We start from the raw sequence: 126,400 nt of genomic DNA, 5'->3' as shown, positions 1-126,400 counted from the left end.
TCATTATACCCTTATGTATACTCCTTCAGGCATATGGTAGGTGCCCAATACAATACTACACTGCATGTTTACTAAATGAATGAATGAAAAGCAGCATATTAATGGAGGGAGACATTTTTGACTGTGAACTTCACCATGCTTTAGTTACCTAAGTGTGTACTCGAGGCAAATCACTCAACCTTCCTAAGCCTCAGTTGCCAATATCTGGAAAAGGGGACTCAAAGAGTCATGGTGTTAAAATAGGGAGAGCTCTGAAAGTTCATTTAGTCCATGTATCACTATAAAGTGCGTACAAGACCAGTGCTACCTGCAACTGTTTCAAAAAGTTGTTAAAAAGATTATAATGATTAATAATAATAAACACTTACTGAGCATTTGCTGTGTGCTGCAGCATTTAGCATTATGCTAAAACCATTCACAAGACTCTCATCTAATCCTGTGTCTTGGCTAGGGGCAGTTGAACCCTGATTCCTACCTGTTAGCACCACTAGGGTGGATTCTCCAAAAAGATGGCTGCCAACAAGTCCTCCCATCTTTGCATGAGCATGCTGTTTCTCCTATCAAGTAGACTCTGTTTCTCCTCCTGTTGAATCTGTCTGGTCATGTCACAGTGAGGCTTGGCAGCTTCTGCTTCCACCATCTTGGGTCTAAAGAAGTCTGGCTATCCTGCTGGAGAGCCACATGGAGAGGGAAGGAGGCCCAGCCAACTCCTCAAGACATTCAAGAAACTCCATTTGGGCACTAGATCTGTGAATGAGGTCATCTTGGACATTCCAATCCCAGCTGAACTGCCAGCTGAATGCAGCCACATGCATAACCTTATCCAACACCCTGTGGAATAGAAAAACTGCCCCGCTGAGCCTAGTTGTTTTAGATTTGGGGGTGGTTTCTTAGGCAGCATTGGGTAACTGAAACACACACCCGTTAACTCTTGTGACCTGCACAACCATCCTGAAGAGTAGCAGAACAACCATTATCTCAGGGAGGAAGCTTGAGAGACCAGGAAGGCTTTGCCTGGAGTCTCATTGCTAGTAAGCCATAGATTCCAAACTTAGAACCAGTTCTTCTGGAGCTTGAATCCTGGGTGTTTCCCACCATTTCTGGATGCCTGAAGAGGGATAACTGATAAGGAACAAAGCTTGATGAACAGCATATTATTTCTCAATATTTCCATTTTAGCCCTCTTCAACTTTGTATTTTTCCCAAAGGGCTTTCAATATCCCAATCTCCTTTGGTAACATGTGCCAGAATCCTGGAGCTGGACTGCCTGGGTTCAGATCCCATCTCCACCACTCACTGGCTCCACCACATGGACAAGTTTCTTTTTTTCCTTAAACATTTTTTTTTATTGTGGTAAAATATGCATCACATAAAATTTACCATCTTAACCACTTTTAAGTGTACAATTCAGTGGTATCAAGTACATTGACAATATTGTGCAACCATCACCTCCATCCGTCTCCAGAGCCTTTTCATCATCCTAAGCTGAAACTCTGTGCCGTGAAACACTAACTCCCCATTAATACTTCTCCCCAGCCCCTGGTAGAACCTCTGTTCTACTTTGTGTTTCTATGAATTTGCCTATTCTAGATACCTCTTATCAATGGAATTATGCAATATTTGTCCTTTTGTGTCTGGCTTATTCCACTTAGCATAACGTTTTCAGGTTTCATCTATGTTGTAGCGTATATCAGAATTTCATTCCTTTTTACGGAATTTGGGTTGTTTCCACTTTTTGGCTATTGTGAATAATGCTGCTATGAACAAGGATGTGCAAACATCTGTTCAAGTCCCTGCTTTCAGCTCTTTTGGGTCTATACCCAGAAGTGTAATTGCTGAATCATACGGTAACTCTATGTTTAACTTTTTGAGGAACTACCATACCATTTTGCACAGTGGCTACACCATTTTACATTTCCACCAGCAACGTACAAGGTTTCCAATTTCTTCACATCCTCAGCAGCACTTGTTATTTTCTGTGGTTGTGTTTGTTTTTAATAATAGCCATCCTCATGGGTGTGAAAAAGTGCAAGTTTCCTAACCTCTCTAGACCTCAACTTCCTCATGTGTAGGGCACAGATCATAAAATACCTCACCTCAGGATGGTTATGCGGACAGAATCAGTTAATGCATACCAAAAGCTCAGAGGGGCAGGCTCCGTGGCTGAGTGCCTAGGTTTGTTCACTTTGCTTTGGCGGCCTGGGGTTTTGCCGGTTCAGACCCTGGGCGCAGATGTGGCACCATCATCAGGCCACACTGAGGGGGCATCCCACACAGCACAACCAGTGGCACTCACAACTAGAATAGACAACTAGGTACTGGGGGGGCTTTGGGAAGAAGAAGAAGGAAAGAAAAAAAAAATGAAGGTTGGCAACAGATATTAGCTCAGGTGCCAATCTTTAAAAAAAAAAAAAGGCTTAGAATAGTGCCTGTCACACTGTAGGTGCTATAGATATGTTTGCTATTATATTTTGAGATCGGTAGGACAAGGCTTCTTATCTCTGGAATGATGGAGACATTAATATAAAGAGATGTTAAGGAACTTGGGACAAGGTAACCCAACGAATCCAAAGGGGGCTAAGGCTTGACTCAAATCCACTGAGTCACATACATGCCCCTGCTGTACAACCAAACAGACAAATAAAACCAAACCCAAACCAGAGGGCTCTTACAGTAACATCAGGGCGTGTAGTTCCGGACATCTGTGAAAGTGCTTCTCCAAGAAAAATAGGAAGGTGGGGCTGGGCCTAGAGGAAGCAAACCTGATCCTTAGGTCTCCAAGGAGAAGGGTAGGATGTACTGATCTGTGTCCTTCTTACACTGGTTTCAGTTGTCTGTTGCTACACAGCGCAAGACCGCAAAACTTGGTGGCTCAAAACAACAATGATTTATTATTTCTCTTGATTCTGTGGGTAGCAATCTCGGCAATTCTGATGGTCTCACCTGGGGTCTCTCATGTACTCTCATCTGATGGCTCAACTGTGGCTGTTGAGTCCGAGGTGGCCTCATATGTCTGCGTGGTTGGTGCTGGCTATCAGCAGGGCCTCTCTCTCCACATGGCCTTTCATCCCCAAGGAGGGTAGCCTAAACTTCTTCACAATGTAGTCTCGGGTCCATGAGGGTGAGAGTAAAACCTACAAGGCCTCCTAAATGCTGAGCTTCGTAACTCCCATAGCATCTATATATACCACATTCTATTGGTCAAAATAACTCGCAAGCAGTCCAGAGTCAAAGTGGGAGGGGACCACATAAGGGCATGAATTCAAGGAAGCGAGATTCGTTGGGGTCATTTGGTAACAATCGCCTGTGCCATCCTTGCCAGGCCAGCCTACTCTCTCTCACCTGGGCCTCTGTGGAGCCTTCTGCCTGGTCTTCCTGCTCCACCCTTGTCACCTCTAATCTCTGTTCTCCATTTAGCAGCCTAAGTAGTCTTTTGAAAACAAGAATCAGCCCCTGTTTCTCCCATGTTGAAAACTCTCGAGTGCTACCCCTTGCAAGTAACACAAAATCCAAGTCCTCACCATGGCCTTCAAGGCCCTGCGTGCTCTGGCCTCCTCTCCCACCATTCTCCCCCTCCCTCACCAGCTCCAGCCACACAGACCTCCCTGGACCCTGCCGAGCTCACCTCCACCTCAGGCTTCTGTACTTGCAGTTCCTCTGTCTGGAATACTCTTCTCTCAACATTGGCTGTGGGTAGCTCGTTCTCATATTCAGTTCTCTGCTCAACTGTCACCTCCTTGGAGAGGTGTTCCCTGGCCACGCATATCTAGAGAGAGATAATTTGGTTATTTGCTATCATCTGTCTCCTATGAAGGCCTGGGCTAGGTCTGTGTTATTCCCAACTGTGTCCCTATTGAGTTGTGCTCAAAAAATATTTGTTGAATGCTTGAATTATAATTAATCTCAAGCCTCACTCTGTCTTGTTGGGAATAGATCCAGCTGTAACTTGACAAGATGGAAGCTTACTTTCCTCTGTCTTGGTCTGTTCCCCCAGAGGCCGACTCTGAGACAAGGATTCAAGCAAAAGTAGTTTACTTGGGAGGTGAAGGGACATCAGAAGGCAATGGTGTGCAGGAGCCGGCTTGTCCTGCTTACAAGAACCAGTAGTTAAATTTTCAGGAACTTTGTGAGCCGATTGTTGACCATAGGCATTATTGAAAATTAAATTATATAAACTTAAAATTTAAATAAATGATATCAAAAACTGAAGTATTCAATATTCAAAATTCATCGTTTCCTAATCATTTTACTATTATCCGTGTGCTTGAGGTTATTTATGTCTATTTTATGTGTATGATAGAAATACTGTTAAATGAGGGCCGGCCCAGTGGCACAGCGTTAAGTTCACAAGTTCCGCTTTGGTGGCCCTGGGTTCACCGGTTCAGATCCCAGGTGCGGACATGTCACCACTTGGCAAGCCATGATGTGGTAGGCGTCCCACGTATAAAGTTGAGGAAGATGGGCACGGATGTTAGCTCAGGGCCAGTCTTCCTCAGCAAAAATAGGAGGATTGGCAGCAATTAGCTTAGGGCTAATCTTCCTCAAAAAAAAAAGAAAGAAAAAAAGAAAGAAATACTGTTAAATGGTGCGCTACTGCTCCTCTCTTCCCAGCTCTGTGTTCAGTGGCATTGGGTTGGTAGCTGAACCAACTTATCCATTAACCTAGTTGGCAGCACAGTGCACAAGGCCCCCTGTACTTTTAGGGACCACAAAAATGTTTAAAAGAAATTAATTTCTTTTAAAATCAGAAGGCAAAAATGGGCTTTGAGGTTAAAGGAAAAGTTTTCATATAGGATGTTAATATATTCATCTTTATATCAAAGCAGTTGACTATAATTTATATTTACAAATAAAATACATTTATATTTCTATTTATAAATATTTAATATATATTTTACGGAGGGAGAGTTCTAAAAACGCAAAAGTGCCTAAGGCTCATGAAAGTCACAATGCAGTTCTGGTTGGTAGCTTGAAATTGGCCATGGTGGGAATAGTTACATCACAAAAATCAGCAAATGCTGCAAACCAGGGCTCGAAGTTCTGCTTTGTTAGCAAAATTTTTCTGTAAAGGGCCAGATAATAAAGATTTTAGGCTTTGCAGCCCATGTGATTGTGTCACAATTACTCAACTCTGCCTTGTACAAAAACCGCTACAGATGGTACATAACGGGCATGGCTGGGTTCCAGTAAAATGTAGTTTGTCAAACCCTGGGCTAGACTTGAAGGGATGGAGAAAATGTTAATAATGCAGACTAAACTTTGAGTGTGTTCTGTCTATAGCTGTTACACTGTGATTAGCACAAAATTGTGGTAGTATTTGAAACTCACCTTATTCAGCAAAGGAGTTGCTCATATCATTGACTAATGAGTGAAGTTCTGATATGTCTTCATTATTTCTTTTTCATCTAATCCATGAATATAAGTGAAACCATCAACCCACACTCACATTGGAGCTATACTTGGAGAGGGGATGTTGTCAAGCAAGTTGCCACTCTGAGTAACTGAAAATTAATGCTGTGGGGAAACAGTGCAAAACACATACCTGAGAGTTGCCACCCAAGAGGCAAAGAAGCTGGGGTATTTATACACGCACTCCCAAAAGTCATTAATTGAGGACTGATCCCAGAGAGTGTTAATTCCTTACCACTTTTAGCCCTCTGGGAACACTGGCAGCTGAGGGTTTTCGCAGTTTTAGAAAAAGAGCCCTCAGGCACAGTGATGCAGATCATGGCAGCTGAAAGTCCAGCCCTCTTTAAGGGGTACTGACAGTACACGCCTGAGGTAAAATTCTGGAGCACTGTCCTAGCTGATATGGTGGCTGTGGCTAAAATATCTTCAGCTTTGCCATCCTAGAGTTAATTAATTTTCCTCAGGGTCCACAATGGCAGCTGGAGCTCCAGCCTTCACATGCCCATTCTAGGCAGCAAGATAGAGGAAGAGATGAAAAATAAAGGGCAAAGAGCCCACATCAGTTGTGTTTTAAGAAAGGATCCTGGAAGGTGCTACACCACACTTCCACTTCCAACCCACTGGTCAGGACTTAACCACATGGCCACACTTTGCTGAAAGAGGGAGCGAGAAGTGTAAACTTCAGTCTGGGTTGTCATGTGCCCCTGATAAAAATCCTGTTTCTCTAGAAGAAGGGAGAACACGGATACGGGGACAACCAGCAGTCATTGCCAACCCCCAAAAGGGAAGGGATGCAAATAGAAAGCAAATTGATATATCCTTATGTCAGATTATGCTGTGATGAAGATAGACATATGAAAAAATTGAAGGCCCAGACCAGGGAATAAGGAAGTGGTCTTATTCCAAATCACACGGGAAAAAATGAAACAAGTGCTTTCCCTATATTTAAGCTCAAAGCCACAGCTAGAGGATAGATTGAAGCAAGTTATTAACATCTTAGAACAGAGCATTGTAAACATTGTAAACAAGCTTTCGTTTGCCACCTCCCAGGGGAGGAGTGCATGCAGTTCTCCCATAGAATTGGTGGCACACAATTTATCCCTATGTTTTTGTTTGTTTGTTTTATTTAATAGACTTTTTTTTTACTTTATTTTGTGTGTGTGTGAGGAAGATTGGCCCTGAGCTAACATCTGTTGTCAATCTTCCTCTTTGCTTGAGGATGATTGTCGCTGAGCTAACAGCTATGCCAGTCTTCCTCTATTTTATGTGGGATGCTGCCACAGTGTGGCTTGACGGGTGGCGCTAGGTCTGCACCAGGGATCCAAACCTGCAGACCCTGGGCCACCGAAGCAGAGCATACAAACTTAACCACTATGCCACTGGGCCGGCACTAGACTTTATTTTTTTTAGAGCAGTTTTAGGTTTACAGAAAAATGAATGGAAAGTACAAAGTTCCCATATGCCCTCTAAGCCAGCCCTCCATTTCCCCTGTTACTAACATCTTGCCTTAATGTGGTACATATGTTACGAGTGATGAGCCAATATTGATACATTATTAACCTAAGTCCATAGTTTACATTAGGGTTCATTGTTTGTGCTATAAATTCTTAATTTTGACAGATATATAATGACATTTATCTACCATTAAGAGTATCATACAAAACAATTTCACTGCCCTAAGAATGCCGTGTTCCACCTGTTCATCTCTCCCTCCCTCCCCACCAAACCCCCGGGAACCACTGATTTTTTTACTCTCTATAGTTTTGCCTTTTCCAGAGTGTCAGATACTTGGAAGCATATAGTATGTAGCCTTTTCAGACTGACTCCTTTCCCTTAGCCATATGCATTTAAGGTTTTTCATGTCTTGATGGCTCCTTTCTTTTCATCACTGAACAATATTCTGCTATATGGATGTACACCATTTGTTTACCCATTTACCCGTTGAAGGACATCTTGGTCACTTCCAAGTTTTGACAATTATAAATAAAGCCTCTACAAACATTACTGTGTAGGCTTTTCTGTAGACACAAGTTTACAACTCATTTGGGTAAATATCAAGGAACACAATTGCTGGATCAGATGGTAAGAGTATGTTTAGTTTTGTAAGAAACTGTCTTCCAAAGTGGCTCCACCATTTTGCATTCCCCCCAGCAATGAATGAGAGTTCCTGTTGCTCCACATGCCTGCCAGCATTTGATGTCGTTCATGTTCTGGATTTTGGCCATTCTAATAGGTGTGTAGTGGTATCTCACTGTTGTTTTAATTTGCCTTTCCCCCCATGACATATCACGTGAAGCATCTTCTCATATATGTATTTGCTATCTGCATATCTTCTTTTGTGAGGTGTCTGTTCAGGTCTTTTGCCCCTTTTTTAATTGAGTTGTTTCTTATTGTTGAGCTTTAAGAGTTCTTTGTATATCTTCAGATATCAGTCCTTTATCAGATATGTGTTTTGCAAATATTTTCTCCCAGACTGGAGCTTGTCTTTTTGTTTTCTTAACAGTGTCTCTTTTTTTTTTGTCAGATAAGAACTTTTAATTTTAATGAAGTCCAGTTTACCAATTTTTTCTTTCGTGGATTGTGCTCTTGGTGTTGTATCTATCCCCATGTTTTTATCTGTCTTTCCTGTGACCAGAGGTATAAATCACCGTGCAGGGCAGTGTAAAGTGAAAGAGCAGGACAGCAGGAATTGACCTCTTGATCTTGTCCATCTAGCAATAGGCCCCAATCCTTGAGATCCAGTCTCAGTCAGCCATTTCTATAATAAAGCTATGTAACAAAACAACCCTAGAACTCAAAGACTTACAATATTAAGCATTTACTTCTCTCTCACATGTCCATGGGTCAGCTGGGTTCAGTTGATCGAGGCTGGGCTCAGCTGGGTTTAACTTCAAGCTGCAGGTTGGGTCCAGATCTGCTCCACAGTCACTCACCTTCCTTGGACCATGTTCTTTTCAGGGCAAAAGGCTGGAGGGCAAACCCAGCCCCACAAGCACATTTCAAGCTTCCACTTACATCACATCTGCTAACATCCCATTGGCTAAAGGAAATCTCACACATGACCAAGCTCAACATCAACGGGGCAGGAAAGTGTACTCCTCCTATGGATTACTGAACAGCAGTCCAATGTCCCACAAATCATGAGGGCAAATTCCTATCACAGAACCCTGGGCTCTGCTTTCAGACACCCAAAGACACATCTTAAACCAGACAGCAGGAAAGAAATTCAATTATCAACTAGATAAGTGGAAACACTGCCGGCCTTATTTTCCGTTCTTCTTGTACCCAGTTCCTAAGCCCACACTCTGTGCTATCTCAGGGGTGTAGAATCAACTGAGTATAGGGTTCCATGGGACCTGGTGAGTGCTGTGATGTAAATCCTTCAGGGAATACAATGATAGAGAAAGGTGTCATTGGCTCCCCATCCCACTGTCCACATCTTGTCATCATTCCCCCTACATCAAAAGCTAACTGCCAGGGACTTTCAACTGAGGCAGCAGGCAGAAAGGGCCACTGCCTCCTTGTCTTCTCTGTGTCCTTCCCAGGTCTCCCTTCCCTTCACTGAGAGCTTCCCACGAAGGGTACCAGATACCTCTCAGCAGCCACATCTCCAGACCACAAGATTCCTGCAATGGGGGATATCATCTTAACAACCACAATGGCTGCTTGGCCATGGGAAGTGCCCCCAGCCCTGGTGGGGATCCAGACTAATCAGCACACATAGAAATGTGGCTTAGCAGGAGGCTCAGGGTCTCAGATCACGAAAAATCATTCCTGTCATCCTGGCAGACCCAGCTCCTTGGAGACAAAAACTCATGCAGCATCGCAGCGTCAGTGTGATAGGCAGAATAATGTGCCGCTTGAAAAAAGAGGTCCACGTCCCTATCCCCAGAACCTGTGAAGACGTTACCTTCCATGGCACAAGGGACTTCACAGATGTGATTAAGGATCTTGTGATGGAAGATTAGTCTGTATTATGCAGGTGGATCCAGTGTACTTACAGGGGTCCTTCTCAGAGAAAGAAGCGTGCAGGAGACTCAGAGTCAGAGAAGGAGACGTGATGACTGAAGCAGAGTTTGGAGGGTTGAGCAGAAGGAAACCACTAGTCAAGGAATGTGGAAGTCTCTAGAAGCTGGAAAAGGCAAGGAAACGATTGTCCCCTAGAACCTCCAGAAGGAGTGCAGCCCTGCGCCTGTTTTGGACTTCTGACCTCTGGAACCGTAAGATGATAAATTTGTGCTGTTTTAAGCCACTGAGTTTGCAGTAACTTATTACAATGGCAATAGGAAATTAACCCAGCCAGCAACTATTCTGGGGGCAGTCAGAAAAGTTCAAGCATTGAACCCTACTTCTCTTCACTCTACTGGTCCCTGGGAGGAGGGGTCCCCCATTCTGACTTGTCATCCTGGCAAAAAGGCAAATACACAGTCAGGAACTGGAAGGACAAGAAAACCTGGCCTGTCAGTAAAGCCTTTAGCATTCATACCCTTTATTTAAATATTTATTTCATTATTTTTAAAGTTTCCCATCCAAACCACAGCTGTGAGTGGAATCCAACTCTCCCAGGCCATAGAAATGTCAACTTGGGGGTCTCCTGAGAATGGCAGATTGTGGATTGCTAGAGTCAAAAAGAGATTGTCCAGTCCAACCCACCCCCTTGACAGATGAGGAACTGTGGCTGGAGCGAGGGTGGGTGTCTGGGAGTGGGAAGGGTGAGTGGGCCCCGGGGCAGACGGTGCTGGAGCCGCCCCACTGGCCTCGCCTCAGTGCCTGGTCCTGCCCTGGTCCCACCCATCACGGCTGCTGTTGGTACTGGCTCTCGGTGGCGGTATAGAAGTCCTCCAGAACACTCTGGATATACTCGAAGGTGGGCCGCTCCTCGGGGCGGTTCTTCCAGCAGCGGGTCATGATGTTGTAAAGCTCCTCGGGGCAGTGCTCTGGTCGAGGCATCCTGTATCCGTGCTCCAGGGCTCGGATCACCTCGGGGTTCGACATCCCTGAGAAGGTGCAATGGAATTGAAAAGGGAGGGATTTGGGATGGGAATCCAGGGGTGGCAGACACTGTGGCCTCCCTGACAGCCATCACTCCCCACCTCCCCATGGACGCTGAGCCCCTCCCACTGTGAAAGCCAAGTATCCCTTCCCCAGCCTCCCCTGCATCCAGGGCAGGGGCATGACACCCAGTTTTGGCCAATGGGAGCCAAGGGGGATCTCCTGGGAGACTGCCAGGAAAGGTTTTCCTCCCTGATGAAAAAGGGCTTTAGAGGACACACCCTTCCCCCTTCCTTTGGACACTGGGAGGCAATGTGATCCTTGGAGCTGTGGCAGCCATCTGACCACATGAGGAAGACAATCATGGAGAAACTAACCCAGAGCCATGGGAGCTGTTGAGTGACTGAAACAACCAGTCACCAATGCCAGACTCCTTATTATGGGGAATAATAACTTGCCTATTGGTTTAGCCACTCTTAGTCTGTTATTTTGTTACTAATGGATACAGGGTTCCATAACCCATTGCCTGGTTTTTAGTGGTGTACCCTCAAGACAAGACAGCCATGTGGCCAGACTTGATGTCACCCTATGAGTGGGACCATGTCTCTGTTCAATTAAAGTTTATGTTAGTTATCCTTAGGAACAACCATTTAAATGTTGCTGATTCTCTAAGTTTCTATTACCAGTTTTGAACTTGAAACTCACATATCCAAGTGCTTCCTCAAACATCTTTCCTTGGATGTCTACAAGTCACGTCAAGTTGAACAGAGCTACAACACAACTCTTGAACTGGCCCTAGGCCATCACCCACCCAATTGCTCAATTAAAGCCAAGAGAATCATCCTTGATTCTCTCTCCCTCACCTTCCACCTCAGCAAGTCACATCCTTTCTTCTTTTGAAACGTAGTACCGAACCATCAACTTATTTCTGTCACCGTCACCACTTCTGCCTGCACTGCTGCCGCAGCTGCCACCATGTCCCCAGCCCCCAACCCACTGTCCATGCTGAACCAAAGCATCCCTTAAAGATGGAAATCAGATGGTGCCACGTCCTTGCCCAACACCCTCCGATGGCTTCTGTACACTTAGACCAACGTCCATTCCCTCTTCACCATGACCATGGGCCCTGCCTGATCTGGCCCCTGCCAAGCTCATCGTCTACCGTCTGCTCATTCCCTGTCTCCAGCTACCTGGCTTCCTTGCTCTTCTTCAGGCACACCTCAGGCCCTAAGAGCTAGCAGTTCCTTCTTCCTGGAATTCTTTCCCTAGATCCTCACTTGGGTGTCTTTTAGCTCAAACATGACCTGCTCCGAAATGGTGCTCCCCATCAACAAGAGCCACACGCCACTCCCTCTCACATGTCCTCACGAGCAGGAGCTCCCTACTGCAGAGACCTCGTCTCTCACTGTACCCTCAGTGCCTAACACATGATAGGAGTTCGATAAATCCTGATAAATGAACCAAGTGTCTACATCTTTAATTTCTACTCTTCACAACCACCTCTGCAAGGTAGACTTCATTATCTATGTTCTTTACAGGTGACGAACTGGGGTAGGAGAAATGAAGGGAATTTCTCAAAGTGCAATCACTGATGGGGGCAGGATTCAAATTCAGGAGTGTTTACATAAAAAGTCAGGGACTCTTCATATCCACCTTGCTGTTCTCCCCTGTTCTCATCTGGCTACAGATGCCCCAGGAGACATCCCAACCAAAAAGGAACAGAGAATAAAATTATTTACTGGGGGGGCTGGCCTGGTGGCGCAGCAGTTAAGCGTGGACGTTCTGCTTCGGCGGCCCAGGGTTCACCGGTTCAGATCCCGGGTACAGACATGGCACTGTTTGGCAAGCCATGCTGTGGTAGGCATCCCATGTATAAAGTAGAGGAAGATGGGCACGGATGGTAGCTCAGGGCCAGTCTTCCTCAGCAAAAAGAGGAGGATTGGCAGCAGTTATCTCAGGGCTAATCTTCCTCAAAAAAAAATTATTTACTGGGTCCCAGCAATCTATGTTGAGTATATCTTTGCATACCCATGTGGTCTACTCAGTGTAAGGTACAGCCCATAAGCACAGGGATAAATTCATCCATTCAACAAACAGTTACTAAGCATCCACATGTGCCAAGCACAGAAGTAGGCGGTGTGATGCATCGGTGAGGAATACAGACATGTTTTCTGGCCTCATGGAGCTCAGAGTCTGAGTCTGATGGGGAAATACTAAAAAAGTGTACAGTTATCAATTGTGATGCAAGCTATGAATGAACCAGTAGGCATTATGAATGAGAAGGATGGGGGCCATGTAGGGTGCTTTAGATGACTGGATGGCGGGGTATAGCGTGAGACGAAGCTGGAGAAGAAGGCAGGAGCTGGATCATGCAGGATCTGCAGGCCGTAATTAGGAGTTTGGGATTTTGTCCTAATTATGTTGGAGACCATTAAAGAGTTAGAGGTGGAGAAGGGACAAGATCTGATTCACAATTTTAGAAAAATCCCTCGGGCCCACAAGTGGAGAATGGCTGTAGGAGAGAGGGGAGGAAGCAGGGAGATGGACCAGGAGCCAGTGCACCATGGATGTGAGAGGTGATGTTGGCCTGGATGTGGGGGCAGGCTGTGGAGTTAGAAGTGGGCAGATTTGGAATATGTTCTGGAGTTAAATGGCCAGAACCTTGTGACTGCTTGGATGTGGTAAGGGGTGAGAGAAGAAGGGCCAAGTAAGCCCCCAGAGTTCAGGCTTAAGAGACCGGGTGGGTGGTGGTGCCTTTACCTGGGATGAGGCAGGCGAGGGGAGGCTGAGGGTGAGGATGAAGAACTCAGTCTGAATGGACGACATGATGAGGGGAGAGAGCCAGGCTGGGCCCTGGAAGCAGCCCCAAGCTGACACCCCCTTCCCTACCTGGGTAAGGGATCCGGCCATAGGTGACAATCTCCATCAGCAGGACACCAAAGGACCAGACGTCTGACTTGATGGTGAAGGAGCCAAAGTTGATGGCCTCAGGAGCTGTCCACTTGATGGGGAACTTGGCCCCTGTGGGATTGGACACAGCGGAGTCAGGGGGGCTCTGGGGAGCAGTCAGGGCTGGGTGTCTGCTGGGGAGAGGGAACAGGACAGGGGTGCAGCTGCGATTTCCCTCAACCTGGCTTCTGCGGAAGAAAAGAATGTCCATCCTGAGGACAGACGGCTAAAGTGGGGAGGAGAAGGCAGAGGGTCTGGCGTGTGGCAGGGAGCTTACTCTCTGGGGCCACCTCATTGATTCAGCTGATACTCCAGTAAACTACAGCTCCTGAAGAGGGGATACCTAGAGGCCAGAGTCTTTGGGGACAGCAGGACTTCAGGGCGCCTAGAGTCCAGGCCACAGCTGATGTCTCAGGCCCCTCACCCTTGGCCTTGGGGGAAGGGAAGATTTTGGCCTCTGCTGTTTCCAGTGACTGAGTGTCTTCCTCCTCCCCGCCCTCCGCCTGGTCTGGGATGGGCTTTGGCTCATGATTTCTCTCTCAACACCGTTGCGGTTGGCAGCGTGGTCTGTAGGGTACCTGTCCTTCGGACTTTGGGGAGACCTGCTCCGTGACTGACTACATAATCAAGTTCAGAAAATGCTCTATGTGGATTTTCTCTCCATCCCTTCCTTCCTTGGGTGCAAAACAGTTTTCTTTATTCCTGCTTACCTTCTCCTGGTTTAGAAATTATCCATTCTACTCTTATTCTTTTAGTGGTTGCCCTTAGTTTAGATAATTTTTTTACTGCATCGTAACAAACATGAAATAAAGTGGCAAATCTTTCATACACAACTTGATGCATCTTTATATATGTATATACCATTGTAATCACCACCCAGATGAAGATATACAACACTTTCTGCCCCTCAGAAGGCTCCCTTCTGTCCATCCCCTGAAACCCCGCCCCCCCCCACCCCTGCCGCTGTCAATACCTCCCATGCCAGGGAACCACTATCCTGACCTCTAGCACCGTAGATTAGTTTTGCCTATTTTTTTCTTTAACAGTTTCGTTGAGATATATTCACAGACTATACAATTCACCCACTTAAATTTTTTCAATAGTTTTTAGTATGTTCACAAAATTGTGAGTTTTGGAATATATTCATCACATCCCCCCAAAAAAACCTACAGCAGTTACTCTGTATTTATTTCCAACTCTCCACTCCTGCCTAGGCAACCATTAATCCACTTTCTGTCTTGATAGATTTGCCAGTTCTGGATATTTCATGTAAATAGAATCACACGATATGTGGTATTGGTGTCTGGCTTCTTTCACTTAACATGTTTTCAAAGTGTATCCATGTTTAGCATCTATCAGTACTTTATTCCTTCTCATGGCCGAATAATATTCCATTGTGTGGATAGACCACATTTTGTTTATCTGTTTATCAGTTGATGGACATTTGGGTTGCTTCCACTTTTTGGCTGTTGTGAATAACGTTGCTATAAACATTCACAAGCAAGTTTGCCTGTTTCTGAATTTTATATAAATAGGACCATCCAGCATCTGCTTCTTTTTGTCTGATTCCTTTTATTTTGATGTTATGCCTGTAAGAGCCAACCATTTTGTTGCATGTAGCATTGGTTTATAATATCTCATTGCTGCATAATATCATATTGTATGAATATAGCACAATTGATATATCCATTCTACTATTTATGGACATTTAGATTCTTCCCAATTTTTGTCTACTATGCATAAAATTGCTCTTACCCTTAATTTCAACATGTACTTGCCTAACTGAATCTAAAATTGATCAGAGTCAGGGGGTGAGGCTGCAGACCAGGACACCCTATCCGGAAAGACTTCATCAAGCTTAATAACGCACAGCTAATACTGGGACCGACCTTTGCATTTCACCCATCGCTTTCACTGCTCTCAACACTCAGCACGCACAACCCACGCAAGTGGGCCCCAGGGGGCCCTCGGCAGCATCCCCTACCTTCCCGAGCAGTGTACTCGTTGTCCTCGATGACCCGCGCCAGGCCGAAGTCGGCTATCTTGCAAACCAGGGACGCGGAGACCAAGATGTTGGCGGCTCGCAGGTCTCGGTGAATATAGTTCCTCTGCTCGATGAAGGCCATGCCTTCTGCAATCTCCACCCAAAACAGAGACACCCTCACCCTCAGAGGTGGCCCAGTCCAAGGCGGCACCCCCCAAAAACAGAAGATGAGAGCCCAAGCAGGAGAAAATGGGAAAACTCGCGCGCCAACTCCCTCTTTCTTGCGGCAGAGTCCAGGCGCAGATTGGCCTTCCTCTGTCCACCCAGGCAGGCTGGGGGATCCTCCGGGCCTGGCTCAGTTTGGGGGCTTCTCCAGAGTCCTGAGACTTCCAGAGAACACCAAAGAAAAAGCAATGGCATATTCCTCCAGGACCTACACACACACACTCCAGGATGCTATGAAGAGCTTTCATTCCAAACCTCTTTTTGGGGAAAACCTGAACTCACATCATAATCCGCTGTATCTCTTATACCTTCTTCATCCCCAAGCCTAGGCAGGGAAAATTCATATTCACTCAACAAATACCTACTGAGTGTAGATGCTGTAGGAGCCCGACATGTTACTGGAACAGGTGGAGCCAGGCCAAGCCCCTGCAGGTGGTAATAAGCAACATCAAGAAAGATAAAGCAGGGTAACAGGACACGAAGTATAGAGGGTTTTTTTGAATTGAGTGATCAGGGGAGGCTGCTTTGAGGAGGTGAAATTTTAGCAAAGATCTCAGTGATGATCCTAAGTATGTCAAATAAGAATGTTCCTTGCTGTGAGAATATCATGTGCAAAGGCCCAGAGGTAGGAATGCACTTGAGTGTTCATGGCACAGCACAGAGGCCAGGGTGGCTGGGCAGAAGTTGCTGTAGGGAGAGTGGGGGGCGTTGAGGTTGAGAGGGAAGGCGGCTGACTGTGAAGAACCTTGTGAGCTATGAGAGGAGGTTAGATTTTATTCTGAGCGCCATGGGAAGATATGGAAGGCTTCGTGCAGGAGTGTGTGACACAGTCTCATGTATATTTTAATGCCACCATGGCTGCTGAGTGAATGATAGACTGTATGGAGGATTCTTTCACAGTGGGGCCCTGGTAGCCTCTGACGGAAAGATGTGGGAATTTTCCTTAGAGACTTTTTTCACTTACAAGGGTTCGTGCAAAAGAGGTTTAAGATTCACCCTCAAACACCCAGAAAACAGCTTCTATAGGTCACAAACTAGCCTTCCAGCTCCCTGAGGCGGGTGTTCTCATGACCTCTGTTTTCCAGAGAAGGGACATTTGTTCCAGATCACACTGCCAGGAAGTTCTGAATGTCAGACTCAAGCCAGTCTGTGGATTTGCAATCCCAGGGCCCCATGCTGCCTCTAAGTACCCAGAACTCTGGATGGTCTGGAGGACTGCAGCTGGGTGCAGTCTGCTGAGATTATTGTGGGAGGTGGGGGGTCGGGCCAGAGAGGCCAAACCAAGCCACCAGCCTGTTCAAGGCCACAGGCAAGCGGGTGGTGCACTTGGAGGAAATGGCCAGCAGGGGGCAGCCATGGCCGTCGGAACCGAGGTCTGAGGCTCCAGACTTTCCGAGATAACTGGAGACTCTCTGATATGGTTTGGAGCTGCCGGCCAGGGCCAGGAGTCGGGAGAGAGGGAGTCTTGGCCTGAGGAGTGTGAGAAATTTATAAGAAGTCCTTAGATGAAGAGTTGACAACGAGTAGCACGTTAACCGCAGACTTTGTAACTTATCAGTTTGTTATAAGAGGATGCTTAAGTAGCATTTACTCTGTGCTTTGGGGGAGGTACTATTGCTATCGGCCCCATTACGCAGGCGAGAAAACTGAATCCCAGAGAAATAAGGAACCGGCCCAAGTGGTGGCCAGGATGGGAAATCGGTCAGCCCTGTCCAGGGTCCACGCACTTGTCCATTACTCTACCTGAATTTCTGGCCTTGTATCTGGCACAGAGCAGGCACTAATGCTAGTAGTTACCATTTTTTACCCACTGGCAGACACTCATGTTATGGATTTGCACAGGAGCTCAGCGGGGCAGGTGGGACTAACCCCACTCAGGAACGCGTAGAGGATAGTGGCTAAGTGACTCCAGAGTTGGACCAGCTCAGCTTGAGCCCCACCGCTCTGTGATCTCAAGCAAGCTGCTTCACCCTTCTGTACCTCACTTTCCTTCCCTGTAAAATGGGGACAGTAGAACCTTCTTCCAAAGGGTCATGTGAGGATTAATACTCTAAGTCTATCTACATCAAGGGCTTAGAACAGTGCCTGGCACATAAGTAGTGGCTATTAATGGTCCCTGTCGAGGAAAGTGGCACTCAGAGAGGTTCACCAATTTGCTCAAAGCTACACAGGCAGAGCTGGGATCAAAACCAAAACACTGTATGGTCCCTAAGTCCATATGCATACAGAGTGTTGCTTCTCATGGGTTTGTCAACTGAATGAATGATGCACAGGTTTACTGGGTTCAGGGTTGATCTGAGAACTGGGGGTTGACGAGGTGATGAGATTTCATGACCACCAAGTGGGCCGCCATGATGTGGGGCATTGGAACTTGGGTTTGCTTCTGAGGGTGTCAAGAGATCACAGAACCCCAGCCGGAGGGGCCTGTAGGGATATTCCAGCTCACGCCTCTTCAGACTGAACCCTACTGATACCCAGAGGCTGTCTTGGGGGTAGAGAGACAAAAGAAAGGCCACGCCCTTCAATCAGAGCTGCTCTGTTTTGGTCTATTTTAAAATATTCAGCTACTGTTTAAGATTCATTTGACCAACAGAATTATGGCTAAAAAAAAAACTTCTGAACTTGAAAACCACGGATGTGGTCCAATTCCCTCACGTGACAAATGGAGAGACTGAGACCCAGAGTGGATCCAAGGCCATGCAGTCAGTTGGTGACAGGGTTGGGGCACCCTCCACTGCACCAATCTACTCCTCCAGGCCTGGAGGCGAAGGCCAGGACCCCAGGATGGCTCCCTCCTGTCCCTGGGCTCTGAGTCTACCTCCGCTGCTGGATGCACAAGGGCCTGGAACCTCTTTCCTTGCCTCGGTTTCTGTTCTCCCATCTGTGAAATGGGGAGAGCGGCTCTCACCCTAATCGATGATGTTCTGCCCAGCAAGGTGTCTGTCAGTTTGATGGTTATGATTTAGCAACAGGCCAGACTATTGTTTCCCCAGGGATGGCCCGTTGAAGTGAAAACACCAGCCCTGGAATTCCACGTGCCTCTGACATTCCAGGCTCTGAAAGGCAAAGCCTTTTATGAAACCTCTGGCCTCCCCAGGATTTGCCTACTCAAATGAGCTCGGCCTTAGGCATCTCCAGAAGGCCCAGCCCTAGGCCCAGGTGCACATCTCGCTTAACACCCCCCAGGCTGCAAACCACACCTCCCTCCTTTTTGTCAGTCCCAGGCTCCAACTGAGCAGGCCGAGCTCTTGTTTTTCCCTTGGGGCCTTGGCAACAGCTGTTTCTTCCTGCAAGAACACTTCCCTCTCCCATCTGCCTAACTTCTACTCATCCTTCAGGGCTCAGCCTAGAAGCCACTTCTTCCGGGAAGCCTTCTCAGATGGCCCAGGCTCCTCGAGCCGTGCATGCGCATCACACCCGTTTCCTCCCCTGTTTTCCCACAGACAGGAGAGAATGAGAGAAGAGGAGTAAAGAGCACTCCAGCTGGGCTGAGAGGAGAAAGAAAATGGGGTCTTAGGAGGTGTTTCTGTGATTTGCGTACATTATTTATTTTGCTGGATGTTGCATTCTTCTGAGGCTGAGCCAGGACTCCTTGGGTCATGGCTCTCTAACACATTCAGTTGCTTAATATCTGCGACTCCGGACTTTCCATTTTGCTCACTGCCATATCGCCCCAAATTAACACAGTAATTTAGGTAAACTAATTGACCTCACTGGGCCTCAGTTTCCCCGTCTGTGCTTAACTTCTTCTCTATGCCTCAACTTCCTATTCTGTAAAACGGGATGACAATTACCTACCTGTGGCCAGGCAGCTACATCGGTGGCCCCAGTGAACCAGGCCTCCTGGGCCTCCTGCCCTTGTGCAGTCCCCTCCCACACTGCTGCTGGCTTGGCCCTGTGACTTCCTTTGGCCAGTGGGACATTAGCAAGCCTGGTGCAAGCAGAGGCTTCATGAGTGCTCACACAGTAGGGCTTGGTCCCTTAGAAGACTCCTTGGAACCTCGCTGCTCTGCTATAAATGGGCTCCAGTTGGGCTACTGCGTGACGAGGGGCCACGAGGCGCGAGACCCTGGAGGAGGCGCCAGCGTCGCTGACATTCTCGCCCCGGATGAGCTCTCAGCAGAATGCATCCACATGAGTGGCCTCAGTTTCACCACGTGGAGCAGAAAAACCACCCAGCCAAAACCCACAGAATCATGAGAAATAAGAAATTGTTGTTGTTTCAAGCTCCTAGCTTTAGAGTGGTTTCTTACATAAGAAGAGATAACAAATATCCTACCCTGGGAAATTGCTGTGAGGACTAAATGAGTTAGTACACAGAAGGCGCACATAAAAAGTATGCCTTTATACTGAGCACCCAATAAATGTTAGCTATAATTATAGTCTGTGATCAATAAATATTTGTTGAATAAACAATTGAGTTCCTGCCCCCTCCCCTGACTTCCCCACCGGACTCTTACTTGGGCCGAAAAGTCAATGAGCTTCGGCAGGGGCTGCTTGCTACCTTCTTCACTCTTCAGGAAATCCAGCAGGCTTCCTGGAGGAGGAGAGGGGGCAAGGTTCACTACTCTCACTAGTGGATGACGAAAATCGTTCATGGTCCTGGATTTAAATAACACTATTTATTTATCAGTCATAGTGTTTGAGAAACAGAATTTGAGTGTTTTGAAAATGACCTTGTGATTGCTAGCCTGGTTCTTTGAGACAGCTGTGGGAGGCTGGAGGACCAGGCCTGTGGTTTTATAAGGCTGGCATACTTGTGTATTTAGAAAACAAAAAAAGTATTGAGATTTCAAATCACACTAAGCGAGGCTGTGCGAGGTGTTTCTGTTTATCGATAAATGGGCAGGGACTGAAAACGGTTGTGGAACAGTGGCCCAGAACAACCCCTGAGAAACCCTGGACCGTGCCAGGCAGGGGTGGCGTGGGACCCATAATCTGAAGACTCTTTTCCAGAGTGCTGGTCCATGCAGGGAAGGTGGCTGCTGGGTTGGGGACGTGGGGGGAGTCCCCTGGCCCCTAAGGCTCACCGTGAACCCACAGCCACCTGCGGGGGTCTGGCCCCCTCCCCTCTCCTGGCGGCCCCGCGTGTTCCCCTTCCCCTGGCATTCCCGTAATATAATTTCACCCCTCAACCAGCAGGGCTGGGCGGTTACAGATTAAGGTGCTCAATGAGCGCCTGTTGGAAGAGCTCCTGGCCAGACTGGGGGCATTGCAAGGGCAAGAACCACATCAGGGTCCCCTTTGAGTCTGCAACTGACCAGTATGAGCCACAGCCTGCATCCCCAGCCCCCAGGAGGCGGCACCTTTGGCCATGAACTCCGTGATGATGTAGATGGGCTCCTTCGTGACCACCGCGTACAGCTTCACCAGCTTGTCATGCTGCAGAGTTTTCATCAGGTTGGCCTCCGCCAGGAAGGCTTCCACGGACATGCTGCCCGGCTTCATCGTCTTCACGGCCACCTTGGTGTGCTTGTTGTAGGTGGCTGGGGGAGCAGAGGGAGCAGGAACGGGGGTCAGAACCCACTGCTCTTTTCCCACAGCCCTGGAAGGCCCAGCTGCAGACTGCCTCCTCCAGAACCCCTTCCCTATCCATGTCAGCCCTCAGACAGGGAAGCGGAGACCCGGGCTTCGGCCGCAGAGGTGGGTTGGAAGGCCCGTTCACCACTTCCCAGCTGTGTGCGCCCTTGGGCAAGTCACTTAACCTCTCTGAGCTGTGGTTTCCTCATTTGCAAAGTGGAAATGATCAGCACTCCCTTTGAAGGGCTGTCATAGGAATTAAAGAACGACCTCAAAACATCACTCAGATAATGTCAGTCACTCACACACTTTCACACACATACCACCTTTGCTTTGTTGCTCACTCTCTCTCCCACACATGCACACACACACCGCTTTTGCTTAAAATGCTTTAATCTTAACACTGCTCTCAAGATAAATACCAGTCTCGCCATGGTCCACAAAGCCCTACACAGTCTAGCTTTGCCTGCTTTGCCAGCCTCATGATCCACCAAACTCCCCCTTGACTTTTGTATACCCATCACTCTACATGTCACTCAGTCCCTCAAGTACCCAACTCCCCCTCCTACCACAGGGACTTTGCACATGCTGTTCCCTACTCTACGTCACCCCTTGCTTCACCTTGTGGATCCCGTAAATCTCATAATTGTTCATGTTTCCATTTTTGCCTTGGCTGCCAGGAAGCTTGAATCCAGATTTGTGGTCTTCCTGTAGTAAGAGTCTAGGCCCTTATATAATATTTTTTGTTTCCCAGTCTCGTTATTCAGATCTGTCTTACTTTCCTCTCCATATTTTCCTGCCACATTCTCTTACTCAGTGCCTGGCACATAGTAGGCTCTCAATAAATGTAGTTGAAATACATGGATTTTAAATTTATTTTTTCTGGCTGAATTGTTTATATGCCTGTAAGGTGTCTTCACTCCCATTTGGAACGTGGTGGAGTATAAGCACAATGGGATGCACCAGGCACTGGGCCGGGCATTGTGTCTACCCCACAATTCTGCAAAGCAGGCATTGCTGTCCTCAAGTTATTAGGGGCAGGACAGCAGGGGTGGGACATGCCTTTTTGGTGCCCCACGATGCCCTGGCATGGTGCTAGGCACACGGCAGGTGCTCAGAAAGCTTTTTCATCAGTTGCCAACATTGAACTCACCTGGAAATCTCCAAGTTGCATTTCCCCACTCTCAACTTTCATCACCCCAAGAGGCCTTTGGGTATCTCAACCCCAAACTCGTAGGCTGTTTCCAGCTCCGTACGAGGGAGCGGGTTCCTCCTCTAGGACTCCTGCTTCCCAGAAGGAAGTTTTTGACCCCAACAGGCCTGCCCTCAAAGGCAAAGCAGTGTTTGCATGGCAGGACAATTTGGATTGCTATCAGAGGAATTGCTCCTTTATGGTTATTATTCAAACCTCCCCTTCTGACCTGGGTGGCATTCCCACGTCGCCTCAGGCTGTTCCTGGAAGCAAGGACCTCCCTTCCCCCTCCCTCTTCTCCACCCTCTGGCCCCGGCGCCTCACCCATCCAGACTTCCCCAAACTGCCCAGCTCCAAGCTTCTTCTCCATCTTGAGCGATTCCCGGGGGATCTCCCAGGCATCTTTCTCCCACGGCTTCTGGGGCTTGGAGGACATGCAGGGCACTGTCAGCTTCTGGCAGAGTCCATCGCTCCCCTCTGGAAAAGAGCCCCTGGTCAGTCGAGGGCAGCCAGCTCCGGGCCAGCCCGAGGCTTTCCCTCGGAGGCCTCCCTGCCTGGTCCCCGGCATCTGGCCAAAGTCCCAAGAAGTTGCCAGCATCAGGGACCTTCCCAAGGGAGCAGAGCATGGTGAGATGCCACCTCCCCCTCCAGCTCAACAGGCCTGAGACTTCAGGAGAATCCAAAGCAACTGTTTGTCTGGGGAGGGTCCCGAGGAGCTCAGCGGCCGCAGTGCAGCCTTGAGCAGCAATCCTGGAGACGGGCCCACCCCGCTGGGATGCAGCCCCCGCGGCACTCACTCTTGTAGTGGGCCACCAGCTCCTGCAGGGTGCCGAAGGTGCTCCGCGGGGAGATGTAGAAGCCCCCGCTGTCCAGGGTCCGGATCTTGTAATGCTTCACCGTGTCCCTGTACTGGGGGTCGTAGTCTCGCACAGACAAAGAGTAGCTTCCTGCATCAGCCGGAGAGAAACCGCTCAGGAGGGGGACTCAGAGGCCTGCCACCTCGTGTCAGCACCCTGCACCACCTCCTGACATCCCGTAAGGCCACTGCTGGCTGGCACCATCCCGGCTCCCAGGCAGGGGAGCACAAGGGTGAGAGTGGGCTGTGGGGTCAGGCTGCCTGGGTCCCCCTCCAGGCTCCTCCATGTCCAGCTCTGAGACCTTGGACAAGTGACTACGTCATCTCTCTGTGCCTCCGTTTTCTCATCTGTAAAATGGGAATAGCTATCTTAGCTCCCTGCCTCGTCATGTTACCTGACAACTGAAGGAAGCAATGCTTGTACCCTACTCAGGATGTTGCGCTCAGTAAATGCTGGCTATCATCATCTTCTTCATTATTACTTTTTTCTCTGTCTGTCTGTCTATCTATCACAAAAGCCAAGATACCACATCAGTTCGGGAAAAAGTCAGGCTATTCAGAAACAAACAAGCAAAAAGATAAACAAAAGAATCAGTCCAATCATTGAAATGGAAATGGAAACATTAAATATGGTAGGCTGGGGACCGGCCCAGTGGTGCAGCAGTTAAGTTCGCACATTCTGCTTCTTGGCAGCCTGGGGTTCGCCAGTTCGGATCCCAGGTGTGGACATGGCACGGCTTGGCAAAAGCCATGCTGTGGTAGGTGTCCCACGTATAAAGTGGAGGAAGATGGGCATGGATGTTAGCTCAGGGCCAGTCTTCCTCAGCAAAAAGAGGAGGATTGATAGTAGTTAGCTCAGGGCTAATCTTCCTCAAAAAAAAAAAAATAATAATAATGCAGTAGGCTGAATAATGGGCCCCCAAGATGTTATGTCCTGGAACCTGTGACACGTTAGCCTCTTGGTGAAAGGGATTTTGCAGATGTCATTCTGCAAAAGGCCCAGTCAGGGATCTGGAGGTGGGGAGATTCTCCTGGGTTATCCAGGTGGGCCACTGTCATCACAAGGGTCCTCATAAGAGGAGGTAAGAGGGTCAAAGTCGGTGGTAGGATGTGTGTAGGTGGAAACATGAGCTTGGAGAGACGTGAGAGGGGGCCATGAGCCAAGCAATGCTGGTGGCCTCTAGAAGCTGGAAAGGCAAGGACACAGACCCTTTCCTGAAGCCTCCAGAAGGAACCAGCCTTGCTGACCCCTTAACCTGAGCCCAGGGAGAACGATTTCAGACTTCTGACCTCCAGAACTGTAAGAAAATAGGCTCCTGTGGTTTTAAGCCTCTAAGTTTGTGGTAATTTGTTACAGCAGCAAGAGGAACCTGGTACACGTGACATCACATAGACCAGAAACACACGAGTCTTTCAGCCGTGACCACAGTTCTGCCGTTTGTAAGCTGTGCATCCTCGGGCGAGTTATTAGCCTCTCTGTCTCTCAGTTTTCTCTACCACGATAGCACTGTATCACAGGATTTTGAGGAGGTTTAAATTATTAAATGATTAACAACTGACCATATGTGCCAGGCTCTATTCTAAAAACCTTGTGTGAATAAACAGTGAATGAATATGAATAATATTCATTATAATGAATTACAATTATATGAATTATAATGACTTATATTATTAATTATAATGAATGAATAACCCCACAAGATAGAGGTCTTCTATCACCACCATTTTACAGATGAGGAGATTGAGGTTCAGGGAGGTGAAGTCACTCATCCGCAGTCACACAGCTGCTAAGTGTCAGAGCGGGGATTCAAACCCGGGCAGTGGCTCGGGGCCCTGCTCTTAGCCACTCTGGCCAGTCAAGGGGAGGCTGGCTTGGCTGACGCTGGATGGGGCGGGGCAGAATTCAAGAGGCAGCAGGATGGGACTGAGGGCACCCATGCTGAAAGTTTTATTAAATTGGCGAACGCACCTACTACGCCCCTACCCCTGGCGGACCGTGAAGGTGGACCAGGCATGCCTCCCGCCCTGCAGGTCTGAGACTGTTTCTTTGGTTTCTCTGCCCCGGTCTGCAGGATGGACCAGCCCAATCTCCCAGCTGTCCTGGGCACCGGGGGAGAGGGGAAGCCAGGGGCTGTGGACAGCTTTGCCTTTTCGTCCTCTTTATTGTCCCCTAGGGGCGGGGAGGGGCTTGCTGGGTGGGAGGAAATAAAGCGTGAACAGTCGATGACCTGAACCACGGATCGTGAGTGGCATGAGCCGAGCCACGTTCAGGCGGCACCAATTCAGATATCTAGGGGCCGCGTGGAAGGCCACCCAGGTGCCTTTGATCGATGGCCCCAAAACTGTTTGCTCAGGGTACCGTGAGGTCACACTTTACACGATTTACTTGATTCATTTGAACCAAGCAGTTTTGAGTCTAAACATGTTAGTAAGGTGCACTCTGTGTGTAAAATTTGAAGTCACAAGACCCTGTTTACATTCATTCCTCTGGGAAAATTCGCCTTGTTGCTGCCAGTCTGAGTTCTGCGATGTTTTCGGCATTGTTCTTGCCTCCCGTGCCGTGACCTGGCAGAAAGCCACCCTCACAGACAGGAATTTCGGGAAGCAGGTCGCCAACATCAAAACTTGCAAATACCTCAAAGGAGCCCTTTTAAGTGGAGTCCCAGAGGAGGCTGGCCTGGGGCTTGTCCTGCAGCCTCATCTACCCCTTGGAAGACGGGGGAATCAGGTTTGTGGACAAGACATTTTGTGATGGGTATTAAATGATACAAGCTAGTGAAGATCACACTTCAGCAGGATGTGGTTTTTTGGGGGACCATAACCACACGGGCCTCCTTCCCTTGACCTAAGCAGGCAAGCACCGGGACTGAGAGGGCCCAAACCAGGCTGGAGAAAACTTGGCAGCCACGGTGGGCTGGGTGAGTGGTTCAGGCTTCCCCAGGTGCTGAGGGAGGGGTGGTGGCCCGTCCTGCCTGGGGCACTCCTGCAGGGCGGGGAAGGGTGGAGAGGGCTCAGTCACCTTTGGTGGTCTCACTGTCCCGGATCATGAAGGAGCCCAGCACGTTGCCAGGGGCCAGGAGTTGGCGCTCTGCATCCTTCCGGCTGATGCCCTTGAAGAACCACCTGGTGGAAAGGGGAGGGGGCAGCGTGGGAACCTGGGGTGGGCGGTCCTGTCCCGCTCGCCTGAGGAACCAGGATACCGAGGGCCTGGCTTCCTGCAGCATCACTTTTCCTCAAAGATTCTTTTGGAAAAACAACCAATCTTTTGATATTAAAACAGACATTTTACCAGTAGTGAATCCAGTTTGCTGAGACTGAAGCGTGTGTAGCTTGGGGAGCTTTCTTTAAGAAAAAGAATCCAGCACTACAAATGCAAAATGCCACGGGCCACCCCAGCAGCACCCAGTGTGAGGGGCACGGTGACGGACTGAAAGACAGCGGGAAGATGCAGCAGCCTGAAGAACACTGTCAAAAGCTTCCTCCTGCCAATGTCACAGGAACACAGGACGATCCCCTGAGGGCCGTGGAGGTCCTCACCTTGTTCACCCTCCTCTGTGTACACAGAGTCAAATATAAAGCCGGCATGAATTTCTAAGCTAAAAGGTGAGGTTTCAAATAATTTTATACTCGGGGCCCTATCTCTGGATCTTTTCTTTTTTCTCCCTGGATATTTGAGATATTGGGTAGAAAAGTTCAAGCAGCAGCCACCGCCGAATCCATTCCCCCCGTCAGTAGAGTGAGGAATGGTTCACTTACTATGATGGAAAAAGTCCCAGACCAGAGGTCAGCAGGGCTTGGCCCTGCCACAAACCTGCTGAGTGACTTTGAGAAAGTAGCTTTCCCTCTCTGGGCCTCTGTTTCCTCTGTATCAACTGGGGGAGAAAGACAGCTAACAGTCGTCGAGTTCTTGTTATCCAACTAACAATTCCATGAAATTGCTGCCTTCATTATCCCCATTTTATAGAAGAAGAAACTGAGGAACAGAGAGAGCAAGTAACTTGCCTTGTGTCACACAGCTGAGAAGTGGTGGAGGCGGGATTCAAATCCAGGCAATCTAACCCTGGAGTCCAACATCTTAATCGCCATGCCGCACTGCCCGCCCAGCCCACCCAGCTTCTCTGCTTTCATTTTGTAAGGTGGTTCACACCATGGTAAAATATCTAAGCAACGCTAGAGGGTACACAGGGCAAACTGTCTTCTTGGCAAGTGCACCCCTAGGAAGTTATCCCACAGATCTTGTACAAGGAAGAAACGACATAGACACAAGGAGATTCACCCCAGCATGAGACTGGGAGCCACTGAAGTGACCACTGATAGGGGACGGTGGGGCATCTACATGATGGACACTCGGCAGCTGTAAAAAGGAAGGCGGATGCTCTAGGCGCTGCGTGGAAGACCTGAGCAAAGGGAGCGGAGCAGTGTGTGTGGTGGCTCCCACGTGGGTAAAGCAAAGGGGGTGTATGGATTTTCCTACACAAGTGGAAAGCACTTCAGAGGACTCACAAGAAACTGGTTGCTTCTGGGGAGGGCAAGTGGCTCGTTGGGGACGGGTGGGAGGAAGACTTCACTCTTTATTCTAGGTCCTTCCACACCATTTGCATTCTGAAACACTTGAAGATATAGCCTATTACAAGGCGGGGGAGGAGGGCAGATTCCGCCCTGCTCTGATTCCCAGGGCCCCCCTGCCCTTCCCAGAGGCACCCTCTGCTAGCAGTTTCTTGATGCAGACGCAGACACAGGAGCCCGTGGGCGCACTGCAAGACTGATGTGTGTATCTAGGTCAGCGGTTCTCAAGGCGGGGGCCCCTGGATCAGCAGCATCAGCCTCGCCTGAGAACTAGTTAGAAATGCAAATCATGCACCAGACAGTCGGGAGTGGGGCCCAGAAACCAGCCTCCAGGTGACGCAGATGCGCTCAAGTGTGAGAACCACCCATTGAGGTTATCCCCTTTGTTTGCAAATAACCCACAATACTACTGTCTGCATGCTGCCTTTTTCACTGAACGCTTATATTGCCTTTGAGGAGTAAGGCCAGCCGTGCCTCCTCTGAGGCCGCTGAGATCGGTGCTGGGATTCTCTAAGTGTTTGGGGCCTGGAAGGGAAGAACAGAGCCCAGAGGCCCCAGGAGAAAGCCCAGAAGGGGACATAAGCAGCCAAGAGCCCCCCCACAGCGTGTGGGGGTGTGCTGCGTGGAGGTCCAGAACAGCAGGGTCAGTGAGGGGAGAGGAGCTTCCTCACGGCCACAAGAGGGGACATTTCATAGGCCAAGAGGTCTCATGTGCACTAAGAAGGCGACTTGAAGATGGGAAGAAGCCCAAACATTTTAATTTCTAACGGGCAAGTCTCCCAAACCCTCAATACCATTTAGCCAGAGGGAGGAGGCAGAGGAGAAAAAAACATGGGGACTCTCATTTTTCGTCTTTTTGACCGTGGTCCTGAATTGGATCTACTGCCCCCCTACAGTGTAGCCATCTTTTTCCTGGTCAATCTCAGCCCCACACTGTGAGCATCTCCAGGGAGGAGCGCTGTCTGGCTCAGGAGGTAGCCCTGGAATAGGGCCGGGATACAGCAGGTGCTCAACAAGTGTCTGTTGGATGACCGGATGGATGGATGCATGGATGGATGGATGGACGAACTGTTTATGTTTTAAGAGTCAAGATAGACACAAAGAAGAACTGGCAGCCAAGAATGATGGGTTACAAGGACCTCTCTGAGGACAGGAAGATGTCATATTTGTCTAGAAGCCCTCTGCCTGGCACGGGGCTGGGGGAGGCGCAAGCTCATGTTGGTTGAATGAATCAAATGAGGGATGACTGGCTCGCCTCTCAGAAGACCCTCCTTGCCATGACTGTATACTTCAGTCAACAAATATTTATTGAGCACCTACTGTGTGCCAGCCTATGCTGAAGATGCAGCAGCTGCCAAGTCCCTGCCCTCGCACGCTCCCATTCTAGCGGGGAGGCAGACAGTGAGCATGCAAACAACCAAAGAAATAAGGTCGTTTTTGCTAGTGGGAAGTGTTCAGAAGGTAATGAAACAGGTTTCTGTGAAGGAGAGAGGCACAGAGGGAACCTGCCTGTCTTCCCTGAGGGTGGTGAGGGAAGGCCTCTCTGAGACCCGAAGGGTGAGAAAGAGGCAGCCAGGCAAAAAGCCTGAGGAAGAGCGTGCCAGGCAGGGGAGACAGAGAGTGCAAAGGCCCTGAGGGAGGAACAAGGCCGGCTTTGCTCAGGCTTCCTTCTGGAGGGCAGGAACATGGAATACTTACTCCTCCGTCTCCAGAGAGTCCACGCGGGCGACGTAGTTGCTCGGGATATAGCCCTCTTTCCCCGTGGCCAGGGATCGAGCCCTCCACCACTCCCCAGACCTGAGGGGCAGGAGGGGGCAAAGGGTCAGGTGGCGGTAGGACTAACCCTGGTCCTCTTGGGGCCCCCAGCCTTGGCCTAGAATACCTCCCAACCCCAGGAAGATGGAGGGGGTGAGAGGCAGGGCCACTACTGTCCTGGGTGTCAGCACGTGCCCCTTGATCGGGGGGGGGGGGGCAGATCTTTACAATAGCCCCCACTGTGCATCCGAGGGTCGGGAACCAAGCCCTGTCCTTGTATTCACAGCCCACAGCCCCAGGTCTTTGCCCCGCCCTTCTTCCCTGGACTCTAGGCCTTGGCCTCACTTGCCATGCCCCAGGTGGGGCCCTGTGCCCGTGACAGACAGGGTGGTTCAGCTGGGGCCGAGAGCTGGAGGCAGTGGGCTCCAGAGTGTGACCAGGCATAACCACTCCCATCCTTGGGCCCCAGCACATACTGGACACTACTCCACTGATGGTGAAGACTGTAGGAGATCGAAGGGAGCAAACTCCGAGCTCCGAGGATTTCTGAATGCAAAGTCACCTCACCAGGGTCTGGTCTATAGGTAAGCCTGTAGCTTAATCACAGAGCCCAAGGAAGGCTTCCCTGAGAAAGCGCTTTCACCTGTTCATCCTCGCCTGGACGTGCACCATTAGTAAATACACAAGCCCCTTTATTGTGGCTTTCACCCAGGTTAACAGCAAACCCTTCCTCCTCTATCGTGACCAGGTTCTCATCAGTCATTTACACCCTAGTATAAGATAGTCTATCAGTTTTTTTAATTGAAGCACAAAAAGAGTATAACTGAGTATCGGAGATAGGTATGTCTTAGGGGGAAAGGGATGGGCACTCACTCCTCCAGGACCACCATCTCATCCCCCTTCTGGAATCTGAGGTCTTCGTGGTGAATGGCCTCGTAATCATACAGGGCAATCACGATAGTGTCCTCAGCACCTGCAAGGAAGAGAGACACATGGGACGGCGAGGCCTTACCTGAGCGCGCCCACAGACCTGGGTGCCTCCCATCCCCACCCCTGGCACGCAGCCCGCGAGCGTGGATGTGTCTGTCTCGCGGCAGCAGCAAGCATCTTGCCCTGCTGGGTGCGAGTCCCGAGTGTAAAGTGAACCGTGTTTTGTTCGTGTCACTGAACAGGGTTATAGAAACACAACAGCCTGAACAAAGTGCTTCGAGGGCAACTCAGGGGATCTTCCAGGGTGGTTTTGACTGTTTGGGATTTTGCTCCAAGCTCTGACGGAGGACCTAACCTCATCGTTTCCATCACATGAGACCCCACCGCACATGTTTGCTGGATACTCACCCTCTGTGTGTCCGGGGGGGTTGTTCTTGCTGCTGTCAGGCCACTGCGGGGAAGAAATGCGAGGAAGGGATGAATCCAATAGTGTGTGGGGAGCCATGGAAGGTCTGTGTCAAAAGGGTACTCAAGAGCATCTCATCCCAGCCCCACGTGTCATGGGAGGAGGCCCAGAGAGGGCAGGCAATGTGCCTGAGGTCACACAGCACATTAGGGGCACAGCCACTAAAGATGCAGGTCTCTTGGGTTGTGGGCTCTGTCCTCGGCTGTGGACATACTGGAGGCCATGGGCTTGTGCCTTTCCCCTGACACACAGTGAGGGGGTTGGTCTACATCAGCATTTTCCAAGGTATGTTTGAAGCAACCCTAGGTCTGCCAACATATCCCATGAGCACAGGCTCCAGTATGTCTGTGAAACAACCTCAGTGTCCATCCACAGGGGAGGTGGCATCTAAACAGGGGCGCTCTAGGCAGCCCTTGTAGGAGGAAGGGCAAGCTTCATTCCTGACACAGCCGGACCTCAAAGATACATCTCTCCAAGAATAAAGCTAGTTCTTGAGGATGATAAATATGAGACCTTTGTATAAAACACACACACATCCTAAATGCCTTCTGTGGACACAGACTGTACACGCGTGAGTGTAAATTCATAGAAAAAGCTTTGCAAGGGTCCACACCAAACCCACAACAGTTGACACCTCTGGGGAGGGGGCAGGGGTCAGTAGGAACTGGAGCTTTAACTGGACTTTGTGACTCTTGTTTTCAAGGAGAATGTGCTTGTGTGTCACACACATAAATAAACATTAAAGAAGCAGGGTTTGGAGAACACTGAGAAGGACAGCATTTTCTGGGAGATTCACGATGCTCATTACAAAGACTCATGGAGGCTCTAGGAGTCCTCTGGGGAAGTAGCCTGGTTAGTCTAATGTTTATCAAACTGATTTGACCTCGGAACCCTTACTACCTAACCTTTGAACTTACAGAGAGGGGAATGATGAACAGCTGGTAACAGCACCCCTTAAGTCTGTTGCTCAAAGAGGACAACCAAAAACTAATGGGAGAAAACTCTGCCTCCCACTAATGACAAGCTAGAGGGTCTCAGAGAGCCTGAGAACCTGGAGTCCTAGGAACAGAGAGAGCCCAGGGTCATGCAGGTTGGGAGAGAAGCAGACCTGGGAGTGACTTAAGGTTTAGGACATCAGCTAGGATGTCACCAGTGTGAGAAGTCCAGTAGCCTCAGGCTGTATTAGTAGAGGTTGAATGTCAGAAGGAGGGAGGTGACTATTCCACTAATCGCCCATTCCTAAAATCAGTCCTGTTGTAGGCATCATGCCTGGAGAGGAGCAAGCAGGATGGAGAGAGGTCAGGAATCCACCCCCTGTGAGAGAGCATTTAGCAGGAGTGGGTGGGTGAGGGTGAGAGCTATGCCTTCAATCTCTACAGGCTGTCACGGGACAAAGGGAGCAGATGCGTTTGGGGCAGTGCTAAGGGGTAGGTTTGGCATCAAGGAGTGAGGATTATGGGGTAACAAGCCTCCCTTCAATACAAGGAAGAACTAAGGGGCCACCCCAGGAAGGAGCGCATACCTTCCTCTGGAGGCAGCAGGCAAGGCATGCTGCCCTGGACAACCTCAGATCAGGGGACGGACTAAAGGACGCCCATCCTCAGGGTTAGGAAGACCTGGCTCCACCCCTTCCCCCGTGTCTGATGCGGGGAGCCAGATCCTCTTTGCGCTTAGTCCCCTGCCTGTAAAGTGGCCTCCCAGCCTTTGGAGGATTAATGATGTGGAGACACCTCACTCCAGTGCCCGGAATGTAGCGGGTGTCCAAGAATGGTCACGACTGTGCCAGCTGTTCCTGCTGCCGGTAGTTCCGCACTCACCATTGCTAGTCCTGTGATTGTTACTACCATGTCACTACCGGTGCTGCTCTTCTGACTACTACTGTCACGACCACCGTTACTAACGGTGCTCCATCATGGCAACTTCTGCTCCCGTTACTCCTGCTGCCACCGTGTCACCACGACCACCTTCACCACCAGGCCTGTCCTTAGCCCTCGGCTCCTGCTTCCAGGACTCTCGCTCCGGCCGCCGGTCCTCTGGCCCCCGCACTGCCCCTTACTAACCATGTGAACCTCGGCAAGCTATTCAGACTCTCTGTGTCTCATCTGCAGAATGGGTATGCTAATAAAAATAGTGACCTCCAACAGGATGGCCGTGGGGAGTAAAGGTGTTCATAGCCGGGCAGCACCTAGGACAGCGCCTGGGGGGCCTGGGAGCTCCGGATGAGCATCAGAGAAGTGAGTAAGCACCGCCCCCCACCCCCGTTAGCAGTCCCGCTTCTTTCACTGACTATTCATGCTATTCTCCTGCCGCTGTTGCTCTCAGCCTCCCACTAGCACTGTGGTTACTATGCTCACTACACTTGTTACTACAGTTATGGCTATGATGTTCACGCTATCATCACTGTCGTTGCTTTACCAGCTGTTATTACTAGTCTGGTCACTGGTCACTCAGCACTGCTCAGGCTGCTGCCCAGGCTGGAGGCTGGCCGTGCTCACTGGTCGCTGGAGCCCGGGCTCATGGGCCAAGGCCTGGGCAGGGCAAGGAGAAGTGACGGCCTTGTTCTGGGTGCTCCCTGCAGACGGATCCTGGAGGGTTAGAGCACCCTGGCGGCTCCGTTTCACCCCAAGCACACCCTGCTCACCCTTGGGAAAACAGGAGCCGGTGGGGCCATTTGGGGGAGCCTGGGGCAGCCGGGTCCCCGTCGTCCCCCACTCACCCGCTTGCCCGCGGACGTGGGATCCGGCACGTACACTGGGTTGTGCGGGTTGGCGCCGGGCTCCGACTTCGAGACCTTGCCTCCGTCGCGGAGGAACCTGGACTTCACGCACCCCATCCTGTGGCGGAGAGAAGGGACGTGAGCCCGCTCGCCCCGAGCCCCACGCAGGGGCGTCCTCGACGCTGGGGTCCAGGCTCCCTGCCCCCAGGTGGCTCCTTCGGGCCTTTCCGCGTCTTGCCCCCGCTGCCAGCCCGGTTCCTCCCACCCTCGACGCCTCTGGGCTTCCCCATCCGCCACGTGCCCGCACAGAGCCGAGAAGTTGACATGGTCCAGCTACGATGGGGAGTTTATTCAGAGGATAAATCACGCGGGTCATGGAAACTCAACAGGTAGAGCCGCAGGGCAGAGTGCGTGCTGGACGGCCCCTCCACCCGCCAGCACCTCGCGCGCCGCTCCCCTGCTCCCCAGCCCCAGCTCTGCTGCAGGGCTGCTAAGGCAACCGCAGAGAAAGCCTGGGGGGGGGGGGGGGGGGGGGGGGGGGGGACGCTGCTCTGCACAGCGCCAGGCTCGGAGAAACAGTAAAGGAAAGCTGTGCTATTAATACAGAATAAATGACCATTTCGAATTTAATGACAAGGATGAGGTCACATAATGTGGCTTAAACAATCCAGCTGAATAAGAGTCAAGGCACCTTGTTCCTCGCATCATTTTATAATTGCCTTATAACAGCTTCCTTCCTCCCTCCCTCCCTCTCTTTTTCTTTCTTCCTTCCTTCCTTTCTTTCTTGTGGCCTTATTTGGTCATTCATTCATTCATTTACTCAGCAAACATTTCTTGAGCACTTTCCTAAACGGTGAATACGACAAGCAAGTTCATGCCCTCCAGGTGCTCACACTGGAGATGAATGGGAGACACAGACAAGAAACAGCATAACATACCCATAACGAGATAAATTTAGTTCGTGAAAAGCGTGAGGGTGATAAAAGAGGACGTGATGAGAAACACCTGTACCGGGCCCCTTCGGACAGGGTGGTTGCAGAAGGCCTCTCTGAGGAGGTGATGTTGGACCCGGGGCCTGAATGACACAAAGGAGCCAGTCATGTAACACTCTGAGGGAACAGTGTTCCGGGCAGAGAGAACAGCAAGTGCAAAGGCCCTGAGGCTGGAACGTGCTTGAAGAGAACAAGGCACTGAAAGGAGGCCATCGTGTCTGGAGATCGCAGGCAGTGGAGCGGAGGGTATGTGACGAGGCTGCCACATCTCGTTCAGCCAGTGGGGAATTTGGATTTGATTTTAATTAAGGATGATGGGAAACCACAAAAAGTTTTAGGCGGGAGAAGGACAGGATTCAGTTTGCATTTAAAAAAATCCCTCCAGCTGCTGGGTGGAGTGTGGACTGTAGGGAGCAGGGCAGGGATGTCTAGGAGTGAGATGATGGTGGCCTGGCCTGGGGTGGTGACTACTGAGGAGGTAAGAAGTGAATAGATTCGGAGGACATCTTGGCGGTAGAGCTCACAGATTTTGCTGATGGATTCATTAAATTTAAAGACACTTAAAGAAAACACATTCCCTTGTTGGGAGTCAAAACTTAATTGTAAAAGCCGCAGACATATTTCATTCCTCTTCTCCAAAGGCACACATGTATTTGCTGAGAAGACAGGCTGAGAGCCGCCACATAAGGAAGTGATCGTTTTCCTCATCTTTGCACAATTGCAATTTTCTTCTAAAGCAGTTAGGACTCAGTTATACTTATCTTGTTAAAATAAACACGTATTTGTGGTTTAAGAAAAAAAAATCCCAAATTCCTAGGCTTAGGGGAGTTACTTTAAAAAAAAAAAAGATGCTTTTTATTTACAAGGATATTTTTTTCTGTCCTAGTGGGAATTGGGAACAATTTACCAGCTCAAGATTTAAGCAATTTCTGCTTCATTTGCCTTTTGTGAATAAAGTAAGGAACCAGTTCAGACTCCTGGAGTGCTGGATCATTAATCTGAAAAATCATTGCAATTAATCACTGCTTTATATTTATATATTTATTATTTATATTATATATTATATATTTTTATATATTATATTATTTATAATTTTTATATATTATAATTATAATATTTTATATATTTATATATTATGTATGCATTTAAAATAGAAACCAACATCTCTCTGATTTGTGATACATATGTATTACAGTTCCGGGAAATAAAATAGCATATTGTGTGGTTTTGTATGACATAAAATTATATTACGTTTCATATATATGTATTTTTTGGGTGAGGAAGATTGTCCCTGAGCTAACATCTGTGCCCATCTTCCTGATGGCCTGATGAGTGGTGTGTAGGTCCACCCCCAGGATCCAAACCGGCGAACCCCAGGCCACCGAAGCAGAGCATGTGAATTTAACCACTACGCCAGCAGGCTGGCCCCGTTTCATATATTTTGATCAGTGCAGGGGTGTTCTGGGAAGAGCACTGCTGCGTGATGTAGGTCCGCTTCCTCCACCTGTCTGAGTGCCTATTAAACGTTATTAACCTGATCAGGAGCCAGCCCAGTGGCACAGTGGTTAAGTTCACACATTCCGCTTTGGAGGCCCGGGGTTCGCCAGTTCGGGTCCCCGGTGTGGACATGGCATCGCTTGTCAGGCCATGCTGTGGTGGGCGTCCCACATATAAAGTAGAGGAAGATGGGCATGGATGTGAGCTCAAGGCCAGTCTTTCTTAGCAAAAAGGGGAGGATTGGCAGCAGATGTTAGTTCAGGGCTAATCTTCCTCAAAAAAAAAAAAAAAACCCAAAACACATGATCAATTTACATATTCAAGAGGGCTGCAGGGTTCAGAGGGAGGGGTTTCCCAAGGCCTTGTGTTCATTCATTAGGCCAGGCTGCCTCTGAGAAAAGGATGGTGGGGTTCCACCTGGCAGGGTGGTGGTGAGTGCAGGGTGAGTTAATAAATGTAAGAAGCACTACAGAAATGTTAACCATCACCATTCTGTTGACTAGCAAACGTGGCCCTGCCCTGCAGCATGAAGCAAGCATAGTTTGCAATCCTTTGGCCCACAAGCTTAAAGATAGTGCAACATCTGGGAAGTTAACTTTTCAAAATAGGGAATTCCCATTAGTTCAGTTTTTGCACAATAAAGTGTGGTGTTTTTAAAGGGACCTACCAGCAGGAGTCAAATTTACATAAAATATGATTGTCCTCCTAAACCAAGAGAAGCATTCCACTGCCTGGTGTGGAGGGGCCTCAGAAACGCTCGTTTTCCTGACCACTAGACCTGGAAATGTACTGTGAGCCACATAGATATTTTAAAATGTTCGACAGACATATTTTTCAAAGTAAAAAGAAACAAGTGAATTAATTTTAAGATATATTTATTTTTCCCCAATATGTCAAAATTATTAACATGTAATCAATATAAAAATTATCAATGAGATACTTTACATTCTTTTTTTTTCATATTAAGTTCTTCAATTCCCGTTGTAACCACAGGCCCTCCAGGACAAGTTCAACTGACCCCATCTTATCAACAGAGTAATTGAGAAATTGTCTTTCGGGGCTAGCCTTGTGGCCTAGTGGTTAAGTTCAGCGCACTCCACTTTGGCAGCCTGGTTTGGTTCCCAGGTGCTGACCTACATGACTCATCAGTGGCTGTGCTGTGGTGATGACCCACATACAAAATAGAAGAAGATTAGCACAGATGTTATCTCAGGACCAATCTTCCTCAAGAAAAAAGAGGAAGATTGGCAACAGATGTTAGCTCAGAGCGAATCTTCCTCAGCAAAAAAAAAAGAAGAAGAAGAAAAGAAAAAGAAATTGTCTTTCAGAAAAATTGCAAAGTCGCATAGCCAGAGCATGTGCAGAAGAAAAATTCTTCACCTGAAATGACTGTTTAAGTACAGATTCTCCTCCCCACAGAACCAAGGGATGGGAACATGACTGGAACATAAAAGTCAGACTCTTGGGGCTGGCCCCGTGGCCGAGTGGTTTAGTCCGCGCGCTCCGCTGCAGGCGGCCCAGTGTTTCGTTGGTTCGAATCCTGGGCGCGGACATGACACTGCTCATCAAACCACGCTGAGGCAGCATCCCACATGCCACAACTAGCAGGACCCACAACAAAGAATATACAACTATGTACCGGGGGGCTTTGGGAAGAAAAAGGAAAAAATAAAATCTTTAAAAAATAAAAATAAAAAAAAAAGTCAGACTCTTATTGGAAGCAAGGGGTCCATCATTCGGGAAGATCTGGTGTTAAAATTCCTTCCCCACCTCACGATAAAAGTTTAGAACCTCACCATAAATGTTTGAAGCCCACCAATCAAAATCTGTCCCACCAGCATTTCCACGTGCCAGCCTGTTCTCCCTCACCTCTTAAATTTTGTCCCAAATCCTGAATCAAGGAGACAGATGTGAGGGCCCACGCCCCTTATCTCTCTGCAGATCGATCTCACAGAACAAAGCTGAATTCTTTTCCCAAAAGCTGATGCCGTAATTAATTGGCTTGTTTGTGTGCATTGGGTCGAACCCCTTTTTTTGTTTTTGAGGAAGATTAGCCCTGAGCCAATATCTATTGCCAATCCTCCTCTTTTTGCTGAGGAAGATTGGCCCTGAGCCAACATCTGTGCCCATCTTCCTCTATTGTGTATGTGGGATGCTGCCACAGCATGGCTTGACGAGCGGTGTGTAGGTCCATGCCTGACGGGATCTAAACAGGCAAACCCCCGGGCCGTCGAAGTGGAGTGTGCGAATGTAACCACTTGGCCAGGCGGCTGGCCCCAGGAGAACTCCATTTTTTTATGGTAACACCAGTGTGTATTTTACACATACAGCGCATCTCAGTTAGGACTTGCCATGTTCCAGTGGTCAATAGCTGTGTGTAGCTTAAAGCTACTGTAGTCAACAGTGCAGACACAGAATGTTCCCATCACTGCAGCACAGCAGAGGCTGGCCTTGCTCATGTCTGTGCCCCTCAGCACTTAGCTCAGCGCCTGCTGGGCATACAGTAGGAGCCTAATGCACAACTGGTAAATAAATGCATGCCCAGAGCCCGTGCTCTGTGTAATCAGTCCAAAGTAAAAGCATCAGGATGTGGCTTCTGCTCCAGACACTGAGTGGAGAAGGGAAGACTGGACAGAGAGAAGGCTATTCCCAAGCCACGTGCAAAGGTGCTGTTGGGGATCAGCACAGATGGTCCGAGCGATGCAGAGATTGCTGAGGTACTTACTGAGAGACGAGAGCAAGCTGCAAAACATATCCAACATCAAGCCATTTTTGTAAAATGGATATATATCCATGTTCTGCCACTAACCTGTGTATGTCAGTATGTTCACAGAAAAAGCAACCTGTTTATAGTAATTGAGCAACAGGATAATGCGTTAGGTTTTGAAGAATGGGGAGGATTTGAATATAGATTTAGGGAAAGTCAAGAATGTTCCAAAGAACCACTGACTTCCAAAAAGGATCTGAGGGAGTTTATAGTATTAAACCACATGCAGAGCACTTCAAGACTCAAAAACAGTTATGCTACACCATTTAGAAAGGAAATATTGAACCAGAGGCCCAGGGTGTGACCGCCACTGCCATTGGGTCCTAGATTTATCTCTGAGCTTCCTAGTAGCCAAGATAAAAATGGGAACTTGTATATTGTCGCTATAAAATCCCAGAAAACATGGAAATTTGTTGATAGAAACAATTTTTTTCTTTTTTTTTTTTTTGAGGAAAATTAGCCCTGAGCTAACATCTGCCACCAATCCTCCTCTTTTTGCTGAGTAAGACTGGCCCTGACCTAACATCCATGCCCGTCTTCCTCTACTTTATATGTGGGACGCCTGCCACAGCATGGCTTGCCAAGCTGTGTGTAGGTCTGCACCCGGGATCCGAACCAGTGAACCCCAGGCCACTGAAGGGGAACGTGTGAACTGAACCGCTGCATGACCAGGCCGGCCCCAGAAACACATTTTTTTTGAGCACTAAATTCAAAAGAGAATTTATTATGTGGGTCCTCATATAAAGGTCACGGAAGGACAGAACGGACAGTTTCTCCAAGTGTGATTTGGCAGCAGAGTCTGCAACATGCTAATGAATGGTCCCCAAATAGTTGGTGCTGGTGTTTGGATGGGTTTGGGAACCATGGGACGGGGTGGGGGTGGGGAGAGGATGAGGGAAGAGGTTTACATAGCCTGGGGCTTCTCTGCTTGGTGGGGACTTCAGATGCCCTGTAACAGAGTGGCTTGAAGTGAGTCAGAAAGGTAACAGAATGCCTGGGTCCTCTGAGTGTGGCCAGTGTGAGGACCAGCATCATCATCATAGGGAGCTGTTAGAAGTACAAGAGCTCAGGCCCCGCCTCCCAAATCCCCAATTTTAACAAGGCCCAGGTGATTCGCGTGATCGCTCTGGTTCAGAAGCACTGGCGTAGTGAACATCTTTTGCTCTTGCTTCTGCAGCGTCCATCCCTCTTCTGATAAGCATGCCTGGACTTTCCTTTGGGAAACCAGCCTTCTCCCACTCAGTGCCTGGGGCTTCAGGGGGCTGACCCTACCCTTGCCTTGTGGGATTGACAACTTGGTACTGGCCTGACCAATCAGAGAATTGCATGTCCCCCTGGCAACCAACAGTGGTTGCTTGGGCTATTGGAATGCTTATGATCCCAGCTGAGGTAATCAGAGTCTGCTCTAGGATTTTGCTGGAAAAAGTAGAAAAAGGCACTCTCTTTCTATAAGGGTTGTTGAGATGTAGCAACCTGGAGCTCTTGGGAGCCATCCTGACATCATGAAGGGAGAGGCTGCCTTAAAGTGAAGCCACCACAGAGGACAGCAGAGCTGAGCAATGGAGACAAAGTGATTCCTGAGGACATTTTTGAGCACCTAGATCCAGCTATACCTGCAACTTTTAACCCTCAGGATTTTTCTAGTTCATGAGCAAATAAATTCTCAATTTTGTCTAAGCCAGTTTGAATTGGATTTCTGCCACTTGTACCCAAATATTCCTTACTGATTCTTGCATATTCCTGGGCTACACGCTGGATTGAATAAACCAGAGTCTCTGGGGAGAAGGCCTATAATCTGCATCTCTAACAATTCTTCAGGAGGTTCTTATGCACACCAAAATTTGAGACCCACCAATGTAGTGGAATGAGGGCTGAACTTGGGGTCAGAATACTTGGGTTTGGATCCAGGTTCTGCTACTGACTGGCTGTGTGACCTTAGGTAAGTCACTTCCCCTTTCTGAGCCTCATTTTCATTTTATTCCCTTTAAAATAGGAGGCACTTGCTTCTCAGGCTTGGGCCGAGGTCCTGTGTGACAGGGATGTGAAAGGCTTTTTAAAACATCTGAACACATATTTCTTGTGTATTGTGGTTGCAAATAAGGCTCTGAGAGCAGAAGTGACCCGCCGGGCCCCAGACTAGCTTAGAACTGCTGACCCCTGGCAAAGACACTTCCTCGGGTCACTGCTGAACTCCTGGAACCTGAAACCCGCTCTTCGCCCCCTCAGCTTCTGCAGGCTGCATGGGAAGGAAAGGAGAAAGGTCAGCTCGCTTGCCCCGGCTGCTTCTCATGATCACCACGCTGGCTGCCAGGCCCCGGAGACTCCTCCTGCCCCCTCAGAGTCAAGGATGTCCCTGAGCATCGTGTCAGGTGGGCGGCAGATGATTCTCTGGGAGCTTTAAGGCTCAAGCAGAGGCCTGCGAGGGCTGGGGGTGAGGAGCCCCGGGTTCTGGGCCCACCTCTGCCACAAGCTCACTGTGTGACCTCACGCAAGTCCCAACCTCTCTCTCAGCCTCAGTTTCTCCAAATAGGAAGTGAGATGTCAGATGAGAAGTTCTCTGAAGGGGACAGCTGTAGTTCTTTCCTGTGTAGCATCTGCTCCCCCTTCCTTTGATGACAGGTTTCCTTAGGGAACCATCTCTCCTGTGTTCCCAATTCATGGATTGGGGCAGACCTGACTTCAACCCCTGGCTATGGGGGTGGGTCCGTGATCAAGGCTGGCCCATCAGAGAGGCAGTAATAGAATCAGAGATGAGCATTTGACTCAATCCAGGCCAGTGAGAGTCATCCGTTGGCCTTTGGCTGGAAAAGAGGCTTGCAGTTGCAAAGCAGAGCCAAGAAATGGAGAAATACAGGTTCCCAAGCCCTTAGATCCAGCCCTGCCTGAAGCGGATGGGCTCATGGACTTTCCAATGACCTCCCTCTCCTGCCTGAGCCAGTTTGAGTTGGATTTTGGCCCTCTTAAACCTCGAAGAGTCCTGCCCAGTGTGGAGGGAATTCTCACGAGGGATTGCAATTCATGCTCAAGTGTAAATGGTTTACGGCAAAGACTTCCTTGACAGCAGGTTTTGATAGAAGAGAAGTAAAGAGGGGACTAGAGCCAGTAGAGTAGATGAAGGTGTGTGGACTGTAGGCCCCAAGAAGCTGATGGCCCTGAAGCCACACCTAGAAAGTGCCTGGCATGTATTAGACCCTCCATCTACGTTTGTGGAGTGAACATACTGTGTTCAACCCTCTACAGGCCTGACCATACTTGGCTGAAGTCAGCGAGACCAGAATTAGGAACCTACTATTCAGCTGATGAAATGGAGGGCCACGGCAGAGAGGGTCCCCAGGTGACGGTCAGTGGCAGGGAGAATGAAACCCCACTCTCCTGACTCTCCTTCTCAGAGGCTGCAGTGGGGGAGGGGGGAGGGGGATGAGGAACCCAAACAGGAAGTTTAGGGAGGCAGACCGCCGGGGGGCCCAGGGCTCAGGACTGTTCGGTTAGAGGAACTCTCCCTTCTCGGGACAGCTCAGCCATGGGGTGGGGGAAGAGCCTCCCCGAGCAGGGCCCAATTTCCCACGGAGTTTCCAGGGCTGCAGAGCCCCACAGCTTCTTCTCTTTGGGCTCCCTGTCTTCTGAAGGAACCACCCAAACCCCCAAGAGGCTCTAGCCCCTAACAGATATTTGGGGGTCACCTCTGACTCCTCATCTCTCCCCTTTCTGACCCTCAGCTTCTTTCTGCTCAAAGAACTCACAACTTCGACTTTGCAAACAGGAGGGGTTGGAGAGACCCTCGTTATGCAGTGGGAGCAGCAGCCCCAGAGAGGGCAAGCCTTGTGCCCTGGTTTACACGATAGCGACAGCCTGAAGAGGAACTCGGGCCGGTCATTCGCCTGACTTGGCCAGAGGCTTGGCTCTGAGACGCACGTGTTCCAGCTACTTGTTCCAAACGTACTAAATTCTTAGCATGTTCAATGTGAGCCTCAGGCCACCTGGTCAGCTCCAGAATTCAGGGGCAACTGTGAACCACCTTAGAATAATCTTACCTCTAAGGTAGGCAAGGGGCAGGGAAGTTTGGAAAATATAGGCTGGGATTTGAAGTTAGAAAAAGCCAAGTTTGGATCCCCATTCTGTCTCTTACAGATAAAAGAGCCTTTTAAAACATGTCAGGTCACGTTCCTCCTCTGCTCAAAACCTCCTAGGGTTCCCGTCTCACTTGGAATAAAAGCCCAAGTCCCCTCAGGGGCTGGCAAGGCCCCGTGATCCAGGCTCCCCTCAGTCCTGTCTCCCTCGAGCCCTCCCTGATTTTTCTATTCCAGCCACTAGCCTCTTGCTATTCTTCACTCACCAACCATGCTTCCACCTCAGGGCCATTGCACATGCTGCTTTCTGGAATGTTCTTCACCTAGAAAGCCTTTTTCACTTCGCCCAGATCTCTTTGCAGATCTCGCTTTCTCAGAGAGGTCTTCCCTCATCACCCTGGCTAAGATAGGAACCCCGCCCCCGACTCCCGTCACTTTCTAGCCCTTTCCCAGCTGTATTCCTCACAGCTTTAGCCACTACCTAACGTGGTAGCCATGAGAACGGGTCCCTCAGATCTCCAACTGCAGAGAGCGGAACTGCCCAATGGCCCCAGCTACTGTGCTTTGAAGTCCATCACCGTTGCCATGGCTGCTCCCAGCCAATGGCTGACTCGCGGGGACACTGAGGCAGGCCTGTGCCAGGGGCCCCTCTGATCGGTCACTTTGGCCAAGGCTCCTCGACAGCCTTGCCAAGGCTTCCTGAGATGCACTGCGGTCTGTCACCCGCCTTCCCTTCCCTTCTTCTTCCCTTCCTTCCCTCCTCCCCTTCCTTCTTCACTTGGAGTCAAGCTCGCCTTGCCATCTGATGCCTCTCCCCGCCTCCCCTCGCTTCTCCCACAGGCTGCCCTCTCACAAATTTCCTGCACATTTAACCTCTCTGAGAATCTGCTCCTCCGGGCCCTGCACTAACTCACCTAGTGTTTCACCTATGGGTTTATCATTGTCTTCCCGTAGGATGTAAGACACACAAGAGTAAGGATGGTTTTGTATGCTGCTGCAGCCCCGTGTGTGAAACTAGCACACAGTAGGTGCTCAATAAACTCTTGCATAATTGAATGACATCCCTCTAGCTTCCTGGGTGCCCCAGTTTCCCCATCTAAACAGGAGCTACGCGTGTGTGTTTAAGCTGCGCGGGGCTGTGTCTGTTCATCTCTGCTTGGAGAGGAGCAGTCTTCCCTTGACTGGCACTGAGTTGCCCCCTTCAGACCGGAAGTGGTGGCCAGTTCGCCCCAGGGGCAACTCTTCACTCTCACTTCCAGTCATGCTTCAAGGTCAGCTGCCCCCAGTGTGTCCTCCACCAATGGAAACCTCAGCAGCGTGAGCTCTGACCCTTTTACTGTTGACAGCTCTTTTAGAGTTGACAGAGCCCCAGTTTCTTTTCTGCTTTGGAGGGTATGCGTTTTGTTTTTTAAATTACATTTCATCACCTAGTAAAACAGTACATTGTCCTTGTTAACAATAAAAACATTGCAGATCAAAAAAGGTATCCTTGGATTCACAGTCCCTCGACGGCCATCCCTTCGTCCCTCCAGGCAGCCCCTGCGTCTGCATTCACAGACGCTCCTGTTGAAGCAGAGGCCGGCGGTGCCCGGCCCCATCACTCCACCCTTCACCATTGCAGAACACTCTCACTGGATTTCCAACTGCCGGCACCTGCACCTCTTTGCCCGAGAGATTTCTCTGTGGCCAGTGGTGCCTGCTCTGCCCATGAGCTTGGCAAGCGTGAGTGCTAGAGAAATACCATCCCCCCGGGAGCAGCCTCAACCAGTGAGTGACAGGAGCAGGTGGATAAATATCCCAGTTCCCTCACCTCTGGAGAGAGGCTCCCGGAGATCCCTGTGGGACTGAGCTCCAGGAGCCCTGAGTGGTGACTGGCTGGCTCACAGACCTCTGCTGGCTGCCTTCTCTTCTCTGGCTCACTTCCCTACCCCCCTCCCTGGGTTCTCTGGGGTCAGCTCCCAAAGAAACTAAATAGTCAATGCATTTGAAATCTTTTCCAGGGTCTGTTTCTGGGGAAACTCGAGTTAAGACCTACACACCCATACAAAATACGGGGCATCATTTTGTGTGTGTTAACATCAAAGGTATTGTACTGCACGAATTGTGAGGTACTGGCTGTCTTAGTCCCACTTTTAGATGAGGAAACTGACACTCAGAGAGTAAAGGAATTTGTCCAATGCACCACAGCTTGTTTGAGGCGGCGTTAGCGCTCGCTCTGTCCACTATTCCCCATATCTCCGGCAGAGGTGAGGGATGATCTCCTATTCTCTTGGCTGCATCTTTGTCTCCTGGGCCAAAGGACTCCAGGTGGATGGTGGGAGCTCGGGCAGGTATCTTAGGGCAGAATTAGGAATGCAAGCCCCAGTGCAGGGCCATCCAGAGGGCACAGAGACAGAGTACAACACATGTGGCCACAGACACTGGCCAAGAACAAGGGTCAGTTACATTCGAGTAAGGGTTTCTTCTGCATCATTACCATGGCTCTGAAGGTACACTAAAACTCCCAGTCCTGGGCTGGGGGAAATTGGAGAAACAGGGTGGGGATCAAAGTGCTGTAGGGGTTTGTTTAGAAAGACAGAGGCTAAGAGAGATTGTATTTCTACCTTGCTGTGTGACTTTGGGAAAGTTACTTAGTCTCTCTGGGCCTGATATTCCTTTTCTAGAAAAAGGGAAGCCTTGTCATGGTTGGAGGGCAGGGCTTGAAAACTCAAATGGCTATAGGGGCCCACAGGGTCATCCGCATGAGGAAAGTGGCCCTGGCAAGTGTACTGCCAACTGGACAGCTCAGGTGCAGTCCACAGGGCAGCCCCTTTTCAGCTTCAGTAATGCTGCCATGAGTGAACAGCAGAGGAGCATGGGAGATGGAGGTTCTTGTCCCAGGGCTGCCAACTCTTCCAATTTTTCAAGAGAAGACAAAAATCCAGATTTATGTGAGCTCTCTTGAGTTTAAGCGTTATCAACTAGTCAAAAAGAATCACTGTGTGGGGTCAACTGGAAAACACCCGTGTGTGGAAATATTTCAGGCAAGGGAGGGGAGAGGTTGTTCAACATTCGTACATCCAATATTTTTGAGGCCCTACTATGTGCTAGGTGCCGGGTGTTAGAAACACAGTGGTTTACAAGACAGATATGTCTGTGCCTTCCCAGGACTTACTTCCAGAAGAGTTTAAAGGCCAAGTCCCGGCCAGTCCCCGGGTACAGACACCCTTCTCCTTACTCTCTGGGGTGAGGGCTCCCAGAGAGCAGCGGGGTTGGGGTGGGGTTAAGAGTCACGCTTCCCACACCCGCGAGGATGGCTATAACAACAATACTTTTTAGGAAAGGAAAAGAGCAAGTGTTGGTGAGGATGTGGAGAAATTGGAACCCTTGTCTGTTGCTGATGGGAATGTAAAATGGTGAGAAACAGTTTGGCCATTCCTCAAAAAGTTCAATGGAATTACTATATACCCCAGCAATGCCACTCCAAGGGAACTGAAAGCAGGTACTCAAATGCATACGTGTCCACACCTGTTCGCGGCAGCCCTCTTCACAATAGTCAGAGGATGGAAACAACCCAAATTTCCATAGACGGACAGATGGCTAAACAAATTGTGGTATGGTATAGCCATACAATAAAACGTTATTCAGCCATAAAAAGGAATGAAATACTGACACTTGCTATGATGTGGGATGAACCTTGAAAACATATGTTGAGTGAAAGAAGTTAGACACGAAAGATCACATATGGTATGACTCCATTTATATGAAATGTCCAGAATAAATTAATCCGTGGATACGAAAAGCAGACCAGTGGTTGCCGAGGGCTGGGGGCGGGGAATAGGAGTCTTTTTTTCCTTTAGGGGTGATGAAAATGTTTTGGAACTACGTAAAGGTGGCAGTGACAAAACCTTGTGAATGTACTAAATGTCACTGAACCCTTTAAAAGGGTTGATTTTATACTGTTATGTGAATTTAACCTCAAAGAATATTTTTAAATATTGTCAACCCCATAAAAGTGCTTTGCTAGAATGGTTAAACAAACTACGGTGCATCCAAACAGTGGAATACTGTGTGGCCCTAAAAACTCAAGGATGTTTTAAATCGCACAGAAAAACGCTTACAATGGAATGCTCAGTGAATAAGTAGGATAAAAATTGTATATGCAGCATTTTACTAAGTATATTAAATTAAAAAATGCACAGAAAAGAAGACGATATAAAAAATAAGCTAAAAGGTGTGTTATTCAGCTTTTTCATTGTTTGAGTACCTACTAAGTGTCAGGCCCAGCGAAGGCGGCAGATGATCTTTGCCCTCTTGCAGTGGAGAACCTAAGACCTGGGATGGTGGCCCTGAGTCTAGAGAGAGCTGGGTGGGGGGATCAGCAGAAGCAGACTCTTCTTTATTCTCTGGCCCAGACTCCCTGGGTAACCCTCCCACACCTCAGTCCTCCTCCTACACAAAACGCCAGGGTCACAGGGGCCCCCTCTGGAGAGCCATCCAGCCTCTTGGCGTTTCCCCCAAGAAACACCTACACATGTGCCCAAGGCCACACAGCAGAGGGTCCTAGCCGTACTGCTTGTTGTAGTGAACCCCTGGAACAGCCTGATGTCCATCAACAGGGGAATGAGAAATAAGGTGGGGTGGCCGCTTGCTGGAACAGTCCACAGCAGTTAGAAGAAATGAGCCAGACCTCTGTTTCTCACCCTGGGCTGGATCCTGACAACTTAGCGACAGGAAGGCAGAAAAAAAGGAAATTGCAGAAGAATCTCTCAGTTAAAGATCTCTGTGGATCTTTAAAATAGAGAAAACAATACTATGTATTGTTTAGGCCTCCATACAAATGCAATAAACTAATAAAGGCCCAGACTGGGAGGACTCTGGTTCCTGACGCTGCCTGTGGGGAGGGAGAGACACGGGACAGAAGGAACACAAGGTGGGGAGGCTTCAACTTTATCTGTTACTTCTGGTAATTTTATTTTTTAAAAATCTGAAGCAAACATGATAAAACATTCACATTTGTTAATTCTAGATGGTGGGTTCCTGGAATATTTAGTTTATTATTCTCTTCACTTTTCTGTGTTTTAACCCCCAGCCTCCAAAAAGGATAGTGAAGAGAAAGCCGGGGGTAAGGGAACTGATATCCACTGAGGTCTTTCTCCGGGCTGGACAGAGGTCACACCAGTGGTTCTCAGGGTGTGGCCCCTGGACCAGCAGCATCAGCACCATTTGGGAATGCAAATTCTCGGGGTCTCGTGCCAGACCTGCTGAATCAGAAACTCTGGGGTCAGGGTTTTAAATCTGTTTTCACAAGCCTTCCAGGTGACTCTGATGGACTGCTGCAGTTTGGGAACCTCTGGGCTAGACGGTAACACCTATGACCATAGCTAACAAGTGTTAAGCTTGTAAATGTCAGGCGGCGCTCTAAGGGCTTTCCTCCAGTAACTCCATCTAACCTTCAGAACAACCCTGTGAGGGAGCCGTTATTACTATTATCCCCATCCTACAGTTGTGGAAACCAGGCACAGAAGGGCCAGATCCCCTGCCCAAGGTCCTACAGGCAGGTTGCTCCCAGAAGCCGCCTTCCTGAACCACTTCTCTAAATTCTCTCTCAGGGACAGGAGCTCACTGCAGCCTTGGAGGAAAGAATTAATAGCCCCATTTGATAGATGCGGAAACTGGAATTCAGAGAGGGAGAGTGACTTGCCCAAGGTCTCACAGAAAGCCGTGGGGCAGATATCCTGTGGTCTGTCCGTGAGGTTTTGGGGTTTGACCTACACCTGCTGGGGATCCGGGCCTAGCAGGGGTGGAGGGGGCGCAGCGAGGGCACCCAGCTGCAACCCCGCCTGGGTGTGGCTCGCACGTCACGCCTCCGGCCAGCTGCCCCCTTCCCCACGACCCGCTGCCAACCCGCTGTGACCGGTGACCCACCCCCACCAAGAACCGTAAGGGCCTTCCCCTCCCTGGCGCGGTGAAGCCCCATCCCTTCCTTCTGTTTTTTTTTTTTTTTTTTTTCTTTCTTTTGCAGAAGGGGAACCTGGAGGGCCCAGAGAAGTGGCGGCTCAGAGCGTCAAGTCACACCCTCGGGCTTTCTCAGGTTCCCAGCCGGCCGGTCTGCCTCTCATCTGGGCACCTTCCCCGCCACCCCCGATCGGGCCCCTCATCCCACCGCTTGTCCGCTGCTCCGCCGACGGTCGCTTCTCCCCTCCCTACCCGCGCTGCACCCCAGCCAGCCCTGCCCACCACCCGGCTCCCTCAGGCCGAGCTCACCAGCCGGTGTCCCCCCTCTCCCGCCCGCGACACTCACCTGGGTGCCCGCTCCTCCTCCTGCGGGCAGCCCGGATCCTCGCAGCTCGAGCGCCCCCCCAGCTCAGCAGCCCCCGGGGGCCCGGGGAGTCCGTCCCGGAGAAAGATGGACTGACTTTCGAGAAAAAGAGGCTGGGGCTTCCGTGTCGCGTCTTCTCGGGCGCCTCTCGCCCTGACCTGGCCGGGTCCCCTCCACTCGCCTCAAGGCCTCGGCGGGGCGCCGGGGCTGGAACCAGGGACGCGGTGGCGCCCACGGGTCTTCTGGGCGCCTTAGCCTTGTCCCGAGCGATGCTAACCCCGCCTCAAGTGTCCTAACCCCGCCTCCGACGGTTCTAACCCCACCCCAGGGATCATAACCTCCTTCCCCACCTCCCAGGATCCTAAGCCCGCTGGCTAAGGACTTTTTTTTTTAGCCCTGCCCTCGAGGATGCTAACCCCATCCCTGAAGGGTAATAACCTCGTCCCCTAGAGGTCCTAACCCCGTCTCCTCCTCCAAATATCCCAACCCCTCCCCTAATATATTCTAATCCCGCCTCCCAACGCCCTAAAAGATTCTGGGCCCCCAAAGATTCTAAACCCCACCCCCGGGGATCTAACCTGCCTGCCCTCCGAGAACCCCGAGATCTCTTGGGTCTCCTGCTCCCAAAATCCTAATTCTGCCTCAAAGGATTTTGAATGCCACGTCTGAAGGCATTTTAACCTGGCCCACCGCCTGCTTCTAAGCCTGCCTCCAAGGATTCTAAGCCGGCGGACGGAGGAATCCTAACGCTCCGTTCCAGCCCTCAAGACCTATAGCCCTAACCCAAGCCTGCTGATCCCGCTCGTGGGTGATGACAACCCTGTTCCCAAAGGATTTTAATCCGCCCCCCAGGGTGCTAATTCCGCCCACCCAAAGACTCCAAACCTACCCTCCGGGGGTTCTAACCCCACCCTCGTCACACTCACAGGGTTCTGAACGCCCCCCAAGCCTCCCGATGTGTTTCCGCCGCCGTTCCAACCCCCTCCTTCCAGCCAGCCCCTCCCCCGCGCCGGGTCCCAGGCCTTCGGGCCCTTCTGTGGTCAGCGGTTTCCGCTCCACAGGCCCCTCGCTATTCAAACGCCATGCAAAGTCCCTCGCCCGCGGGAACCGCCTTGGCTCATTACCGGCCGGTTCCGGGCAGCTCAGAGGGCTTGGAAAGCTGAGTGGGCAGGAAGTCGGGCTGGAGGGCTGCTGGAGGCCCCAGATGAAAGAGATGTGCCCAGGGCCACGCAAGGGCAGAGCAGTCTACTCCTGGGAAGGAGAGGGACTGTCACCCTAAATTCTGCCAAACACACCCCCAAAATGTACAGGAATCCCCCTGCATCTCCGTATTCCCACTGCTACAAGCCAGTTCAGGCCACTGTCATCTCATCCGTTCATTCATTCGGCAGCAGCGTCCTGGGCTCTCACTGCCAGGGCTTCCCAACCTTAGCACAGTTGACATTTGGGCCCCATAATTCTTTGTTGCAGAGAGCTGTCCTGTGCACGCTGGGATGATGAACAGCCTTCCTGGACTCCATCCACTAGATGCCAGTAGCAACCCCCTTCCCCAGGTATGACAACCAAAAATGTCTCCAAACACGACCAGATGTTCCCTGGGGGGGATGGGCGGGGGGGACAGATCCATGAATGAGAAAGATAATGACCCTGCTCTTATGTTTTGGTATATGAGCTTAAATACATGTATGCACTTAAAAAATAGGTAGTGTTTACTTGTATGTCTAATGTACTTGAATGGTACTTGTTCGATTTTGTGCTTTTTTCCCCACTCCATCGCGGTTATTGCTATCTATCTAGCCACGTTGCTGAAGGTCATTGTCTACAACCTCCACAGTTTACTTATCCATTCCCCTGGTCACTGACTCCTAGACTGCACACAACTTCACACTACCATGTCCCCTTATGGACATGAGTGAGAAATTTATAAAGAGTTGCTTTGCCAAGAGTGACAGACGTGGGCAGAATGGCTGCCCCAATTCCTCTCCCGCCATTTCCCCATATCTCGGCCAACCCTTGGTATCACCCACTGGTCTTAATTTGAGTTCTTGAGAAGCAGACCCTAGTCACAGATTCAAATGAAAGCAGGTTATCTGGGAGACGCAGACAACACAGGTGGGGCAGTGGGTGAACGAGACAGGGAGGGGAAGGAAGCCAATGAAGAGAGCATTATCAAGCAAGTTGCAGCTGTGAATTCCTGAAGCTCAATCCTTCTGGGCAGGGACCTCTGGAGACAGTGTACTCTGCCCACTTCAGAGGTATCCAATCTGAGGGATGAGGGAGCTGGGGCATTTATACATCAACTCCTGTCAGACGTTGGATGAGGGATGGTCCCTGGGGGTATTCATCTGCCAGCACTTCTGGGCTGCCCCATGCATGCCCCAGCCACCAAAGAGAGCCTCCAGTAAGAGAGATGCAGGTTCTGGGGACATGAGAGGGTCATCGCAGGCATCAGCTACATCTTTTTCCACAAGTTTGCCATTCTGATGGCAAAGGGCCGCAGATGGCTGAAACGTTCTGTTAACAGCCAATGTCCCCCCAGTTTTTTTTTTTTTTGGCTAAAAAAAAGTAGTACTGCAATAAAAATCCCTGTACATGTTCCCAAAGCTCCTATCAACTTTATTGTGGCCTGATTTTACAAAGAAAATGCACCGTTATAAATATTCAGCTTGGTGAGTTTTGGCAAATGTATATACCTGTGTAACCACCATCCTCATCAAAACATAGGGCATTTCTATCACTCCGAAAAGTGCCCTTACACTCTACTGCAGTCAACTTGCCCACCATTGCCTTAGGTGACTGCTGATTGGCTTTTTGTCATTATAGATTAGCTTTGTCTTTTCTAGACTTTCACATAAATGCAATCATACAGTATGTTTCTTTTATGTCTGTCTTCTTTTAGTCACCTATTGTTTTTGAGATTTTCCGTGTTGTTACATGTTCCAGTCTTTTGTTCCTTTTCACTGCTGAATAGTATTCCATAGCATAGATGTACCACTATTTGTTTATCCATTTACTTGTTGAGGGACATTTGGGTTGTTTCCAGTTTTTGGCCGTATGAATAAAGCTGCTATGAACATTCATATACAAGTCTTTGTGTGGACATGTTTTTCATTTCTCTTGGGTAAGTACTTAGGAGTGGAATTGCTGGGTCCTGTAGTAACTGTATGTCTACCTTTATAATACACTGCTAAATTGGTGTTCAAAGTGATTATACCATTTTGCATTCCCATCAGCGATGTATGGTTTCCAGTTTCTCCACATCCTTGCCTTTTTCTTTTTAATTAGGAAAAGAATTTCCCATCTAATGCATATTAGCATCAACGAACATTTATACAATTACAGATTTTATACTAAAACACTGCCTTACTACTATCTGGGGTGGCAAACATGTTGTCTCTTCATTCAGTCATTGTCTTGGGAAATGTAGCTGACCACAGGGAGTGGTGCTAAATGCTGTGTCTTTGGACTCAGACTAGAGCTCAACCCCCTGCACTGCCATGCATCAGCTGAGTGACCTACACAAACTCTCTGAGCCTCAGCTTCCTCATCTAAGTGAGAATAATAATAGTATTCATCTCAGTGAGCCACCACGAGACTCAGCTAACATCCTATCTCCCAGGGTGACAAGGATTACAAGAAAAATAAAGCAGGTCCAGGGGAGAGGTGTCAAGGAGGGGAGGGGAAGTGATGGTGAGACTTGAGATAGAGTGGTCAGGGAAGGGCTCTCTGAAGAGGGGGCGTGTGAGCAGAGACCCGCTGAACTGAGGACTGAGTGACGTGATAATCTGGGGGAAGTGTGGTCCAAGCCGAAGGAATAGTAACAGCAAAGGTCCTGAGACCACATTTGGAGGCCCGTGTACAAGGAGGCCAGCGTAGCTGGCACAGAGCGGGTGCAGGCGAGAGGGATGGAGATGATGTTGGAGAGGTAGTGGGGCCAGATTGTGAGGCCATGAATGTCTTGGTATTGATATTATATTTTAATTGACACAAGATGGCAGCTGTGGGAGAGTTCTGAGCAAGGGAGTAAGCCACACTGGGTTGTTTTAATGGGATCTCTCTGGCTGCTGGGTGGAGAATGGCTTGGAGGGGCAGAGGGAAGCAGAGAGCCCAGTGTGCAGGCTGAGGCAGTCATCCAAGGGCAAGATGATAGTGGCGGAGGCCAGGGTGGTGACAACTGACAATCGTAGGAGCTCAGAGAGAGAAAAGATCAGAATGCCTGAGACTTCACGGATACGTACAAGGAGAGTCATTGAAGCTCTGCTTTTACTAGAAAAAGACTGGAAATAACCTCAATGTCCATCATTTGGGGACTGAGAAAATAAATAATAGTACATTAATGGAATATCAAGCAGTTGTCAAAAAGAATAAAGATGTATAAAAACTAATTGTATTTCTATACACTAGCAATGAATAATCTGAAAATAAAATTAAGAAAACAATTTCATTTACAATATCACCAAGAAGAATAAAACACTTGGGAATAAATTTAACAAAACAAGTGCAAGATACTCTGAAAACTGAAAACATTCTTTTTTTTTTTTTTTTTTAAAGATTGGCACCTGAGCTGACATCTGTTGCCAATCTTGTTTTTTTTTCTTTTCTTCTTCTCCTCCTCCCCAAAGCCCCCCAGTACGTAGTTGTATATTCTAGTTGTGAGTGCCTCTGGTTGTGCTGTGTGGGACGCCGCCTCAGCCTGGCCTGATGAGCAGTGCCATGTCCACACCCAGATCCGAAACTTGTGAAACTCTGGGCCGCCGAAGCGGAGCCTGCAAACTTAACCACTCGGCCATGGGGCTGGCCCCTGAAAAACATTCTTGAAAGTAACTTAAGAAGAGCTAAATAGTCATTTCATGGGATGGGGAGACATCCCTTCATGGATTGGAAGACTTACTATGAGAGGACAATACTCCCCATGTTGATCAACATAATTCCTACAAAACCCCCAGATGTCTTTCTTTTTTTTTTTTGTAAAAACAGACAAGCTCATCCTAAAATTCATATGGAAATGCAAGGAACCCAGAACAGCCAAAATAATCTTAAAAAGGTAAAACAAAGTTGGAGGACTCATATTTCCCAATTTCAAACCTTGCTACAGGGGCCGGCCCTGTGGCTGAATGGTTAAGTTCATATGTTCTGCTTTGGTGGCCCAGGGTTTCGCTGGTTTGGATCCTGGGCACGGACATGGCACCGCTCATCAGGCCACGCTGAGGCGGCGTCCCACACAGCAGAGCCAGAGGGACCTACAACCAGAATATACAACTATGTACTGGGGCGCTTTGGGGAGAAGAAGAAGAAGAAAAAGAAAGAAGATTGGCAACAGATGTTAACTCAAGAGCCAACCTTTAAAAGAAAAACAAAACAAAATTTATTTCAAATCTTCAATATTCAAGAAGGTGTGGTACTGGCATGAAGATAAAAATATAGATCACTGGAACAGAATTGAGAGTCCAGAAATAAACCTCATATTTATGGCCAATTGATTTTCAAATAAGGCTGCCAAGACAATTAAATGTGGGAAAAAATAATGTTGTCAATAAATGGTGCTGGAACAACTAGATAATCCCAAAATAATCAAGTTGAGCCCCTACTTCACATCCTCCACAAAAATTAACTCAAAACGGATCATAGACCTAAACGTATGAACTAAAACTATTAAACTCTTAGAAGTAAATCTTCCTGCTTTGGGCTAGGCAAAGCCTTCTTAGGTGTGACACAAGGGACAAAAGAAAAATGATGAAACTGGACTTGATCAGAACTAAAAACTTGTCCTGCAAATGACACAATCAAGAAAATGAAAAGACAGTCCACAGATGAGACAAGATATTTGCAAATGACAGTTTTGATAAGGGACTGGTATCCTGAATATAGAAGTCACACTTAATAATAAAAAGTCAACATAATCAAAAAGCGGGCAAAAGATCTAAATAGACGTTTCTCCCAAGAAGCTATAAAAATAGCTAATAAGCACATGAAAAGAAGCTTAATATCATTAGCCATTAGGGAGATACAAAGTAAGGCCGCAATGAGATGCTACTTCACATCCATTACCATGGCTGCAATCAGAAAGACAGATAATCACAAGCGTTGATGAGAAGATGAAGAAATGAGCACCCTCATATATTGCTGGTAGGATTGTAAAGCGGTACAGCCCCTTTGGAAAACAGTGTGGCAGTTCCTCAAAAGCTTAAACATGGAGTTACCATATGACCCAGCGACCTCATTCCTAGGGAAACGCACCCAAGATAATCGAAAATGTGTGTCTACACAAAAATTTGTCTATGAAATTTTCATAGCAGCAATATTCACAATGGCCAAAAAGTGGAAACAGCTCCAGTGTCCATCAATGGATGAATAAAATGTGGTCTATTCATACAATGGAATATTATTGGCAATAAAGAGGTATGAAGTACTGACACCTGCTACAACATGGAGGAACTTTGAAAATATAAATGAAAGAAGTCAGTCACAAAAGACCACGTATTATGTGATTCCGTTTACATGAAGTATCCAAAATAGGCAAATCTATAGAAACGAAAGTAGAGTAGCGGTTACCTGTGGCTGGGGTTGGGAAGAAATAGGAGTGACTGCTAATGGGTATGGGGTTTTTTGGGGGGGAGGAGGGTAATGAAAATGTCCTAAAATTGATTGTGGTAATGGTTGCACAACACTGTGAATATACTAAAAATCACTGAATTCTACATTTTAAATGGAGGAACGTGTGCTATGTGAATTATAACTCAATAAAAATGTTTTTTAAAAAAGAATGAGGAAACTCCTTATGTATTAATAGAAAACGAGTGGGTAAGGGGCGGGGAGAAGGTGCCTGACGGCTTCTATGGCATTTTACGTGTGCGAATTTGCCAGCACAGGCCTGGGCTGAGGCCCACTGGTTTCCTCCAGCGAGGGGAACTGTGCAGCTGGGGGTCAGAGGAGGGAGGAGACGTTGGTCCTAGGATACCCTTGTACTCTTGAATTTTGAACCACTTGAATATATTAACCATTCAAAAATAAAATAAAGTCAATTAGAAAAATCAGAGACTTCGTGGACAAAATAGAACTGAGGCTGGGCAGGATTATTCTAAAGGATGAAAAGAGTCAAGAAAGGTTCTGGGTGTGCACTTGACAGTGCGTCCGTGATGGAGGAAGGATGGAAGCAAAGGCATTGAGGCTGAACTGACTGCCCCTCACTAGCTGTGACTTGTTTTCTCATCTGCCAAGCGGAATGATAAGAGCACCTACCTCACCAGGTCATTGAATTATGGCATACAAAGCTCTTATTATTGTGCCCTCACTGACGTTGTCTCATTTAATCTCTTTGAGATAGGGATGATTATAAATGGATGGCTCAGAGAGGTAAAGACACTTGCCCAAGGTCACACAGCCAGCAAGCAGCAGAGCTGGGATTCAAGCCCAGGTCTGTGAGCCTCCAGTGGACCTCCAAAGGCTTGTCATTACACAAACTCAGTGAGCGTGCCCTGGAGATTGAGGACTGGGGAGAGAGCTGCTGATTGGAGTACAGGGCACAGGGCTCAGGCCTCGGGGGAGAGCAGGAGCTAGGGAACAATGCAGCCTTCACTTTACAGTGGGTCAGAGGGCAGCTCTTTCAAACATATATTTCCCTATTTCTAGGGGCATTTGAATTTCATATTTCAAATTCTTTGGGACCACTGTTGATCATTCTACATTCAAAACAGGATGGGGAATGGGGAAGAGAGCCACATCTTTATTTCAGGGCTCGGATATTTCCCCTTTTATTTGCAAAGCAGCCAATGTTCATTTCACAGCTACACCCTTCCAGGCAGGAGGTCATGGCTGCCCTCACTCTCCAAGGGAGGCAAATGAAAATCTGAGAAGACTAGCCCCTGTGAAACTCCCAACAGCCCTTAGCAGGCCCTTGACCTCTCTTCTTAAAAAGCTCCTCCATCTTCCACCTTCTCCAGCACCCCTCCCCCGCCTTATTTTTCTCCAGAGAACTTGGCACCATCGGGCACTAGAGTACATATTTACATGTTAATCTGTTTATTGTCTGTCTCTTCTACTTTTTTGCAAGTTCCATGCAGGTACTAGTCACATGCCAATTTTACAGACAAAGAAACTGAACTTACTTTATGAACAGCCAGTGAATGATAATGCTGGCATCCGAGGCCTTCATTCCTTGATTAATTCTATTAAAATTTATTAAGGGCTTACTATGTGCCTCTCTGCCAGGGGCGGGGAGCACAAAAAGGGACAAGATAGTCTTGGCCCTCAAGCAATGTCCAATCCAATTAGGGAGACAAAAACTTGGATCAATAACATAGATACAGAAAGGAAAACGCTGTGGCAGAGAAAGAGAGGCCCATGATGTTGTCAGACCAAGTAGGAGGGACACTGATTCAGCCTGGGGTCCATCAAGGAGGACTTCTTGGAGGAGGTGATGGGTTGAGGCTTAAAGGATGCTAGTAGAAGATCACGGCAAAGGGTCTTCCGGACAGAAGGGGCACCCTGACAAAGGCTTGAGGGAGGAACAGCCCTCAAGGCTGTTTGAGGAACCTCAGACCTTCTGTGTTGTTGGTGCCTGAAGCCCTAGGCATAGACAGGTAGCTGATGAGGCTGGAGGTGGCAGCAGCAGCAGCAGCAGATAAGGAGATGAGGCTTTCTCGTGTGGGTAACCAGGGAGACTGGCCTATGGGTGTCTTGGAAGTTTACCTATGCCAGGTACCATCCTAGAGGCAGCTGACCTCCCGCTCAATGGTGTGGTGGGACTGGGCAGGCGTGGAAGTGCTGGGGGTGCCCTTAAGTTGTTTTTCTGCTTCCAGCTGCGTGGCTACCTCCAGCTGACGGGTCCCCCCTGGGGGGTGGGGAACGGTTCGGTTTCACAACTCCCCTTTCGTTCCCCAGTGTCCCCAGAGGCCAAGAAAAGAGGAAGCGCTGAGCGGACTTCCTCTTGGGGGTGCGCAGAGCCCGGGCCGGCCCAGGCGAGGAGGGGTGGGCGGGGCAGAGCGGGACCGGCCCGCCCTCCCGCACTCTGCCGGGAAAAAGGGCCCCAGTCCCCGCCCGGCCCCGGGTCAGCGGTGGCCACGCGCCTGCAGGGTGCGCCCAGGCCTGGGAGCTAGGAGAATGGGGTCGAGTCTCAGCAATTCTGACTCGCTGCGTGTTCCTGAGCAAGACGTCTCTGAGCCTGGCATCCTGAATGCGAGGCACACCCTTACTCAGCACTTTAAAGCTGAGGCGATGTGCATGAATTAACACGGAGAGATCCCCAAGACATACTTGCGGACTAGCATAGAGGGTACACTCATTTCAAAAAATAACATGGTTTTGTATTTACCTATATATGTATGTAAATGCATCGAGGGAGGTCCAGAAACTACGGAGCCGACAAGAACAGAGGGGACCACTGAAGAAGAAGGGAATCTGGGAGAAAGAGATGGTGACTTTTTCTCTATTTTTTTTTAAACTGTAAACTATTTGTTTTTACTTGTGTAATTAAAACAATAATAATAAATGAGAGGATTGGTATATATAGTTATTAAGGGTCTTTTTTCACCAACCATTTTATTCTGAAAATTCCCATATGGCACAATTGAAAGACTTTTACAACAGAACGCCTGTGCTTACCGCCTTTGTTCTACCATTAACGTTACATTTGCTTTCTCACGTCTGTCTGTGTCTCTCTGTCTGGCGGTCCAACAAGTCATCTTTTAAAAATGTATATCAAAGTAAATTACTGCAGCACACGTATTATTAACTAGAGTTCAGTGTTTACAGTATTTTTAATATAAAATTTACATATAACTAAGTACACGAGATTAAATGTTCATTTGCTGAATTTTTACAAATTCATTTTATATATATATATGTAATATGTAACTTCAACCTCATTAGGATATACATTTCTATCACTCCAGAAATTTCCGTCTTGTGCTACAGTGTATTTTAATTGCCAATATTCTATGAGTCAGCATTCAACACAGGGCCAGGTGTATAGTAAGTGCTCAATAAATATTAGCTGAAGGAACAAATGAGTCTAGGAATGAATGTGCACACGACCTGCTCCCTTAAGGGCAGGACCATGTCTTTTTCTCTTGCATCCCCCACAGAACTGACGCACAGTAAATGCTTAATAAAGACTTACTGATTGTATTAGTTATATACTGCAGTGTAACAAACAAGATCGGCAGCTTGAAACATGATAAACAGTTGTTACCGCACACCGTTTCTGTGCGCCGGGAATCTGGGAGCAGCTGAGCTCAGTGGTTCTGGCTCCCGGTCTCTCACAAGGTGCGGTCAAGGTCAGCCCGGTCTGCACTCATCTGCGGGACTGACTGGGGCTGTGGGGCCCATTTCTAAGACGATTTACTCACACGGCTGTTGGCAGCAGGCCCCGGTTCCTCATCATGTGAACCTGTCCACAGGGCTGCGTGAGTGAGCTCACGACAGGGGGGCTGGCTTCCCCCCAAGTGGGCGATCCAGGGGGGCAAGGTAAAGCGTCATTCCGGTTACACAGCTCATCCCTATTCCCTGTGGGAAGGGTCTACACACAAGCATGAATGCTCCTTGGGGACAGCAGACAAGACCAGTTGGGGTCTTCTTGGAGAAGGTGGTCATCATGAATATATACTCAAACTTTCTGAGCTGGGTTCTGTGTTGGGCTAAAGGAGTGCAGGAATGAGTCAGAACCAGCCCTCCCCCTTCCTCTCAGAAGACGTGTGTGTGTGTGTGTGTGTGTGTGTGTGTGTGTGTGTTGGGGGTTGGGGTGGGGAGGCCAGACAGACGTGAAAACAGATGGTGTTACAGAGTACAATAAATATCACAACAGTGGTTTAAAAAAAATTGCTTTTCTGTAATTCATATTCATGGCACAACATGTAAGACACATCATGAAAGTGTCCTTCCCTCCTTATTCTACAGCCATACACTCCTCCAGCTCAGAGGCAACAACTGTAACCTGTTTTGTATATCCTTCCAGAACGATTCCATCCATATACCCCCCACCCTCTTTAAACAGAAAGACAGCACTCTCCAAAGTGCATTCTGCACCTTACTTTTTTTCCCCACTTACTCTGTATCTTGGAGACAATTCTATATCGGGACATAGAAAGCTTACCTTGTTCTTATTTACGGCTGCATGGTATTCTATTGTCTGCATGAGCCACAGTTTATCTAACCAGTCCTCTATCACTGAACAGCTGGTGTATTGCTAATCTCTTGTTACTAGAAACAACACTGCAATAATTTTCCTTGCACGTTCATCGTTTTGACTTGCATGAGTATAAATGTAGCAGAAATTTCTGGTAGTGGAATTATTGCATCAAAGGGTCAGTGCATTTAAAATATTTGTAGATATTGCTAAATAGGGTTTATACCAACTTACCCTCCCCCCAAAATGTGTGAATGCCTGTTTCCTCACACCTACACCCACACGGTACGTTACTGAACTTCCCAAACTTTGCCAATCTAGTACATGAAAAAAGTGGTTTCTCAATGTAGTGTTAATTTGCATTTCTCTTATTCTGAGTGAGGTTGAACATCTTGATACATGTTTCAGAGCCATTTGTATTTGCTTTTCTGTGAACTGTAGAGATAATTTGCCTATTTTTCTATTGGGCTGTGGGTCTTTATTATTTATTTGAATGTCCTCTTTATACATCAAGAGCACTATCCTTTTGCATGACAAACGTCGAAAACAATTTTTGTAAACTAGTTGCTTTCAGACAGAAATGAGAAGTTTCTGCAAGTCGCATCATTTTCTGCACATCACTGCAAGGCTGCCAAGGGCTAAGGGAGCAGTTGTGCCGTGGAGAGTTCTAGAAGGCGATGGTTGTGGGGGGTGCGGGAGGTGATGTGGACAAGGAGGCAGTTGTTAGCTCTTGCACTAGGTGGAAAGGGCTGTCACAGAAAACAGTGAAGTCCCCATCACAGGAAATGGGGCAAGACAGGTTGGCCTGGCTCTAAGACCCTTTGTCCATCATCCGAAATGTGTGAGGATAGACAGGTCAAGAATGGGAGGACACACCAAGAGGGCTATCAATTTTTGATCATTTAGGCCTGATTGTGTGGTTACTGCATCTGGAAGCTCCAAATAGCATTATTTTATAGTAATATAAACACCCTAGAATGTAAATCCATGAGGCCAGGTTCAAGTGCTAAATAAATAGTTGTGGAATGTATGAATGAATGAATGAATGAATGAGTCTAATCAAAAGATGATTTGAGAGGCTGCTGTTTCTGAGCCAGCAGGGAGCCTTCTTCCCCTCCTTCTCCCTTGGAAGCCGCCCTCCTCTCTTCTTTCCTCTTACCCCCTCTGAGTCAGGTCTTAGCATCTCTCATCTGGTCCATGCCCCAGGCTCCTGCCCCATTGCCCCGGTGCCCAGGCACTCCTGACTCTCCAGTCAACCCTCCTCTCCAAAGAGCCAGATTCACTTCAAGAAGACGCAAGCCCATGGGGTTGCTCCCCATTGCCTACACTTCCTAGCCTTCCCTTTGAGGCCCTTCTCAATCTGACCCTTCTCTGGTTTCCTCTCCTGCAAGCCCTGCTCACCTGACACCCCATGTTCCTCCAGCAATACTAATGGTCACGTTCATTGAGTACTTACCATATGTACTTTTATGTGGATTATCTTGTTTAAGCCTCACAACAATCTATGAGATCTATCAGGGTGATGCTGTCATTATCCTCATTTTAAAGATGAGGAAACCAAGACCCAGAGACATTTAGGGGCTTACTCAAGGTCACTCAACCAGCAGATGACAGAGTTGGGATTCAAAACTCACTTAGTCTGACCCCAGGGCTGGAGCGCCTAACCACGGCACTAGAGCTAACTGGTTACCAGTCTTGGAGAGTGCCATGCCTGCCTTTGCTCACGCTGGCTTCGCCTGGAGGGCTCTCTCTTCTATTGTTTACCCACCAAAAATCTTGCTCATCCCTCAGGGTCTCACTCATACGTCACCTCCTCTGCGAAGCCTTTTCTGGCTTCCCCAGAAAGAGCTGGTTTCTCATCCTTTCATTTTACAATTAACAACTTTGTGCTGTGGTAATTTGGGGACCTGTCTTCCCTATCAGGCTGGGAGTCCCCTGGTGGGCAGGAGTTGTTCTATGTCATCCTCTAGCGTCTGGCGCAGAGTGGGTGCTCTCTAAATGATGGTGATTGAGTGACAGTGGCCCCAGGACTCCTCCCCAACACAGTTGTGAAGGATTGCTGGGTGTCTCCAGTTGGAAACTGGGAGGGAGTGGGAGGTTGGAGGGCCCCCAAATTTGAGGGGCTTCTGTGCGAAGGGGCAGCTGAAGACATTTTCACTAACTTCACCAGTTGTCCATGTGTTGGGACTGCCCTCAGGGGATCCAGGCGGTAGGGAAGTTTCATCCTTACACTACCCCCAGAGGTCTTTGGGAACCAGCTGTCCCACCCCCAGGGGCTTTCCCCTCCTGCAGTGCCAGGAACTGAACCATGATGGCAGCGTCTCTGGATGCTGCAGGAGGAAATGTGGGCAGAGCCCCCATGCTCAGAGCTTGGGCCGCCCCAGCCAGGGCCCTTTGGACCTTAGAACCTAAGGGGTTACACGGCTTTGGTAAGAGGGTAGTTCCAGGGTGGGTGGGTACTTCCTCAGGGTGTGAGGGAAATTGCTTCACCCGGAGTTGTGGGGTAAGAACTGTCCCTCGCAGCAGCCTTGTCACTCTGCCCTGGCTAGGACCATGGGCAATCTCTGAGCTTGCTCCTCTTGTAAAAGCCCTTAGGCCTATCTCTTTGGCCCCTGGCCCTCGCCAACTGACTTCTCCCACTCTGACTGCCTCACTCGGGAACTTATTCAGGCTGCTCCGGCCTCAGGTCCAAATGCCTCAGCCTGCAATCGCTACATCCCACAGGCTGGTAGACAGGAGGGCAGAGCAGCAGGGAGCATGGACTCTGGGTTAGCCAGATAAGGGTCAGAATCCCAGCTCACTGTGTGACCTTGGGTCATTCACTTCACCTCCTTGAGCTCCAGTTCTCTCATCCATAAAATGAGGATAAACAAATTTGAAAACATCAAAATTAAGGATTTGTTCAATGGAACAAATTTGCTCAAAGGAAGGCACCATAGGTCAGTGGTTCTCAAACTGTGGTCCCTGGACCATCAGCATCACTCTAGTACTTGTTAGAAATGCAAATTCTCAGGCCCCGCCCCCGCTCTATTGAGTCAGAAACTCTGGGATGTGGCTAACCAATCTGTGTTTTAGCAAGCCTTCCAGGAGATTCTGATGCATGCTACAGTTTAAGAATCGCTGTCATAGATAAACCGAACAGATGGGCAACATATTGGGAGAAGATCTTTGGGACATCAGAATTCAACAAGGGATTAATATCTAAAATGTATAAGCTATTCCTGCAAATTAACAAGAGAAAGACAAGAAACACAACGGATAATGGGCAAAACATACCAACAGGCAATTCATTGAAGGCGAATCCCAAATGCCCGACATGTATTGAAGGAGGTTCTGAACAGAGAAAAGCAAGTTGAAACAACACTGAGATGCCACCTTACACCCAAACTGCAGGCAAAAATTACCAAGTTGGAGAATGTAAAAGCTCATGAAAATGGGGAGACACAGTGGCCTTCACACGCTGCTAGTGGAGCCATTTTGCAGAATTTAGTGAAATTTAAAACGTATGTGCCCTGTGATGTAGCAATTTCACTCTTGGGTATAGAGCCCAAAGAAATTTTCACTTAAGTTCATAAGGGTTGTGTACAAAGATGTTCATCCCAGTGGTGTTTGTGGTAAGAGAGAATTGGAAGCCACCTGAGTGTCCATCACTGGGAGAATGGATAAATAAAACAATGGATGCTCAGCTTGGGATATTCTGCAGCTGTTCGATGCACTAAGCTAGATTTTTCCTACAGCAACATGGATTATTCAAAACCATTTTATAGAGTGAAAAAAAAGGAAGCAATAGAATGAGATCCTTACACAATACCATTTATGTGGTGTAAACACATATATAAAGCATTGTGTATTGTATGTCCAGGAACATATATCAACACATAGGGGCGGGTGCCCATGGTGGGGAGGGGAAGGAGTGTGGGGAATGTGTAGATGGAGTGGGAAAATAAAGCAAAACGCCAGAAGGGGCTTGCATGGGCCAATTATGATGGGATGGCCATTTGCCACAAACTGAGTGTGAATCATGGAACTCTCTGGACCTGAAGCCCTAAGAACAGTAATATTACTTTAACATTGCTGATAATAGGCGCTGGCCCTGATGGCCTAGTGGTTAAGGTTCAGCGCCCACCGCTTTGGCGGCCCAGGTTCGCTTCCCAGTAAGGGAACCACACCACCCATCTGTCAGCTGCCATGCTGTGGTGGTGGCTCACATAGAAGAACTGGAACGACTTACAACTAGGGTATACAACCACGCACCGGGGCTTTGGGAAAGAAAAAAAAAAAGAGGAAGATTGGCAACAGATGTTAGCTCATGGCAAATCTTTCCCTGGAAAAAAAACAATTGGTGCTAATAGTACCCGCCTCCTGGTAAGTACCATGTCTCTGGCCATGGAGGTCTCTGTAAAGTTTTACAAATACATTTTAGCTCTCCTATGAGTCTCTGGCCTCCTCTCAGGGCTTACTCCTTTTAGCCTCCAAGCCTTTACTCAGGCTGTCCTTATCCTGACTTCTCTCCCTCTCCACCCTGCCTTCAGATGTCTTTGACCACCCCAGGCCCCTGAGATGGCTGCCTGCGGAGTCTTGGGTACTTTTCATTTGGGACTTGAGCAGGGAGCCAGGCTGTAACAGAGCCCTGAGGGGGAAGTCCTATTTCCTCTTCCCAAAGCGGGAGCTTCCTGAGTGTCTTCTTACATCTCGCCCCATCTCAGTTCCCATCCCAGTGCACCCAGTGTAAAGACAGGTAAACTGAGTCAGACAGCGTTAGATGTGGAAGAGAGGGGCATTTACTGAGCACTTATCACATGCTAGACCCAGCACGAAGGTCCTGACCTTCGTTAATACCCATGACCACCCTTTAGGTAGGTGGGCCCATCTCGCCAGACAGATGAGGAAATAGGAAGCACAGAGAGGCCAGGACAACAACAGGAGGAGGCCTAGGTCTGCCTGGTTCCCAGTCCAAGATCTACCTGCTCAGAGTCCTCGGGCCAGGACCCCAGGTCACCACCTCTGGGTCAACTCTCAGTAGAGAAAAACCTCCATCGCACTCTGATAATCCAATTCCTGCCATCAGGGGAGGGGAGACTCTGCCATTTAGAGGCTTATAAAGACCGTCTATACTAGCATGGCCAGTTCGAGGTAATAAGATATTAGGAGATCCCCTCAAGTCCCTTCTCTTTTGAACCTCAGTTTCTCCAGCTGTAAACCGGGAGGAGCAGAGGTCTCTGGAACTGTTTTCTCAGTCGGCCAGCAGGTGGAGCCCACTCTTCATCCCTGCCTTGGCCTCTAGAAAGCGCCGAGTCGCGGGGAGGAGTCGGTGTCCGGGGCCGAGCCTACGAACTAGGGGGACAAAGAAGGACGCAGCCCACCTGCGGGGGGCAGAGGGCCCGCTGATCCTCGGGCGACTGCCCAGGGCTTATAGCCCCGCCCCCTGCAGGACATTCTCGGTACTGCAGGGGCCAGAGCCCCGAGGGCGGGGACCGAGACCTGGGAGAGCGCAGGCCCCGCGTCGGGGTGTGAGGAGGGGGCCCTGGGGAGGGGGCCGCACCGGCAAGAATGAGTGGAGGGGCCCCAGAGGCTGGGTTGCGCATGGGCGTGACTACAGGCTACAGGTAGTTGTCCTCCGCCGCGTCATCCCCGCCGGGGGAGTCCCGCGCCTCCTCGTCCGTGCTGTCGTCGTCGTCGGGGGCCAGCGCCTCGATGTCGTGCGTGATGTCGGCCAGCAGCCGGTGGAAGGCCTGCACCTCGGGCCGCTGGGCCGCGCCGTCGTAGCTGCGCACGGCCGACGCCGACGTGGAGCTCATGCTGCGCTTGATGCGGCCAAAGCTGTCGGTGAGGATGCCACCCTCGCGGATGCCCACGCCCTCCAGGAAGCCCTCGAAGTAGCCGATGTCCTGGTCTGGGATGAAGGGCCGCATCCCTGCGCGCCGAGGGGCAGGGTGACTCCTGGGCTTCAGCCCTTCCCCTCCCACAGAGGAATCACCTTTTCGGGAGATCTGAGTTCGAATCCCCGCCCCGCCGCTCACTGGCTGTGTGGCCCTGCACGAGTTGCTCCACTTTGTGAGCCCGAGAATGACATAATGCTCGGCACACAGTAAATGCTCACTACATGCTCGCTTATTATTGTTGTTATTATTATTGCAATTGTTACATTCCCATTTATTAGTTGCCTGACCCTCATTAAATAACTACCTGAGCCGTACTTTCCTCCCCTGTGAAACTGAGATAATTGCACCTGTTCTCCCGGTAGGGGTGTGAGGATTAAATAAGGTCCTTAGCACACACTAAGTGCCCCATAGAAAGCAGCTCGTCTTGTTCCCATCTCTACTTATTAGCTATGTGACATCAGTACTGTACTTTGCTTCTCGGAGCCTCAGTTTCCTCATCTGCAAAATGGGAGCAGGTAATAGTTCCTACTTCCCAGAACTGAGGCATTCGTTGAGATGGTGCTTGGCACACGGTGACTGCCAAATACATGTGAGCTTATTTAATATTATTATTCCTGTTGTTATTATTAGCTTTCCTTACTAGCTATGTGATCTTGGACAAGTTCCTCAGCCTCTCTGAGCCTCAGCTTCCTCATGGAGAAAATGGGAAGAACTCTTCCCTCTCCCAGCTTTGCCGTGAAGGTGAAATGGCTATACCAGTGCTCTGTTCTTATCAGCTCTCTGTGGCTACAGGCACGTTCCTTCCCCTCTCTGTCTCCTCATATGCCCCATGGACCTCATTCATGATCCTGGCCTTACTGGAAGCTGAGGGATAAGGAGTAAGTACTCCCAGCCTGGTGCCTTGGCCGGCCCTTGGTGGGTGGGGCAGAGAGCTCACCGAGAAGGAGGAACTTTCGCCGCTCCCCATAGAGCTTCAGCAGCCCCGCGCAGTAATCCTGAATGGGCAGCCCCAGCCGGTACTCCCGCAGCAGCAGTGCAAACTGCTGGATCTCGGGCGGCCCCAGCTTACTCCGCAACTGTGGGAACACCACGTGAGGTCAATCCCAGGGAGGTCCCGCGCCCAACCCCTGCCTAAAAACCCGGAGCCCTCTCGAAGGGCAGATTTGGCTCAGCCCTCCTCTGAAAATCCTTCCATGGCTTATGAGGGGACAGCCAGACCCCTTGGGCTGCATCTGAGAATGGGATGTGGACTCAAGCTGCCTGAATTCATACCCTGGCCCCTTCAGTGAGCAGCTCTGTGATCTTGGGTTGGTGACAACCTCCCTGACCCTTGTTTTCCTTATCTGTGAAGTGAGGCTCATGATGGAACCTCCCTCGTGGGTTGTTGAAAGGATGATGCACAAAAGGGGCTTAGGACAGTGCCTGGTATACAGCAAGCACTCAATTAATGCTACCTGACACTATTTAAGGCCTTTACTAAGCTAGCCTCAGTTTCCTCTCCTGACCTCATGTCCCACCCTGACCTCTGAGGTCTTATGCTTCCCTTATGTGCAGGCTTACATGATTCCTGAAATAACCCCACATTTTCTCCAGCCTCCAGGCCTTTGTGCTGTTTGCACTGCCTGTCCCAGCTCACCGTGACCATGTAATCCTGCAACTGCTCGAGGCCCAGGCCACTGTGGTCGCTGCTGCTGCAGTGGGAGCCATGGAAAGAGGGTGTGGACGTGCCGCTGTAGCATGCTTCAAATGTGTCCTGGGAGCCATTGCTGCAGGGATAGGCAGACAGGGGCCCTCACTCACCTCACTCCAGCTCCTCTCCCTGCAGAGGACTGAAGGTGGGAGGGCACAGCTGCTGATGCTCTGGGCCTGGGACCTCATCCAGATTCAAGGCCCCACATGATCTGCCTTGTCTTTCAAGCCTCCTCTCTTGCTGGGCTCTCCCTTGTTCTTTATGCTCAGGCCACCCTGCCTTCTCCCTTTTCCTCTAATACTCCAAGTACTTCCTCACCTCTGGGCCTTTGCACATGCTGTTCCCTCTGCCTGGAATGCCTCTCTCCCCCTGTCTTTTACTCAGCTAATTCTTAGTCATCGTTGGATCTTAAATGTCGCCTTCTCAGGAAAGTTTGCCCTGATTCCCCCAGACTGGGTTACACCCTCTGTCAAATGGGTCACAAAGTCTATAAATCTACCCATGACATGCAAGGCCTTTCCAGATGCCCCTAGCAAATGTCCTCCCTGACCACTCTCTGCCGCAGCTGTGGCGCCTCCTGACGGTTCTTCCGACACACCGAGCTGCATCCTGCCCCAGCATCCTCGCTCTTGCTCTTCCGTCTACCCCAGTGCTCTTCCCCTTCCCTCCTCCAGGTCTCAGCTCAAGGGTCATCGCCCCAGAGGCCCTCCTGACTCCCAGATGAGGGGAGCCTCTCTCAGCACTCTGAGCCTCTCTTCCGTGCTCATTACCATCAGCGTTTATTCCTGTTAAGTAATGGTTTCACTGTCTCCGCCGCTGGACTGTAAACCAGGCAAGAGCAGGGAGCTTGTTTTCCTTCGTTTGTTGAGCGCCCGCTATGTGCCAAGCGCAGGTCTCGTCTCGTCTTGTCCCCACTGTAGCTCTAGCACACAGCACAGTGCCTGGCACGTGGTAGGGACTCAATAAATATTGCTTAATAAAATGTCAGCCTCCTTCCTGGTCTCTAAACTGTTCCAGAACCATCTTCCATTATCACCTACAGAGAAGCAGTCTGGCTTAGTGGTTAAGGGTGTGGACTCTGGAGCCAGCCTGCGTGGGTTCAAATCCCAGGCCTACAACTTACTAGCTGCTTGACCTTTGGCAAGCTACTTAACTTCTCTATTCCTCAGTTTCTCCATCTGTAAAATGGGATGATAAAAATCGGTGTCGTGAGAATGAGAGGAGCTCATATTTGTAAAGCACTCAGAGTCATGGACTATAAGCAATAAGTAAACAGCAGCCCCTGTAATGTTGCTGTATTGATTAAAAAGAGTGAAATGCTTCATAGGACAGTACTCGGCACACAGCTCGATTAGTCATTATCATGATTGTCATCTCTCCAGGAGACACCAGGCTGTTTAAGGACCGGCCCCAGGCACACGGGATTAGGAAGGCAAATGTATTGCTACTAAAAAGGAAAAAAATGAAAAAAAAAAGAGAGCATCTATCACTGGCAGATCACTACTACTTTTCAAGCTAATGGCCTTAGTAACAGAACTAGCTCGTCCTGGTTTGCCTGGGACTTTCCTGGTTTTAGTACTGAAAATCCAGTGTCCCGGGAAACCCCTCAATCCTGGGCAAACTAGGGTGTGGTTGGTCACACTAAACAGAACCCCGGACAATGTTCCCAATGGAGAAATTTTTTCCTTTAAATCCTACATTTTCCATCCTTGCCTACAGCTAGTTGTAGCCACGTGACCAAGTTCTGACTGATGAAATGTAAGCACAAGTTGTCAGGTGGGAATTCCAGCAAAGTCTTGAAAGAGGCGCTGGCATGCTACTGTGATGGCTGGAGCTATGACCACCATCTTGGTTCATGAGGTAACCTCGAGGATGGAAGCAAGTGCTGAGGAGGGAGGAAAAGATAAGCCTGGGCCTGCCATGACCATAAGGCTATGAGCTCCTGGTCTATTTTGTGTGAGAGATAGGGGGAAAAGTGCTCTATCCTGTTTAAGCTTCTATTTTAGGGTTTTCTATTACGTAGAATGAAAACTAAAGTAAACCAAGATTATTTGTCGGCACTAGCTGTGATTTTGGACTCTGCAGGCCACCGTGTCAGGATGACTGGGAGAGAACCGCAGGCCTACGTGGACCGCAGTTCTGGGTTCTGGTTGCCCCATGGGCCTCTCTGAGGTCTGGATCCTATGAGCTCCTAGGATCCCAGTTTACCCCACCGTCAGCGCCCAGTGTCTCAGCACAAATCAAGGTAGGCTCCCTTTCTCCCACCCTCTCTTGCCCACAGGGGACTCAAGAATGCCAAGGAGAACGACCCTGTTTGTGCAGGGGAGGGGGGCAAGAGTGGGGTCCCTGGCAAGGGCAGTACCTACAAGGAGCTGCAGCAGCTGAAGTCAGCGTCGTAGGCGTAAGTCCCGTCCGTGCGGCAGCTATCACCTGCGGCCGGCAGACAGAGAGGCTGTCAGAGGCAGCCAGGAGGGCCCAGCCTCCCTGGCTCCCCGGAGGCCCCACCTTCCTCCCCACCCTGGGGTCGGGATGGAGGCAGGAGGCTGGGTGGCACTGGAAGCAATGGTGAGGGTGTGAGCTGTTACCCCGAGTGAAACGGGCAGCCGGTGGAAGATGCTGACCCTGACTCCCGCCCCACCAACACACAGCCGACCTCGGGCAGCTCGCCTTCCCTCTCCTGGCCCTCAACATCCTCAACGCCGGACAGTACCACCTCCTGCCTGCCTTATGGGGGTCCTGGGGACAGCAGGCTAGAGGACAGGTGAGGGAGCATCTTGGAAACAGTATGTGTTTGAGGCGAGACAAAAAAAGAGCTTTGGAAGGGGGAAGGAACTCAAAATCTTGAGAAGAAAGAAGCCCCATTTCCAGAGAACTTGGTCTGCACCCAGCCCTGTGATCTCACTGAGTGCAGGCACTTCCTCACCCTTCGCATCTTGGCTCCCTCAGTGTCACTGCCTCGGGACCCTCCCCCGACTTCCCAGGCAAGGAGCTTCCGCCTGTACTCCTCACAGCACAGCGTGTGGCTACACTGTATCTGTGTAAGATCTAAGTACTCTCTGCCGACCTCAGTAATGCAAGTGAGGGCAGGGCAACGTCTGGCTTTGCTCACTAGTACATCCTGGGGATTAGCAGGATCCGGCACATAGTAGGTGCTCAATAAATATTTGTCACATGAATGAATTTGTTGAAATATTTGTTCAGTTATCTCATTGATTTGTCCACTATTCCTGTGAGAGTCAATGAGCTATCCCACCTTCCCACAGATGGGAGCGCCTCCAGAAGGAAGGAGCTGGCTCCCTGTTGCTGGAACTATGCAAACAGGGGCCACGTTGAGGCGCTGTGGCTGAAGAAGTTTACTATAGCCTTGAAGGCAGCATGGGGAGTGAAGCTGTTGCAGACAGAAGCTTTAGAATCAGACACACCTGGGTTTGCATCCTGACTCTGCCATTTCCCAGCTGTGTGACCTTCAGCAATTTATTGACTACTCTGAGCCTTAATATCCTTATCTGTAAAATTGAAATCATACGGTCTCGGAGGGGTCTTTCATCCATTCAGAAAATACTTCTTGAGCATCTGTGCTGTCCCTGGTCTCATGCTGGGCGCAGGTGATACAGTGGCCAACAGGACAGACAAGGTTGCTATGAGGATTCAATAAGACTTGGCACATAGTTGGTGCTCAATAAATGCCTCTATTAGTCTCATTCTCGTTCCAGCCCTTGATGGCATTCAAGGAAACCTTCAATTTCCAGTCTGGAAATCGTGGTTGTGACCTAGAGTCCTAGTGGGATTAAATGGCTGAGTAAACAGACAATGCGTATGCTTAGGTTTCTGCAGAGCAGGGACACTAGAAACAAAGGGGAGAGAAGTTCAGCTGACGGGGCTTGTTCTCAATCTGGCGACCAGAACCTCTATGAAGAGGCCAGGTTTGAGGCCACTTTGAAAGTTGGCATGTTATTTTAACTACAAAGCAGGGGTACACTGTAATCATGGTAGCGATCAGGACCCCTAAAGGCTTTGATCGGCCTGAGTCCTGGGGCATCCCCCCTTCCCAGCCTTCTGAGATGTTTTGTAGGAGGAGTGGCCAGGAGCTCGAGTACTCACTGCGGCTGCAGAGCCAGGGCCGTTCGGGTGTGGACGTGTAGTGGTAGCCAGCCCGGTCCACGCACTCGATGCTTTGGTCCCCATAGATGATCTGGAAGACCTGACAGATGAGGGCACAGGACTCCTCGGCAGCATCCTGGCCCAGGGAGGAGGATAGAGAGCTCAGGCCCTCGCTAGTGACCAGGATGCCCCTGCTTCCTAAAACACTGTGTGAGGAGGCTCACAGGGGCACGCGTGCACACACACACACGCACGCGCGCACACCTGTGGATGCCTTTAAATCAACTTTGAGGATATTTCCCATCAAAGTTATATGGCCATTCTCTGAGTCTTGGACCTATTTACAGAATCCAGCAACAGCTCTAACTCTTTGCCCTGAAAAATGCACACGTGCACCCCAAATTTCTGGGGGATTCACCGGCCCTCCTGAAGCTTATCTAAAATAAGCCCTAATTTAGTTTAATTTATAGGTAAGAAGCTGAGGCCCAGAGAGGTGAAGTGATCAGCTAGGACCAGAACCCAGGCCCCCTAATACCTACTAGGAGGAGGAAGAATTAAATGTATGAAAATTTTAGGCTCAAGATAGTTGCTCCTACTGGATGCTATATTTAGATATGAGCTTCCTGGCACCAAGGGAACAATGGAAGCAGGATGAATATAGAAACTTCAGTCTCCAATAGAAGGAAGGAATTTAAGTCCTTGGGTGGAACTTTTTTGAGATTGCAAATTTGAAGAGGAATTTGCTTTTTTAATTTATCTCTTTGTGTCTTTAAGCAAGAGACACAAAAAGATAATAACTGATGAAGAGACCATCTTCATGAAGCCATTTCCTGTTTTGTGTCTCTAAAAAAAGCCTAAGGTGTAAATTAAAATGTAACCCAGGATAAAAAGTGAACCAAGAAGAAACAGAGAATCTGAATAGACCAATCACAAGTAAAGAGATTGAAACAGAAATCAAAAACCTCCCCAAAAATAAAAGTCCAGGACCAGATGGCTTCTGTGGAGAATTCCTTCAAACATTCACAGAAGATTTGATACCTATCCTTCTCAGACTTTTCCAAAAAATTGAGGAAGGTGGAACACTTCCTAACACATTCTACGGGGCCAACATCACCCTGATCCCAAAGCCAGATAAGGACATCACAAGGAAGGAAAATTACAGGCCAATATCGCTGATGAACATAGATGCAAAAATCCTGAACAAATTTTGGAAGACAGAATACAGCAATACATTAAAAAGATCATACACCATGATCAAGGGGGATTTATACCAGGGACACAGGGATAATTCAACATCTGCAAATCAATCAATGTGAGGAATAAAAACCACATGATCATCTCAATAGATGCAGAGAAAGCATTTGACAGGATCCAACACTCACTTATGATAAAAACTATCAATAAAATGGGTATAGAAGGAAAGTACCTCAACATAATAAAGGCCGTATATGACAAACCCAAAGCCAACATCATACTCAATGGGGAAAAACTGAAAAGCATCCCCCTGTGAACAGGAACAAGACAAGAGTGACCACTCGCACCACTCTTATTCAACATAGTACTAGAGATTTGGGCCAGAGCAATTAGGTAAGAAAAAGAAATAAAAGGTATCCAAACTGGCAATGAAGAAGTGAAACTCTCACTGTTTGAAGATGACATGATTCTCCATATACAAAACCCTAAATAATCCATCAGAAAACTATTAGCAATAATCAACAACTACAACAAAGTTGCAGGGTACAAAATCAACTTACAAAAATCACTTGCATTTCTATACTCTAATAATGAACTAACAGAAAGGGAACTCAAGAATACAATCCCATTTACAATCACAACAAAAAGAATAAAATATCTAGGAATCAATTTAACCAAGGAAGTAAAGACCTATACACTGAAAATTCTAAGACATTATTGAAAGAAATTGATGATGACATAAAGAAATGGAAAGATGTGCCATGCACACGGCTTGGAAGAATAAACATAGTTAAAATGTTCACACTACCTAAAGCAATCTGCAGATTCAGTGCAATTCCAACCAGAATCCCAATGACATTCTTCACCGAAATAGAACAAAGTATCTTAAAATTCATACGGGGCAACAAGAGACCCCAAATAACTAAAGCAATCCTGAGAAAAAAGAACAAAGCTGGAGGCATCACAATCCCTGACTTCAAATATACTACAAAGCTATAGAAACCAAAACAGCATGGTACTCGTGCAAAAAACAGGCACACAGATCAATGGAACAGAATTGGAAGCCCAGAAATAAAACCACACATCTATGGACAACAAATCTTCAACAAAGGAGTTAAGAACATACAGTGGAGAAAGGAAAGTCTCTTCAATAAATGGTGTTGGGAAAACTGGACAGCCACATGCAAAAGAATGAAAGTAGACCATTATCTTTCACCATACACAAAAATTATCTCAAAGCGGATCAAAGACTTGAAGGTAAGACCTGAAACCATAAAACTCCTAGAAGAAAATATATGGAGTACACTCTTTGACACCAGTCTTAGAAGGATCTTTTCGAATACCATGTTACTTAGACAAAGGAAACAAAAGAAAGAAAAACAAGTGGGCCTTCATCAGACTAAAGAGCTTCTGCAAAGCAAAGGAAACCAGGAACAAAATGAAGAGACAACCCACCAAACTGGGAGAAAATATTTGCAAATCATATATCCAACAAGGGGTTAATCTCCAAAATATATAAAGAACTCACACAACTGAACACCAAAAAAACACACCACTCGATCAAAACGTGAGCAGAAGATATGAACAGAAATTTTTCCAAAGAAGATATACAGATGGCCAATAGGCACATGAAAAGATGTTCAACATCACTAATCATCAGGGAAATGTGAATCAAAACTACACTAAGACATCAACTTATACTCCTTAGAATGGCTATGATCACCAAGACAAAAAATAACAAATGTTGGAGAGGATGTGGAGAAAAGGGAACCCTCATACACTGCTGGGAATGCAAACTGGTGCAGCCACTATGGAAAACAATATGGAGATTTCTCAAAAAATTAAGAATAGAAATACCATATGACCCAGCTATCCCACTACTGAGTATTTATCCAAAGAACTTGAAATCAACAATTCAAAGAGGCTTATGCACCCCTATGTTCAATGCAGCACTATTCACAAGGCCAAGATGTGGAAGCAACCCAAGTGCCCATCGATGGATGATTGGATAAAGAATATGTGGTATGTATATGATGGAATACCACTCAGCTATTACAAAAGACAAAATTGTCCCATTCTCAACAACATGGATAGATCTTGAGGGTATTAAGTTAAGCGAAATAAGCCAGACAGAGAAAGACAAACACCGTATGATTTCACTCATATGTGGAAGATAAACTAACACATGGACAAAGAAAACAGATTAGTGGATACCAGAGGGCAAGGCGGTTGGGGGGTGGGCACAAGGGGTGAAGGGGCTCATTTACATGGTGACTGACAAACAAGAATGTGCAACTGACGTTTCACAGTGTTATAAATTACGACCTCAATTAAAAAAATGTAACCCAGGATAGGCATTTTGGAATGGGGAATGTCCTAATCATTAAAGCAGGATTGATCCATAACCCTACAAAAGGGACAGAGAAGAGAGGATTCTTATTTCACAGTTAAAGACCCTCAGGCTTTGAGTGCTTAAGTGACTTGCCCAGCTCACAGCAGGCTCACGGCACTGCTTAAGACTGCATCCAGGTTTTGACGCTAACTCTTGAACTCTTTTTGGGACCATGATGCCTTAGGTAGGAGGCCAGAGGCTCAGATACTCCTGGAAAACTACTCTACTTCTATTTACTGATTCCACAGATTCTCATTTAGTTCTAACGCTTGGCAGGCACTGGTCTAGGCTCTGGGCTCCCAGAGGTGAATTACATGAGGTCTGTACCTCAAAGCCCTCACAGGCCAGTGGGATAAACAGGACACACTGGTCCCTCTGCCTAGAATTCACTTTCCTGGGTCTTCGCCCTGCTGACTCCATTTTTTCCTTCACATTGCAGTTTAAAAGGCACCAACTCATTTTCCCTATGGAAAATGGATCTCCTCCCTCATTATCACCATAACCTGCTTGTTTTCTTCTTGCTCCCCATTGCAAAGCGTAATAATATAATGTGCAGTAATTCATCCGTTCATTCACTATTTACTGAGCATCTGTTATGTGCCAGGCACTATTCTAGGTGCCGGAGATACACAGTGAACTATCCAGAGCACGTGGGTCTCTCGCACTCTCCAACAAGTGTGGCTGGAGTGAAGTGAACCAAGGAGAGAGTAGAAAGAGATGAGGCCAGAGAGGGAATGGGGATGGTGGATAAGGTGAGTGGCCTTATAAGCAGCCATAAGGAGTGAAATGGGGAGCCACTGGAAGATCTTGAGCAGTGACACAATGTGACATGTGTCAACAGGACTGCTCTGACCATGTGGGGGACAGATTGTAAGCAAGGACTGGATCAGTGAGGGGTGACTGCACAATCTAGGTGATAGGGGATGGGCATGGACCCAGGTGGGGACAGTGGAGGGTGGGGAGAAGATGGATTTTGGTTATATTTTAAAAATAGGGACAACAGGACTTGTTGACAGAGTGGATATGAGGGGTGTGTGTGTGAGAGAGACAGAGAGAGAGAGAAAGAGCGAGGAGCCAAGGATCACTGTAAGGTTTTGGTCTGAGCAACGGAAGGACAGAGCTGCCATTAACGAAGGCAGGGAGACCAGGGGAGGAACAGGTTTGGGGGAGAAGATGGGAGCTCGGCTGCGGATGCGTTAGGTGTGAGATGATCATTAGACCGTCGAATGAGAGGCTGAGTGGAGAAACTCGCCTGGAGATTTGGTAGGATACAACGTGGAGTTCTCAAGTGCTTTAAATGCCATGAGCCTAGAGGAGATCACCTAGAAACGAGTGTAGAGGAGAGAAGAGGAGCAAGGACTAAGCCTGGAGCACTCTAACCTTAAGAGGCTGGAGAGAAGAGGACGAACCAGCTCCTGAGAAGGAGCAGCCTGGGAGGTAGGAGGAAAACCAGGAGAATGCAGAGAGCTGGACGCCGAGCAAGAGAGTGTTTCAAGGGGGAGCCTGTCAGCTCCGGAGTCTGAGTTTCTGGTTATTATCCATCTCTCCCTCTAGCCAGGCACCTGTCTGTCTTCTTCACCACAGTGTGTATAAAGAGGGAGTTGGGTCAGAGGAAAAGCTTAGAAGGCTCAGGGCTGGAGGCTGTCTGCTGGACTGTGAGTTCCCTAAGGGGGACGTCAAATGTGTCTAGTTCCTCTCTGTATCCATAGCACCTAGTCCAATGCCTAGCACAGAGTGCCGCTCAGTAAACATGGTCAAATAAATAAAAGCAAAGTTGAACGTGGAGGATGGGAGGGAGGGGAGGATAGGGAAGGTAAGAATGGTGGAAAGGCTTCTGCCCTGGGTGACTGCCATAGTTAGCAAGAGTACAGGCTCTGAACTTCCTGGGTCCCAATGTTGAAATCACCACGTGCTTCCTGTGTGACCTTGCACAAATTACTTAGCCCCTGGATCTCAGTTTCTTCCTCTATCGAATGGGGATGGTTGAAATATCTGCCTCTAAGGGTTAATGCTGGTTCTGTGTCTGGCATGGGTTGGCATACGATTCCTGCTGGTGATTAGTGTCATCATAATTGTTACTGTGGTAGCGCCGACAATGACGACATTGGAGAAGGAGCAGGGCCGGAGGGGGGGTTAGATCAAGGCTATTTTGACCATTTTTTTTCATCCCCTTGGGACAGCAAGGGGGAGGTGTCCAGGGCTGGAGTTTAGAAACCGTTTGGCCTGATGGGCACACAGGTAGTACCTGCGTTGGGTAGGTAGGGTAGGGTAGACCTGGGTAGGGCCGAAGGAGGGAGAAGGAAAGAGGTCGGGGTAGACCTCAGGAACCCCGTGAATGGGGCGGAGTGGGAGGACGCCCGGGAGGCAGCGCGCAGGGGCGCCGGGTGCCCTCGGGCTCACCCTGTTGGCCACTGCCAGGATGACGAGGTTGCAGTAGGCGTCGGGGCTGGGGTCCTGCGGGTCCAGCGGGTTGGGGCCCGGGTGGCGCCGCTCCCAGCTGCCGCCGCCCGCCTGCCTCCGCTCCCAGCTGCCGCCCGGCTTGCCCGCGCCGCCGCCGCCGCCGCCGTGCCGCCGCTCCCAGCTGCCGCTGAACGTCTGCCGCCGCTCCCAGCTGCCAGACGCCCGCGCCCCGGCGCGCTGGCGCTCCAGGCTGCCGCCGCCGCCGCCCCCGGCCCGGGCCTCGGCGCCCGCGCCCCCGCCCCACGCCATCCTCCAGTCCAGGCTGCAGATGGTGTGGCGTCGCTCCGTGGTGCCCACCCGCCGCTTCTCGGGCGCCGCGCCCGGCGGACCCGGGTCGCGCCCCGCGCCGCCGGGGCTGGCGTCTACGCCGGCCGGCACCGGGTCCACGCCCAGACCTAGAAGAAGCCGGTGGCCGTCAATCGCAGTAGATCCGGCCTAAGAGCCGCCTGCCGAGGCCAGCTGGGGTGCCCGACCCTGCCACCCAAAGGTCCACCCGCGCCTGGCCCCGCCCCTGGCTTCAAAGACATGCGGCCAGACCCGCCCCCACGCAGCATCCTTATATTTGGGCCATGCCCCCGGCCTCAGGCTCCACCCCTGGTTTTGGCTCCGCAGCCCTTTCCCACCAGCCAGCCCGAACCCTGTCATCTGGTCTAACGGTAATGGTCAAGCTGTCCCCTACCTCTGTACCCTTAACTCGGACCCTGTCCTTGGTTTCAGGGCGCCCTCCTTGGATTCGGTTTCCCCTTAACCCCGCCTCCGACCTCAGGCCCCGCCCCTAGTTTGCCGTGGTCAGACCTCTCCCATGTGCTGCCCCAGCCGCGAGCTCCGCCTCCCCGGCGTATGTCCCCGCCCCTAGAGCGGACTCCGCCCCTCACCCGAGCCTCCCTCCAGCCTCAGGGCCTCCCAGTCCTGCTCCCCTTCACCACGCCCTTTCACTTCAGGTATTGGCATTCTGGCTTCTCCACCCTTCCCAGGCTCCGCCACCTGGCCTCAGGATGGTGGGTCAGGCCGCCCACTCTTCATCCTCAACCTTGAGCTCCGTCTTCCTGCATATGGTCATAGCCCGGCCCTAGTCTCAGGGTGGTGTCAGGCCTTATCCATCACCCCATCATCCAGCCTCAGGCTCCGTGCCTTCCCTAGGTCACGCCCATTCCCAAGGCTAGACCGTTGGGCAGTTTCTCTTCCTCTTCACCTCCCGGCCCTGCTCCCCGGCCAGGCCCGGCCCGCCGTACCGGTCTTAAGCACTAGCAGGTGCAGCGCGTCGTCCTGCAGGTAGGAGGCGGCGGCGATCTCGTGCGTGGGGATGCGCAGAATGAGCTCCTCGTTGTCGCGCCAGGTGAGCAGCAGGCAGCGGGCGGACAGGCTCAGGATGCTGTCCTGCTCCGCTGTGGTCTTCAGCGGCAGCTCCTTCAGCTGCTGCGGGGTGGGTCGGATCTCCTGAGTCCCCAGGGACCTCGGGTGGGAGAGGGAGAAGGGAACGAGACCCTGCCCTCCCCGCTCCCCAGAGCCTCACCCTGGCCGTGTCCAGCAGCTGCAGGAGCTCGTCCCGGCTGGAGGGGTTCAGTGAGGAGGTGACCCAGGTGAGGTGGCCCAGGAACTGAATGGGAAATGGGGCGGGGTTTGGGGTGGGAGAAGGGCAGAGAGAGGTCAGCCTGAAGGCTTGGAGGACCCTGACTTCCTCACTGCCACAGCACAGGCAGACTAAGATAGAAATCTCTGAATTAATGATAATAACCTGATATAACTGATATTAAGGTGGTCGTAGCAGTCAGACACAGTCCTGAGAGCTTTATGCACATTCACTCATTCATCTCGGCTTTAAGGATGAGAAAACTAAGGCACAGCAAAGCTAAATAACATGCCCAATATTATATAGCCAGAAAGGGCCAAACTAAACTCCCCCCACCAGAGCCCACAACCCTGCTGCTAGCTTATGTTGCCTGAACACATAGTTATTTAGCTAGGACGGAAGCAAAAGTCACTATACTAGCTTGAAAGAACTGACCGCCTGTGAACTTCCACTTGGCCTGAGTGGCTCTGTCCACCCCAAGCACCAGTGTCACCTGACTGTGCAAGTCACTTGCGCTCTTGATGATCTCATTGCAGAAGTTAAACGGAAAGGGAAGAATGTTCTGTCAAATTACTATACAATTTTGTCAGAACAATGATGCTCCAAATTGATAAATTAGTTCTTCACTCATTCTTAGTTGTAACTTAATGTTATCACTTAACTTAGAGGTTATTCAATATGAGAATTAACTTTTTTCATTATTTTTGGTTTTAGTCTTCTAGGTGAATTCCACCAATCACACCTTTTATTTTCATTCTCTCTGAGATTTCAGTCCCCAGCTTTTAAGTGGATTTGTTGTCTTTTTCCTCCATGTAGGGTTCCAGATAAAATACAAGATGCCAGTTAAATTTGAATTTCATATAAACAATGAATACTTTTTTAGGTTTTTGTCTGTTTTTTTTTTTAGTCCCACACAATATTTGGGACATATTAATACTACAAAAGTACTCATTGCGGGGCCGGCTCCGTGGCCGAGTGATTAAGTTTGCGCGCTCCGCTGCGGCAGCCCAGGGTTCGGATCCTGGGCATGGACATGGCACCACTCGTCAGGCCATGTTGAGGCGGTGCCCCACATCCCACAACTAGAAGGAGCTGCAACTAAGATATACAACTGTGTACAGGGCAGGTTTGAGGAGATAAAGCAGAAAAAAAAAAAGGAAGATTGGCAACAGTTGTTAGCCCAGGTGCCAATCTTTAAAAAAAAAAAGTACTCACTGCTTATCTGAAATTCAAATTTAATGGGGCAGCCTGTTTTTGCTAAGTCTGACCCTCCTACCGCCATATCAATTTTCCTTGGGTAATGAGGATTCTCTGCTGCTCCTTCATGGTATTCACGAGGCAAAAGTAAAGCCCTTGAGTGGTCTAAGTCCCCTGGGGCTTGCTGAACTGGGTTCCTTTATCCCGGACACTGTCTAAGTAACAACATCACCACAGTAAAATCTCACAGGAAGGTGGGGCTTCTCAGTACACAGTGCACTGCCCCCACCGCTCTCCCGTAGGGGTAGGTTTTGAGCCCCATGTTGAGATGGGAGCACCGAGGCTGAGCAGAGGGATGTCACTTGCTGAGGGTCCACAGCATAAGGCAGGGACGAGGCTGGCTTGAACCCAGGCCTCTTTCCCCGGAGCCTCCCCTTGTGAGACAGGGCTGGGCAGAGGTTGGTGTCAGGGAGAGGTAAGGTCTCTCGGGATGGGGTCCAGGACGTGCTACCCCAAAATGTGGCACCTTGGCATACTGAATATCTTAAGCTGAAGGACTTTGAGAAAGTGTCAGAAGCAGGAAGTTCGCTCTGACCTCCACCCCATCACCCTTCTTCCCTGAAAACCAGGAGATAAGTCTCCCATGTGAAAGGTGCCCTCCCTTGTACGGGGAGGAAGGGAGACGTCCTTGTCACCAGATACAGGGGATTTAGGGCCGGGCAGGCTGTATAAACAAACCCTGTTACTTCTTCACCTCTACTACCCCACGCCCAAAGCCCTCTGCCTTGTCAGTTGCTCACAGATTTATTGTTTCTTTGTCAAAAAGGAATAAAAGCTTCCTGCTCGGGTCACTTCTTGGGGTCTTGATTCTCTTGGGAAGGCTCTCCTGTACATATAAAAATTTAATAAAGTGTATATGCTTTTCTCCTGTTAATCTGTCTTTGTCAGCTTAATTTTCAGACCCAGTCAGGGGCCCTAAGAGGGTTGAGGAAAACTTTTTCCTCCGCTCCACTCCTCACCCCAAGATCCTTGCCACCGCTTCTCCTCATCCCGCACGCACCTTGACCTCTTTCTCCAGGTAGTCACAGAGCAGAATCTGGGGGTCGATGAGGTAGTCCGGGGGATAGAGGGGCATGGAGTGCAGGGGCCGGCGGCTCACACTGCTCCGACAGGCTGCCCGGCGCCCGGCCTTGGGGAACACCAGCCTCCGGATGGGGGATACGAAGCCCTGGGGGCGGGCAGGGGAGGAGTGAGGAGATAACAAATAAAATCAGTAACAGGCAACGGACTTTATGGAGCGCTTATCGCGCTCAGTGTTTTCCTTACTTTACCTCATTTAGTTCTCACAAAAAGTCTGCAGAAGGGAGTTCTGTGATCCCCATTTTACAGATGGAGAAACTGAGTCTCTGAGCAGCAACTGGCTGATAAGTTCACCCGCTAGTAGGGGTAGAACCAATAGTTCCCCGTGGGCAGCCTGGCTCCCAAGCCTCCATTCTAAACACCCAGGTAAGGGCGGAGGCCCTGCCTAGGCCCAGGCTTAAGGAAGGGGCCAGTCTGGGGCAAGTACAGAAAAACATTAGGATTCAATGTGGCTGGGTGGTGCATGCAAAGGTATTTGTTAAGCTATTCCCTATACTTTCCTAAAAATTAGAAGTAGTAAGTACCTTTAATGTAATCCAGCGGCACCTGCATAATAATGGCCTGGAGCAAGGGTAAAGAGCAAATCCCAGGGCCCCAGCCCAGCCCAACGGGCATCTACTCTCCCAGGAAAGTGTGAGCACTACTCTAGGGCTGCAATTCCCAGTGTGGTTCCTGGGTCACGAGCAGTAGCTGCACAGCATCACCTGGGAACTTGAGAGAAATGCACATTTCCAGACCTGCTGAAATGCCCCATCCTAGACCTACTAGATCACAACATGGGGGTGAGACCCAATGATCTGTTTTTTTGTTGTTGTTTTTTTTTTTTTTTTGAGGAAGATTAGCCCTGAGCTAACTGCTGCCAATCCTCCTCTTTTTGCTGAGGAAGACAGGCCCTGAGCTAACATCCATGCCCATCTTCCTCTACTTTTTTTTTTTTATATATGGGATGCCTACCACAGCATGGCTTTTGCCAAGCAGTGCCATGTCTGCACCGGGGATCCGAACTGGCGAACCCCGGGCTGCCGAGAAGCGGAACGTGCGAACTTAACTGCTGCGCCACCGGGCTGGCCTCATGAACTGTGTTTTAAGAAGCACTCAGGTGATTCTGATGCATGCCCAGCTCATTTTAAAACTAATATCGTGTAGCCTGGATGAGGCATATGGAAGCTCTGAGAAATGAGAACAAAACATCTCATTGGAAAGGGCATTGCAATCAGAGGGCACAGCATGTGCAAAACCCTGGAGGCTGCAAGGGCCCGGTGCACATGAGCCTGGAGAAGCTGTGTGTAGACCACTGTGGCTGAATTATGAGATGAACAACTCATAGAGGCCTTGAATGCCAGCTATGGAGCTGGGACTTTATCCTGTGTGTGTGTGTGTGTTTGTGTGAGTGGGATGGGGAGGTAAATGTTTTGTCTGTGGCCGTGAATGGTCCAGCCCTGCCCACTTCTCCAGCCTCATCTTACCCCATACTGCCCCTCTCTCCTGCCCTCCGGCTATAGGGCCATCTTTCAGGCCTTCCTCCTTGCTACATCATGGGGCTTTTGCACATGCTGTTCCTCTGCCTGAAACACTCTTCCCTACCTCCTTTCCTTCCACCCATCAGATCTCAGCTTAGACCGACCAGTCTAAGGATGAATCCCCTAATGTTCTGTCTCCCAGCACTGTGTATGGAGACTTATGCAATTTTACATTAATTGCTTTAAAAAAAAATTAGTAGTTGCCTCCCCCACTAGACTGTGAGCTCCAAAGAGGAAGCAGGGCCCCTGTTTGACTTTGTTCACCTCTGCATCACCACCAGCACCAGGCACGGTGCCTGACACTTAATAGGCGCTCAGTAAATACCCATAGAAGGAAAGAACCAAGAGAGAGTGTGCACGTATGTCTTAAGTCCCTTCTGAGCCCTCCTGATTCCCGTGGGAGCCTTTTAGAACAGCCTGAGCTAGGTTTCCTGGGGGAAGAGGGCTCCATGCGGGTGGCGTTGGGGATAAGAGTTGGAACCCGAGGGGGTCCCTGAACCACAAAGACAACCAGGCAGGGTGCCCAGAGAACCAGACTAGAAAACTTCTGAGAGTCAGGAGGGGGCGAGGATCTAGGGGGTGGGGGAATGACTGCAGGCTGAGGCCTTAGACCTGGCCTTTGTATAAAGATGGGCAGGGGTTGGAACCCAGCAGGGCAGTAGGTAGGCGATTCAAGCCTGGATGGCAGCCTCATGGCACAGAATTGCCCTGGCTGAGGTCTTGTCTGGGGAGACAGGGGAATGGGTCTGTTGGGTGTCTGAATGTCCCTCTGTCTGAAAAGCTGCAGGGAGGAACCACCAGGAACACCAGGAAAGCAGGTTGAGAGTGTCTTCTGACAGATGTATCTGGCTGGGTTTCCCTGGACGGTACCTGTCTGTCCATTCCGGGGACGGCAGAGGCCGCTGAGAGTGGAAGGACAGGTTCGGGAGTTTGGAGCCTAAATGTCTGGCTACCCCAGGGTCGGGAGGAAGATCCTTCCAAATGAGAAGAAAGCCCCTCCTCTGCCCCTCACTGCTCAGCCCCCACCCCAGGCTTCCCACTTCCCCAGCTCCAGGCACGTTTCTCTACCCTGCATCCCTCCCAACCTCCCACCTACCTTTTTCCCTTTCTTGACTTCATATTCCATGGCGAAGCGTCCCCTCCACTCCTGCTACCCTCCTGGACACCCCCTCCACCCTCTCCCCCACACAGTTCCTTTGTTCTTTTTCCTGCCTGGTCGGAAACTCCACCAGCCCCGGAGTTCCTGCCCCTCCCGTCTGATAGTGAGCAGAGGTGGGAGGGGGTGGAGGACCAGCCTTGGGACTCTCCAGCTGAAAAGTGGAAGCCCAGCTATAGCACCTGCCCTGGGGAGAGAGCCTCGAGCTTCCAGCAGAGGGCTTGCTGTTTCGGGGGCTTGGGAGTTGAATAAGGCTGGGGAAGGGTACCCCAAATTGGGAGTCAGAAAATCCCGAATTCCGCCCTTACTTCTGCCACTGACCTTGCTGTGCGACCTTGGAAATGAAATAGTTGCCCCTTTCACAGCCTCAGTTTCCCCCTCCCCTCTATAAATTGGGAGTAAACATCGCCTCCCTCTCTGGGCTGCTGTGGTGAGAAATAAATGAAAGAGTGGGTGGGAAAATGCTTCATAAACTATAGAATACTGTGTCCAAGCAAGCTATGAATCTAAGCAATGAATCATTACTACTAAGGGCGGCAGTATGCACAGGTTTTGGAGACAAGCTGTCTGGGTTTGAATCCTGGCTTTGCCACTTACTAAGATTATGACCTTGGGCAAGTCCTTTAACCTCTTTTGCCTCAATTTCCCTGTCTATAAAATGGGCATAACACCAGGTCTGACCTCCTGGTGACCTTGTAAGGACTAAATGCACTTAGAAGAGCTCCTGACACATATGAAGCACTCAGTAAATCTTAACTGTTTCCCTATCTGTGTGTCTGTGTGTCCTGGGCTGTTTTGCTGTCTCTTGGGAGACTATTAGGGAGGCAAGGCTCCCTTTGCGGTTCTGTGCTGAGCACTTGACATATTTCATCTCCCTTATTCCTCATAACATTGGTGTACCATTATTATACCTACCATACAGATTTTAAAGACACTGCCGAGGCTGGCCCAAGGAGGTCACACAGTGAATAGGAGGAGAACCTGGGATTTCTGCCTGGTCTGGATCTGAGGCCTAGTTCCTTACTTCCAGGGCCTGTGTGCTCTGCAGGACCCCCCAGGACAGTTGGAAAAGTCCTAATTGACCCATCCTCCCGTTGCCATGACACCTGGGTTCTGGGGACCCGAGCTCTGGAACTGATCTGCAGTATGATCCAGGGCAGGCTGCTTACTGTAACCTCTCTGCCTCAGCTTCCTCATCTTTCCAAAGGGAACAATAATTCCAAAGCTCCGCCCTGCAGTCCGAGGTGTGGCAAGAAAGACGTCAGGCCGTGCAGGAGATAGCAGCCCTCAACTGAGAAGAGCAGGGGCCAGCGCAGAGGACTGTTTTTAAAGTTTTTTCTGGAAGCTGGGTGTCCAGGTCAGTGACCGTTGGAGGGAGGGTCAGAGCTCCCTGGGTGTGAGGGCCGCAGGAGACTCCCAGCCACCAGCCTTCCTGCTTCCCTCCTTCAGGGAGGGGAAATGGCCCAGGCTGCTTGGTGCGAACTCACAGAGCCACTCCCTCCGGCTCCCCTACATCCTGCCAGCCACCTCCCAGCAGCAGGAAGTGAGATCCCCGTCAGCCTGCCCGGCCAACAGGAAGAGGCCAGGATGTGGGCCCCAGTCCCCGACTCTGCTCCGGACATCATAACTCCCACTTAACCCCTTGAGCAAGTCCCAAATTCCCACCCTCAGAGTGGCGGCAGGAGATGAAAGGTGGTCTCTTGCTCTTGCAAGTCTCTTCCTCTCTCTGAGCCTCAGTCTCCCTATCTGTAAAATGGGGAATTCTATTATGCCTGGACTTCCTCCAAACATTGCTGAACTGCTGAGAATCTGAAATAGGACAAGAAGCATTCCAAATGCCACTGAAAGAGCAAACTATCTCTGTATTCTCTGCAGTGCCCACCCGGGGCCATGAGCAGATCAAGTGCCTAGTAAATGTCAGTGGAAGTGGGTGGAAACAGGTGGACCCAGGTTCAAATATGCATGACCTTGAATGAGGTAGTTCATCTCTCGCAGCCTCAGAGTCTCATGTCAAAAGAAGGATAATGATGGTGCTTGTCTCAGGAGGCTGCTGCAGGGAATAAATGGGAACAGAAGCATACAATGGTAATATCTATTATTAAAATTAGCTCGTGAATTAAAAAAGAGATGAGTAAAATAAAGTCCCTGCTCTCAAAGACTTAACAGTTGCGGGAAATAAAATTCATCTCTTTTGAACCACCTCCAGCTGACTGGCAGGGGCTGCCTGAGTGCTGTGTAGAGGATTATAAAAACCAGATCTACTCCAAGCATGAAAAAGGGATTGATTATCAATGCCTGCCATGGGACCAGAGGGGGCAATGTGGCAGCAGGTGTACAGTGCATATGCTGACCGTGATCTACTCAGAGAGAAAGACGTAGAAGCAGAGAACTTTGATACAAGGCAAGCGACCTGTTGCGGAAGGCACAATCAGGAGCCATTCACCAAGCCCGTGGCAGTCAAGCCAAGCCTTGAAGGGCATATGGAAGGAAGGTCACTCCAGGCAGAGGGAACAGCTTGAGCAAACACACACGGTGTGTGAGTTGCGATGTTTTTGGCTGCGAAGAATAGACTATCTGATCAAAGTTGGCTTAGACAACAAGGAAAATTTATTCTCTCTCAAGGTAAGCAGTCTAATGGTGATTTCAGGGCTGGTTAATCGAGCAGCTCAAAAATGGAATCAAGTTGCGTACATTTTCTGCTTTAATGCTGCAATAGGCTGAACTGTGTCTCCCAAAATTTGTATGTTGAAGCCCTAACACCCAGTACCTCAGACTGAGACTGTTTTTGGAGATAAGGCCTTTAAAGAGGTGATTAAGTTAAAATGAGGCTGTAGAGTGGGCTGTAATCTAGTCTGGTGTCCTTCTAAGAAGAAGAAATTTTGGGGCCGGCCCGGTGGCACAGCAGTTAAGTGCACACGTTCCGCTTTGGCAGCCTGGGGTTCTCCAGTTCGGATCCCAGTTTGGACACGGCACCACTTGGCAAAAGCCATGCTGTGGTAGGTGTCCCACAAAGAAAGTAGAGGAAGATGGGCATGGATATTAGCTCAGGGCCAGTCTTCCTGAGCAAAAAAGAGGAGGACTGGCAGCAGATGTTAGCTCAGAGCTAATCTTCCTCAAAAAAAAAAAAAGAAGAAGAAGAAATTGGACACCCAGAGAGGCAACAGGGGTGCGCACGCACAGAGGAAAGACCCCATGAGGACGCAGCGAGAAGGTGGCCATCTGCATGCCAAGGAGAGAGGCCCCAGAAGAAACCAATCCAGCTGACACCTTGATCTTGGATTTCTAGCCTCCAGAATTGTGAGAAAATAAATTTCCGTTAAGTCAGCCAGTCTGTGGTATTCTGTTACAGCAGCCCTAGCAAACCAGCCCAGCTGGTGAGAGGGCGGCCGTGGCTTTAGGAGTAATGCATACATGACGCCATCCATCATCATCCTGCTTTTGATGCCAGCAACCCTGGATGAGGCCAAGGGTTTCCCATCTCCTGCGTCTTTTTATTGTGAAGGAAAATCTTTCCCAGAGATTCTTCAAAAGACTTCCCTTAGGAATCTAGGAGCCAGATGTATTAGGCAGGATGTATTTTGGCTGTAACAAAGGCCCAAATAACAGTGGCTTAAACATGATAGTAGTTTCTCTCTTCCATTACATAAGCAATCCAGGGCAGGTACGGCAGCTCCATGTGTCCCGGACCCAGGGGCTTCCTGGCTTGTCGCTCCACCATACCAAGGTTTTGCTCTCAACTTCAAGATAGCTCTCCACACAGCTGCAGTCCAGTCAGTAGGAAGGGTAAACCCAGCCAAGGGTGAGCACAACTCCTCCCCTTAAAGGGAGGGATGATCTGCAAGTAGCACAAAGTTCTACTGCTCATATTCCAATTGACAAGAACTTGTTTCCATGGCAACGCCTAAATTGCAAAGGAGGCTGGGAAATGTAGTCTTCTATTCTGGGTGGCCATGTGCCCAGGTAAAAATCACCTTGTAGAAAAAAGGGAGCATGGATACTGGAGACACATGGCAGTCTCTGCCTTACAGATTTGGGTCACATGCCCCTGTCTCCACCAATCCTCAGTCAGGGGAATGATCTTGGACCAATGGTTCCCAAGCTTGGGTGGATATCCGAATCACCTGGGAGGCTTATGAAAACTTGCTGCTTCTGAACTGGCTGATTGGGTAGATCTGGGGGGTGGAACCTGAGAATCAGCATTTCTACCAAGTTCCCTGGTGCTACTGGTCTGGGGATCACATTTTGAGAGCCACTGTCTTAGGCCAATTGTGACTTGCGTCCTGGGGCCAGGTGGGGCGCTACATTCCCTGAGCGCTTGGGCTGGTGGCCCCTAGGGATTGGGGTTCCACCTGCACGAAAGAATAGTGAGAAAGGCCCATGGGTGGCAGCCAGGGGAGGCTCACAGACACAGGGAGATGGGTGGTTTGGAGAGGCTACGAGGGCCGGGCGGGGTAATGTTGGAGAGGAGGCTCAAGAGGTACTTTGGGCCCAGGTTGTGAAAAGGCAGCATCAGGCAAAGGGTTTGCCCTTTATCCTGAAGGCCCTGGGGAGCCATGGGAAGTTCCAAAGCAAGGAAATGTCATGATCAGGTTTGTGGGAAGAGGCATTCAAGCAGTAGTCCTCAAAGTGAGGTCCTCAGACCCCTTGTGCCAGAATCCCCTGGAGAACCTTTAAAATGCAGATTCCCAGGCATGCTCTGTACACTGGTTATGGAGATGGAAATCTGCATTTAAAACAAGCCCCCCTGAGGGCCGGCCTGGTGGCGCAGCAGTTACGTTCGCATGTTACGCTTCGATGGCCCGGAGTCTGCGGGTTCGGATCCTGGGTGTGGACATGGCACAGCATGGTTTGGCACAGCTTGGCAAGCCATGCTATGGTAGGTGTCCCACATATAAAGTAGAGGAAGATGGGCACAGATGTTAACTCAGCAAAAAGAGGAGGCTTGGCGGCAGATGTTAGCTCAGGGCTGATCTTCCTTAAAAAAAACCAAACAACAACAACAAGCCCCCTGGCCCCCAGGTGATTCAGAGGCACCTAGAAGTTTGAGAACCACTGGATTAGAGGGTGGAGACCCTGGAGGCAGGGAGACCTGTCAGGGGCAATGCTTGTTTTATATCTTTCTTGTTCAGCGTTCCTAGAACAGTGTCTGGCACATAGTAGGCACTCAATAAATATTTGTTTTAATGAAATTAGGAACTTCAGTCTGGTTCCTGATTTTTGTCATGGACTCATTCTGTGACCTCTGGCAAGTCTACCCCCACCCCCAACTCTCTTTTTTCCTTATCTGTAAAGTGAAGAGTTTGGAGATAATCCCTAAAAACCTTTGGCCCTGAGATTTTGGTTGATTGATGGAGGCTCTGTCCAATCAACAGGGAACTTTGTGTAATGGCCTGTCCTCTCCCAACCAAATACCTCTGTCTCTTAAAGGAACCACAGGGATTATGGCAGAGGGTATCCTTCCTCCCCGCTCCCTCCTTCCTCATCTTCCTGTGGCCCAGAACAGCCAAAACAATGGGACACAAACAGCACGTACTGAAATGACTTTTAATATCTCATGTCGCAGCAAAATTAAAAATATACAAAAAGTTTGTGGTGTACAAAAGAGTCTCAGTACAGAAGCCCCAGCTTGGAGCCCCCTCCCCCTCCTGGGGGAAGCGCAGAGGGGTGAGCGGGGGTGGGACTGAGGATGGCACAGATGTAGTCAATACCAGGAGGTGGGCCAGGAACAGGGGCAGAAGTGGGCAAGGGTGGGGGCCAATTAGGGACGGAAGAATCCCCCGGATTTGTGCTGAGGGAGGGAAATCAGCCCCTCAGGCATGGCTAGTGGTTCCTGGAGTGGGAGAACAAGTGGAAGAGGGGCATCAGGGCTGGGGGTGTTCTGGTGGGACCCCAAAGGACCTGGGCTCTGGCCCCACCCAGCCACCAACTCCTTTTGTGACCTTGAGCAGGCTGCCTCGCTGGGCCTTCCCCTTCAGTGAAACAGACGCTGGATGATTAAACCATTGACTCGCACCTGGGTGGAGGCAGGAATGGGGGCCCACTGAGTGCTCTTGAGAACTGTGTATTGAACATTCCAATAGAATACAGAGACTGCCCCTCCCTCAAGCCCTAGAAGCCAACATGCGGCCTCGAAATTTATCTGCAATCAGAAGATTCCCATTCAATGTGGGAAAATTAATTATTCTTCAAGAAGTGAGGCCTGTTTGGGAGAAAAATCTCCCAAACTATAGGATCCTCAGGGGTGAACATAGTAAGAGGGAGCTCTGGGAATCCTTCCCCTCCCTTCCAGCTGTTTTATGACTGGTTTGGAAAACCAAGGGGGTTTTAGGGGCTGTGTTTACATGAGGCCTTCCCAGGTTTGGGTGTGTTAGCCCAGTGAAGACAGGCCCGGTTTGGATTCTGGGATTTGGGCGAAAGAAAGATGGAGGAATAGCCTTTTCCCACTTGGTGCCTGTCTCACCTCCTTTGGTCTCAGGCTAACCCTCCACTGGGATTATTGCAGGTTCCCCAGGGCCCCCACCCCTCAGCCTGGCCTGGGGGTGCCCTTACAATGATTGTGCATAGAATAAAGGCCAGGGTTGCTGGGGAGGGGGCAGCCCCCTCCTTGCCGTGAGAAGGGAAGGGTGGATGAGGCCAGGCATGAGAGGATCACCCTCTACCCCCTGGGAGTTTTCTGCCTCTAGGAACCATGCCAGCCCTGGACCCGGCCTTCTTTCTCACTTCCACAATTTCCTGCTCTTCCTCCCCTCACCTGCAGAAATGAAGAACCCAGGAATGTGCTAGCCCCTCCCCAACCAGAGTGGCACAATACAGTCCCTTGTCCCCCCAGCCCCAGGGTCTCAGAAGCCTCTGGTTGGGAAGAGGGAACATAGGCCCCATCCCCACGGCTGCCCATGTGGCTTGGCACTCAGTCCCTTTCACTGAGACATCACAAAGCACGTTAGTACAGAAATTGACAGCTCCTCCCCGCCCCCACCCCAATCTGGTCTCCAGCTTTATCTGGGAGGGAGACAGCAGCCGAAGAGTGGCAGCGGCCAGCACAGGATGGGGGCAGCTGGGTCCTGGCTTTCAGTCCTCGTCCTGTACCTGGATTCTCCTCCCACCCAATGCGCTTTCCTCTTAACCAGGGTCCCCCAAACTGGAGAAGACCTCAGCCCCTAAACTGCCTGCCTCAGGCACTGCGGGGCTGTAGCCCTTATCAGATGATGATTTCCAAACCAGGGACCCTGTGGACGCCCAGACCTCCCTCCCCTTTTAGCTGAGAGAGCAGTGGGCCTGTTCTCAGGTGGCCAGGTAGACAGGGTTTAGAATTGGACTAGAAAAGTCTCAGAGGGAGCCAGAGCCCCTGTCCTTGACTTCCTCAGAGGGGTTTCTGGACTCTGCAGTAGAACCTTTTTAATATTCTGAACCAGAGGTTTCAAACTGGTGGCCCATGGGCCAAATATGAGTATTCAGTTTGGCCAGCACAGGGTTTTTCAAAAATTTGAATTTTAGGGCCTATGGGCGGGTCGTGTACTCCCCTGTTTGCCACAGTCCCCACCACTCCCTATTGTCTAGCACCTCCACTTCTTTCACTTTTATTACCTGAAGGTATTTGAATTTGCAACCCATGCACCCCTGCCCCAGAAAATCTTCCCCACCCTGCCTGAGGTTTCTGTGAATGCCAAGCCGAGCTGAGCTCCAAGGGAAGGCCCTGTGGAACTTCAGCACTTAGGAGGGCACTGGGGGCTGCCAGGCAAGATCTTCCCTGGATACTCCCAGCTTCCTTGGCCCTTACCTCAAGATCTGGACATTCCTCAGGCCTCACCTCCCTGCCTTCTGCTTTCCCTGACTCTCATGGGTGACACAACTCTGTGGGACACAGATGTAGCAGGGAGCTGGCTGGGGGTAAGGCAGGTTTAGGGGAGACAGAAGGATGAGGCAGATGAGAGGAGGGGACCAAGAAAGTCTTCCTTGTCAGGGAGCCCCCTGCTGGGGAGGGGTGGAGAGCTGTGCTGTCCAACCAGGGTGACAGTTACAAGGCACGTGGTAATCAGTGCATGGAAGAGCGATGAGAGGGGTGTGGTGCCTGGAGAGGGTTGGGGAGCACAGTCAGCAGCCTTGGGGATCAGTCAAGAAAACTGGGAGACAGAAGTCTGTCCTGGGAATGGGGACAAGTTCTCCTAGGAGTAGAGATACTGAAGGAAGGGCAGAGCCTGACATATTTGGTCCTGTTTTCTTCTATTCTTGGCAAAATTAAGACAGACCCAACTACCTCTCATTCCCAGGAAAAGCCTAACTCTACCACTGACTTCCTGTGTGATGTTGAGCAAGTCTCTGGCCCTCTCTGGGCCTTCATTTCTCCTCTATAGTAGATGTAGAGGGCAGGTTTCTTAGGGGGCCCCAAGGGCCCCTCTGGGCTGTGGTTCTGGAATCTTCTCTCACTGCAGGGACCCTGTAGGGATCCTGGGGAGGACTGAGCAGCCAGGCTGGGGCAGGGGACAGGGAGTGAATGGGGAGCAGGAGGCAGGAACCCAGGGGGTCCAATCCTAGCAGGGAGGAGAGAATGGCTGAGGTAGATTGTGTCACAGAAAGGAAAACCAAACAACAGCTCGAATGGATGGCGCCCCTTCCTCACACTGACTTCTCTATTCCAGTGAAATGAGGGGACTGGCAGGGACCGGATGAAGTGGAGGACAGGCCAGTGGAGAGGGGGACCTCAGGCCTGGGAGGGATGGGGTCCTGAGCTCCTGGGTGTATGTGGGGGGTCCTTATGGGGCTGAGCTCTTTCCTGAGGGTGAGGCAGGAGAAGGTGCCTGCAGCCCTCTCCTCCGGCCCTTTAGCCACAGAGCCCTCTGACTGTTGCCGTTTCCCGTGCTCAGATGTCCTTGCAGGCAGAGGCCCTGAGGGAAGGTTTTGTAGGATGAGAATGTGGTGGGTGGGGATGGAATAAGGTCCAAAAATGTGGCCCTGGCTTCCCCAAGAGCCTGAAGCCACGCCTCAGCCTGCCAGCTCTGCCTCCTCGTTCCTATTCCCTGGTTCCCTGGGCATCTCCTGGAGCTGTAAGGACTCCCAGCTCCTGGGGAGGAGATTTTTAACTGTTCCTTCTAGGATGCTGGAGAATGGGGCAGCCGGATGGGCCATTCTAGGACACTGGGGAGTAAAACAACTTGCCAAGGGTGACCCTCATGTCATCCCTGAGCCTCAGTTTCCTCTTCTGAAAGATGGGTTGATAACACCTCTCTTGTAGGGATGTTTCAAGCAGGGGGGCGTTTAAGAGAAACCACATGGGGTGAAAACTCCTGGCACAGTCCGCCCTGGAGAAATGATCAGCAGGATCTGGGACCACATCCTCAATGCTCCCACCTTTGACGTGTGGGTCACTGGCCATGGAATCCAGTCTCTGAAGACAGATTTGGGCAGAGGACAAGGAGGACACTTGAAGCCACCAGAGGGGGTCTGGGTCAGCCTTGGGCTTCCCCCACCACCCAGCACCTTCAGGCCTGGTTCCTGAGGCTTCTTAGAGATCAGAGAAGTAGGAGAAAGAAGGAAAAGCATTCTTTGCGCATTGGTGAGAGGATGCACACACCATCTCGGCCTGTGTGGGGGTCTGTGCAGTTGCCTGTGTGCCAGGGGGTGAGGTGACTTGCGTCACGGGTGTGATGTGTGCTTGTGTATATGTGTGAATGGGGGCAGTCCTGCCCTCTCTGCCTTTGGGGTCAACTTGCACCCTGAGCATGGCCCCATCCCTGCATCCTCAGCAAATTCACTGTCACCCATCACTATCTGATGGGACAGCCAGGAGTCTGGGACCTCATGAGACTAGTCACTACTCTGGGCCTCAGTTTCCCATCTATAACCCAAGGGAGGCTGAATCAGAAAGGGCTAAGTGCCCCTCCAATTTGCATAGTCTAGGACTCTCATGGTCCACCTCATGCCCACCCCAGGTCTACATCTGTCCTTAACATCACCAGCTGTGCCCTTGCAGTGAACGCACCTAGGTTGGCCTGGGGGTGTGGGGACATGGCGGGGGGAACGTGCGGGGGGACAGGTTCCAAGCTCTGCTTAGAGGCTCTGTCGCCTCACCCTACAGAACCCCTACTCCCATACTCCCCCACCCTATTCAGGACTGGTTGTCCCAAGTGGAGAGGGGGCCCCTGGGTGGGTGGTCTCATGGGCACCCGAGGACGTTCAGGCCCTGGGAATGGAGGGTTGTCAGGTGTGAGGGAAAACAAATCAGTTTTCCATCTGCCGCCCCAGGAAGCTGCATCTGCAGGGCGGTTGAGAGCCGAGATTCATGTCACATCCCCAGAGCTAATTTTTTCCAGCTGGAAACCACTTGGCAATTGAAATGGCTCAGGCATTCTGAGGATGATTTCCTTTTGGGAAGGTGGCTGTGGAGCAAGGTGGACAGGGGCACAGAACTCCTATAAACCCCAGAAGTCTAGAACTGGGATACCCATTCCTAGAATATTCCACTCTTGTGTGGTTCTAGAGCCCCCTCCCCCACCATTATGGCAGGAGCTTCAATCCTCCAGAGCAGAGCAGCAGCGCTCCAGTGCCCTCACCCTTTAAACAGAATCCAGATCAGAGTGACTCCCTCAGGGATGTCCTCTCCCTAGGACGTTTTATCAGTGATGTGTTCTAGCACTTAATCTAGAACCGGCAATGTCTCTCTAGAACAATTCCTCTGCTAAATGTGCTAGAACCTCATCTATAATTGAGACTAGACAGAGTATCTCCCTAGACATTTTATCTGTTGTATTCAAGACCTTTATCTAGAAGAAATGTTCTAGATGCTCATCTAGAACAAAGAATGGCTCCTCGAAACATTTCACCTGAGGTGTCTGGAACCTCATCCATAATAGAGCCCATTAACAAAAAGTGTCTCCTGAGGAGTTCACTTTGGGAACATTCTCTACACTCTGGATGGAGGGTTCCCCTCCCTCAAATCTGCGGCCCTCATGCTTCTGCCAGCCTGGACCCCTCAGATGTCTCCGGGTTCTTTCTCCTGTCCAGCTCCAGCACTGTCAGCCCCCCACCCCCAACTCCCCACCCCACCCCAACTCCCTCCTTCAATTCCCCTCTTGCCCAGGCTCCAGACTTTGGACCTCACAAGAACTGTACCAGCCTTGTCCACCAGACACTCCCACCTCACCCCTCATCTTCCTTCCATGGCCTCCTCCATCCTTCTCAGAGATCGCCTCCCACCACAGAGGCAGCCCACCCCCACCCCCCTGAGGAGCACAGGGCCCAGGTCATGGACCCCAGACAGTGTCCTTTCTCTGGTGGGTCCACAGGGGGTGACATGTGGGCAACTCCAGGCAGGGGAGAGGGGTGGGGCCGCCTGGCACCAGACATGAGGTGGAGGCCTCCATGAAGCGGGTCAGCTCACGAGGAGTGTAGCACCAGTTGATTCCCTGGGCCCTGGTTCTGGGGAGTTTTGGAAATGGGCCACAGGGCTGAAAACAGGGCCTAGGGCTGGGGCCTCCACAGGCTGCCCCCTCCCCTGAAAGAACCCAATGGTGGGGCCACTCTACCCTTGGACCAGCAGATCCACTCCCCCTTAGCCTGCTGGCCCTGAAATTCTGGGCTCAACACTGTGGTCGATGTGGGGTCAGCCAAAGCTTGTCCCTTTTTGGGGGGAGACTGTGGCCTACACCGTTGTCTCGTACTCCAGCAGCTCCTGGGAGACCCCCACGCTCCGGTACTGCAACCGGGGTGTGGTGGGTGAGGAGTACTCCAGCGCCAAAATGGTCTTCCGGAGCCGGCGGTCAATAAAGTGAGCATCCCACGCAGGGTACTTCTTACGAGGCAGGTCAATCCGAATGACAGGCCCCTCTGTCCGCAAGGTGCGGGCCACTGGTGTGGGAGGCAAGCCAGGCCGCACCTGGAAGACAGGTGGCGTGGGGGTCCCGGCACGCTCGCCTCCCACTGAGGCCCCTTCCCGCTCCGCGCCTGTAGTCCTCGGCAGGGACCTCGGGGGACTGGTGACAGCATCGGCTGGTGGGCCGCAGGGCCCTGGGGACTCAGGGCAGATGCAGCCTGGTGCCTGGGTACCCAGCATGGGCCCGTTGGGGTGCAGGAGACAGTAGTAGACACACATGAAGAATATGCCCAGCGCGAAGCTGGAGGCCACCACACAGACCAGGATAAGTGAGCGAAAGTCGGTGGCGAAGTTGCGGCTGGAGTACCAGAAGCCGGTGAGCGCGGCGTTCTCCAGCAGGATGATGCAGTAGTAGAGGGTCATGCGGCGGCGGCTGCGGCCCTCCTTGACGTTGAACCAGCAGAAGATGTAGATGATGCCCACCACCATGTTGTAGATGATCTCTTCCCACTTGGACATGCAGAAGTCTGTCTCACCCTGGATGACCCAGAAGGTCATGACGCACCAGTGGGCCACAATGAAGATGCCAAAATAGAGCTTGTAGACGCTGGCGAAAAGCGCAAAGGCCAGGCTGCGGGCGGCGATGGTGAACAGGTGCCACAGCACCTGGGCCACAGCACCCTTGTAGGACAGCGGCCGCTTGTCATCCCTCGAGTCCCGCAGCACCTTCTGGTAGGAGGCCAGTGTCCAGGCCAGAGACACGAGGGAGGCGGAGGTGGAGAGGGCTGCAGAGACAGGGTGGGGGTGGGGTGGGCGGGTTAGGGGGTGGGTCTGGGTAGGGGTCTGGGGAGAGGGGGAGGGTTCTGGGTCAGGAGCTGGGTTCTGAGGAGGTGTGAGGGGAGGGTCTACAAATCAGGAGGGGTGTGAGGAGGGTCTGGGTGGGTGGTCTTCCAAAGCAATGTCTGGGGGTGAGAGGGGGCGGGACTGGGTACTTCCGCAGAGGTGGGAGCACAGAGGGAGAGGGAAGGGGGGTCATTTGGGACTCCATAATGGGCAGGTCCAGGTCTCTAGCATGGGGTGTTAGGGTTCAGGGGTCTTGGTGGGTGGGGGAAATTAAGGTCCAGGACTCTGGGAGTAGAAAAGGAGGTGAAGAGTAGGGGGGTCAAGATTAGGGCATGGAGGGGCCAGGAGAGGACTATTAGAAGCTATAGGCCACCAGGATGAGACTGGGCTGTGGAGAGGGCTGGCCAAGCTCAGCACAGCTGAGGGCATGGGAAGAAAATCCAGGGTGGGAAGAGTTTTGATTGGGGCCCAATATCCTGGGCAAGGGATCCCCAGGGAGCCAAGAGGGGGTGACAGAGTCTTTCCAGACATGGAGGGTGGGTTGGGCAGTGTCTGGGTGGGAGGACCATGGGGAGCTCCAGGGAGACTGGAGGCATGGTTTTTCTCTGTCACTGAAGGGGTTCACCTGGTCTGTGGAGTTAGGGAAGGGGCAAAGTGGGGGGTGGGTGCATGGGGACCAGGACCAGGCCTGGGCGGAGTCCCTGGGAGGTTGAAGAGCAGTAACAGGGTGGATGGACAGGCTCTCTGGAACCCTTTGGTCATTGGACAGGTCAATGAGGCAGGGAGTCCCCAGAGGGTCTGAGGTGTGGTGATAGTGTGAGGGCCTCTTTGGACTTGGCAGAAATGGGGTCTGGTCTGCCCTGGCAATGGGACGGGAGGAGGGTAGGAGGGGGGAGCGCCCGGGGCGGGGAGGCCTGAGAGGAGGAGACGGGGTGGAGGGGCCAGGTCTCTCCTAACACTGAGGGTAAGTGGGCCATTGGAGGGCACATGAGCGTCCCAGAGGCCTGGAGGGTGGTGAGAGTAGAAGGGGCGGGGCCTCCAAAACCCGGACAGTGAGCGGGCGGGGTTGGGGGAGGTTGGGGGCTACACGGGGCGTCCCCAGGGTGCCTGAAGCGGGGAGAGTGGACAAGTGGGGCCGCCAGGATACTGAAGGTGAGCGAGCCCTAAGCGGGCAGGGGCGCAGGGCATCCCCAGAGCCCTGGGGCGAGGGTGCAGGGGACGGGGCTCACCCGGCAGCAGGTCGGGCTCGCCGCCGCGGTGCACCAGCAGGCTGAGCTGCAGCACGAGCTGCGGCGCGCTGCGCAGGAAGGTCTCCAGCAGGCGCAGCATGCTCACGTCGGCGCTCTCGAACAGCATCCGCCAGTAGAAGTGGCGCCGCAGCCGCTCCCCGCGCCAGCGGCTCTGCAGCCCCAGGTACATGGCGTGCAGGTACCTGCGGGAGGGACGCCGTGCTCAGGCTCCCGCGCGCTCGGCCCCCTCGCCCCTCTCCCAGCCCACCATTGGCCCCCAGCAAGAGCGAAAGGCGAGCGCGCAGTGTGTATTCCCTCGCTGCGCTGACCCTCTTTCCTCAGCTGTAAATGGGCCTAATGAAAGGATCACCTCCCCGGGCTGCTGTTGGGGAGCTCCGAATGGCCTCCTTAGCTTAAAGCACTGGCACAGAGTAAGCCCTTAATACAGCACCGTCCTCATCATTACTGCCAGGGCAGGTTGGGGCCTGCTTTCTGTGCAGGGTTCCTGACACCTCACAGCGCACTGAGCTTACCGTAGCCCTATGATTATCCCTATTTTATAGAAGAGGAAACTGAGACCCAGAGAGGTATGTCACTTGTCCAAGGTCACACAGCTAGAAAGCAGTGGAACCAGGATTCAAACCCAGGCAGCCTGGCCTCAGGGCCCACACTCTAACCATTAGGCAACACTGCCTCTCACTGTACGCCATAAGCCATAAAGAGTTCATCCACACAAAGGTTCCTTCAGGGACAGTCCCTGGTGCCAGCCCCCAGTTCTGTTGCCACCAGCAGCTCCCTGGGCTGTTCTTCAGCCCCACCCCTGAGTGACAGTTTTCCCCACAGGGCCCAGGGAAGCCGCTCACAGATCCCCTGGCATGGAAGATTTTGCTGCTCCTCTTGGGCCTCTTCTCCCATCAAACCTCATGGCTCCAGCTGCCCTGTACAGGTCACAGATTCCAGCTCACAGCGCTCTCCCTCACCGCTGGGCCTTTGCACCTACTGTTCCCTCTGCCTGGAACAACACCCTGCCCTGTCCCCCAACCCCACCCCAGTCCCAAACCTGGATAACTCTTGCATTTCTTCCAAGGCTCACCTTTTAAACATGACTGTGTCCAGGAAGCCTCTGCTTACCACCCTCTACCTGGGGTAGGGGCCTCTCCCAGGCTTCCTGTAACCCAGCACTTGTCACAGTGGGTTGTAACTTCCTGGTTATGATCCATCCCCCCTAGATGGTGAACTCCGTGAGGATGACTGGGTCAGCTTGCTAACTGCTGTACCTTCGGTTCTTAGCACACAGTAGGTGCTCAGTCTGTATTGGCTAAATGAATGAATTCGCGCACGATCACAAGTTTGTTTAATTGCACGGAACTCTGGTAACCCTGCAGAGGGTATGGAAGGGATTCTTAAGTCCTGAGTTCAATTCCTGACTTTGCTTCTAATTTCTTGTGTGATCTTGGGCATGACCCTCTCCAAGACCTCGTTAATCCCTCCCAAGGTGGCTGTGACGATTAAATGGATGAGAAGATACTTTGTAACCCTAAAGTGCAGTGCCCATTAGGGTGACAAGAGACCTGTCCATGCAGATCTCTAGGTCTGATTTCCCCTCTGCTCTGGTTCCTCGCCCAGCAGCTCTGCCCTGGCTGTTGCAGCCACAGACCCTGCCCCTCCCAACCCCCCAATTCTCTGATTCAGGGGCAGGCATAGAGAGGGCTCCTCTAGACGTGATCTCCCCGGAAACAAGGGGGGAAAATCCCAACAGATCTAGTGACCCTATTGCCTGAATCCAAAACTGGGAAACCAGGGATTGGGGGTGGGGGGATCTCTTCCCAGATGTGAAGTGCTGGCATTGCCAGGATGTTGTTTGGGGACCAACTGTATTCAACTGTGTGTTGCCAGCCCAAGGAGGAACCACAGTGCTCCCTGGAATTCGGGATCAGCAGCTACCCAGAGTTTCCTCAAATGAGTATCCTAGTCTTAGCAATGGTGTGGCCCTCTCTGGGACTCACTTTCTTATCTGCCAACAAGAGGGATGGACTTGATGACTCGGAGATCCTTCCAGACCCAAACTCGCCTCCCAAAATGTGGCTGGAAATGCCCCATTTAGGGCTCTCCTCCCCATCCCTGGGTCTTTCCAGCACAGTTGATGGTGTAGACATACCCTCAACATGACACAGTATGGGACTGGCAGCTGGGAGGGGGAAGAGGCCTGTTCCCTCAGAAGCTGACTCGAGAAACGCAAAGGCTCCTACGTCTGACTCTCCCGTCCGATGCTAGAATTCCATCAGCACTTTACACCCTCTGCTGGCATGCTTCCCAGGATAGGGAGTCCCCATGTCCTGAGGCAGGGCCTTCAGCTTCTGAGCAGCTCCAGGGCTGGGTCATGTTTCTCCTGATGAGCAGAAATTTGTCTCCCTGTATCTTCCATTCGCTGGCCCTGCCTATCCCCCACATAAGGATCCTTGCAGCCAGAATCATTCATTCACCTAGCAAGTGCATTTTGACCACTTGCTATGTGCCAGGCTGTGCTCTTAAGTATCCCACAGTCCCATGGAAGAGAGACAAGATAAGAGCTGAAACAGATGCTTTAAGATGCTGTGGAACCCAGAGAACAGAGGGGTAACTTTAGCTGGGGGAGAGGGTCAGGCAAGACTTCCTGGAGGAGGAAACATTTGGTCTCAGTTTTAAAGCATGGGCAGACATTTGAAGGCCCACAGGAGGTGGAAGGGCATTCTAGGGGGAAGAACCAGCCAAGGCAAAGGCATAGAGGCATAGAGGCAAGAGAGAATATGGCCTTTTAGGGGAATGGCCAGTGGTTTGCTGGGCCTGGAGGGGAGGGTTTTCACGGGCAGGGGCATAAGAAGACTAGAGTTGTGAAGGGCATCAAATTCTGGACTGAAGAGTTTATATTTCATTCTAAATCTGAATTCTATCCCAGAATCAGGGGTGATGTGATCAGCTCAGTGGCTTAGAAAGCGCACTCTGGATGCTGACTTGGAGGAAAGCCCGGAGAGGCTGGGATTTGGTCCAGGCCTGAAATGACAGGGCACAGAGGAGACACAGAGAGCAAAGCTGAAGATGGCCAGAGGTAGGAGTCTGGGGGAGAGACCAAGATGGCTCCCAGAGCTTCTGAGGGGCCCAGAACACAGACCACCTTTCTGGGCCTCCATCTCCCCCTGACCCCATTCTTGTGGCTCTGGCTTTGAACAGGAAGGAAGGACCAGCTGGTCCAACATGAAGGGGCCTGGGGAGTTGGGGGAGGGCAACACCCTGGAAGTTTCTCCCAGGCTGGAAGACCATCTGTTTCCTGGCGCAGGTCAGCATGAGGGAGGCCCCGGCCCGGCCAGCATCCATCACCACCTGACAGGCTGCCTGCCCACCTCCCCGCCCACTCCTGCCCCCTCCTCTGCCAGCTCCAAGGCCCCACACCCCAGCTAACCGCAGACAAAGGACTCACCCAGGCCAGGGCAGCTGTGGGCTGGAGCGGGGCGGGTGGCTGGGGGACGCGTGGGAAGAAAGGAGGCCTCTGAGTCCTAAGGACGTGGGGTCAGCAGGGAGTGTGGAAAGACCACACCACAGTCTGGGGATGAAAGGGCCTGAGTTCGGCCTCTGCCCCTTTTGGCAACAGGACCCAAAACTGTGGCTGTTCCTTCTAGCCGGCACTAATGCTCGCTGCCAAGGGCCTGCGAGCTTTTTATGGGCCTAGGAAAATGTTTGAGGCCTGGAAAAAAAAATTGGCTCCAAAACACAGGGAAAAACTGCAGAATCAAAATTAATAAATGTTTAATTAAATGTCTGCAAAACAGAACACGATATCAGCCAGTCAATTGTAATTTGGCTTTTATCTGGCTATATATAATTTACATTTGATGTCTGATGTGGCTGCATTTTAATATGCTTGATAGATGTGGGGCCTATAAAGGTCTTAAAACAGCCTTGCCCAGGACGTGCGACCTAATTTCCCTGGGCCTCAGTTTTACCTTCACTAAAAAGGGGCCAGTACTCGCCATCCTGCCTACATCACAGCCACCAGGGTGAAGATCAGAAAGGCAAGATGGTAATATGCTGGGTTTGTGGGTTTCCTGCCCTGCCCTGTCCTGGACTGCTGTGTGGCCTTGGGTAGTCTCTCTGCCTCTTTGAACCTCATTTTCCTCCTTGTGAGCATTTGTAAACTGTAGAGGGATGTGCATATAGAGAGAGGGAACATATGCTAGGTGGAGGCCTCTGGCTCTCCTGATCACCAAGTAGCCCCTCTTGAAACCTCCTCCAGGAAGCCTACCCTATTCCACTCCATTTGAAAGGAAGTTGGAAGAAGCTAATCTTTTTTTCTTTTTTTTAAAGGAAGATTAGTCCTGAGCTAACTACTGCCAATCCTTCTCTTTTTGCTGAGGAAGACTGGCCCTGAGCTAACATCTGTGCCCATCTTCCTTTACTTTATACGTGGGACACCTACCACAGCATGGCTTTTGCCAAGTGGTGCCATGTCTGCACCCGGGATCCGAACCGGTGAACCCCGGGCCGCTGAGAAGCGGAACATGCGCACTTAAACGCTGGGCCACCAGGCCAACCCTGGAAGAAGCTGATCTTTACCACAAATGGGACCGATATCACCCAGAGAAGGATGCTCCATTTCAGGGAAAGGAATCCAGACGTGGGGGTCTGCTCTTCTTCAAAACGCATCCCCAGGCTGTCCATTCTCTCCACTGCCACCACTCTGGTCCTGGCCATCGTCATCTTTTGGCTTCTTGGTGGGCTCTCTGCCTCCAGTCCTGCCCCTCTGCAGTCCATTCTCCACGTGGCAACCAGTGGGGTATTTTTAAAATCTGTCACATCATGTCATTCTCCTTCCCCAAACCTTCCAAGGGCCTCCCATCACACTTGGAACAAAATCCAAGCTTCTCCTTTTGGCTTGCAGGCCTTAAACCATCTGGCCCTGCCTGTTTCTCTCTCCTCATCTCAGACTTCTTTTTCTTTTGTTCCCAGCACTCCAGATGCCCTGGGGGTTCCTGGAACCCAGTGAAACTTGTTCCTGACCCAGGACCTTTGCACATGCCACTTGCTCTGCCTGGAACCCCCCCTTCCCCAGATCCTCCTGTGGCTGGCTCCTCACCAGCTCCAGCATCACCTTCTCAGAGAAGCCTCTCGGGCCACCCATCGCACGTCATCCCCTCCACCTTTGTCAAATCACTCTTGTCTACCACATTGCCCTGTCTTATTTTCTTCTTAACATACACTATCCAGTAATCTTACTTATTAATTTACACATTTATTTTCTATTTTACCACTGTAGCTCCATGAGGGTAGGGACCTTGTCTGTCTTGGTCACCACCATGTCCCCAGTATTAGCACATGTAGTCGGCACTCAATAAATATGTATTGAGTGAATAAATGTGAGTGTGTGCATGTGTCTCCCTCCTGACCTTGGAAGCCCTGGGGCTTCTCTGCCTGACTTTGCATAGAGCCAGGACATCTCACGGGCAACTCCTATCCTCACTGACTCATTTGTGTGCTTCCTCCTCCAGGAAGCCTTCCCTGATGTTCCTCAGCCTGGTTGGGCCTCCCCAACTCTGACAGCTCCCATCCTTAAGCTGCCTGAGGCTGGCATGAGCTGGGAGCTAACAGACAGCTTCTACCACCCATATTACAGGTGAGGAAACAGAGGTGCACAGAGGTCGACCTTGGATCTAATTTGCTGACTCCCAGTCTTGTGCTCAGAGAAAAAGCACATCCAGGGAGAAATTGGAAGAGCAGATAAATGTGTATTGTTGAGGGTGGGGTTAGGAGCAAAAAAGCCAAGCCTAGAGAGGAGAGAAGCCAGCAGTTAGGGTGTGAAATCTCTCCTCTCAAGGACCCAAAAAGCTCTCTCTTCTGGACCCCATTGTCTTCACGAGCAGGCAGCAGGGGCAAGAGATGGGCAGAGCTCATTCCTTTCTCCCCAAGTGGCTGCCTTTGTGACCCAGGAAACTCCCAGCATCCCCCAGAGTTGGGGGCCCCTCTCTAATCGGCAGAAGGAAGAGAGAAAGATGAGGGGATCCCATGGTGCTGAGAAGCCAGGAAGCCTCTGGGCCCGGCATCTGAGTCCATGTCTCTCTCCTGTTCTTTGTTGCGGGGTCACCCTGAGTCTCTGGTACTAGGCAGGGTTTCTGGCCTGGGCCTGTTTCCATGCAGACGGTAAGACCTGGGCTCATGCCTGGACCCATCCCTTTCTCTGCCCTCAAGCTTGGATCACTGTCTCTGTCTGTGGCTCAGATCAGCCTGTCATTGTGTCTACCCCTTGAATGCAGGGTCAGCCTATGTATTTATCTGTTCCTCAGTTACTGTCAGTCAGTCAATCTATTTGTCTGTCAATCAGTCTCACCCTGGGACCCTGGGTCAGTCCACCTGTCTGTCCCTTGGACTGTGGGTCACGTTGTCTCTCTGTCTGTCTGTTAGTCAGCCTAAACCTGGGGTCCTAGGTCAGCCTGTCTGTCTGCTCTTAGAAGCTAGGAACGTCGTTCTGTCTGTCCCTTGGATGTCAGGATAGCCTGTCTGTCCCCTTGGATTCTGGGTCTGCTTTTTGGTCTGTCTGTCTGCCTTTCAGTCTCTAGGCTGCTTGGTTCATCTGCTGGTCTGTTGCTCAGCTCGTGGCTCAGCGTGCCTACCAGTTTTCCGGCCGTCCTCCCCTGCCTGCTCCTCCTCTCCCCAGCTCTGGGTCTCTCTCTGTCTGTCTGTGTCTCTCACATCCTCAGCTCCTCCATCTGTCGGTCTCGGCGTTTCCGAGTGTGTGTTCTCGCCCCTCTCCACTCCCCCTCACAGCTCTGGGCCAAAAACACAGCAGCTTCCAGCGGCTCCCCCGCTCCATCCAGGAACCACCCCCACCCTGGCCAGCTCTCCGGTCTCCAGCGTGGGCCAGGCCCGCAGACCTCTGGAGGGTGACCAGCAGGGAGCTGGGCAGGCAGAGCTGAGGGGAAGGAGCTGGACACCCCATACCAGCCGAGCCCATTACCGCTCTGCAGGTCCGGAGGGGGACAGTGTGCAGGTGTTAATAATAATGGTAGCTCACATTTATCGAGCACTAACTGGATCACAGACGGTGCTAAGCCTCTTTATACATATTATCCATCCCTCAGAGCAAATCTTTGAGGTGGGTACTATTATCATCCTCATTTTACAGATGAAGAAACTGAGACCCAGAAAGGGACTAGGACTTGCACCAAGTCAAACAGCAAGTTAGGGCCAGACCTGGGACCCAGACTTGGCTCTCCACGGACCCCTGCGCCAGAGAAGGGATGGGCAGGTCAACAAGTCTCATGCCCGTTCCGTCCCCCAGCTGCCTACCACGGCAGCTTCGCTCACCTGGAAGGCATGCAGTTAGGGCTGCCAGGGAGGACCCATGTTGGACAGAGTTCGACCTAAAAGCTTTGCCTGGGATCATGTGGGTTTAGAGAAAACATACCATATTGGAGAGTGAGGGGGCCCAGGCTCAAGTCTTTCACTGGACTTTCTGGGAACATCCAACCCTCTGTGGGCCTCAGTCCTCCTCTACAAAAAGGGCCCAGGTAACCTGACCCTCACCCTCCCCAAGGACTTTTCCTCAGGCCCATCTTTCTCCCCATCCAGTTCTGAAAATATTAAGGCCCAGCAGCTCTGTCCTGAACCCAACCGCTTCTCTCCACCCCGGTGTCACCACACTGGTCCAGGCCACCCAACTCCAAGCAGCAGCCCCTCGGTTCCCCCGGTCTTCTTCCTTCCGTCCGTGGCCTCTTAGAGTTTATTCTTCACCCAGCAGCCTGGGGGATCCTGTGAAATCCTAGGTCAGGTCATGCCAGTCCCCACTGCCCTTAGACTAAAATCCCCACCACACCTTTGGAGGCCCAGTGCGATCCAGTGTGTGTCCACGTCTAGGACCTCATCTCCCTCCGCCCTCCCCATCTTGCACCTTTCCAGCTGCTTCCTCAAAACCCCAAGCTCACTCCAGCCTCAGGACCTCTGCCTGGAAAGGGATTCCCCAATGCCTGGCAAATTCTCATTCTTTCCCTCTCAGTTCAGTGTCACCTCCTCAGAGAGCCCTGCCCAGATCCCCCTTCCAAAGCACTTCTACCCACCCCTCTGATCACTTTCTGTCACGTTACCTTGTTTTCTTTTCTTAGTAACACATATCACAACCGGAAATGGTCTAGTTTACTTGCTCACATATTTATCGTCTGTCTCCCCAATGGTGTGGGGACCATGGCCATCCTGTTCTCTGCTATGTCCCTGGTGCCTGACACATAGTTAATGTTCCACACATATTTGTTTCTTGAACAAGTGGATGGATGAAGAGTGTGAATGTACTTTATAAGCTCCCCGAGGAAAGGTGGTCAAGGGCAGAGGGAAAGGACCCAGGCTCCGGAGACTGGGAGACCTGGGTTCAGATTCTGGCTTCCTCATTTACTCTCTGTGTGGTCTTGGGCAAGTTGCTTCCCTCTCTGAAGCCCTCGGCGCAATGCCCACCTTCCAGGGTAGCTATGATGTCAGAAGGTGGTGATATGTACACAGTGCCCGTCCAGGTGCTGGGCACTCAACCAATGGGAGGTTATAAGGAGTCATGTGGCTCTGAGGTCCCAGCAGGAAGAGGAGGCCTTGTCATTCTAGTGTAGTTTCTGGTAGAACTGAGGTCCACTCCTGGGCTGGCTGTCCCTGTGCCACTAAGTTTGACTCCCCAGGAGTCAGAAGGTCAGAGGGGTCCCTTTGGGGCAAGTTCACAGGGCAGAGTCTTCTTTCGGGTCTTCGCCCTCTCTCTAAGAATAACTGCTACTCATCGAGGACCTTCCGTATGTGCTTCACTGACATCCTCACTGCAGCCCGGTGAGGTTTTGTGGGCATTGTCCCCATTTTCCAGATGAGGAAACTGAATGTCAGAATAGAAGAGATTCATTTGACATTTATTCACCCAGCATTTTTGAGTACCTACTATGGGCCAGGAACTGTGCTACAATGCTGGCGGACACAATGGGGAGCAAGACAGATCCAGCTCATCTGGTCCCGTCTAGTGGGGGACGTGGATACTAATTAAATCATCATGTAAACATGTAATAACAAACCTTCCATGGGCAGACATGCTCCAAACAGGGTTCTGTCCTCCAGCAGAGAGGAAGGCAGTGCTACTGGAGAAGGGCTTGGCCCAGCTTGGGGAGGCCGTGGCAGTCAGGGAAGGCTTTGTGAAGGAGGTGGCTACTGAGCCGTGATCTGAGGCAGGCACAGGAGTTAGCCAGGTGAAGGAGAGAGGGAAGGGAGTTTCCGGCAGAAGAGCGACATGGACAAAGGTCCCGAGCTGGGAGGGAGCAGTGAGTGGTCAGAAAGGCTGAGGCCCAGAGAAGGAGGTGAGAAAGCAGGAGATGAGGTGGGCCATGGTGGAGGATTTGGTCTATATCTTAAGATGGAGAGTCCCAGAAAGGTTTTAAACAAGGGAGCCATGGGATTAGACATTTTAGAGGGAGTACTCTGGCTGTGGGGAACAGATTGGAGGGAAGCAAGGGTGGAAGGTGGGAGACCAGTTGCCAGGTGAGAGGTGAGGATGGCCCAGGTAGAAGGGGATGGACTCTGGAGACATTTAACGGGCATTTGGACAAGTGACTTACCCAAGGTCAACAGCCAGAGGCATCAGAGTTGCATCTCAAATCAGGACTGGCTGACGCCCCCATTTTACCACAGGGTACGGATCCAGCTGAGCCAGACCATGGGGCCCCAGATGCAATCTGTGGGTTCTTGGGGAAACTTTGGGCCCCCAGTTGTACAGCTTCCTCACCTGCACCTGCAATGTAGCCCAGGAAGCTCTTGGGGGAAATGGCCCTGAGGCCTCCTCCCCATCAGTCCTCCGCCTCCATGCTGAGCCTTCCTGCAAGGATGCAAAATGGGACCTTCCCAGGATTGGCAGCCAAATGAGTCATAAATGTCAGTAAAGAATGCGATTTTACACGTTTGGCTCCCGTTTCGCGTGGTGCTGGGAGCTGGGCTGTCTCCCTCCTCCAGAAAGCCCCCTACAGAGTCACAGCGCCTCTTTTTTTGCTGGGCTAAGGCCAAACATTTCCCTGCCACTAATTTTAGGCTCTGGCTGAAAAGCCAAGACCCTCTCCCATCTCACCAACCACCATCAGCCCCCTGCCAGTGCTGCTTTTGCTCCCAGCAGGGAGGCAGGCAGCCCCTCTCCAGCAAAGCATTTGGTTCCCACCTCTTATGTTCTTCTCTGTATGAGTGCAGCCAGCTCTCCTCCCCTCTCTGGGCCTCACTTTCCACATCTCTGAAGTGGGTACAGAGCAGAGACTAAAACCCAGGACCCCATACTCTAGCTCAAGGCTCTCTGTCCCCCCTTTCTCTCTTTTCCTGTTATCTCTATGTCCAGTTGGGAGGTCATGAGCCAGTGAGGGAGAGGCGGTTGGATTCTAGACTCCTGATGGCATCGGAAGATACTTGGAGATCAAGGCAGGGAGAAAGCATCACTTGTATCTGCCCCTGGTCTGTGAGATCCTAGATGGCAGAGTCTGGGTGTGAACTCCTAGATGGGAGAGGGGCAGAGCCATATCGTTACGAGGGACTCTGGGGAAGAATAGAGGAGTGCCCTGTCCAAAAAGCCAGCTGTCCCTCCACTCCAGCTAATTGCTGCCCTGGGAGCCTGGGAGGTCAGTGTGGTTGGTATTTCAATTTTTCAAGAATATGTAGAAATTACGATATTTATGTCAAAAAACCCCCCCAGTTTGGAAATGTTGGCAACTAATTCAAAAAATACCCTATGAATTTTAAAGAAAGTATTACTCCTTTTTTTAGGTGTGATAACAGTATTACATATTTTAGTTATATATGTTTAAAGTCTATCTTTTTAGAGACATACTGAAATATTTATGGATGCAATGATTTGATGTCTGAGATCTGCTTCAAAATAACATGGAAGGGAAATAAATGAGGAGAGGTCTAGACCAATGCTCTCCCACACCTATGCATCTTACACTAGCCACATATGGTTATTTAAATTTAAATTAATTAAAATTAAACAAAATTTAAAATTGAGTTCCTCAGTCACACTAGCCACATTGCAATTGCTCCATAGTCATGTGTGGCTCATAGCTACTGTTTCGGATGGTGCAGAGACAGAGCATGTCCATCACGGCAGAAAGTTCCATTGCATGGTGCCAGCCTAGGGAAAATGCAGTTGGCCAGGAGTTAATTGTTGAAGCAGGATGGTGGTATGGTAGGGGATCATTATCCTGTTCCCTCTACTTTTGTATATTTAAATTTTTTTCCATAATAAAAAGTTTCATTAAACAGTAGGGAACAAAATACTGTGTGGGCCAAACAAACACATCCTCAGGCTGGATTTGCCCTTGGGCCACTGGTTCACACCCTGTGGTCTCGCGATTAAGCATCATACATACAGGCCCCAAGATAGATCCACAGACCCTTAAAGACTCTGAGGCCTTAGAGGGCACCTAGTTTATCCTCCAAACTGAAAGCAGGAGCCCCTGCTCCAGCATCCTCGCCACCGTCAGCCACTTTTGTCTGCACACATCTGCAATATGGAGGCCGCACCCTGGGGAACAGCCTGCTCTGCTGCTGGGCAGCTTGATTGTCAGGGTGTTCTTGCTTCTATTCAGACAGATTCTGCCTCCCTTCAACCTTGGCTTGTCATCTGTCCTCACACCATCTCCGCAGCCACAGAACAAGTCTCCTCCCTTGAAAGGGGGGGTCCATGGGTGAGGGTTAGCAAGCATTAGGACCCTTAATGCCCCTCTCCTACCCACCCTCTTGTTACTAAGCAAGTAGGATAGGCTGCCAGTTGGGCCAATAGTCACAGTAGTAAATATTTTCTGAGTGTATAGTATGTAAAAGTCCTGTGCATTTATATTACCTTGAGTCATCTTTGCAAGAACCTTAAAAGGTGGGGAGTCTCACTATCCCCATTTCACAGATGAGACTAGCGCTCTGGCCGGTGAAACAACTTGCCTAGGGCACACAGCTGGGAAGTCATGGAGCCAGGAGCAGCAACAGTGCCCCAAGGTCTCGGCTGCTCTGCTCTCTTGTCCGTTCCTGGGGAAACTCATCCAGGGTTCTCAAGCTCCCAGCTGGACTCTACAGCTGGGGCAACTGAAGGCAGTGAAGCGTCTTGCTTAAGATTCTGATTTCAAAGATTCCATTCGGTTCACACGAACATTTATGGAGCACCTACTGCATATGAGAAACTTGACTTCCTCCATCTTCTAAGTCAGCCACACCTGCTTCCTCCTGGGAACTGAGCCCCAGCCTGGGCTCCCACACTGCCTTGGCGCCCCCCACATCATCTGCAGACACAGAGCCTGCTTCAACAGACTTCACGTTCTAAGAACCTGCTATGGACCTCGCCAAAGCTGGCTGGGTGCAAGGCCACCAACAGCAACAGAGGATCTGCTCTGGGTCAGTCACCATGGGGGACAGAGAGAAGAAAGAATGAGGCCTCAACTTTCCAGGCGCTTGGAATCTGGAGGGAAAACCAGCCAGGTGGGCAGAGGAGCACACCAGAATATGATCAGGTCTGTGGGGCTGCAGAGGAATCGTGCCCAGGGGGGATGTCTGAGAGGAAGAACCCAGAATGTTAACAGTGGGTACTTTATATGAAAATAAAAATTTAAAAATACTTTTCTGAATTTTTTTTCCTTCTTCCCAGAGGAATTCATGATTGATTGTTTTGTAAGACTACACTTAACTAGCAGAAGGCAGTATCACTCGGTGGTTACACATATGGGCTTGGGAGCCCGACTGCATCACTTCAAATCCTGGCTTTGCTACTTACTAACTGGGAGGCTGGTACCTCTCTAGGCATCAATTTCTGCATCTGTAAAGTGGGCCGATATTGCTAGCTAACGCTAATTGATCCCTTAACCATATGCTGAGTACTGTGCAAAGATGTTCCAATATTAATTCAATAAGCCTCCACAATGGCAATTTGTCTAGGAACATTGTTATCCCATTTCACAGATGAGGAAACTGAGGCCCAGAGAGATTAAGTGACTTGCCCAAGGTCACACAGCTCTTCAGTGGCAGAGCCAGAATTTGGGCTCTACAGTGCTTCTTCATCACCACACTCTCTGCTTGACAGGATTGTTGTAAAGAGGAATGATCTAATCTAAGTCTCTATAAATGGCAACTATACTTTTCAGTAATATCTGACTGTTTAAAACCCCGTGAATATATACCTGTATTTCTTGGTTAATTAAAAATCAGAGTAAAATCTTCAAGCAATACAGGAAATATCTAATGAGTAAGTGGAAATCTCCTCGAACCCCACCTCTCCACCCCCGGAGATAATGAGTGAGCGGAGTCTTCTCCCTTTTCTGTGCTGCCCAAGGTTTCAACAAGAGCATAGAGCTCCTTTATAAACAGACAAAACAATCAAGCGATTTCCACTTTAGATTAAAAACAACAATTTGCCCGATTAAGAGAGCGGGAGGTGGGTCTTGGGGGTGGAGAGGGGCATGTGTTGGGTTTGCTCAGGGAAAGCTCCTCTGAGGAGGTAGTGTTTGAGCTTGGCCTTGAAGGATGTGCAGAATTTCGCTGGGAGGAGAACGGGACAGGGTGTTGCTGGAGGAAGGACTGTAGCAGCTGCTCAGAGGCATGAAGGAGAGGAGTGTGCGGCTAGTGTTTGGGGGGCCAGAGCAGTGAGAAGATGAAAGCGGGAGAGGCAAAGGGCCTCGATGCCAGGCTAAAGCATTTGGACTCACTTGAGGGGCAGAGGGCAGCCAGGGCCAGGCCTCTGGCTCCAGAGTGGCAGAGTCAGCCCTGAGCTTTAGAACTATGGCGGCTGCAGGTGGAGGCGGGACGGGGTGGGGTGGGGGGAACTGGAGGCTGATAGGATTTCCCAGGGGAGGAATTCCGAGGCCCTAACAAAGGCAGGGTGGTGAATGGAGAGGCCAGAGTAGATCCCAACCCATCCTCTTTCCTCTCCCCGGGGTCCTTCGCCCCAGCTGCCGGGGGTTCAAAGCCATTTCCTGGCAGCCCTCCCTCCTGCCCCTAGGGCTTCTCCTGTGTGGTCTTTATAGATCAAACGGGGGACGCTGGGCCCCACTGCCGCCGCTGTGTCTGTTAGGAGCAGCTCTAATGGCCGGTTGCTGCCGGATGAGGGGGGCAGTAGGGGTGGAGAGCATCCTGGAGAGGGGTCTCCCAGGAGGGGGGTGGTGAGGCCACACTGGAACAACCCTGCAAAGTCAGAGTTCACGGGGTTGAAAACTTGTTTCAGCTGAAGGACTATCAAAACAAAATCTTAGACACGTAACCAACATATCAAAAAAGAGAAACTCAGAGATACTCAGGTTGAAATGATGGTGAGAGGGCTGTGATATATGGTATCACATGATGGAATCGAATCCATGACCCGTTTTATAAACAATAATACAAACAGTAACAATTAATGAGAATTGAGCACTTCCTATGTTCCAGGCACTGTCCTAAACACTATCTATACAGTATTTAATATACTACTTCCCCAAGCCTTATGTGATTAGGATGTCCATTTTGCAGATGAGAAAACCAAGGCACAGGTGAGTCATGCCATTTGCCCCAAATCACAGAAAGTGGCAGACACAGGATGTGGCTGATTCTAGGGTAAGAGTTCCTAACCATTATCTCTCAGGCCCCAGTGGGGAAACTGACCACAGAAGAAAAGATATCCTGTCTGCTCTGCCCCAGACAGATCCTGCCCTGGCTGCTACCACCCTGGTCCAGCCCCCCTCTTCTCTCCCCTGGATCATCGAGCATCCTCCTCGTGGGTCTCTAGGCTTACCCTGGCCTCCCTGCAGTCTATAGTCCATCCAGCAGCTGCAGCACACATTGTCAAGCGTAAGTCAAGACGCTGTTCCTCCTCTGCTCAAATCCTCTTGGGCTCCCACTTCATGCAGAGGGAAAGCACCGGTCCTCCCTGGGGCCTGTGAGGCCCTGCATGATCTGGCCCAGCCAACCTGTCCGTCATCCTCTCCTACACCCCGCCCTCTGTTCCTGCCACATGGTCTCCTCCTCCCTCTTCTCCTTCCCTTTGCCTGGAACACCCTTCCCGAGACCTCCACACAGCTCGCCCTTGCCTCGTCCACTGCGTACATGCCACCTCCCTGCCCTGACCACCTTATCTCAAAAAGACACACCCTCCTCCCTGGGACTCTGTAGCTCCCTGCCCTGTTTCCCTTTTTCCATGGCACTTACCACTATCTGACCCATTATATTTTATATTATGTATATGATACATATTATATTTTATTTGTGTATTGGTTTCCCCCATCAGACTATTGAGCTCCACGAGGGCAGCGACTTTCTCTCGTTGACAATTCTATTCCCAGCATTTAACTCAGTATACAGTATGTGGCACGTATACCTGGTATACATGAGGCGCCCCAAAAATACTTGCTGAATGAATGACTGCAGATTACATGAACAGCAGCCATGTCCCTGTGGCTTCAGGGGCCTCCGAGGCCCTCTTGCCCTCCTGCTCCCTCCCCGGCCACCTGCTCAGTGAACAAACCTCCTTCTGCAGGAATAAAGCCCTGGCTGAGGGCACTAATCACTGCCAACAGTTCTGAATACTTGAAGATGGGACCAGTCCTTTGCAAAATGCTTGGTACACATTATCTCATGAAACCCTGAAACGAGCCAAGTGGTGGTGCCATTATGGTCCCTAGTTTACAAGAGATGAAACTCAGGCACAGAGCGATTATATGGCTTGTGAAGATCACATATAGGAAGTGGTAGGGTCAAGATTTGAACTGAGGACATTTAAATCCAGAGTCCACGCTCTTAACCATTACGCCAAGAATATAGTTTCCTGGAGAGGAGACCCAGAGCCTGACTTTCACACCAGGCAGGTCACTAATTCATTTCAGAACTTCTCTTGAGTGCAGGGTTGTGAGGAGGCAGAGGGAGCAGTGCTGGGGCCTAGATATGGAGGGGGTATTAGAGGCAGTGCCTTCAAAGCCCAGTGTGCCTCTCTCCCTCCCTCTCCAGTCCGGGGTCCCGAGATCCTGACAGCCTGGGAGGAATCCCATGCCAGATCATCTCCCACTAATTGGCTTAGCAAACCATGCTTATCTGGGCAAAGCTGGAGCCCAGTGAGTTCAAGATTAGGGATAGCAGGATCTATGGCTTACCGCTCTGCTGCCCACAGGGTCAGAGGAGACAGGGTGAGGACTTTAATTGGCTTAACAGCCCTGAGTGGCTTAACAGCTCAGAGGGTCAGGGTAGGGGGGTGGGGAGGGATGAAAACATAGGTTGGTGTCCAGCCTGCAGCCAGCTTCATGTCCCACCAAAGGATCTGTGTGCTCTTCTCTCAGGGATCAATCTGCCTCTGCCGGGGCCATTGCTCAGGGTGCCCCCAGTGCAGCCAGTGTGCTGGTCCAGGCATGGAGCTCGGGCTCGTGAACTGGACAAAGCTGTGCTGGCACCTCACCTCTCCCCAACTTCCTCAGCGGCTGACCTTGCACAAGTTACTCAACTTCTCTGAGCCTCACTTTCCTGTCTGATAAATGGATATGTCAACTGTCACCAGAGAGAAGGTTTTAGGGTGAAAGGAGATTATGAGCCTAGAGCACCTCACGTGCGGCCTGGGGACACATTGGGTGCGCAGTGTCTGTGAACCCCCTTCCCTCTTCTCCCTCCTCAGAGCCCTATTTTGTACTCAAAATAATAACACCACCCATCTCACAGGTTTGTTTGGGAATAGAATAAGAAAGGACCTCATCAATTGTGAAGAGCTAGACCAGAGGTTACAAAGAGGACAGGCCCACAAATGTGTTTCCTTTGGTTGACACTATTTTAAAAAATCCTAATTAGCAGTTGAAAATGGACAGGGTTCACAAAGAAATCCCAATTTCCCATTTCTCTTGAGAAATCAAGCCTTGACAATACTGGGTCTGTGATTTCTCATGGCACTGTCAGCTGAGCTGAGTGGCAGCTTCCCCTTCTCGAGGACACTGCTTGACCATAATGTCCTCTTGTCTGACACCCATCTACTGACACAGGTCTGTGCTACCTGCCTCCTCAAAGCATTCGACTTCTTTATGGCATTGTACAAGCGTGAGGAGTTGAAAGCTACATTTATGATTCAATTATTTTATTCCGAATTGAGGGCGTGGGATCAGAAGGTGAATGACTGGCCAGTCTCCCAGCTTTGGTCCTAGAGGGCTCAGACACACATTTCCTTCCTCACCACCCCAGCTTCCACCCTCAGAACATCTGCACCAAGTCCTGCTGAACAGCGAACCTGTGCATTGTGGCAACATTTCATGTGGGAAGCAAGCATGTTGTGCCAACATTGCTGAATTTCTAGGAATGCCAGCCCTGGTGGCTTCTCTGTACCTTCTCTGGATTTTCCTCCATTTAGCCAGGCCCTCAGCCATTTTAGAATCCAAAGCTTTTGGGACCCAGAGGCCCAGAGGTTTTATCTCTGATAACCAGACCCAGAGTTAGAATTCCAGAAAAGGGAAGCTTCTTAAGGTCGTCAAATTTAACCTTCTCACTTCACATATAGGGAAACTGAGGTCCAGAGATGGGAAGAGCCTCACCCAAGGTCACCTAGCAAGCTAATTACAAACTGGGATGAAGATGAAGGTCTCCTGATCCCACTCTACCCACCCCCGCATCCAGTACTTTCCCCACAAGACACACTGTCTCCCCATCCTTATCCACATAGTACCACTCCCCACACCCCCCGCTCCTTTCACATTCTTATCTCAGTGCAGCAGAAGCCCTGACTTTCTATCATCCTGGAATCTTGGGATCTCAGACTCATAATTCTTTGAGCTTGGGGGACACTTTAGTGGCAGAATTGCAGGGTGGATAAATTGAACTTGGGCTTTGAAGACAGAGAGTCTTCAGTCTCAGCTCTTGTACTCCCTAGCTGTGTGACCTTGGGCAAGGATGCCCCCTGTCCGAGCCTCCATTCTCTCATCTATTAAGTAGGAATGATAATACTAACCACATCACAGGGTCCTTAAGAGAGACAGAAGAGATGAAACAGCTAAAAAGGCAACCAATAGGCTTGGCACAAAGTGAGTGCTTAAAAAAATAATTGCTATAGAACTGTAAATTAGGGTTCTTGTGCCCCTAATGCCTAAGTGAAATGGTCCAGATGTGATCATAGGGAATGGAACTGGACAAACTGGACCATATAGAACCCTGTCTAAATTGTTACTGGCCTGATACTGCCAGATTCAGTTTTTTTTCAAGAGAGAAGCTGGGACTGTTGGTTTTTAAAATACTATACAATCCAAACAAAACACTTCCGTAGGCCAGGTTCAACTCAAGGGCCATTAGTTTGTCATTCCTGCAAAATCATCTCATCCTAACCCCTTCACTTCACAAATACGGGAGAGTGGAAATAGCTAGTCCTTTTATCTAAGAAACCAGGGAGCTCAATGGACCCTCAGCAATCTCAGCCACTCCCCTGAGACCCTCACCCCCACCCCTTGGTCATTTTTTGCCCTGTTTGAGGGAAATTCAGTTAATGTTAAAGAAAGAAATATTAGTTTCTTGTAGGTGGATTCTGAACAAGCGGAAGAAGGGGGCTTGAGATAGCCAATGAGTCAAGGGGCAGCTGGCCCACTTTAGGGTGAAGGGAAAGGGGAATGAAGCTTTGGCTACCAAGAATAGGAAGTTACCATTTCAGAATCTAAAAATATCTTTCACCATCTGTCCACTCCAGCACAGAATACAGAATGATAAATGCAGATTAGTTCCTGGATGTAGACATGAATATTTTTATGTGTCAAGCTAATAATAATAACACCACCTTGTGTGGATAGAGCTCCACCCCCCTTTTTCCCCAGGGCTAAATGGAATATACACATCATCTTGGAAGGCGTAGATGGGGACACCAAGGCAGAGAGATTTGGCAACACAACAAGGGTGACACAGCAAGTGAGCAGCTGGGACAAACCCTGGGAGTCCTGTTTCCAACCCTCAGCCCAGAACTGAATCTTCTGAGTTAGGCAGAACGTGTTAACAAGTACCAGAATAAATATAACAACAGCAATAACCAGTCTTTACATCTCTAGAGTTGACTTTGACCTTTTCCAAGCTTTCCTGCCTGACATCTGTGATAATCACGATAATCTATTACATTCCTAAAATATGTTAAAGTCTGCAGGGCCTTCACACAGACCTCTCACTTGACCATCCCAACAGGTAAGGAAAATGTGATGGTAGACCAATGAGATAAGAAGAGTAGGGATTCTCTCTCATTTCACAGGTGAGGAAACTGAGGCTTGGAGGCAGGAGGGGCTTTGCATAAGATTATATAGTAGGCAAGTTCATTCTGCCAGTGCACAGTACAGCCTAAGCTATTAGAGCAATTCTAGTTCAAGGGGAACCCTAGGTTTGGAATTCCCCCTCTCTCCAGTTAGCTCAGCTCAGCAGGCACCATCAGTCTTGGCATAGGAAGAGGCCTGGAAGTGCTTTTACAAAGCCTGAGTTTTGTCTTACTGTCCTGAGATTAAAGGACAGCTAGTGGCCATCTAACCTCAGATTCAAGATCTCAAATCCCCTTGGCTCCATTTGGGGAGAGGGGCCACTGGGGAAGTCCTGGAAAAGAGAAGAAGCCAGAGACATTCTCAGTGGGTTCCAGCACCCCCTTCCCAAAAGTCCAAAAAGTTTGAGTAGGATATTCATTTAGTTGCCTCAAATTCTGTTTCTCCGGGGAGGTTGGGAATGCACCATAATTCCGAACTGAGAATCTTTGAGAGCAAGGAAGGACTTCTGAGATCTTTTCCAAGTCTGGGCTCGGCACTCAGGCAGAGGCGAGTGGGTCGGGGATGGAGGGAGCCCTGAGGCCCTCTTCCAAGCTTCACACTCATCCCAATCAGCCCTGGGCCCTCCTCATTCACACATCCCTGAGGATCTGTTTCTCTCTCTTCTTGCCCCATCCCCTCCTCCCTCAATGGCCAGATCAGAGAGGATGACACTGGGTTGGTCAGAGTTTGAGGGCAGAGGCCAAGGAGGAGCTTGCAGAGAAGAAATTAGAACTGCAATAGGGTGGGGTGGGGCAGAGGTCAGGACAGGAGGGGAATCTGGAGAGGTCAGAGCAGGGCTGGGGCGGCAGGCAGCCCTTTGCCACCGGCACTCCTCCAACTCTGCTCCCTTCACCTGCGCTTCTCCTACCTCCAGACCTGGCCGAGCTGCAGGAGGTGGACGAGGGTCTGCAGCAGCCAGATGCAGAGGCGGCAGCAGCGGCGGCGGTAGGCTGTGGCCGAGGAGGGCTCTGGCGGGGGGTCCAGCTCCGAGCTGCCGTCTTTGGTTCGGAAGGCAACGGCGCTGTCCTTGGTACTGATGGCGGGGCCGCCGGCGCCGCTGTCCTTGGTGCTGACGGCGGGTCCCGGGGCCCCCGCGGGCTCCGTATAATCGTAGACAAACCAGCGGAAGCTGAGCAGCTGCACGACAAGCGAGGGCAGGAGCACGAATAGCAACGTGAGGCCGAAGTAGGTGCGCTGACCCTGCAGGTAGTAGGAGGCCGCCAGCCACAGGTCCGTGGCGCCGTCGGAGAAGAACACGAGCAGCGCGCACAGCACCCAGCAGCAGTCCCGCAGCTCGTAGCGAGGCCCCGGGCCTCCCGCCCCCGTCACCCCGGGGCCCCCGGCCGCCGCCGCCGCCTCCCCGCGCCAGCCCGCACCGCTACGGGCTCCTCCGGCCGCCCCCTCCGGCCCCGGGCCGGCTGCGGCCGCCGCTCCATCCGACTTCGCGGCCATGTTGGCGGAGCAGGAGGCGGGGAGCGACTTCCGGGCGGCGGAGGGGGTGGGGTGCGGAGTGGGGAGGACCCTGTGCGGGCGGCTCCTGCCTCCTCCTCTTCCTCCTTCTCTTCTTCTTCCTCCTCCCCTCTACTTCAATTATTCATTCCCCTCGGCGCCGCCCCCTCCCCTCCCCCATCCCGCCTGGGCTGTGCCGGATGGGGGCAACCCCCCTGGGAAGAAAGAAGGGGAGGGGAGGGAAGAGCATCCCGGGTCACCCTCACCCTCCTTCCTCAGAGGCGTGGGGCCCCAGCCACATGCTTTCTGCCTCTCACCCACCTCCCCGCTTCCTTCTTTCCTCTTTTCTTCACTGCCCTCCTCTCCATCCTCTCCTCTTCCATTATCTCCTCTGTTTACCTCGGTGGCCAGGGTCTGAGGAGGGTGGGGGACCAGGGACTTGGAAGTAAGGGGCTGCTTGGGCGGGCACCCCAGTAACACGTTAGCAATCACTCAATGCTAAAACGCCACTTCCTAGTTTCCTGAGTGTTCACATATTGTTCCATCCCCTTCTTTGATCTTGAGAGATCCCTTTTTTATTGTCTTCTTCTTATTGTTTTGAAGCTGAGAAAACTGCAGCTCTGAGAGTTGCTGTCTCTTCCCCACTCTCCCCCTTCCCTCCCTCGGGGACTGCCTTCATCTGGCCACGGCCCTAGTAGAGTGGGGGCAGCCAAGGGGGCTACATTAGAGGCAAAGGGCTGGGAGGAAACACCAGGTGGAGGAAAGAGCAAATGCGGAGGCCTGGAGGCCTGAGGCTGGAGGGCATGTTTTTAAGGAAGTCTGGATCACAGATCCAGGGAGGTAGAAAGATGGGGCTGGAGAGTTCTGAGCCGTGAGATCCTAAAGGCCAAAAGATGTGCTTTATCCAGGAAGCAATGGGGAACCACTGCAGAATTGAGCAAAGAAGTAATGTGATCAAGTCAGGATTAGAGAGAACACCCTGCAGCTGGAGGAGAGAAGTGCTCACAGGGAAGCAACCCTGTGAGTGGAGAGCCCAAAGAGAGAATATAACAGTAATCCAGGAGAGGTGGTAGGGTCCATCAAACATCCTGGATACCCACAGCTCATCTTTGGCTCAGATTGGTTGTACCAGGGCATTTACTATACAAATGCTCATGTAGAAGTTTCTCTTTGCCTGGGACTATTCTAAGCACTGTGCAATTACTAACTTATTTTATCCTCATGGTCTGTGAGGTAGTTTGTGTTTTTTCCCTCCCATTTTACGGATGAAGAAACTGAGTCAGAGCAGTTAATTCAGTTGTTTGGAGTTACACAGTTAGTAAGTGCTAGAGCCAAATGCAAGCCCATCATCCGGCTCCAGAATAGGCTTTGCTACCTCGCAGCAGGAGGGGGAGAGTTTGTTGAGAGGGGAAGGAAAGAGAAGGGGAATGCGGGAAGGGCAAGGACCATCCTGCCTCAGAGTGACAGGGAAGGGAAGATGAAGGGAGATAGCTGCCCTCGGTCAGGAAGGAGCAGCCATCTGCAGTCCTGCAGCCCAGCATCCTTTTTGTGTCCAGGGACTGTTTTGGTCCCAGCAATGCTCAGGAGGTTGGACTGCCAGCTGTTGCCCAAGGCTGAAAATTGTGGAGGAAGAATTTGGGATTAAGAGAGTCGTCAGGTTGGATTCAAAGCTACCAGTCCCTATCCATGGCCATGTGGGAGTTTTTGTGGGTTGGGCTGGAGTGGGAGTGCGGGGGTATCCAAATCTTAATGTGATTTAGAAAAGAACAGTATCTCTGCCTTTCCTTTTTCTCCTACACCCCTAGGCAGGGAGACTCAGGGAGTGCACAAAGCCCTAGGCAGAGGCAAGTTCTGACCCTGGACCCCCTTATGGCCCTGACCCAGTTCCTGCATTTGTCTGGACCTCTCCCTTCTCACAGGTGCCTGGATGGGGCCTGACAGACTTACGTTCTCACCTCTGGGCCCCACCCAGATAGAGGCAGTCCCTCTACCTCCCATGCCTCTGCACATGCCAGGATCAGCCTGGTCGAACAGGCAGTAGAAGACAAGTTTTTATATCTGATGCTTTGGAGCCAGGAGATCTGGGTTCAAAACCTACTCATAATGACCTTGGGCAACTCACTCAATTTCTCTTAGCTGCAGAAAAAAAAGTAAAATGAAGGATAACTAGTGCCTTCCTCCTAGGACTGTGGAGAGGATAATTAATGCTAATTATTAGCTGGGGTGATGCCTCCCACAGGAAGCCGGCCCGGATCTCCCACCCAGCTGTGTCCTGCTCCCTATTCCTCAGAGAAGTCTCCCTGACACTCCCTGTTATGAGCTTCCATGACACTTTAGTTTTGCCCTTCTTAACATCAGTACACAATTTATCTTTTTATGTTTGGAATTGCCTGGGAGCTCCATGGGAGTCAGAACAATTCATCTATTTTCCTCACCATCAAATTGCCTAGTGCCCAGGGCTATGCCTGGCACTCAGTAGGTATTCTGTAAAAATCAGTGAATGAATGAATGATCAACTCTATGAAATAGGTTCTGTTATTCTCCCCATTTTATAAGCAAGGTAACTGATTTAGACAAAGGCAGTGACTTACAGAATTATCAAGTCCTTCTGTGTGCCATGCTAAGAACTTTACTGATATTACCACATGTTATCCTCAAACCAATCATTTTTGGGGTGAAGAAACTGAGACTCAGGGAGGTGCTATCACTTGCCCAAGGTCATTAGTTAGGAAGTAACAGAGTTGGCATTCAAGAACTCTAGTTCAGGCAACTGGGAAGGTGACATAGAGGAAGGATTTGATGGGGCATCTGAAGTGTGGGTCACATCTGAAGTATGGGAGTGACCCACCTGTCAGTGGTACTGTAGTGGGGGCTCTGCCCTGAGTGAGCTTGGACTGGTTTATTCTGAGTGGCCTGAGATCAGAGATCAGGGATTCAGGCTAGGACCTATAAGGGAGTACAGGAATGGTGTTCCCAGGGGTGGGGGTGAGGGGTAGGGGGCATTGGGGGCAGAACAGCTTGGACAAAGGTTCTGCAAGGGGACTGAGCCAGGCTCATTCAAGGGCTGAGAAGAGGTTGGGTGTGGCTGGTGTGGAGGGAGAAGCTGGTCAGAACCGGACCCCTTGAGATCTCATCCAGTTCCCTGAGCCCCTCTCTCACTTTACAGTTGGGATACTGAGGTCCAGAGAGAAATCCCATATCTAGCAAGTTCCGAGGCAAATCAGGGAGCCTTTCCTTAGTCCCCGAGGGCGTGGTCTCTGGGCTTTGTTGGGAATCACTCAGGAGCAGCCCTCATCCCATTTCCTCAATTAGCTGAGAGCTCAGTCTATGCCTATTGCACCCTCTGCTTGGACCAGTTTCTAATAATATTTCTTTAGTTCCTGTGCAAACTATGCACGAGATAATTGACACAGCATTGTTTATAACAGCAAATATTGGGAACAACCCAAATGCCTATCAGCAGGGAACTGGCTAAATAAATCGTGGACTTCCTGACAACGGAATGGCATGTGGCAGTAAAGGAGGTAATGAAGCTCTCCATCTCCTAACGCAGAGAGTCCTCCGTGGGGAAAAGCAACGGTCAGAGCAGGGCGTGAAGCAGGACGAAGGAGGGGATAATAATCTAATTTTCACGTGTTTGTACATGCATAAAGAAACTTTGAACATTTGCACAAGAAAATAAGAAGAGATTACTGAAGGGGCACTGGGCAGAAGGGGAGCAAGGGTGGGAAGGAAACTTCATTATATGTCTATTTATAATTGTTTTTGGAATCATGTGCACGTATTTACCTATTAATAAAATGAAATGGTAATGGGGACAGCAGCTTCTCAGCAACAGCTGAATGTTGTCATATGGGAACAGGCGGTCAGCGTGGCCAGATTTTCTAATTATTCAAGAGAAGCCAGAAATATGGATTTTATTGTAAAAGCTCTTGATTTTTAAACCTTGGCTCCATTTTTTTTCTCAAACACTTTTCAGGCCAAGTAAATAGGTCAGTGGGTCAGACGTGGCCTGAGGGCCACCAGTTTTCAGTCTCAGCTCTAATAGCTTCCTGCTCCCAGGGCTGGAGTTCTCAGCACCCCAGGTCTCCGCCCCCAATGTGGGCAGCTGTTGGTGGTGGAAAGTACCTTGTCCTATCCGTCTCCCAGCACCTTCCTACTCTTGCCCCTTGGGGCTGTGACATTTGGGGCTTTTAACTCAAGATCTGGAAGGCAGAGAGGGGTTATGAACTCTCAGATAATTCCCTCCCCTGGGGCCCTGCAGGCTTCAAGGCCCAGCTGCCTCCTGCTGCCCACCCATCTGTCCCTGGGAGGTGGGGACAGGAGTGGGCTGGTAGCGATGGGGGAGAGCGAGACTCCCCGCTCTGAGCCTCAGATCACTGGGCTCTGTCTAGACCCAGAATCCAAGAGGAAAAACCTAGAGACTGTGAGAAAAGAAGAGCAGGGGCTTGGCTGCACTTAGCTGGCATGTGCTGAGGTGATCCACAGAATTACCAAAGGCCGGAGCTGGAAAGGCTCCAAGGGACCATCTCATCCACCCCCTCAGTGCAGAGATGCGGAGGCCAGCCTCTGCTCCCCAGCACACCGCCCCAGGCCATGGCCTTGTCACCTCTCTCCTGGACAAGTGGGCTGCACCAGCCTCCTCACTGGGCCTCCTGCAGCCCCTCTTTCCCCTTGTAATGTTCAATCTCCACCATTAGCCAGAGGGGCCTTTTTCTTTTTTTTTTTCTTTTTGAGTTAATGATAGGTTACAATCTTGTGAAATTTCAGTTGTACATTAATGTTTGTCAGTCATGTTGTAGGTGCACCACTTCACCCTTTGTGCCCACCCCCCACCCCACCTTTCCCCTGGTATCCACTAAACTGTTCTTAGTCCATAATTTTAAATTCCTCATATGAGTGGAGTCATACACAGATTATCCTCTTGCTGGCTTATTTCACTTAACATAATTCCCTCAAGGTCCATCCATGTTATTGCAAATGGAATGATTTTGTTCTGTTTTGCAGCTGAGTAGTATTCCATTGTATATATGTACCACATCTTCTTTATCCATTCGTCTGTTGCTGGGCACTTAGGTTGCTTCCACGTCTTGGCTATTGTAAATAATGCTGCAATAAACATTGGGGTGCATAGGACTTTTGGGATTGCTGACTTCAAGTTCTTTGGATAAATATCCAGTAGTGGGATGGCTGGATCGTATGGTAGTTCTATTTTTAATTTTTTGAGGAATCTCCATACTGTTTTCCATAGTGGCTGCACCAGTTTGCATTCCCACCAGCAGTGTATGAGGGTTCCTTTTTCTCCACAACCTCTCCAACATTTGTTACTATTAGTTTTAGATATTTTTGTCATTCTAATGGGTGTAAGGCGATATCTTAGTGTAGTTTTGATTTGCATTTCCCTGATGATCAGCGATGATGAGCATCTTTTCATGTGCCTATTGGCCATCAGTATATCTTCTTTGGAGAAATGTCTGTTCATGTCTCCAGCCCATTTTTTGATTGGGTTGTTTGATGTTTTGTGGTTGAGTTGCGAGAGTTCTTTATATATTATGGATATTAAGCCTTTGTCAGATATATGACTTGCAAATACTTTTTCCCAGTTAGTGGGTTGTTTTTTTGTTTCAATCCTGTTTTCATTTGCCTTGAAGAAGCCCTTTAGTCTGATGAAGTCCCATTTGTTTATTCTTTCTATTGTTTCCCTTCTCTGAGAAGGCATGGTGTCCGAAAAGATCCTTTTAATACTGATGTCAAAGAGTGTACTGCCTACGTTTTCTTCCAGAAGCCTTATGGTTTCAGGTCTCACCTTTAGGTCTTTGATCCATTTTGAGTTTATTTTGGTGAATGGTGAAAAAGAATGGTCAATTTTCATTCTTTTACATGTGGCTTTCCAGTTTTCCCAGCACCATTTGTTGAAAAGACTTTCTTTTCTCCATTGTATGCCCTCAGCTCCTTTGTCAAAGATAAGCTGTCCATAGATGTGTGGTTTTATTTCTGGGCTTTCAATTCTGTTCCATTGATCTGTGCACCTGTTTTTGTACCAGTACCATGCTGTTTTGATTACTGTAGCTTTGTAGTATGTTTTGAAGTCAGGGATTGTGATGCCTCCCGTTTTGTTCTTTTTTCTCAGGATTGCTTTAGAAATTCGGGGTCTTTTGTTGCCAGAGGGGCCTTTTTCAGAGAGAAATCTGATTAGAACCCACATCGGCTCAGAACCTTCGAACCTCCTATCTCACTTCCAGCTAAAGGCCTCAGCCCTACCTACAGTCTCTCGCCTGCTCTCCTCTCTGACCTCACTCCTTCCTTCTTTTCCTCACTCATTCTATTCCAGCCACACTGGCTCTTTGCTCCTCCTTTAACACACCAATCTTCTCCCTTTCACCACCTTTTGTTCCTGCTGTTCCAGGTATTCACAAGCCTCCACCTTTCTCTTCTCTGTAATGTTGCCTCTTCAGAGGGGTTTTCCTGATCCTTTACCCTGGCACTCTATCCCCTCACCTGCCTTACTTTTTATCCACACCATTTGTCACTACATGATGTTATGATATATATTTATTTGTGTCTCGTCTAGAATATAAGATCTGTGAAGGCAGCAATCACGCCTATATTGTTACCGCTGTGTCCTCAGCACTTAGCAGATCTCAGCACATAGATGCTTAGTGATCCTGAGCCAGCTGTGACATGAAAGGGCACAGGCCTACAATTCAGCTGACAGCCTGTTCTGATTCTGCCATTACCTGCGTAGGTGACCTTGAGCAAGTCACCTCACCTCTCTGGGCCTCAGTTTCCTCATTTATAAAACAAGGGAGTCACTAAGATACCTTCAATTCAACAATCCTGGGTTGTCTTCTCTGTTCCAGCGTCACTTTCTTCCTAATAGAATCTGAAAGACCTTTAAACGAACACAATAGCATTTATTTATTGAATAGTTAATACCTTCATATGGTTCAAAATTCAAGGGTACAAAGGGGACACATTCGTCTCTCCAGCCTTGTCCTCTAGCCACCCACTCCCCTTCCCAGAGGCAGCCAATGGTACAAGTTTCTTCTGTCTCTCTCTCTTTCTCCCCTCTCTTATGTACTTATCTCCCTACTCTACTCCACCATTTTGAAACAAAGGATAGCTTCATTCTATACAGTTCTGTACTTTGCCTTTTTTTCACATGACAGCATTTTGGAGATTGCTCTACATCAGGGCATAGAGAGGGCCCTTGTC

General features: G+C 50.2%; 3 protein-coding genes across 4 annotated transcripts; all 3 read right to left on the bottom strand.

Moving 5' to 3' along the window:
* Nucleotides 1-9,655: 9,655 nt before the first annotated feature.
* Nucleotides 9,656-49,445, bottom strand: HCK (HCK proto-oncogene, Src family tyrosine kinase). The gene is made up of 13 exons (XM_046678099.1): nucleotides 49,167-49,445; nucleotides 33,561-33,678; nucleotides 30,787-30,829; nucleotides 30,322-30,421; nucleotides 29,392-29,490; nucleotides 26,147-26,250; nucleotides 23,069-23,218; nucleotides 22,596-22,748; nucleotides 20,866-21,045; nucleotides 20,020-20,096; nucleotides 15,335-15,488; nucleotides 13,291-13,422; nucleotides 9,656-10,406 (listed from the first exon to the last, which is right to left on the bottom strand). The coding sequence occupies exons 2-13, from the start codon at nucleotides 33,675-33,677 to the stop codon at nucleotides 10,204-10,206; spliced, it is 1,512 nt and encodes a 503-aa protein (XP_046534055.1). The 5' UTR covers nucleotide 33,678; nucleotides 49,167-49,445; the 3' UTR covers nucleotides 9,656-10,203.
* Nucleotides 49,446-64,524: 15,079 nt separating this feature from the next.
* On the bottom strand, nucleotides 64,525-84,631 carry CCM2L (CCM2 like scaffold protein). 2 transcript variants are annotated; one of them, XM_046680016.1, is made up of 10 exons: nucleotides 84,549-84,631; nucleotides 81,853-82,020; nucleotides 79,539-79,622; nucleotides 79,258-79,441; nucleotides 77,966-78,420; nucleotides 71,980-72,115; nucleotides 70,245-70,308; nucleotides 67,825-67,954; nucleotides 67,126-67,264; nucleotides 64,525-66,220 (listed from the first exon to the last, which is right to left on the bottom strand). In XM_046680016.1, the coding sequence occupies exons 1-10, from the start codon at nucleotides 84,576-84,578 to the stop codon at nucleotides 65,907-65,909; spliced, it is 1,704 nt and encodes a 567-aa protein (XP_046535972.1). In that variant the 5' UTR covers nucleotides 84,579-84,631; the 3' UTR covers nucleotides 64,525-65,906. The 2 variants fall into 2 exon arrangements, with proteins under 2 accessions (XP_046535972.1, XP_046535973.1); XM_046680017.1 differs by having other exon boundaries at nucleotides 79,258-79,438.
* An 11,612-nt stretch (nucleotides 84,632-96,243) lies between these two features.
* On the bottom strand, nucleotides 96,244-119,188 carry XKR7 (XK related 7). The gene is made up of 3 exons (XM_046678212.1): nucleotides 118,605-119,188; nucleotides 98,487-98,689; nucleotides 96,244-97,199 (listed from the first exon to the last, which is right to left on the bottom strand). Exons 1-3 carry the CDS (start codon nucleotides 119,186-119,188, stop codon nucleotides 96,244-96,246), a joined length of 1,743 nt encoding a protein of 580 aa, XP_046534168.1.
* Nucleotides 119,189-126,400: the final 7,212 nt, after the last annotated feature.

This window comes from Equus quagga, chromosome 12 (genome assembly GCF_021613505.1).
Source record: "Equus quagga isolate Etosha38 chromosome 12, UCLA_HA_Equagga_1.0, whole genome shotgun sequence".
NCBI lineage: Eukaryota > Metazoa > Chordata > Mammalia > Perissodactyla > Equidae > Equus > Equus quagga.
This window is presented reverse-complemented; position numbering and strand designations above follow the sequence as displayed.

Bases quoted from the DNA above. Each gene is read 5' to 3' on its own strand.
- HCK (XM_046678099.1), bottom strand. From the start codon at position 33,677: ATGGGGTGCGTGAAGTCCAGGTTCCTCCGCGACGGAGGCAAGGTCTCG. The intron at 26,251-29,391 runs GTAAGTATTCCA...CCTTTCCACCAG, and splicing joins GACTCTCTGGAGACGGAGGA to GTGGTTCTTCAAGGGCATCA. The intron at 22,749-23,068 runs GTGAGTGCCGCG...GCTCTTTTCCAG, and splicing joins GCTGGTGGCCCACTACAAGA to AGGGGAGCGATGGACTCTGC.
- CCM2L (XM_046680016.1), bottom strand. From the start codon at position 84,578: ATGGAATATGAAGTCAAGAAAGGGAAAAAG. The intron at 79,442-79,538 runs GTGAGGCTCTGG...CCCACCCCGCAG, and splicing joins AGCTGCTGGACACGGCCAGG to CAGCTGAAGGAGCTGCCGCT. The intron at 66,221-67,125 runs GTGAGCTCTCTG...CTCGGCGCGCAG, and splicing joins GCGAAAGTTCCTCCTTCTCG to GGATGCGGCCCTTCATCCCA.
- XKR7 (XM_046678212.1), bottom strand. From the start codon at position 119,188: ATGGCCGCGAAGTCGGATGGAGCGGCGGCCGCAGCCGGCCCGGGGCCG. The intron at 98,690-118,604 runs GTAGGAGAAGCG...TCCCTCCCGCAG, and splicing joins CAGCTCGGCCAGGTCTGGAG to GTACCTGCACGCCATGTACC. The intron at 97,200-98,486 runs GTGAGCCCCGTC...CTGTCTCTGCAG, and splicing joins CGAGCCCGACCTGCTGCCGG to CCCTCTCCACCTCCGCCTCC.